Raw genomic sequence first — 139755 nt, 5'->3', positions numbered from 1 at the left:
TGGAATAAGTCAGTCAGAGAAGGACAACGATCATAGGGTCTCACTCATGTGTGGAATGTAAGAAACAGGGCAGAGGACCAAGGAGAAGGGAAGGAAAACGGAAGGGGAGAAACCAGAGAGGGAGACAAGCCATATGAGGTCCTGACTCTGGGAGACAAACTGAGGGTTGCTGGAGGGGTGGGGGGTGGGGGACGAGGTCACTGGGTGGCGGGCGTAAGGGAGGGCACGGGGTGTGATGAGCACTGGGCGTTCTATGCCACCGACGAATCGTTGCCCATGACATCAGAAACCAACGATGTACTCTATGTCGGTTAACTGAATTTAAAATTAGCAAAAAAGAAGCCATCAGATGACGGGCAGCAGATGGAAAGCTCATGTGCGGAGAGCTCACGGCCTGGGGGGGCACCGGCTCTGAGGCTGGGAGGGACGAGGCCTGAAGCCTCCGCAGGTCCCGGTCCTGCCAGGCCCACGGTCGCACCTGAGCCTCTCCCGGCAGACTCCCAGGACGGGTGAGTGAGCAGAAGGGGGAGCCTCCTGGAGGGCAGAGGGCGTGTTGTCATGGATAGGACACAGCGGGGCCCTGCACGTGTGACAAGCACACAGAGGAGCTATGGGTCCCAGCCTCAGTTTCCCTGTTGACAGAATGGAAATCACGCGTCCTACTAGAATCCAGATTCATGCCCCACAGAGGCTCTGGGAAGCGCATCTACGGTGACATGTTGGAAATGGTCTTGGAAAGATGTTTAAACAGGACCCTGGCCACCAGGAAGCCACGTGGTGTGGGGGAGGTTGGACATGTCCACTGGGACGGTGGGAAATGCTCCTCATGGGAGGGCAGGGCAGAGCCCCCAGAACCCCCAGGAGCCCACTGGTGGGGGGACGCAAGGCTGTGCAGGAGATGGGCAGGCTGGGCCCCGGGGCCTCAGGGCCGGCTCCGGACAGAGTCTGCCCTGAAGAGGCCCGGACAGGAGGCGCCGCCGCACAGCCGTGCCCGGAGGGGGGGTCTGCAGAGCCGCCTCTGGCCAGAGACACCTGTCCGCTTGCAGCTAGAGCTCTGCTCCCGCGGCTTCTCTATTTGGCATAATTAGGCTTTTACTTACATGGAATGTCCGCAGCATGACATCAAAAGGTCCTCTGTAGTAACAGGTTACCTGAATCCGTGGAATCCAGTCATTTGAACCATAAGGTTGAGTTTAGGCTCGGATTTAATTTTTATTTGTTTGTTTGTTTGTTTGTTGTTTAATAGCACGCGCGCACGCGAGAGAGAGAGAGAGAGAACACAAGCAGGGGAAGGGCAGAGGGAGAAGCAGATTTCCCGTCCAACAGAGAGCCCGACGTGGGACTCGATCCCAGGACCCTGGGATCATGACCTGAGCTGAAGGCAGTCACTCGATCACTGAGACACCCAGGCACCCCAGGTCCAGATTTAATTTTTGAATTTATTTATTTATTTGAGTGGGGTGAGGGGTACAGGGAGAGACTCTTCAAGCATGCAGTGGAGTGCAGGGCTCGACCCTGAGACCATACCCTGAGCTGAAACTCAAAATCGGCTGCTCAACCAGCTGAGCCACCCGGGGGCCCCAGGCTCTGATTGAGTTTAAAGTGTTTTCAAATTGGTTGGATAATCATTCAAACGTCACCTCTTTGGTGTCAGGTGGGAAGCTTGCGGGCAGGGGTTTAGTTTGGGGCGAAGGGCTTTGAACGTGGGCCGTGACGCCGTCTGCCACACGGACTCCAGCTGGCCCCCCGCGGGTCTTCAGATGCCGTGTCTCTACACTCTGGTCTCGAGTGCCGGCCAGCTTGTCCTGATCCCGCAAGTCCTCTGGGCTATGGTCAGCACCAGGGTCCACCTCGCTGTCCCCTCCTGGCCCTGCGTGACCGGCTCACGTCTCCCTTCAGCAGGACGTGGAGAATGGACAGACCTTATCCCAACTTCACCAAAAACGAGCCTTTTAGCCCGTGCCCCCCACCGTCTGTGCGGTGACACGTGCCGGGGCTGTCTCCGACCACACGGTCAGCGTCCACGGCGGCTGCCAGCTTCAGGGGGTCAGCACTGGGAAATCGCAGGTGTTTTGTCCTCGCCTGTCGCTGAGCCCTGCCCCGCCTCTCAGCAGACCCCACGCCCCCGCCGGTGGAAGAGCTTGCGGCCTTGTGGGTGGGGGGCCACGGGCTCGTCTACACGGAGACCGGCTGCCCCCAGGGCTTTCTTCAGCGTCTACAGACCCAGAGCAGCACAGGGCAAAGACAAGGGGGCAACCTCTCGGCACGCTGGCCCAGAACATGAGGAACCCCAGGACTCGGGGGTGACTAGCCGCACTGCCATGCGCCCCGAGGCCAGGTGTTCAGACTCGGCCCAGGCGCCCCAGGCCGTCCCCGCGGAGTATCCAGGAGCTCACGTGCTCAGACACAGACTGAACGTGAATCGTGGGAGAAGCCCTTCTCTGCGCCGGATGGTCTCTCTAGGCAGGCGTGTCTACACCTCCAACACGGGGCGTCACGGGAGCAAGGACAGGGCTGCAGGGGCCAGGCAGCATCGTGAGGAGAGAAATAATAGGGTAGCTGCCTGGAAGTACTGCTGGTTTGTGCAGAAGTAAATAACTTCACATCTGTGCTCTGGACCCATCCTTCTCCACCAACAACCAGGAAGGCGGTGGGCTGGGAACAGGGAAGGAGGAACGCTCTTTTGTGAGCCTCATGGTGGTCGGTTGTGAGATGTTCCTTGTTCTACCCACAGAAGCTGCATCCGGGCCTCCCCAGCCTCTCCTCCCCACCAAACTGGTCTCAGCCAATCCCCCCTCCAAGACCCTGTTCTAGCTGTGCCTTCCCCAGACACGGGGAGGATCAGGGGTGTCACAGCCTCTTCCTGGATCTCTTTGCAGAGCCTCCGGCAGAGGCCACCTCCTCACCTGTGCTCCCTACCACGCCAGCCCCCCTGCGGTCAGCGCCCCGGAGAGGAAGCCGGTGACGCTGTCTGCGCCTGTGGGGGCAGGGCTCTCTGAGCCGAGATTGGCAAAGCCTGAGACTCCACAGTAGACCAGGGGCAGAGACCAGTGTCCACAGGGACCAGGTGGGTCCATGGGGACAGGGTCTGTAGGGACAGGGTCTGCGGGAGGCCCCACCCCACTCCACACGTTTCCGAGCAGAGCAAGAGGGAAGTAGTGGCTCGTGCGAGGGCAGAGGTAAAGCCCAGAGCACGGTGGGAAAAGATTCCCTTGCTGTGAGCTTCTAGAACCTGTCACTACAGAGGTCAGCTAACAGGGGTGGCAGGGGACTTTCCCTGAGAAGGCGCTTCTGGGGGTGACGGGTACGTGCTCTGTCTTCACCATGGGGTGTGTCTCACGAGAGCACAGATTTCACTCATCCAAATGTGAGTGTCACGTGCCCGCATCTTACCATGTTTAAGTTATACCTCGAGGTTGTTTAAACAAACAAAGGTGGGGCGCCTGGGTGGTTCAGTAGGTTAAGCCGCTGCCTTCGGCCCAGGTCATGGTCCCAGGGTCCTGGGATCGAGCCCCGTGTCGGGCTCTCTGCTCAGTGGGGAGCCTGCTTCCTCCTCTCTCTCTGCCTGCCTCTCTGCTACTTGTGATCTCTGTCTGTCAAATAAATAAAATCTTTTAAAAAAATAAAAATAAAAAGTCAAAGATGATTCAATTAAATAAAGATATAATAACAAAGATGAGAGAACAGTCGACATCGGGAAGCGCTGGCTACAAATCCACTCAAGCAGCCTGTGGAAGGAAGTCCAGAAGGAAGGGCCATCCATCCGCATGGGCCTTGTGGGGCCTCCACGGCGCCAGTGGCCTGTCTAGCACCCACGAGAGGAACCGATCATACTCACTCAGGAGTGTCATGAACTCTAAAAGAATGTCATTTAAAATCCCAGACACACAGTAGACCCTCACTACCAGGCATAAGGTAGCTGGTGTGACGGAAGGAACAGGAACCGACCGACAGACAGAAAGAGCTTCAGCTGCCGTTGAACAAACTGAAATGGAAATGACTTGGATGTACCATTCATGAAATTGGTCAGCAAATTTCAAAACCCTAATGCGTATTGTTAGTGAAGAACAGTTGGTTATAAATTTCTCTAGTAGGAATTTACAAACAGATAACAAGTGTCTTTATAATGTTTATTCCCTTTGACAATGTAATTCTGCTTCTAGAAACTTATCATAAAGAAAAAAACGAAACAATCAATGATTTAGGTAATGATGTTCAATAATATATGACTTAGACTGCCAAAATGTGGAAACAATCCAAATGTCTAAGAGTAGGGGAAAGATGGAATTTATTGGGGTAGAATGGGGGGAATGGAGTCGTGGTCCTTCTCCAGCAGAGACTTCCCCGAGCTGCATCTGCGTATCGGTCGGTGGGTTTGAATGACGCACGTTTAAAGGGAAGATCCTTGGGCAAGGCTCCGTTCCATCCCTCAGACCCGAGACACCGGGGGCTCGGGCGTGAAGAAAGAAGATGTGGGCGAGCCTCACCCCAGCAACCCTTCCGCCTGAGGGACCTGACTCCTACTCCCACCTGTGGGCCACACCTAGCCACCAGATGCTCTACCCACGCTTCGGGAAGCAGGACCCTCTGTGTGCTCGGGCCAGGGGGACAGAACGCGGGACGGTACTCGGCATGTCCACCGCCTTTCCCCGTGAGCTCCTGGCAACGACCTGGCATCTTACTCAGCCTTCACCCCGTTATCAGAACGGAGCGCCGCACAGGGCAGGTGACTGGGAGTACAGGCTACGGGAACCAGGGAAAGGCGGACAAGTTTTCCAGGTAAAGACAGAAGGAGCGAAGGAAGCAGCCAGACTTTTGACAAGCATGTTTCACTTTATCTTAGGATTTCAAGGTCCAATTACCCCAGTAACAAAGAAACATTTTGTTAACCAGACTCATACTTTTCAAGAAGGAAAAGGAAAGAAATTTGGGAAAAAGTAGTCCAAGAATGTACCTGTGACACCATCTACTCTCCAGGTGCATAACACACTGCACACACACACACACACACACACACACGGGTCTTAAGTTACTTACTAATCTGCTTGGAACCTCACAAAAGGAGAGAACTGTCAGTCCAAAGGCTTCCTTTGGCAAACTTGCCCGGGCCAAGGCCCGGCTCCCTGGGTCTGCGGCTTCCAAGTCCGGGACCACCCCTCCTGCAGCTCCTGCACACATCCCCGCCTACGGGGAGTGGGGGACCTGGGCCAGGACAGGTGGCTCTGGCCACTCCCACAGTCTGCTTCCCTTCCTCAGCCAGGAGCAGCCTGCACCCAGGAAGGGGGGTGGTGCAGACCCAGCATGTCCCAGGCTGCTGGGAAGGTCGCCCAAAGTAGCTGTGATAAAGATAGACCCTCGGCTCTTGGAACAAACCCTGTGGCAGGAACGGAGGGTGGTGACCGTCCACATCCCACGGGCAGTTTGCTAAAATCAGCTTCTTGTCCCTGAGGGACGCATCAGACATCTGGGGAACCTCAAGCTACCATGACTAATCACGAAACAGTCCCCGCCTTGCCGCGCGTGGACATCAGAGTGCGTCCTGCTTTCTGCAGGTCTCTGCTGCACTCGGAGTAGGAGGCAAGTTGGTGCCCTTGGAACTGGGTCTGAGTCAGGAGAGGGGCCTGAGAATCGCAGCCCGAGACCGGGGGCTCCTCCAGGAAGACAGAGTTGCTGTCACAGGCACCCCTCCTGCACTGAGAGCCTCGGATGGCCACCTCCACCTGCCGCTCTGTGTTGCTGATTGAACCTGCCGGAAACATTTTATTTCTCTCCGTTCCTCACCGTTCTGCCCCTACCCAGCACCCTGCCAACCTGCCAGGTCAGGACGGTCTAAACCAGGGCCCTCTCCCTCGGCTGGCATGTGCAACAGCCAGACTCCCAGCCTCCCCGTCCTCTCGACCTGGAGGGACACAGAGCCGGCGGAAACTGGAGTCTTGTGGGAGGGGAGGCAGGTGCACACAGTAAACACCCGCACGTCCACGCTCACGTGCACAGGTGAGGGGGGCCCACGAAACGGCACACGCGGAGCCTCGGGACACCCCCACAGGGGCTTCCGGATCTGACCCCGTCTACCCTGAACCCTCGGGCCCCCGGGGCCTGCTATTTTGGAAGAACCACCGACAGACAAGGGCTCTAGCAGAGGGATTTCTCCGTGGCAGGAAGTCAGTGGGGCGGCCAGAGGGTGAGCGGGGCAGAGTCAGGCCTCTGACCCTTCCCCACCCTCGGCCTCCCCGACACCCAACCAGAGCACTGTGTGGGGCTAGCTAGTCCTAGTCTGGAATCACAGAGGGACCCCCCAACATTGCTCTCGGGAGTCAGGATCTGAGCAGGAGCAGGGAGACTTTGTGCCCGGGGACACCTGCTGGCCTGGAGTCATGCTCAGTGCCCCTTCTACTCTCAGAAGTGGCTTGATGTGGACAATACATTGATGAGCTCATCTGCTTTCAAGAATATGGAATATGTTGGGGTACTTGCAAAGCCCGTTCTATAAAAGACCTTAAAACTAGGAGCTTTGGTGCCCTCAGGGCTCTGCTCGATGAGGCTCCCCGCGTCCATTCTGAGACTGATGTTTTAATTTGACATTTATAGGGCACCTGGGTGGGTCGGTGAAGCATCTGCCTTTGGCTCGGGTCATGGTCCCAGAGTCCTGGGATCGAGTCCCTCATCAGCCTCTCCCTCTCCCTCCGCTGTTCCCCTGCTCAGGCTTCTCTCTGTCTCACCAGCAGATGAATGAAGCATCGAGCAGACGCTCTAATGTGACATTTACAGATGGCTCCTCAGCCTTCAGGCTTTATGTCCCCTGCGGCCGGAGTTCAGGGGCATGGGTCATGGCCATACAAACACATGGACATTGAAGGGCCTGCAGTGACTCACCCTTAGGCTGGGCACTATGGCTCCCAGCCGTGTCTGCAAGTACCTGCCGGGAACAAGGAAGGAGCAACCATGAGAGCAGCTTCCCGGTCCTGGAAGAAACAGCCCAGGAACTAAGACCCGCACGACCCCAGGCCAGGATCGCCTCTCCAGCCCTCCAGCCTCCCTGGGGCTTCAGTGAGACCAACAAGTGAAGTGAGGCCTACGTGCTTTTCCTAAGACTTGCTCCCTCTAACTTTCCATCGGGACATCGTTTTAGACTTCCAGAAGTGTTGTGGGAATAGCAGTTCATGACTGCAGGGGTCCCTCTGCCTCCCTGGCTCCTTCGTGCTCCCACGGGGCGGACGTCTGAACGCCCCGCACTTCGGGGGCTGCCGTCTGATCCTGTTGTTGCCTTGATGCTCACTGTGGCAGGTTTAGGCAGAGTCCCCGGGCCTCCAGACGTGGCCCCTCTCCGCTCTAGCTTTCCCTCTTTCTGGGGAGCCCCGGTTCCCTTCAGGGCAGAACAGCAACAGCTGCATTTCCAGTGTGTGTGTCGTGAGTCTCAAAGCAATGCGTGGTTGCCAAGACCTAGACAGGGTCGCCTGTGCGAAATCCGGCCGGGGGCTGGGGAGGCCTCCGCTCCGAAGCCCAGGGTTGCTCCGCCCTGCTGACCCAGGCCGGTCGGGCAGGTGGGCCAGCACAGCCACCGATGAGCTATTTGTGCAAAGAAAGTCAAACACAATCTGACCAGACCCTTTGATCTGGTTACCAGCTCACGGGAAGAGCAGAATAGAAGGACACGGTGAGGACCACTGGGCGCAGGGAGAAAGCAGACGGGGAAGGAAAGGCGGGGAGACTCAGAGACAGTTACAGACATTCACGAGGCAGCCGGAGGAACGCATACTCCACCCGGCTTCTTAGTGATATTTAAGTAAATTCATCGAGTTTTTTTAGATGTGAGAGGTTATTGCTGTTGACTTAAACGAAACAGAGCTCTTAACTTTTAGAGACAAATCCTGAAATATTTACGGATGAGACACTGTTACCTCTGGAACTTGGAATGTGCCTCAGAAAAAGCCGAGAAATGGGGCGCCTGGGTGGCTGAGTGGGTTGAGCCTCTGCCTTCTGCTCAGGTCATGATCTCAGGGTCCTGGGATCGAGCCCCACATCGGGCTCTCTGCTCAGCAGGAAACCTGCTTCCTCCTCTCTCTCTGCCTGCTTGTGATCTCTGTCTGTCAAATAAATAAATAAAATATTTAAAAAAAGAAAGAAAGAGCCAAGAAGGAGCATGGCCTGCGGGCAGCCCCGGCGGCATACACGGAGCAGGAAGGGCCGCGGTTGCAGCTGGATGCCAGGCGCCCAGTGCAGTCCGTTGGGCCACCCCTCCCTCCACATGTTCGAGGCGTGAGCACACACACTGAGATGTGGTGCAGTGAACAGACTCCCTCGTGGTAAGATGTGTAGACGCCACTGCCAGGCTGTGTCTCCAAGACAGCATGTCCACTGCGCAGAGGGTTTCTGGGAGGTGTCCACGTCTGCACGGCCAGAAAAAAAACCAGCAAATTGGTTTGCTCAAGGGCTTGGTGCCAGAGTCTTGGGTTTGGGCCCAGGCTCTGCCTGTCGGCCTGGTGCTCCCCGAGCCTGGGAGAGGTAGACACTGAGGGTCTCCATGAAACAGCGCCACATGCATCTGCCTGTCCACAGGCCACCAGGGGCTTTCCAAAGCACAAAATCAAGCGTGTCAACCCTGGTCAAACCCGGCAAAGCATCCGACTGCTTCTGGCATCAAGTTCAAGATTCACTTGGTTTGTCAGGCCTTTGCATAGACCCGGACTCTGACTGCCTCTTTTCCCTCCATCACTTCGGCTCCAGGCACACTAACCACTGGCTCCCAGCCCCCCACCCTCCCTGAGGCTGGAACCCTGGACGTAATTTCCCATCGACTGGACACCCCACTGTCCAGCCAACTCTTCCTCCACACGCCAACCTCCAGGAAGCCCTCCGGAAACTCCAGACTGGGGTGCATCTACCTGTCACCTTGTTTTTGGGGTAACTTGACAGAGCTGTGCAGGGCCAGTCCACTTCTGAGAGTAGAAGGGGCACTGAGCATGACTCCAGGCCAGCAGGTGTCCCCAGGCACAAGGTCTCCCTGCTCTTGCTCAGATCCTGACTCCCGAGAGCAATGTTGGGGGGTCCCTCTGTGATTCCAGACTAGGACTAGCTAGCCCCACACAGTGCTCTGGTTGGGCGTCGGGGGAGGCCGAGGGTGGGGAAGGGTCAGAGGCCTGACTCTGCCCCGCTCACCCTCTGGCCGCCCCACTGACTTCCTGCCACGGAGAAATCCCTCTGCTGGAGCCCTTGTCTGTCGGTGGTTCTTCCAAAATAGCAGGCCCCGGGGGCCCGAGGGTTCAGGGTAGACGGGGTCAGATCCGGAAGCCCCTGTGGGGGTGTCCCGAGGCTCCGCGTGTGCCGTTTCGTGGGCCCCCCTCACCTGTGCACGTGAGCGTGACGTGTGGGTGGTTGCTGCGTGCGCCTGCCTCTCCTCCCACAAGACGCCACATTTCCAACTGTCCCATAAGCTCCGGGGCTGGGAGGCTTATCGCCATCACTGGACGGAGGCAACAGTCGGCCACCACGTTCTCCCTTTCCTTAGGCCAGGAAGTTCTGTTCCTCTGCCCGCTCCCCTCTGACCCCGGAAATAAGCCACCTGTCCCAACACGGACTTGTCATCTTAGGGAGCTGAGAGTGGGCCCTGACCCTTTGGAACCACCAAACCACACCAGTGAGGGGTTTCATTCCGGCTCGGAGACCGGCTCACAGTAAGAAGCGGAGTTTGTGACCACGAATAATGAGTGAATGAACTGCGGTCTGGAGCCAGACTTCCCAGCGACAAACATGGGCCCTGCCGCGCACAAGCCTGAGCAGGGCCCACAGGTCCACAGCCCTCGGCCCCCTCAGCCATGAGAGGCAGGAATACCACCGGCTCCCGGGACAGCCCCGAGAGGAGGGGTCACCCCGGGGCGGGCCTCGGGTACTCAGTATCTTACTGCTCACTGTCCCCCCACAGCTGCTGGGTTAGAAGGCAACTAACTTTTCGAATTGACTGGGTGTAACCCATAAACCAATGGACGAAGAAGTATTATTCTGAGACAAAGAGCCTTTTCCATGGCAATACACAAGAGTCTCGTGGGTATTTGATCCCAAATGAGGCTCTGTTCCGTCCCGTAGAGACAGAAGGCTCGGAAAGTGGTGACCAGTTCTGAGGGTTCTTGGCACCCATCAAATGCATGTGCCGTGACACTGCCAGGGAGTTCAGGGGCCACACTGGGCCTCTCCTGGGGCTTCCCTGATGGTGACCGTGGACGGTTCTGAGAGCTGGGCAGAGGAGTGAGCAAAACTGCTTTCCATCAGCCCAGCGCAGCCAAGCAGAGATGTTTCAAAGAGAGAGTCGGAAGCCATTTCTGGGCCTGGGGAGTGAGCACCGGTCTGATCCAGGAGCGCTGAGGAAACACACCTCTCGACGTCGTTCATAATATTTATTTTGGAAAAATATCTTAAAAAGGATTTTCTTCATTAACAAAACAGTAAAAACCTCCAATAGCATCTGCACAATATCCCATAAATACATTTATATACAAAAAATATATAGAACCGAAGTGCCTTTGTACATATTTACCAAAAATTTAAATTATAAAAAATGAACATCACAAAATACTCAAGCTTTACAGATATCATGAAAAATATTTTTACAAGTCCAAAAAATAACACACATTTTTTCCACCTAGAAAAAAACACCTTTTAGTATCAAAAAAGACGATGAAGGCAGTGTTCGCGTTTCTAACTCAAGAACAGACCGGCTCGTAAGTATCCGAGACACACACCTCGGGCAGCTCACGCTTCCTACGCAGCAAGTCAGTCCGTTCACTTAAATATATATCTTTTAAAAGCAACCGTCCATAGTGCAATGGAAACACCCGAAAAGGCAGTGCAACAGGCCCCCTCGGACGCCGCGGAGCGGCAGCCCCACCTCCGGGAGAGAACCGGCTCCGTCCGGATCGGCTATCAGCAGCAGTCCGTGGGTCTCCCTTTCCTCTTTCAAGCAGCATCCACTGGGGCATATATCCTTGGAATTTTATTTATTTTTAAGAGAAACGGGAATTTTGCCATATCACTTCCATTTTACACCTAGAGGGGCCCACAAGACAGAATGGGAGGTTAGTTCCAGAGAGAGGTCACTATCCTCTGACCTCTCCACCCGCTTCCATCCTGAGGCCGGGCCCGGGGCGCCGCTGCGCCTCGCACACTGACCTCAGTCGCTATGACACACTCATCTTTCTCCTCCGAGATGACGTACACCGACTGGTACTTGGTGTCCTTCGCGGCGGGGTACGCGGAGTCCGGCCTCTTTCTCTCAGACGCGTCTCCGCTGAAAGGGGAAGAGCATCGCAATGAGCAGCGGAAAATGTTCCGGAAACGACCAGCGCCGGGCGAAGGGACGTCGGCGGACCCCCGCCCGCCCGCGGGGCCCCCTCGCAGGCTGGCCCTCCCGCGCGTCCCCGCCGGCCCACCGCACGCACCCCCCGAGCGTCGGGCCGCTCTTCTCCTCCGCTGCGGGGCCCTGGGGCCGGCACTTGCTGTCCCGCGTGCTGTGAGGGTCCCTGGCGGCGGCGGCGTCCCCCTTGAGGTCCCGCACCAGGTTATAACCCACAGCGGCGTAGCGGGCCTTGAGGCCGTTCTTCTCGGCCCCGGGGTCCCCATGGAAGTCGACCTTCTTGTTGGTGTTCTTGATCGGCGTGGCCCCGATGACGCTGACGGCGACGTCCTTCTCCCGCTGGCGGCTGGCCAGGTTGTTCATGGTCTCGGTCTCCGCAGCCGGCCGGGCCTTGTGCAGCCGCAGCCGCACGCAGACCACCACGGCGGCGCAGCCCAGCAGCAGCAGCAGCACCAGCACCACGCCGGCGCCCACGGCCACCCAGGGGAAGGGCCCGGCCTGGCCCTCCACGTAGGTCTCGGTGAGATCCACCAGCACGGGGCCGGGCGCAGGCTCCGGCAGCAGGAACTGGCAGTTGGGGCCCCCGTAGCCCCGGGCACACTCGCACAGGTAGCGCCGGTCCCGCTCGTGGCAGGTGGCCCCGTTGTGGCAGGGCGCGTGCTCACACCTGCTGACGGGGACACTGCAGTTCCTGCCGGTGTAACCGGGGGGACAGGTGCACGAGTACTCATTCGGGCCGTCGTGGCAGCTGCCCCCGTTGGCACACGGGGAGGAGGCACAATCGTCCACGTTGTCTTCGCAGTGCCTCCCGGAGAAGCCGGGCTGGCAGCGGCACAGGTAGGCGTCCCCGAGGTCCACGCACTGTGCACCTGGAACACAGGACACACGGTGTCCACCCCCGCGCTCCACCCCCGCGCTCCACCCCCGCGCACACAGCCCGCAGCCCGAACCAGCTGCTGGCTACTTGGGACACACGCCCCCGGGCAGCGGTCCGGTCTAGCTCGGTATACTGAGAGTCGGACAGCTCGCGCGTCTGGAGCGCTCGTGTTTCGGCAGGCGCCGTGCACAACGCACACTCACCTTCACAGCAGCCCACAAGGGGCCCAGGTGGCAGATGAGTAAAGGGAGCCTGAGTGAGGCCATGTGCTTGCCCTTGGCTCCGCAGTTAGTGAGAAGAGCGCAGTTGGAAACACAAAGGAAAAGGAAGAAAGGAAGGAGGGGAGAGACCTCTGTCCGTCCCGAGCCAGATCGCTAACCCTCCAGCTGGTCTGCCTCTCACCGTAAAGCCTCCAGTATTTCTGGAGCTTCCACGGAGAGAAACCGACAGGAGGCAAAGCTCGGCCCCCCAGGATGGCCAGGCCTTCCGGACAGCAGGTGGAAGGCAAAGGAACCGTGATTCTTCTCCATCCGTTACCGCGGCCCGGCCTGTCGGGGACCTGCTCCGCTCCTCTACCCACTTGCGCAGCAGCGGGAGGGCCGGCAGACCACACTTCCGCACACACAGACACACCAGACGGCGACGTTTGGGTGACAGAGCCGAGCCGGGCTTCCCTCCAGAGACAGAGCGGCTGGGTGGCCATCAGAGCGCAGTGCACTGCGTCTCAGCCCCGACCCGGGCCCCTGAGGTGCCGCGTGGCCTTGGGCGGCCCTCTCCGCTCTCATCTCAGGCTCTCCCCACGGCACGTGAGAGTCCACACTCCTGCCCACCCTCCTTGCTCCCTGAGCATTTCCAGACTCACGGGTACAATCTCTGTGAAGAGTTTCTGACTGTTTAGTTGAAAGGTTCCATAAGCTCGGGGTAGCAAAATGCCGTGCTTGGGTTGAAATGAAATGCATGTGCTTTCTAATGCGTTCTTATCAGTGTTGAGCACTCGCCAAAGTCTCCGAGCGGACAGGGCTGCCCTCCTACCATTAGAGCAGGGTGAAGAGCTGCAGGAATCCACCTTCTTCTCACAGTTAAAGCCGGAGAAGCCCCCAGGGCAGCGACAGGTGTAGCCTCCCTCAGGGTTGTCCGAGCACCGTCCCCCGTTGAAGCAGGGGCCGTCGGCACACGCCATGGCACTTAGCTCGCAGATTCGGCCGTAGAAGCCAGGCGGGCAGGTGCAAGTGTAGCTGTTCTCAAGATCCTGCGTCGTGGAGAAGAGACAGAGCTCACCCCTGGCTCCGAAAGACCCACGCCGTGCGGAGCTAACCCAGACCCAGTCCGTCCTGCGGCCGGACTCACCGTGCAGCTGCCTCCGTTCCTGCAGGGGCTGGTGCTGCACTCGTCGATCTCCGCCTCACAGTCGGCTCCCGAGTACCCCGGCCGACAAGAGCAGGTGTAGCTCCCCTGGCCCGTGTTGGTGCACGTGGCCCCATTCCTGCAGGGCTTGTGGTGCGTGCAGTAGTTCAGGTCTGCGAGGGGAAAAGACGGGAGGTGGGGGCTACACTTGGAGTCCTCGGTAAGGCCGGGAAGCCCGGGGCTGCTGTGTGGGGAGGGGGCTCACCCTGGTTGCAGAAGAGGCCGCCCCAGCCCTCTTGGCAGTTACACTGCCATGGCTGCTGGCAGGTGCCGTGGAGACAGCCCGGGTACCGAATGCACTGGTCACAGTACCGGCCCTGCCAGCCCACTCTGCACCTAGGACGAGAGCAGCACAGTCAGGCGGGCCCGGGCATCCCGGGCTCCCGGACACACACCACCGACTTGCGAGACACGGTCCTGCAGCAGCACCAAGCCCACCGGCTCGCAAACAAGGCAGAACACTGGCGTCTCTCCAACACACCAAAGCCTCAAAGGGTCTGACTTCGGGGCATGAGGGCCACTGGGACCGTGTTTTTACAGACTCCCCAGGTGGTCCTAATATGCCAAAATGTTTGAGAGTCCCTGACGTAGACCCATTTTCTATGTCAATTCCTTGCCAAAGAATCTGTAAGTTCCCATACCCACTGAGGCACTTAGGGGACTGACAACCACGACCCTACACGTTCTACACACTTACTGAGGAGAAACACCAGCATAACAGTCAGCTGATCCTACCAGAGTTTTTCAAATGAACACCTAGTGCTACTTGACAAATACACTAGGTGTAAAGGGTAACCAGGAAAGGGAAAAAGCACTTTTGCAGACTTACTTGCACTCCCCCGGCCTGTCACAAAATCCATGCTGCTCGTCACATCCCGGCAAGCAGATCGCTGCAGGCAAAGAGAACACACAGGGTCAAGCCCCACCCCAAGCGCCCCCCAGCATCACGGGGGCTGCCACCCCACACGGGGGACACCAAACTTGTCCCGCTCCACGGACGACCCCAGCTGAGCTCCTCCCGTCTGTGGGGGACTGCGGGTCCTGCCCAGTAACCGAGGACTCCAGGACTGGCTCAGCCCCAGGGCGAGCATTCTTCTTAACGCAGTGGCTCCAGGACAAAAGGGCACGGAAGCCCCCACCCCCACCCCATCCCCTTTTCTTCTGAGAGGGTCAGAAGTCCTTCCCCCTCCTCCTCCCCCACTTCCCAATTCTCTGCACAAAGCTCCACCTCGTAATACCCAGAAAGTGTGTGTGTAGATAAGGGTGGACAGCTGGTGTGCAGAGCACCAGGGCAGGACAGCTGCTCCATTGTCTCTGCTCCCCAGCAGCTGCCCGCGCAACAATACTGCTTCCCCCGCCCCTCGCCACCCCCCCGCGTGCACACACACACACACACACACACACGCAAGTGAGCGCGCGCACACACACACACACACACACACACACGAACGAACGCGCGTGCCCGTGCACGCCCTTCCCACCAATGGGAGCCGGTGTGAGTTCCTGCCGCCTATCCCCAGAAAGATCTAATCGATGGCACGCGCTAGCTGGGGGCGGGGAGAGACTCCAGTGTTTGAATAAGAAGAAAAAAGTTTAAGTTTTGGCTACCCTGCCTCGAAGAAGAGGGAGGGAGGGAGCAGGCAGGAGGTCCCCGCGGGGTGGGCAATGAGGCTGAGCAGGCCGCCTTCACCGGCTTGCGAAACGCGTGCACAGCAGCCCCGCGAGCGTGGAAGACAACACTGTGGGCTCCAGCCCGGGCAGAGCTCAAAACTAGGCCTTGGAGGCTGTGAAGACCTACCCAGGCAGTCATCAAAACCGGGAACCGCACCTCCCAGGCAAGGTGTTCTGGGCCTACCAAGGAGGGCTGGAGGGTCATCGGCTACGGGAGGACAAGGAAAAGCCCCATGGCTTTCTGGGGACCTCCAGAGCCTCCTGCACCCCTGACGGGAGAGGAGGCGGACACCGGGGTGTATGACGCCTCCACAGGCTGGAGAGAGACCTCCAAGCTGAACTGGGCCCCAGGGCCCGCACGAGCCTCCTGCCCTCCAAGGCCTGGCTTCCTGCACCGGGGCAGCCCCTGACTGCCTGGAGAACGCCGGGCAGCGGGGCAGGCGCGGCCCACTCATGTCTGTGAAGGTATTTCTTTGCCAGGCAGGGGGCTGTGCCGGCAGCACACAAGCCGGTGGGCGCAGGGCCCAGCACTGGCAGGTGGGCTCCTCCCCACCCAGCGCCCGCAGACCCAGGCCTCAACACACATTCTCTCTTGTCCACAGACCCCACGAGTGAAAACGTCATGAACGACGTGTGTATGGGTCACACGGAACGTCTGCAAACGTGCTCACTCTGCGAAGAGGCCCCGCACACCCGCTCCGGAGAGAGACAAGCGCTGTGGCGGGAGAATGGGGTGAAGCCCGCCTACACGCACAAGCTCTCCTCTCCGGTCCTCCCTTCCTTCCTCCCCTCCCTCTCCCTTGGGCTTACTTCCTGACCCCTGGCCCCGTCTCCAAAATCCTCCCTGATTAAGAAAGGCAGCTTCCCATAGCGGAAGTGAAAATGTCTGGGCTGACCCCAGCTCTGCCACTGGCTAGCTGTGAGGTCTTAGCAAGTTTCTCCAGCTCTCTGGCCTCGGTGTCCCCACCAGAGCTTTCCTCCAGTGCTGAAATCCCAGGACCCCCCCTGCTCACAGAACATTCCCCTGCTCCCTGGGAGCTCGGCCTGGAGGTGGATCAAGGGAGGGAAGCAGGAACTCACGTTCGGTGCAATACTGGCCTTTCCAGCCAGGGTTGCAGACTTTTTCCCCTCTGTCCCCACAGGTGAAGTGGCCAAAAGCATCATCTCGGGGTCGACAGAAGACAGAGCAGCCCTCCCCGTAGTAATGTTCGTCACACACGAAGCGGTAGGAGTACTTGAGGTCTGTTCGGCCGCTGCTGTGCAGGTCCTGAGACCACTCCTCGCCCACCGTCAGGTGCCTCTGTGTGGCCAGGCGGCTGATGAGTCTTTCTGGGTTTTCTGTAGGGAGAGGGTGACGCCATTGGCTCTGACAGAGAACCCAGGGGCTTGGGGCCCTGGGGGAGCTGGGACTGTCATGAAGGAGAAGGGGCCAGAAGTCCTCCGTCCTGAACCGCAGGCAGGAACTCGCAGAATGAGGGTCTACAAGAGCTTGTTTCTGGCGGAGACATGGACTCAAATACACACCAACTGGGGAAGCAGTTCACTCAGTTTTGGGGTCTGGGACTTGTTTTTACCTGTTGTGAGGTCATCAGGAGAATCTGTGTGGAGAGCTTCAATAATCAGGGAAAAGGTGCCCTGGAAGAAAGGGGGAGGAGACCTCAGCTAAAGCAGAAATGTTAGAACACAAAGCCCAAATCCAGGCACAAAGCCCAACGAAGCCACTAAGGGTCTCCCTGGCAGATCCATGGGGGTGGTGGGGGGTGCTGTACAGCTCTTGTCTGTTTTCACTTTCCTTAAGGAAATGGGAGAACTTTTTAAAGAGTGGTTTCCTGACGTGTTGTTTCAGCCTGTTAGTACAGGATATCACGTTTAAAAAAAAAAGAAAGGAAAGAAAAAAGCCCCGCAGGAGCACAAGGCTGGAGGGGGCTGTCATCCGTCGGGGGCTGCACAGAGAGGGCCAAGGGCTGTCAGGCTACAGGGTAGCTCGACACCCAACCGGTCTAGGCTCAAGACGCCGAGCGCTCGCCCGCGGGAAGGCGCTCCCGGACTTGGGCTCCGTACCCGGGCCAGACCCCGGCCCCGCGCCCCGCCGCACCCCGGCTGTCGCTCCCCGGCCGCCGGGCGGGCACTCCGGGCGCGCGGGCGAGGCTCCGGGCCGGCCCCCTCCGCCCCCTCCGCCGCCGCCCCGCACGCCCCTCCCGCGCCCCCTCTCGCCCCGGGCCGCGGCCGCGCGGGGGCCGCGCTCACCGGCCAGGTGAAGCCGAAGGGGAAGCGGATGGGGTTGCTGAAGGCGGGGTCGGCGCCGGCGCCGTCGGGCAGGCTGAAGGAGTCGACGCCCAGCACCGGCGTGACCGCGCTGCCGTAGGTGCAGGGCGGCTCGGGGGACACGCTGGCCTGGTAGTGCTTGAGGCACACGCGGAAGAAGGTCCTGCAGGCGCACGGCGGCGGCCCCGCGCCCCCGCGGCAGCAGTTGCGGTTTCCCAGCAGCCCCTTCTTGTTGACGAACTCCTGCAGCTTCAGCTCGAACACCCCGGAGCTGCAGACCTGCGGGGACGGGCGCGGGCGTGAGGGCGCGCAGCGGGCTGGCCGCGGGCGGCGCCGGCCCCGCTCTCCGCCGCTCCGTCCGCGCGCGGCCTGCGCCCCGCGTCCCCGCCGGGGTCCCCCCTCCCCCGCGGACGACCCACCTGCCGCCGCGCCGCGCGGACCCCGGGCTCACGACTCACCTGGCACAGCAGGGCTGACAGCACGGCGAGGGCGAGGGCGCAGCGGCGGCCCATGGTGCCGCGCCGGACTCGCTCGGCCGGCCGCGCCCCCCCGTTCCCGTCCCGAAGCCGCAGGGAGTGCGCGGGGGTGGCCGTGCCCGGAGCGGCGCGGGCAGAGAAGCGCCGCCGCTCGGCCCCAGGCTGGGGTGACCGGGACTTCTTTCTTCCGGAGCTCGGTCCCTTCCCAGGCCGCGGTTCGGCGGATCCGCCCTTCGGGGGCGACGGCGGCTCGGGACGCACGAGAAAGAGCTCGGGGAGGCTCGCGCGGCCGCAACTTTCGGTTTTCCTCCTCCTCCCTCGGACGCGCGAGTGGGTGAGGGTCCTCCGCTTCCTGGTTTTGTCTCAAGCTTCTTTGAAGGAAGAAAAAAAAAGAGGGAGAGAGAGAGCGTCCGGATATTCGGCTTAATTCCCAGAGAGCTGCCGGGGCTTGCTCCGAGTCCGATTAGAACGCCGCGGTCTGGAAATCCCACGCGCGAGGCGATAATCCCGGGGCCCCAGCGGAGCGCGCGCAGGGACGCCCGGCGGCGGGGGTGCGCGGCGCGCCCCGCGGCTCGGGCCCGTGTCACTCGGCGGCGGCGGTCGTTCCCGAAGCGCCCTGAACTCGTGTCCCCTGCGCCCCCGCGGAGACACGCGTCTTCCCGAAGAACCCAGCCGGTGCCATCCACGTCAACAGCGCGGGGTCCGAGCGCGGGGCGGCGGGTGGCGGGCGGAGGCGCTGCGCCACGGCGACGCGTCCTCTGCGCGCCCGGGCCGGCCGCTCTCCGCGGGTGCGCGCCGAGGTCTGCGCTCGCCGGCGCCGGCTGCCCTTATATCCCGCCGGCCGCCCGCATGGCTAATGAGATGCAAATAAGCAGCCCCCCAATCTGGCGAGAGCTGTCACAAAGGAGCCACTTTTCCAAACCCTCCTCTCAATGGATCGCCAAATGGTCAGTGAGCTGTAAAATGTGCAACCTCCTCCCCGCCCCCACACCTCCCCGCCCCCGGCCCTCCTCTGCCCCCGCCCCCAGCCCCCCGCCTTCCTCCGCACCACACAAAACGCGCTCATTTACATTCCTGCAAAATGTTCGCCGCGAGAGTCCTCTCCGCTCCGGCCCCTTGCCTCTCCCGCCGGCCACAGGCCCGCGGAGGCCCGCGGGGACACGCGGGGACGCGCGGGGACGCGCGGGGGCGGCGCGGCGCCTCCAGCCCCGCCGAGTGCAGCCGGCCTGGAGCGGCCGGACGCGGCCTGGGAAACTCTTGGGGCCGCCGCGGCGGCCGCCCTCCGTCTCCCCGCGCGGGCCGTGTCCTGGGGTCTGGGCCCCCCGGGCCGCTCCTTCTCCAGGGCAGCCCCTTCCTCCGGAGGAGCCTGGCGGGGGAGGCGGGGGAGGGGGGGCCGGGGGCTCGGTAGGAAAGGGGCGGGCGCGAGGAGAAAAGGGCAGAGGGCGGCGAGCGCAGCGGCAGTTTGGGGAAGTTTGGGAAGGTCCGACACCGACCAGCCACCGGCCGAGGACGGCGGCTCTGCGTCCGGGAGCGCAAAGCCCGCATGCCGGGCAGGGCTGGGGGCGAGCGCGGCGCCCCCGGGGACCCCGGAGTCCGCGCGCCCACGGTGTCCCTGCAGCGGTCCGAGGCCGCTGGTGGGGGCGGGGTCTGGGGAGCGATTCGTCCCCACCCCCGGCCGCCAGGGAGATCCCAACTAGTCCCCCCACCCCACCCCGCGTACACACACACGCGCGCGCGCGCACGGGCGCGCGCGCACACACACATGTCCTTCCCGGAGCGATTCTCGGCCACCACCACCTTTCCTGGGTGTCCAGCCCCTCTCTCCTGGGTATTCCCCCCTCGGCCTCCCTCAGCTTGGTAAAAAGTGAGTTTGGTGTGTGTCGTTCGCGTGGCTGTCATTAAGGCACTCTGTTATTGTGCAAGGCTGAATCAGTGGTTCTTTGTGCGCTCAGCTGTATGGTAATGCAGACCGCACCTGCTCCCCGCACAATGCCGAGAGAAAGAGCTCCCCTCCGCGCGCGCCGCGGCCTCTGCAACACTGTCCCGCACATGTTCTAAAGACCCTCCAGCCCAGCCCCCCCGACCCGAAATCTTTACACAGCCATCACCTTATTAGGTTTTTACACGTCCCTCAGACACTAGAACTTTTGTTTTCATTTTTTTAAAGGGAAATGAGTTTATTGGGAGGGCCGAGAACACACGTATCACACAATGAATTATCTAAATTGCTCTCATGCTTTGGGGCTCAATGCAGAATAAGGTGGGGCATAGACTCCTAGTCCGGCATCCAGCTTTATGCTGGGCACACTTCGAGGTCTCTTTCCCAACCCTGTCTGCTCCTCCTCAGCCTCCCCCAGCACCACCTAGGGCAGCTTCATTAGGATGGAAGGTGTGACTGTTGGAGTAAATGTCACTCCGCTGGTGGCACAGCCCCAGGGTGCCTGGGCACAATGGCCTCGTCCCCGGTGTGCTATAGCCCCCTTATGGGTGGGACCTGGCACTGTCCCAGCAAAATGGGATTTTCATTGCAGCAGGTGTGGAGATCACACAGCATCGTGCCCTGCTCAGGGAGAGGGAAAATACCAAGTAAAACCCTGTAAAGGGCAATCTCAGAATCGCTTGGTGAAGTAACCTATGACCGTCCCTCTGGCTGTTAGGCAACAAGACCCTTGATTCCTCGGTTCACAAACACCTGTAGTTTCTGGATTCACAGGTCTGTACACTTCAGGTTTTCCACCGCTGCGTCATCATAGAGAAGCAAAGAATTAGTCGGAAGTCATGTGCAGGGTGAGGTGAGAAAGGCAGGCTCGGACTCCAGCAGAACCCCTACTGTCTGGTTCAGAACAAATGGAGACTTCAAAGGTACTGCCCCCCACCCCAGGATGGTAGCAACCCCAGTTTGGTCACCCTTTGCGGACTTTGCACGGATGTGCTACCTCCCCACCGGGCTGGGTCAGCATGAATCCTAATTTAGTCTTGCCACCTAGTGTCAGCATCCTTTTTCCGCTGTGCCCATGTTTCCTCTGAAAGCCAATTTCTGAGAACTTTGCTCTCTACAGCACAGAAGCTGACGTGTGTGTGTGTGTGTGAGAGAGAGAGAGAGATGGGGGAGAGAAGGGGGGAGGTGAGAGGGCTCCTGGAGCAGGGGAGCCACAAAAGAAGAAAGCAATGTGAGCTGTAAACCCTCTGTGCCTCTGAGACCAAGAGTAGATTTCAGTAAGAAATGAAATTTCAGGAACCTTTTAATTAGAAAATGGAAGTGGGAAACAGTCTCATGTGAATGCCTGTTTAGAAAACTGGAAATAAAAAGTTCCACGCGCGAGGGCTTAAACCTTGGGGGAAAAGACTTGCCCCAAATCTTTAACAAACCCCCCTCAGTATCAAGTATTTGTTCAACTGACGTGGCACAGATTTCTCGATTACAGCGGCAAAGCGGAACTGAAAGGCATCGTAAAATCCATCAGAACCCTTCCCAAAGCACTCATTCTTTTCCAACTTAATTTATGCCACGCGATTCTGTATTGGGGAAATCAAGCAGAAAGCCCTTTTCTTCTCCTTCCTCCTCCTCCTGTTCTTCCTCTACTTTCCTCCTCCTCCCCGTCATCCTTCTCCTTCTCTCTCTCCCTCTCCCTCTCTCTCCCTCTTCCCCACCTCACGCTGGTCCCTCTCCCCCTCGCCCTTTCAAAGCTGAGCTAACGGGAGACTGTTTAACTTCTGGGTTTCTGTAGGGGCCTGTTGTAGTTTAACTCCTGCACACCAGTAGCTGAGATGAACAAAGGAGAGACTCGAGGTCCAACTATTCATCCTTTCTTTGCACTTTAATTTTCATTGATTGGGAAGACAAGGGGAGCCCTTAGGGATTCAGGCTGAAGGGGGATGACACGCCTTTAGACGCCATCAGCCCCCTAGCCAGCCATCTGCTCCGAACCAAATGGCGTTTTTTCACTCCCTAACTGCATGTCTCTATACTCCCGCAAAGAAGCACTCTGAACCCCTAAATACAGGAGGCGCTCAAGCTGGGGTGTGGTAAAAGGCCGGCCTCCACATGGGCCCTGGCAGCCAGAGTCCCCCCTCCCTGCACACCATAAATCCTACCTTGCTCATTAGGAAAAAGCAGGAAACTTTCTTTTAAATACTTTTTGATTTCTCAGCAAATTTACTGTACAAAGTGAGACTCATTAGGCCTTAGAAGGCACCCAATCCATCAGACGCAGGAGAGGACAGAGAGATTGGCCGCCTGGTGGTGGTGGTTTATTTTTGCCAGGCACGGGTAGCTCGGAGCCTTCAAAACCCCATGCACTAGGTACGCTCCGGTCGTATGACCATCAGAACTGTACCTACAACAGCTGCTGCTGAGTTCTGTCTACCGGAGACCCTGATTACTTTCCCCACCACTTTATTAGGCCACTTGGGAATAAAAGCTCACAGCCATCATTTTATAAAATTAAATATGCCCATCTTCAATCGTGGTGAGACCAAGTGCTGTGGTCACTCAAACCCGATTCAATCCCCTTTGCCCAAAGAAAAGTTCTGTTCTGAAGGTATGTGTGTGGTGGGGATTGTGGGTAGAGGGAGGAGGGTCAGGGCACATTGCAAAAAACAATGCCCAGAATAGGCTGCTGACTGGGCCGCAGGTTCAGTTTTCTGTGTAAACAAGTCTGGAGACAAGAGTGGTGTTTGTGTTTTCTTTGACCAACTGAATGGGGTATGCCCAGCAGAGAGGTTCTCTTATTCCTAAGAATTAAGGTCCTTCTTCTGAACAACTAAATAAAAAACTTCCAAGCAGCAAATCTGGTGTTGATCAAACAGCCAGGTTACCTGGAGAAGAAGTGGGGGCGGGGGCTAAAACACGTTTGTTAATCAGTATCACACCCCCCTCCAGTGCCTCCCATCGCCCACCCCTTCTCCATCAGTTGCAGTTTGGGAATCTTTTTTTTTTTTTTTTTTTTTTTCTTTAACCATACAATGCTACTACAGTACCATTGACTGTAACCCCTGTGCTGTACCTGCCATCCCCCCCCCCTCGCCCGACTTACTCCACAACCTCCCAGGGCAGTTTGGGAATCCCAAAGCTGTTAAAATCCCAGGGGAACTGACCGGGGCCCCTCACTACAGGGAGCTCTCCAGGTATCTACAGCCGCCCTCCTCATGGTGCAGCTACTCGGGATGTCTACTTCTCATTTCTTAAGCTGTCTCAAGGACTGCATCCCAAAGATCCGTGCACATTCACAGGATGCACACCGACCCCAGTGTCTACAGATTTGTTTAGACTTGAGGGAGCGAGGTGTGGATCTCCCTGGTTGAGGATACACTCTGACCTAAGCCACCATCCGCACCCAGCAGGGAGAAGAGGGGGCGGAGCAGCGCCGGCTTCCGTTTAGACCCTGGAGGCTTCCCTGTTGCTGGGGACCGAGCACACCTCCAACCCCGGGAGGCCCCATCCGGTGGCCTCTTCTGACCTCCTTGGCCGCAGCCCCCCCAAAGGAGAGCTGGCCCCGCATCCAGCCAGGACAGCAACTACGGGCCCCAGGTTCCCGTGGGGCGGGGCGGAGGAGGGTGGCAGGAGGACAGAGCCCAGCGCGGGGGGCAATGGCCCTGACAGTGTCTCCGAAAGCTTTCCTTTCTAAGCGCAGGCCGGCCGCTGGAGCCCCCGGGAGTGGGACGGTGGCCTTCCCTGTGGGGCAGGGTCACGGCGTGTCGGATAACCTTTCTTTTGAGTGCGGCCGGCCGCCGTGGCGCGGAGAGGAGGGACTGTCCCAAGCCCACGTGGTTGGCGGGTCTGGTTTGGCTGTCGGGGTGCGGCGCACGGGGGGCACCCCGGCTCCGCGGGCGCGGGGCGGCGGGTGGAGGCCGCAGGTCTGCAGCTAGTTGCAAAGGCATGTGCTGATTTGCATGAGAAAGGGCGAGTCGCGTGCTCAGCTGGCGGCCCCGGCGCAGATGACGGGTCCCCACCCCCCGCGCCGCTCCCCTCCCCCGCCCCGGGCAGCGGCCGCCGCTTCCCGAGCCCGCGGATCATCTGCTCGGGCTGTCCCGCGCTCATCTCCATGACAAAGCGCGTGTTTACCTGGCCCAGCACCGGCGGGCGCGCCTTTGTCCCGGGTCGGATGACCGCGCAGCTGCTCCCGCCGCCGCGCGCCCGCCCCGAGTGGCCCCTCGGAGCTCTGCAGCGATTGAGCGCGCCAGGGCCGGGAGGGGGGGGCGCGGGGCCCGGGAGCGGCTGTAGCGGACGCTGGCGCAGTGCCGGAGGGCTTCCCAGAGGTGGTGGCGGCGCCGGGCCGGGCGCTTGTTCGAAGCAGTGTCTGTGCGGGGTTAAAAGGGCCAGGCGGGCATGGACGCGCACCCCCACCCCGCCCCCGAGCCAGGGGCAGGTGCGGCGCGAGGAGAAGCAGGGCCACCCCGCGGACCCAGGTCGACTTGGGGATGGTTCCACGCCAGCCGCGTCCATGCAGCCGGGGAGGGGCCCTTGCGGCGACCCCACGGGTTGGGGGTCTCCAGCGGGGCCTCGGCGTGCCCTTTGTGCCCTCCCGGATGGGTGCGGCCGCTGGGATCCCAGACGCCCACGCCGGGCAGCGCGGCCAGGCCAGGAAGGCTCGCGGCTCCCTGTCACCTGCGCGAACGCTCGGTCCCGGGCGCGGGCGTCGCACCTGGGAGCTGCGGCCCTTGGCAGACAATGAGGAGGGGGGGAAAAGGCGTCGGGGGCGCCTTTCGCTGGGCCTTTCCCCAGGCCTTACTCTCCCGGGACGCGCCCCGCCCGGGGAGGTCTCGGGCACCTGTCGCCTTGTCCCTGGGGCGGCCCGTCAATCATGCGGCCCGCGGCGGCGGGGGCGCGCGGGGGCTTCGGCCCCGCGCCCCAAGGCTCTAAAACGGAGTCTCGCGGAAACGTGGCGCAGCCCTCGCCCTCCCCACGGAGGGTCCCCGCCGGACAGCGCAGCCCGGGGCCGCGGCCCAGGAGCCCTGGGCGAGGCGAAGCTTTCGAGCACGCTGTCCTTCCCTGGCCTCCCCACCTCCCCTTTTCTGTGAGCATCTGCCCGGGGAAGAACAGATGTGGGCACCTGCGGTGACAGGCCGCATATGTTCCATCCTATTCACAGGCATTCAGACGTGGCCACAATGAGCAGCCTTTGTGCGCGCAGTCACTAAATATATTAATCTGCACTCCCCAGAGCACCGGGCTGTTTAATTTTTCACTAGCAATAACATCTGATCTAATCCTTAAATCGGCTCCCAAAAGCCTGCCCTCCCGCCCTCCTTTTTTTCCCCTCTTTTTCCCCACCCCCTCTCCCGAAAAACGTGTGAAGCTATTCAACCTTCCACCTGTTGCTGAACTGGGCGTGGGTTCTCGCAACATCTGAGGTCGGTCGGGGCAGGGGGTGGGGGTGGCTGGGAGCGACTGTGTGGGGGCCACTGTTGGGCCACATGGGCATAGCTCCGGCATGTTTATCAGAAGGAAAATAAGCACAAAGTGCGGAGTGTGGCTCCCCAAATGTTGTGCAAACAAAGAATGATAATTATTAAACAGCTTCCAACCCAACCCAGCATGCCCACCCTTTCTGTGGAAGCGCCCTTAAAAATGTACATGAAGTCCCCAATTATCTTTTTGTTTATTAAACTCCAGCGGTTGTTTTAAACACTGGCCAACAGGCCACACAGCCAAGAGGTAACATAAATCTCAGATGTAAGACTTGGGTTTTTTAAGCAATTTTGTGGCATGACTCTTTTATCTTAGCACCCTTATTCTGTTTTGATTTGTTTTCGGCCACAATGAGTCCTTTAGTGCTATTGTGGGTGTCACAATGCCAACGGACCTCAGGCTGTGAATGAAGACAGAGGCAGTTTAAACAGACCAGGCTCTTTCTTTCCTTCAGTCCATTGTGATACGAATGGGCCTTCTGCACTCGGCTGCTAGGAGACCGGCTTTGCAGAGCCCTACTCCAGCAAATGGGCTGGAGAGAAAGGGACCCCAATAAACAGCCTAAGTATCGGAGGAGAAAAAAGAAAAAACGGGACAAGTTTAGGCAAATGTCTTTTCACCTTCCAATCAGTACATTTCTTAGTCTCAGAATGTCACCTGTGCTTGCTTGAGCCGCACTCCTTGCTTTTCAAACAGTTTCCTCCGTTCACACCATTAAATTTCTAGTCCCTCCCCTGTGCCCCCTTCCAGGAAACAGAATGGGGACAGCACTGGCACTCCATCAAGGTTTTCTTTCGAAATACTATCTTCTTTTAGGAAAACAGGAACAGGGCGGTGGCTGTTCATCAGTCATTATCACTAATAACTAATGACTGCAAAGTGCTTCAGGTGCTGGTCGCCGCTGGTAGGTATGGAGGGGCAAGACTGCTGAGTCTGGATTTTTTTAGGAATAGTAATAAACTTTTGCTTTCTTTTAATGGTAGGTGGAACTGTTCTTATTTACATTAATTAATCAATCGAGGTGAGAAATGTAGCTGTTTTCAGGGAGTTAAGGGTCCAGTGTGAGTGTGTTATGAATGACCCACCAGCACCTTCACTTCTTAGTGGCTAGAACCGGTCACAGGCCATCACAGAACGAACCGCGGTGAAGGCAAATGGAAACACCGAGACTGGCTTACGGAAATAACTGTTCAAAGCTGGGGCCGTGGTCAGACCGCTTGCCCAAAGCACATGGCATTTACTCATTTACTCATTCATGAACTCACCTGTCTTAGGGTCAAGTCCAAAGTCAAGTTAGACCTGCTTTCTGCCACTTACGTGCATTACACAATGAACAGAGAAGTCTTTTATTTTTGGAAAGAGTTTGTATAGGATTAATAGGTTTTCCCTAAATGTTTGATATAATTCACCAGTAAGGCTACACGGGTCTGGAGTTTTCTTTCTTTTTTATTTTTTTAAAGAATTTATTTATTTATTTGACAGAGATCACAAGCAGGAAGAGGCAGGCAGAGAGAGAGAGGGAAGCAGGCTCCCCGCTGAGCAGAGAGCCCAAAGCAGGGCTCGGTCCCAGGACCCTGGGTTCATGACCTGAGCTGAAGGCAGAGGCCTTAACCCACTGAGCCACCCAGGGGCCCCTGGAGTTTTCTTTGTTGGAAGGATTTTACCTGGAAATTCAGTTTAACAAATAAATATATGGCTTAATAAATATAGGGTTACTTGGAATTTTTTTTTAAAGATCATATTTATTTGACAGAGAGAGAGAAAGTGCATGAGCAGGTGGAGCAGGAGAGGGAGAAACAGGCTCCCCGCTGAGTGGGGCTCCATCCTAAGACCTGGGGATCATGATCTGCGCCAAAGGCAGACGCTCAACCAATTGCGCCATCTGGGCACCCCTCAGATTTTCTATTCTTCTTTGGTCAGCCTCGGTTATCTCTTTGGTTCAATGAATTTGTCCACCTCATCGAAAGTTGCTCAAATCGTCTGCTTTTAACCATTCAGTGTAAGTAAAATCTGTGGTCCCGTCTTCCATCGTGAGTGTGAGTGATCTCTGTCTTCTTCTCGTTGTGGTCACTGTGGCTGATGGTTCATCAGTTTCATTGATACCAAGGAACCAGGCTTTCGTCTCACCGATGGTCTTTGCTGACTTAGGCAGAAAATGACCGCAGTCACCAGGCTTGTTTTCCTTCCTTCAGGAATCTCCATCCTCTAGTTCCTGTTTCTACTGGCTGAAAATAGTAATTTCATATATTTTGTCTAGTTTTCTAGGTTTAAAGTGGAAGGACAAGTTCTGTAGGAATCACCCTTTCGTGGGCAGAAGCCGAAACAGGGCCCAGCAGCAAGTAACAGGAAACCCTACCTCAGCACCCACAGCCCAAAGGAAGGGATATCACCAAAGAGAATGAAGAGGCAGAGCAGTTTTGGTGTTAGTTAATTTTTGGCTCACCCTCATTGTCCAGGCACAAGATGCCCCCCCATGTTTCTGCTCCAGTGTTCTCAGATTGTTGGCCGAAGTGTTCGGTGGGCTCCCTTCCATGGCTGCGTGAAAGCTGCTGGTACCCAGAATTCCCAAGTTAACATAATGACGACCAGTAGAGGAAGACGTACACTGTCTTTCTGTATGCCATTTTCACCAGCAATAAAACATTTGGTAATATTTAGAAGTCAGTATATTGTTATGGTGGGGCTTTTTTTCTTTCCCAATTTTGGGATGGTGAATTATTATTCAAGTAAAACCACATCAATCCGGGGCACCTAGGTGACTCAGTCAGTTGGACGTCTGCCTTCAGCTTGGTTCATGATCCTGGAGCCCTGGGATCAAGCCCCATGTCAGGCTTCCTGCTGGGGGGTGGGGAGCCTGCTTCTCCCTCTCCCTCTGAACCCACTGTGCTTGCTCTCTCTAGTGCTTTCTCTTTCTCGCTCTCTCAAATAAATAAAATTTTTAAAAAAACATATCAACCCACGTGGTTGCTGCATTCAAAGAAATTCAGTTCAGCATTCAAATAAAATTAAAACTGACTCTGAATACATTTTGAAGGCTATTTATTACCAAGAGAAACCTGCCCTAATCCCGTCCTTCCCAGAGTCATTTCATGCTCGTTTCTCTCTCACAGTTGATGTGAAGTCTTTCTCTTCAACATTTTACTCTCCCTAATTCCCCTCTCTCTACTTTCAACTGACAGGTTGTTTTTCTTCTTCCCTTTCCTATTTTTCTTTTACTTAAATCCCCCATCCCATTTTTAGATTCTCCCTGAAAAGGATGTCTCCTTCGTTTCTTTTCTTTCTTCTCTTTTCTCCCCTTCCCCTCTCCGCTCTCCTCACCCTCCCTCTCCTTCCTCTTTCAGAGAGGGGTGGGAGAGGGAGAGAGAGAATCCCAGGACCCCGGGGTCATGACCTGAGCTGAAGGCAGATGCCTAACAGACTGAGCCACCCGGGCGCTCCTGCTCTTACATTTCTTAACACTGTGTCTTCCGTTCTCACTTGCATCTATTGTCTACAGACTTCCCAGCTCTAGCAGAGGAAGATTAGTTCTTCGACCAGATTTCCAACACACAAACTTTTATGAACACACAGAAGTTCACCTCCCATTTTTTCAAAAATTGATTATAACATCATTTATATTAAATGACCATTCCTTATTTACCTTATTAAAACTATGTAATTATAGCTGAGGCATATGCTGTGATTACATTTTCTTTTTTGTACAGATTTTTCTGTTTACTGGATTCAGCAATTGCCTGATTTATTTGCTTGTTGACTTTTCTGTGGACCTATTGCTTGCCATCACTAACTCCGAAAGATCTTTTAAAATATTCAGACACACCTGGTATTCCCTGGGGCTCACCCTCCTGGAACAATGTCCCTGTGGGGCCTCCTGCTCCAATTCAAATGGTCTCTTGCTAGGACTCCCCTCTTTTCTCTTCACTTGGATTCCTTGCTACCCAAGTCCTAAATATTCCTCTCTCTTGACTCATTTTGGAGACCTTTGGAAACCTTCAGCAGGTTTCCGAATCAAGTATTTGTTAGATAATATTTTTGAGCTGCATACCTCAATATTTCTTTATTCTCTCACACTTAACTAATATTTCGGTTGAGAATAGAATTCCATGTTAGAATTATATTCTTCAGAATTTTGAAGTTAAATCTCCATTGAATTTCAGCTTCCTGGCATCGACTGAGAATTCCCATGCTCTTCAGATTGCCAAAACTTCAAATGTGACTTTTTATTTTTCCCTATGGAAATGTTTAAAGATCTTTTCTTTATCCCTGGTGTCCTGAAATTTTGTGATGTGCCTTACTGTGGATAATTTCAGATTCGTTGTGCTGGGCATTTGGCAACTCTTTTCTTTCTTTTTTTTTTTTTAGTTTTAATTTTTAAAGTTTAAAATTTTAAATTTTTTAAATTTAAATTTTTTTATTTTTTAAAGATTTTTATTTATTTATTTGACACACAGAGAGAGAGATCATAGGTAGGCAGAGAGAAAGGGAAGCAGGCTCCCCGCCGAGCAGAGAGCTCAATGCAGGGCTCGATCCTAGGACCCTGAGACCATGACCTGAGCAGAAGGCAGAGGCCTGACCCTCTGAGCCACCCAGGCACCCCTAAATTTAAATTTTTAATTAAAATTTTTAATTTTAATAATTAATTATGTTCAACTAGCCAACATATAGTACATCTTTAGTTTTTGATTAGTGGTCAGTGATTCATCAGTTGGATATAACACCCAGTGCTCATCACCGCAGCTGCCCTCCTTAATGCCCATCCCCCAGTTACCCTATCCTCCAACCCCTCCCTACTGTAACTCTAAGTCGGTTCCCAGGGTCCACTGGCAATCCTTTCAATCTGAGAACTCGTCTCTTAAGTCTGGGAAGTTTTCTTCAATTACTTCTTGAGTAATTTCCTCTTCGTTACCTCTGTTCTCTTTCTTGTAATTCCTGTTTTTCACATGTCAAACTTTAATCTTCCAATTTTCTAATGCTTTATCTTTCTCCATCTCTTGTTCTTTGTGTTCTAATATCTGAGAGATATCATCAGGTTTACATTTTAAATGTAAACACTTCTTAAACTTATCATTTCTTGTATAATTTTCAAGAGCTCTTATTTTTGGAATGTTCTTTTATATACCCCTCTGTTTCTCTCATGGATATATTACTTTCAGAGACTGCAAAAAATGTTTTTAATATTTTTCTTTTTCCTAGTTCGTTTTCTCCTTTTTTTTCTGTCTTCCTCAACTGTCTGTTGATCCTTGGTCATGTGTGTATATTTAAGAGGGAGGCAGAGATGCCTGTTGGCATCTACCTCCTGGAGGTAGAGAAGACTGCCAAGTGGTGGGACTCACCCAAGCAGTCAGAGAGGGCTTTTGTTTGACGTGTGCCCTCTGCCTCCTCAGTCTGGCTCTGCACAGACTGTGAGTGGTGTCCCTGCCGGCCCCTTGCACCACCTCAAGTGCGGCTCCGCTTGTTTCCTAGGTTCTCCTGCATGCAAAACCCTCCTCTTCTACTTCCGAGATCCCACTTCCTTCCTCACTCAGTTCACACGTTAGCCCCTTGCTCCCTTCTTCATCCAGACAGATTTTACACGGTTTCACTTGTTTCCTAATATTTAACGTATGTCAGTCTTTCTTCCCTGTCTCAGTGTGTGCTCCTTAAGATCAGAGACCGTTTCACATCCTTCTTGCTGTGGTACCCAATCAGTAGTAGGTGCTGAGCACCGGTGACTTTACTCCAAAAAGAAAAAAAAAAAAGTTAACAGGAAAGAAGAGCCCTGTAGGCTGAGTGGAGAGATTCCTTCCCAAAACTTTTAACAAGTATGTGTGCTGTCATTTCAGCTTCGCAATGTTTTTTGAGTGACTGATCTGTCAAGTGCTTTGCAAGAGACATTGAAGAGAGCAGTATTTGGTCATTTTCCTTCCACTGAAGGTTATTGCTCCCTGGGGCTTACAGAGCCTACTGAGGTATGCTGTGTGGACAGATTCTGAGATGCAGCTTAAATAAATTGGTATTAACAATTTGACTTGTCAGTAATTTTCTTAAAAATAAATCAGATTGGTTTAAAGGCTATTCTTCTGCCATCACACTTGGCTACCAGATTCAAAAGAGAGGAGTGAAGTCCCTTCCTTCCCTGAGCCCCACCACCCCAGGCTCTCAGGTGGGGAAACAACCCCCTTGTGAACCCTTCCAGGACTATTCTGCCCATTGTATGTGGGTATAAATTTTGTAACTGAGTCTGTCCACCAACCCACTGGAGCCTGTGACTCTCAGAAAAGGAGTAATGGACACTTGTCTCCACGGGTCCCTGGATCAGCCTGGCTCCCAGTGTGCCTCTCCCAGAGCAGCTCTTTCTTTTGGTGCCCAACTCTCCCAGTTTCCCTGGGACTGATGGGGCCTTGGGCAGAGGGATTTCAGTTTTCAAAACTGAAACAGGGGTGCCTGGGTGGCTCAGTGGATTGAGCATCTGCCTCCCGCTCAGGTCATGTTCCCAGGGTCTTGGGATTAACCCTTGCATCGGGCTCCCTGCTCAGTCAGGAGTCTGCTTCTCCCGCTTACTCATTTCAGCTGGAGGAATGGGCAGTGGCTGTGATCCGGACTGCCTGATTCCATCTGATCCTCAGGTGCCGGGTGCACGCCAGGCGCAGGACGTGCACGTCGCGGATCTCAAAGCAGTTTCAGAAGGAAAGTGGACACACGGTGGCTTAGCGGCGGGGTCCAAAATCCGTGACACGCGGTGGAGGCACTGCCTGACCCGGTGGTGGGTTCACCGTGCAGCTTCACCTGCCGCCACTCCGGCAGGACTGCATCGGTCCCCGAAATTTCTGCAGAGCCACGCACCTGCCCTTGCTCCTCCCCCCAACCCTCGCGCGCTCCAGACTGGAAAACGCGCCAGCGGAGCCGTGGGGACTCGGGCAATGACCGTCCCCAGCGGAGCCGTGGGGACTCGGGCAATGACCGTCCCCAGCGGAGCCGTGGGGACTCGGGCAATGACCGTCCCCGCCACCGTCACGGAAATGCCGACAGACGGCCGCAGGGCCCGGAGGGCTCGCGGTGGCCGAGCGCTCTGCCGGCTTCGGGAAGCCCCGGCACTGCCCCGACCTCGCCGCTGAGGACAGAGAAGCCCGCCCGGCCCCACGCCCCGGCGCCCGTTCTCAGCGGCCCCCCCGCCCTCCCGCGGGGACGCGCACGTCCGGAGCGGGGGACGCTCGCTGCCCGCCCGCGTTTGAAGCCCAAGAACCCGGAGCCTGCGCGCGGAGGGTTCTCGCGCCGCACCGGCCGGACTTCGGGAAGGTCCCGCAGGGCGCTGCCCGCCCCCCGCCGCCCCGGGACGGCCGCCCCTCCCCCGAGCCGGCCGCGGCGCTCCCCCGGGGCTCGGGGTCACCGTCGGTCCCCACGCGTCCGCAGGCGAACCGGCCCGGGCAAGCCGGCCCCCGCCGCGCGGCAGGAGCGGAAAGAGGCTGCGCCGCCGACGCCCACGCGCGGCGGAGGGAGCGCGCGGCGCGAGCGCGGAGCACCGCGCGGTTTCCGAAGCAACCGGCTTGGCGCCTGCGCAGCTCATTCCCGCGGCGCCCCGGGGCCGGACCTCGCAGGCCCCGCCCCCCCGCTCCCCCCGCCCCCCCCCGCCCCCGGCGCGGGGCCGTCTCGCGAGCGGAAGCGCTCGGGGCGGAAGCGCTCGGAGCGGAAGCGGAAGTGCGCGGTTGGCAGCGGCTGGGCGGAGGGCGGCGCGGGCGCGTTCCTGGCTGTGCCGGCGCATCCCTGACTGTGCTGGCGCATCTCTAGGTAGGGCCGGGCCTGTGCGGCCAGCGCCGTCCGGACCGCTCGCGGCCTGTCGGGCCCGGCTCGCTGCGCTCGCGGTTCTGCGGTTGCGCGGTTCCGCCGTCGCGGGGCCTCCGGGTCCGAGCCCTCAGCGGCCCTGCCCGCCCGCAGCCCCGCCGCCCCGCTCCGGGCCCCGGGGCGCTCGCCACCCATCGCCTCCCCCCTGCGGCTCTGCCCCTTGCTTTCTCCTCTTCGGCGCCCGCCCGACCCTCCTCTCCCCGCAGGGATGGACGCCGGCTCCGGGGAAGCTACGGTGTCGTCCCCGGAGGCCCCTCCGACCCGCGCGCTCGCGGCGCAGAGCTGCGGTGCCCCTCCCGCGGCCGTAGGGCCCTTGCAGGGGGAAGGCGGGGCGGGCGGCCGCGCGGGGAGGCCGTTCGCGCAGGAGGAGTTGGGCGCTGGGAGCCGGGCCGGAGGCCGCTCCTCCCTGCCGAGGGGACCGTGTGCGCGAGCGCCCGGGGAGGGACGCGCGGCTCCGAGAGCGCAAGGCAGGAAGCCCTAGGGAGTCCGGGGCGAGGGGGCCGCGGAGGGTCGGCCCGGCGGCTGTGGGGCGAGTGTCCTGCGCCAGGAGAAGAGGCCGCGGCCGCCCTGCAGGGAGACGTCCTGGAGCCGAAAACCCGAGTACGGCCGTGGAGAGCGGTTTGGCGGGGAAGGCAGGAGCCTTTGGCCCCGGGAATGACGTCCAGAGTTTTGGCTGGAGCGTCCGAGGAGATGATTCCGAGGGAAGCTGGGGGAGCAGGGCTGCGGCCTCGGGCTCCTGTCCGTGCCCCGGTGCGGTCCGCAGCAGCACCCCGGGCTCCTCCTCCTGTTTCTTCGCGGCCTGACCGCTGCCTCTGCTCGGGGCCTGCCCCGTGTGGCGACCCTCTCTGCACCCGCACAGCCTCGGCCGCGCTGTGTGCGGCCGCTTCCTCACCACCCGTCGCCATCCCGGAGCTCTGCCACCGTGTTCCCCCGGCCCATGGTCCCTGTCGCCTCCGAACGCCCCTTCTGCCCCCCTTGCGAGTTGTGTTTGCGAAAAGCACCAACACGACCTCGGCTGTGCCCCGCCCCGCCCCCTCACCTTCCCGCACACAGGCTCCTCGACCACCTCCCCGCTGCCTGCTTTGGTGTCATTCCCGGCCGGGTGGCCGTCCAGACCTGCGGAGACCTGGGGTCCCTCCTGGCCTCGGGTTTCTCCTCTGTTAGACGGACCAGACGGCAGGCGGTGACCTCGAGGGCACCTGCGCTTTTCCGTATTCGGAGGTCCTGCCCAGTCCCTGAACCTGACTCAGGGTGTCCGTTATGAGGTAGACTTACTGTAAAGCTGAGGATCAGGCGTCCGGTGCCGCCCTCTCCTGCGCCCCTTCCAAGGCACCGGGAAAGGCCTCAGGGGTCTTGTGTTGACAGTTTAGTCTTTTTTAAAACGCACGATCCCATTTGTGTAGATTGCAGGCCCTGCGCTTGAACCCTTATGAAACTAGCCGTCAGCTCCTCCTGCTGCCCCGGTGTCGCGCTCTGGGCCTGTGTGTGCTCCTTTCTGAGGCTTGGGCAGGGCAGAGGAACGAGTGGACCAGAGCCCTGCTGTAGCCCGGCCTTCGTTTGCTCTGGGAGGGAGATGCCAGAGACCCAGCTCCGTGCATCTGGCAGCAGCGCGCAAACTGACGGGCTTCACTGCTGGGTGCCCGCCTCTTTCAAGAAGAGGTTAACGGTAAAAGGGGAACGTCCAGCTAATTGAGGTCTTACAGGCAGCTCTTACCGTTGTAGAAGCTAGAGCTATTGGCAAATCAGGAATTCATTGTATGCTTTCTTTTGTTAGTTTGGAGATGAGGCAGTCCTGGTGCTATCAGTTAGTTTTATAAAGCTTTATAACAAGTATAAATAACTTTATTTTAATTGGCTTTTAGATGTCTGTAAGGTGTTTTGTTGGGAAAATTTTCAGAGACTAAAAACATGTTACTTAAGGTTTAAGTTATTTATATGAAATATGATATTATTAAAGGGTTTTGTAGTAGTAGTTCAAAATCTACCAAACTGAGAGGTAAATCATTATTTAAGTTTTACCAAAAGGAATCAATGATCTACAAAAAGATTAAATGATTTGTCTTCAGTCAAACCGTCAATCAGAGCCATAGCCAACCAAAACCAGCCAGCTCCTGAGCACCCTTTTCCTTATAAACAAATTTTACTCAAAAAGTGGGAATGCATTATAGAACGTTTGCTGTAGCGTGGACTCAGTTACTATGCCTGTCCACATGCCTGTCTAGCTGTGGACTCGCACGTGTGCACGCAGCGTGCCCTGAGCGTTAGCCGTGTACGGTTCTGTTCTGGCTGCAGCCCCAAGGGTGGTGAGTTACTGTAAAGTCATTTGTAGTAAAACTGCCGCCAGCCAGGGTAAGAGAGAAGTGAGCCTTTTTGAAACAGCAGAGTCTCCTGCATAGTTTTGAGGCTTTGCCCATCAAGCACCAAAATCTTCCATCTAGGATGGCAGTCTTTCTAAAATGTGTTATTTCCCTGCTTAATAGAATGTGCAGGATGTAGCATAAGCTTTCTTTAATGATCTCATGTAAACATTTTACACAGAATTTGTTATGATGTCAATACTGTAGGACTTGTTGAGGCAGGGACAGCTGTTGCCCTGTTACTTGTTTGGAGTTTTTGTGTCTTTTAGGTTTTCTTAGTTTCTCTGTTAATGTCAGCTCCCAGCAGTTTCTGCTACTCTCGGTACCCGCGTGCTGCCTCAGATGCCCTTTCCGTATTCTTCTCTACTGTGGACGTAGGAGCTTGTCGTCAGGCTGAGTGGAAAAGCGTCCGTCCGTGATAAATCAGAGCCTGGAGAGGTGTCCTATGAGTAAATTGTCTTAGCTTTGACTAAATTTGAATGAATTTAAATTGCATTCTTATCCTGAAATGTGGATAAAAGCATACATTTTTACAGGCGTGCATGCATCTTTATTTATGTTCAGTGAGTGGCACTGGTTTTCACATTATGTGTCATTGTCCTGTAAGGGGTTTTGCAGAGCTTCAGAGGGTTAGGGAAGAGCCCAGTGTTCTCGGTTGTCCCCTCAATCCTGACGATTCTGTGAGTGCCCTTGTGACTGGGAGAACCTTCAGGAAGGAGAGCTCTCTGGACTGAGGACAGTTCTGCCATGAGTGATTTGGTCATTCCAGCACTGGAGCCAGCAGCCACCAGATCACTCAGATGGGGCAGTTAGGTGGGGGTGTGGCCTAGTGAAAGATGCACAAGCTTTGGAAGCCAGTGGGTTCAAATGCGGGCTTTGCTGTTAGTGTCTGTAGCCTGAGGCAGGTGCCCTAGCGTGGCCCGCACTGCTGGCTGCTGCCCAGCACCAGCTCTTTGGTCTTTGCTGGTACCGCATGGCACGCCTTCCATGCGTCTGAACAAACTGATCATGGCCCAGTGGGACTGGAGATGGCTGGTGTGGGGCTTGTAGAGTAAGTGTGCAATATGGTGCATTTTGACACGTGTACACACTGCCGGACTTTCTTCTCTGCTGGGCCCTGTGCCTTTTAGTCCCACTCTCCGGGCTCATTTCTTAGTCAGGGACTTTGTCCGGTTCATTGCTGTGTCCGTAGCTGCTAGCACAGGGCCGGAGCGCTTTTCTGAGCAAATACAGGAATTTAGAACTCTTGTCTTTGGTAAGGGTGTGAGGGCCAGAAGAGGGTCTCTGCCTCCTTTTTCTTTGCAAAAAGAATTAGGACTGCATCCCTTAGAGTTCTTCCAAAATAGGTGTTTGGATATTGGGCAGCCAGAACATGCAGAGTCTGCCAGAGCCCCTGATTTATCTTCAGTCTTGCCTCTCTCCGTCTTTTCTCCAGGGAGTCAGGGCAGTGTTTCTCAGTAGCATTTGCTTTACTGCCTTGACCAATATCTGATTTCCCCTGGGGTCAAGTCCAGGTACAGGTGTCTGGCCCTGTTTGCAGCCTCGTCTCCTCCCTCTTCTTCCCGTACATCAGAGTTCTGGCCATACTGAGAGTTGGTGTGTGTGGTGTGTTTTTTTGTTTTTTTTTTTTCCTCTTCTTGTCCTCAAGCATTTATAATAAAATATACATTTGTAATATAAATAAAGTCCCAGGTTAAACTACTTAGTAGGACAGGTATTTTAAGCACCTTAGAAACCTCCATTTACTGATAGAAAAAGGTATCACAAAATCTACAAAAAGATACGTTAAAAAGAATCCTCATTCCCTGTGACTCCTGGCCTCCCGTCTTCTGCCGGCTCCCCATGGCTCTGGCCGCACCTGTCCTTCCTGCCTTCTGTCAGGCTTCCCAGTGCCCTTGCTCGGGACAGCTATTGTGGATCCTGGATCTGGGTTGGGTCTCCCTGCTGAGCATCCCCGCCTCCAGCTACAGCTCTGCCCGAATGATTGGTTGTGGGTTGAATGTTTTCCTGTTGGTGTGTGAGTCGCTGGAGGGGGGGGGCCCTCCTGTCTTGGTCATAGCTAGTGTCTGCTTTGGTAAGTGACTAAAGGTATGTGCTAAAGGTGTAAACCAGATTCACGTTCACACAAGATCACCTGGTGGTGTGGGGGAGAGCGGAGAATTAGTAAGTGGCAGCTACAAATGGTACCCCGTGGACCGTGTGTGCTCTTGCTTTGACTCAGCAATTCCCAGGATTTGTCCCAAGGAAATGCTCAGGATGTACTCAGAGATTCATATACAGAGATGGGATACACACTTACGGCACTGGGCATCCATTAAAAATAGCACTAGAGGAGAACGTTAACACGGTGATTTGGGAATATATTCATGATAAGACACAAAAGTAGATTACGGAAGGACAAGAGTATCCAATTTAAAAAAAAAAATAATAATAAAGACTAGAAATATGAACTCTAAAATTGTTGTAGTCGTTCATCTTTGGAAGATGAGATTATAGGCAGTTTTTTTTTTAAATTTTTATTTATTTACTTGACAGAGAGAGAGATCACAAGTAGGCGGAGAGGCAGGCAGAGAGAGGAGGAAGCAGCCTCCCTGCCGAGCAGAGAGCCTGATGTGGGGCTCGATCCCAGGACCCTGAGATCATGATCTGAGCCGAAGGCAGAGGCTTTAACCACTGAGCCACCCAGGTGCCCCTATAGGCATTTTTTTCTTCCTTTGTTCTGTCTCTGAATTTTCTGCAGAGCTAGCTGCTTTTAAAATGAAAAACAAATTTTTGTAAATAAATACATTCGTGATTTACTAAAGTAAAATATCTTGAAAAATTATAAATACAGTAAAACCTCACTAAAACTTGCAAGGCTTTGTTTTAAATTCTGACTGGTGCTGGGCTGATTTTACTAAGCTTTAGGCAACTGATGGTATGTTTTATGAATAAATTTGTAATATAAGTGAAATTGCATCAGAGTTTATGAAGGAGCTTTTATAATCCTCCTTATAGATATGAAGAATGAAGCTTATAGAATAAAGTAACTTGCTTGGAGTTTTACTGCTATTTAGTGGACGTTAGAATTTGAACTTCTAGAGCCTTTCCTTTTATCAGCTGTACTGTACTGCCTAGTTGCTGTCACTTCTCCCTAGGATCCCGCTTAGGGTCATTCTACCAAGTCCTGGGTGTCTACATCAGCCTTGCCCCTGTGTTCTGAGTCTTGGCACGTGGCCATAGCCTGACTGTGCTGGAGGGTCCTCCAGGACATCCCGAGTCTGGACGCCTGTACCTAGACACACAGTGTCTGTCATAATAACTAGAGGCCTTCCATTTCTCATTTGAATAACCTTCTTAGAGATGCAGTGTTGAAGAAATACTCTGACACTGGCTAAAACAGTAAGGAGGACTTTATTTAAGGCTGTTGTGCTAGGGGAGAGAGAACTAGGACTCAGCTTGGAAGGCAGCAAACACCTGGGGATGTGTGGCCAGCAGAGGGAAGGGCTCCAGAGAACTGGGGGGAATGAAGCCTTTGATCCGATCTCGAGGGTGACCATCTGTCAAGGGTAGGGTTTTTCTCCGGACAGACTCAGTAGTGCTCGTGCTGAAACTGGATTCAGCCACGATGTACATGGGAGCCCAAAGTTGAGACCTAGTCGAGAAGAGGGCCTAGGGGAGCCTGATTGAAATCTGGTCCCGGAGAGCCTCTGGTCAGTAGTTTAATGAGCCCAGGGTGGTGGTCCTCTGAAGCATGGAGATCACCGCAGTTGGCAGCCTCTCAGCTTACTCATTTACCTGGTTTGTGCACTCATGAATGCTCAGTAAACATGGAGCTAACGTGGTCCCTTATGCTGGGATGGGGTAAGCATTCATTTTTGGGGAGTTTTTAGTCCCTGGTCTTGCCTTGCTGTGTTGAAGGGGTCCCCCACGTTTCTGTTTCTGGAGAGGTTGGAGGGAGGCAGGGAAGAAGGGCAGACCTCAGGTGCTCCACAAGCCACGTGCGGCCCTCCCTGAGCGCCTGGGCCCAGCCAGCGCGTTACCAGTGGAGGAAACATTGTCAGAGACGTGGAGATGAAGCCAGGGAGAAGGACCGCGTGTTTCTTGTTGTCACCGCCACATGGGTCACTGTTCGGCACAGTCACCCCACGCTGTGCTATCTTCTGACCGAAGGTGGCTCCGGGACTCGGCGGGTTGCTCTGGACTGGGGCCCAGCCGCTGATGTTGCACGCTGGTTTGTAGATTGCGTCTTGTAGAGGTACAAATCACTTCTCCCTGATAAACCCAGAGGTTTTGATTTTATTGCTCTGTAGGACTTGAACCTGATTTGTCTCCAAATGAAAATAGTTTATTTCCGTCGACTCCAGCTCTTCGGTGACCTCTGAACTACCTTCCCAACTTGCGGGCTCACTCATTAATGTGTGTGCTCGGGTTGTCTTCCAGCCTTGGAGAACTGCGTTTAACGCTGCCGGCTGCTGGGTGTGCTTTAAGGTGGGCACCAGTTTGCTTCTGGTCGTCCTGCAGACCCTGCTCTCTGCGTAGGCGGTGTGTCTGTCATCCATCTGTCCGTCTGTGCCCTCTTCCATCTGTGGGCTGTCCCTGAGTCCGTTTGTCCCCATGTCCTGAGGGACTTTGGCCCCTTCCATCGGTGGCGGACAGGTTGGTATGTCTCAGTGGACAGACTGTAATAAGGGAGCTTCTGGCCTCCTCTTTTCCTCATTCGCTTCATTGTCTGGTAACCTGGGATGTTGGCCTTGGTCCCCCCCCGTGTGGAAGGAAGCTGTTCCGAGGAGTGAGGCCCCTTGTAGCGGGCCTCGCTCCGCTGTCCTGCTGCCTGCTGGCCCCTCCCTTATGAACTTCCCTGGGCTGAAGCTTTGCTTCCCAAACCAGTCTGTTAACTCCCTCAGGCCAGTGACTCTGCTTCCTGCTCTTCCTTTGCCTACGGTCAGAGACTGTAACCTGCTGGTTCCTTGTTTCTCTTTGTGCGCCTGCCCTTCGATGCCTCTGTGTACTCGCTCATCCACACGCAGGGACTGCGCCCTTGCCGTGCCGGACGCCGTGCTGGTACTGGGGGTATGACAGAGCGATGTCATTTGCCTCGAGGAGGCCACGTTAATGGAGGTGATTCCCGGCTTGCATTTTGGGCAGTAAGACTCCTCCCGAGTGAGCCATCGGTCTTCTTTCTAAACAACATTTATTTAAATAATGAAGACGTATATACGTGTATATACACATATGTATTTGCAGTGATCTTTAAAACTGCCTCTAAGGAATGAGAAACCTCAGTGGGGTCGACCCTTCGGCAGTGCAGAAGTTAGGGGCATTGACCCTTCCGCACAGCCAAAAATCCACAAATAACTTCTGACCCTGCAGAACTTCACGGATGGCCGACTGTGGAGGAGAAGCCTTGTTGCTAACGGGCAGTGAGCTCAGTGTGTGTGTACCGTATTCTTACAGTAAAGTCAGGAGGAGGAGAGAAAACAGTATTAACAGCATAAGGAAGGGGTAGTCCATTTACAGGACTGGACTGTTTTATTGAAAAAATCCAGGTATGAGTGGACTCCTTCAGTTCAAACCCATGTTGTTCGAGGGTTAACTCTGTATGCTCTGAGCAATATTAAAAAAAAATTCTTAAAAGAAAGGTAATATCCACAGAACTTATTTTGTTGGGCATTTCATGTCCCGCCACACTAAATGCATTGAGGGGCACTGAGCTCTGAGCGCCGTGACACCGGAAGGCAGCACCCAGTGTCCCACGTTCCCAGGTCTTTGCTTACCCCCCCCCTTTTTTTTTTTTGGTAAATGCCATAGAAGAGCACATTGTAACGTAACATTCCTGCAGTAATTTGTGATTCAGAATGTGAGAAATTGGCAGTGTGAAAGAGGAAAACCCAGTACATGTTTCATTACAATAGTGAGCTTTTCACTGCTGGGTGGGAAAGGAGGAAAACATTTGAATAAAATCAAAGCGGAGGCTGAGCCTGACTTCTCCCAAAATAAAGAGGAGAGTGTTTTGAGCAACTCAGTGTTGTCACTTGCAGTTTTAGGAGAAAAATGCTTGAAACAAAAATCCCTTTTTATTGGTGAGGGAAGGCAGCCAACCCAAATGTGGCAGAGCTGCCGCGCAAACCAGAGCCGCGTCCGGGGGAGCAGGCCCTGAAGGCAGGTTCTGTTTCGTTTCAGCCTGAGCTTCACGTGTGTCTTGAGCTGCCAGTGACTAGCGAGGAGGTGGCCCTGGCCACCGGTGGGCTCGGCGGGCAGGTGTCCCCAGGCGCTGCGCTCCGGGGGACGTGGAGCGGCCACTCTGGGCCCGTGGGAGGGGCGGAGACCCCTCTGGCCACGGGGGGCGTCCAGTCCGTGCCACGTGCCACCTGGCCGGTCATCGTGGGCCAACCCCGCTGTAGCCAGCCATGGAGTAACAGCCGAGGGCTTGTGCCCCCTGAGCATGGTTTTTTTTTTCAAAAAAATTTTTTTTTAAGATTTTATTTATTTATTTGTCAGAGAGAGAGGGAGAGAGAGTGAGCACAGGCAGACAGAGAGGCAGGCAGAGGCAGAGGGAGAAGCAGGCTTCCTGCCGAGCAAGGAGCCCAATGTGAGACTCGATCCCAGGACGCTGGGATCATGACCTGAGCCGAAGGCAGCTGCTTAACCAACTGAGCCACCCAGGGGTCCCCTGAGCATGGTTTTTAATTCGCTCTGCGTACCCTGCTCTGTGCTCTCCATTCTCTTTTCCAAACCTGCGCCAAAGTACTGCGTTGGAATCTCCTGAGAAAAACCAGCCTGGCTTCAGAAACAACAGTGTAAGCTTGTGAGCAGGGTCCGTACCCAGAGGCCCAGACTGTAGCACTGCCTCGGCATCGAAGTAATCCGGCAGAAGTCCGGTTTCTGCTTCGAAAACTCACACCTGGGGGATGTTCCCAGGGTAGAAGCTTGGCCGGTGAGAGCTCTCCGGTGGTTTGGGGTCTGTGGACGCGTGTGTTCCGCTGTGTTTCATAAGCCAACAAGCGAGATTTCGCCGAAGGTCAGCGCACATGTGTGAAATCCGTGTCCACTCCGTGCTTACATATGTTCAGTATTAGTGGCAATTAAACAGATAGCTTTTCAAATTTTTTTAGGGGCCAGTGTCTGTGAACAAGCAGTAAGTTCTTAAAAAGAGTCCCATGTGAGGGTACCTTTTCTCAGTGTCGTCGATTATTTGCAGTTTCTTCGTTAGTGAGCTGGAGCTGATCGTCTTACGCCCGTCAGAGTAGTTTCAGAGCCTGGAGATTCTGTGTCTGGAGTGCGCCGTGCTGTGTGCCGGGGAGCCTGCGCACCGGGAGGCCAGAGTCGTCTCACGGGTGTGTGTTGGCGGCTGATGGCTGTCGCCCTCCGTCCCACGCCTGGAGAGGCTTCCTTTGTTCTCCTGGAGCTGTCTGGGCAAAAGGACTTTTTGTTTGTTTCATCAGTGGACGTGAGGCCCTGATGAGTCTTAAAACCAAAGTGAAAACCATAGGCCGTTAAGATCAAAGATGTCGTCATGGAATTTTTTATGACGAGTGACATTAAGATACTCTGCTTTGGTTTTCTCTAGACTTTGAACTCCAGCTCGGAACCGCCGTGTTTCTGTGCTTCAGAGCGAGCGGTTTTCCGTTCACAGTCCCTCACCACCTCAGATGTTACGGAAATTTGTGAATTTTTATCTTTTTCTTTTTGATAGCTTCATTCAGGTGTACTTGATAGACAGTAAAGTGTTCTTTGTTACAGTGTTCAGTTTGACAAGATTTAGCCTGTGTTCGCCTGTCAAACCCGTACCGCAGTTGAGGTGGTGAACACACCACCACCCCGGAGTTTCCTGGTGTAAATCCCTCCAGCCTGCCCCGTGCCAGGCCGCCTGCCCCGGGCCGCAGCCCCACTCTCCGGGAGCTCGAATTTCGCGCAGACGGGCCCTCCGGTATGTACACCCGTTGGTCTAGCTTTCTTCACTCAGCAAAATTATTCTGAGAAACATGGATATTGTGTGTATGTATATATGTTTTAGGTTTTCAGAATTAACTCTAGTCTTGAGTTCCTAGATGGGAAACACTACTTCTTTGAAAACCGTTGCCTTGTTTTTAGTTTGGTTGAGAAATCCCTTGAATGAGGGCCTTCATGCGAATCTTGGCGCGTTGCTGCGCTTTGTGCCCTGGTGAAGGCACCTGCCGACTCCTGCTTGGGTCAAGAGGCTCGTCCTCTTCAGTGGGAGCTTCAGGCTCCGGACAGGTGGGTCGTGTTCCGTATCTTGTTAGTGCCGGACTGCTTCGCGGCTAGCCAGTGGCTATTGAATGTTGTCTTGTGTTTGCTTGAAAGGGGTCATATGTCCAGTGGTAATGCCGTAATTACTTATTTTCCTTTCCAGATCCTTTCCGGGAGCTTTCTGGGAGTTCAGTTATGGGCGTGAGAGGTCTGCAGGGGTTTGTGGGCAGTAGCTGCCCACACATCTGCACAGTGGTGAATTTCAGAGAGCTGGCAGAACACCACCGAAACAAGCACCCTGGAAGTGCTCCTACCATCGTGGTCGATGCCATGTGCTGTCTCAGATACTGGTATACTCCCGAGTCTTGGATCTGCGGTGGCCAGTGGCGGGAATACTTTTCTGCTTTGCGGGATTTTGTTAAGACTTTTACAACTGTTGGCATCAAGTTGGTATTCTTCTTTGACGGCATGGTGGAGCAGGAGAAGAGAGGTGAGTGGGTGAAACGGAGGCTCAAGAACAACAGGGAGATCTCCAGGGTTTTCCACTATATCAAGTCACACAGGGAGCAGCCAGGCAGAAATATGTTCTTCATCCCATCGGGGCTGGCCATCTTCACACGATTTGCTTTGAAGACCCTGGGTCAGGAAACGCTGTGTTCCTTACAGGAGGCTGATTATGAGGTGGCCTCTTATGGCCTCCAGAATAACTGTCTTGGGATTCTTGGAGAAGACACTGACTACTTAATTTATGATACTTGTCCCTACTTTTCAATTGGTGACCTCTGCCTGGAGAGTCTTAGTACTGTCATGCTCTGTAGAGAGAAGCTCTGTGAGAGTCTGGCGATCAGCCTAGCAGACCTTCCTCTGCTGGCCTGCCTGCTTGGCAATGACATAGTCCCGGAGGGCATGTTTGAGAGCTTTCGGTACAAATGCTTGTCTTCGTACACCTCTCTCAAGGAGAACTTTGACAAAAAGGGTAACGTTATTTTAGCTGTAGCAGACCATATCTCTAAAGTTCTTCACTTGCATCAGGGTGAGAAAAAGCTGGAGGAGATGTTACCTTTGGGACCAAACAAAGCTCTCTTTTATAAGGGTGTGGCATCCTATCTTTTGCCAGGACAGAAATCTCCATGGTTTTTCCAAAAACCCAAGGGTTTAATAACTTTACCCAAGCAGGTAGTATCCATGAGTTCAGACCCTGAACCCAAGCAAGGTGTTCCCATGTGTGCGGACCCCGAACCCAAGCAAGGAGTTCCCGTGTGTGCGGACCCTGAACCCAAGCAAGGAGTTCCCGTGTGTGCGGACCCCGAACCCAAGCAAGGAGTTCCCGTGTGTGCGGACCCCGAACCCAAGCAAGGAGTTCCCGTGTGTGCGGACCCCGAACCCAAGCAAGGAGTTCCCGTGTGTGCGGACCCCGAACCCAAGCAAGGAGTTCCCGTGTGTGCGGACCCCGAACCCAAGCAAGGAGTTCCCATGTGTGTGGACCCCGAACCCAAGCAAGGAGTTCCCATGTGTGTGGACCCCGAACCCAAGCAAGGAGTTCCCATGTGTGCGGACCCTGAACCCAAACAAGGAGTTCCCATGTGTGTGGACCCTGAACCCAAGCAAGGAGTTCCCATGTGTGCAGACCCTGAGCCCAAGCAAGGAGTTCCCATGTGTGCGGACCCTGAACCCAAGCAAGGAGTTCCCATTTGTATCGATCCTGAATCTAGGCAAGGAGTTCCCATGTATGCACACACTGCAATCAAGCAAAAGTTACCTCTAGGGGCAGATCCTGAATTTAAACTGGAAGCATCCATGTGTACAGACCCTGCAATTAAACAAGACCTCATGCATATGGAGCCTGAAGTCAAACAAGTAACTATGGTTTCAGACCCTGAAATCTTAAAGGTACGTAGATATGCCTGTCTGAATCTGGGATGTTATGATTGAAAATATACCTGTTGACAGATTGATGGATTTGCCAGTGAATATTTATTGACTTCTTGCATAGTTAAGGCACTGTGGGGGACACAGGGCAGGACCTAGCAGTGTAGTTAGTAGGTAGGACATGTGCATTGGCAGCTCACATTACAAAGTATGCTTCATATTGGTGCCTGCCTGTCCTGGAAGAGAGCTCTGGGAATTGGAAGGAGAGTGATCACTGGGCTAAATACAGAGAGATGTTCCTGAAGACGTAGGAGTGAACCAGACCTTTGTGGGAGCTGGACTAGGTAACAAATAGGCAAATACGTGTTGCCTTGGGGTACGAGGTAGACTAGTAGGCTGGAGTATGGGGTCTTAGGGGAGATATGGGGAGAGAGGTTGGAAAACGTGGAGTGTAGCCAGATTATGAAGACTGTTAACGTGCCCCACTAGGAGTTGGGACTTAATTCTCAAAGCGACATAGAACCCTTGAGGTTTTATGGTGGGCTGCTAGTTATTAACCACATGTGCGAGCGTCTGTGCTAGGTGGGTTACACATATCATCTCTTTTTTTTTTGTTGTGGTTGGTTGTTTTTGTTTTGTTTTTAAGATTTTACTTATTTATTTGACAGACAGAGATCACAAGCAGGCAGAGGCAGGCAGAGAGAGAGAGGAAGGGAAACAGGTTCCCTGCTGAGCAGAGAGCCTGATGCGGGACTCGATCCCAGGACCCTGAGATCATGACCTGAGCCGAAGGCAGAGGCTTTAACCCACTGAGCCACCCAGGCGCCCGTACACATGTTATCTCATACCCACAAACCTGTTGTCCCCATCTTCCGTCCACTTACACAAGTTACAAACCTGGGAATTCTCTCTCCTGTTGGTTATAACTCTTCTCCCTGTAACTAGTCAGTCAGTCTCGCCACCTAGTGTAGGCTGCTGCTTTCCTGGATTACTCAGGAATCTCTGACAACTCTTCTGTGTAGACTTTGGCCCCTTCCGATCCACTTACTGTGGTGCATGCAGAAATAAAACCCTTTATTTGGGTTCCATAACTCTTTGAAGAGTAGAAACAGTAGCCTTCACAGGCTGCGGCCTGCCATTACCTCACCACGGCCACTTCTCCAGCTGGTCTGTCGTGGCCCTGCAGGTGCTCTTCTGCCCCCACGCTAGGTGATGCCTACTAGTCTTTTTGTCATGGCTGGGGGGGGTCATTCACTCAGAGGTGGCCCCTGGCCATCTGCCGTTGGGCACCTGCTGTGACATACACCTCACTGGAACTTCATGCTTGCAACAGTGCTGTGAGGGCGGGGGTCTTGTTTGTTTCTTGTCACTGTGGAGCCCCTTTCGCCTGTCACACTGTCTTGCAGTAGCTGCTCAGGAAGCCTTGAAGGCTCTATTCCTTTTTCTTGTACCTGCCTCTCCTTGAGTGATGCTCTCCCTCCTTCCCATACAAGTCCATGGGTTCTTCTGTCTGGAAAAGTCTCACCTCTTTCTCTATTGCATGCATTATAGCAGATAAGCTAACTTGCTAACATAAAAAATTATAGTGAGAAGTAGGATGTGATGTGTCTGTTTTTTTCTTTTTAAAGATTTTATTTATTTATTTGACAGAGATCACGAGTAGGCAGAGAGTCAGGCAGAGAGAGGGAGGAAGCAGGCTCCCTGCTGAGCAGAGACACCCCCCCCCCCCCGATGTGGGGCTCAATCCCAGGACCCTGAGATCATGACCTGAGCTGAAGGCAGCGGCCCTCTCCAGTGAGCCACCCAGGTACCCCTGTGATGTGTCTGTTAAGAGAGTTATAGGTGAAAAAGTATTAAAGGGTTAAAATTATCCTACCTGGAAGCATCCTTAAGTGCTTCATAGAAGTAAAGAATGTGGGTTAGAAATTGGAGGGAGGGCAGGGTTAGAACTCCAGGTGGAAGTGTAGTCAGACAGTAGGAGGAAGTACAGGTGGGCCGGCGGGGTGGGGGGTGGGGAGGCCAGATCCCAGGGGAGAACTTGAAGTCCTCTGAACAGACTCATTACTCAAAGTCAGGAAAATGAACAGAGAAGGGGTAGATCTGACTTTGCTCAAATTCATTTGGTTTTACTATGAGGTTGGCTGTAGGAACGCTGGTTTAATACCAACCATGCAGAGTGGATTCTCCACTAGTGACCAGAAGGCACTGTCCACATCATTTCCCTTAATCGTCCCATGGCTCCAGTGCTGGATGCACTTCCCTCCATTACCACGTGAGGACATGGGTATGAAAGGGCTAAATGACATCATCTGCAGTCACACAGCTCGTACTCGGCAGAGCCCAGGTCCTCTGATGACCCGTCCTCTGACTGCCAGTCTGACCCTTCGCCAGATGACATCTGTGTTCCCTGATGACACGTGGAGGGCTGAGACCGTCACGGCCAGTCGTGTGGAGGCAGGAGCACGGAGGAGTTTGTCAGGAAGCCTCCCCCTGCTCCTGGACTTAGGCTTCAGGGGTGGCGCAGGGTGTCGGCCTTGGAGCCCCTGTAGCAGTTGTCCTGAAGGACAGGATGGGGAAAGGCACACAGGCAGAGGACAGCAGAGCCAAAGTAGAGCACGCAGGCTGCCTCCCTGTCTGGAAGAGGGCCAGTCTGCTGCTTGGCTGGCCCAGAGCTCCTGCGGAACACGACCTGGCCCCTGCTGGTTCCCAACTCACACCCATTTCTCATTTGTGTATGGTGTGCAAATGTCCTCTCGGCGTGAGCTCTTCATGGACCCTGACTTCCATTCACCATCCCAACACGACCCATCCTTGGCCTTTGCTCTTTTACTGGACACTCTTGGTCATCTCACCCAATTTCCAGCAAAGAGAGTTGTGACAGATTGGGTGAGACCGCAAAGGGCAGCATGTGTATTATGAAAGAATTTAGGACTTGGTTTTTATACACGTTGAGGAGGTATTGGATATCTTTAAACAGGAGTGTGATGTGATCAGGGATATGTTTTTTGAAACATTGGTTATACTTCAGAGAATGCACTGGTGTGGTTGTTGCAGAAACCACGGTAGAACACAAAAGAGCTAGAATTAGGACAATGGCAAAGGGAAGGAAGAAACATTCAAAAGTAAGTCTTGCTACGGAGGTAAGGTCCTCCTGTGTTCTGAGATGGGAGTCCCCATGACTTAAGGGTGGGGAGGAAAAGTTTGACCTGAAGGTACCTGGGAAAGACCATCCGATGCTTCGAAAACAGGCCTCGAGTTCCATTACTGGACAGGAGACAGCCATCTGGAAGTCATCTGACTGTAGGTGGTCATGGAAACCCTCCAAGGAGAGGGTTGTGTAGGATGGAGCCTTCTGAAAACATCCACTGAGAGAGGCGGTCCGACCAGGAGGGGAAGGAGGAATGCTGACCCCAGGGGGGAGACCCAAGGAGGCAGGTTTCAAGAATGAGAGGAGAAATGGCCAGGACTGCCAAGTGCTGCAGAGTAAAGTGGAAACGGGGCTAGGTGGCTGTTGGGGTTGGCAGTTAGGAGGGGTTCAAGGCCTGAGAGAGCCATTGTCACACTGGGGCCTGGTGGAGGTCAGATGGCCAGGGTTTGAAGAGTACCTTGGAGGCAAAAGCCAGAGCTGGGGGGTGCTTGCTCCTTCAGGAAGTTTGGTGGCGGAAGAGCCTCGGATGGGGAGGAGGGGAGGAGAGTGGTGGGAAGCCTGCCTGCAGGGGCTGTAGGGCCGTTGTGAAGGGACGGACCACGTGTTGGCCGCACTACAACTGTCCCGTTGATCATGGGCTTCTTGATGTCTTTGAAGATAATCGTGTGACGTTTCTTCAGTTCTCCTTCCATTTTTCCTTAAAATTTGTTCACAGTGGAGTCTTCTAGCCCTATCAGATAGGTAACCCCAATTCCAACATGTAAGTATTTCAACCCCACACAGTCTCCTAGAAACCCTTTGGTAAAAGGCTGTAGTGCATGGCTGTTACCCTAGGCATGTACCATGGCCAGAGAGCTATGTGGTTTCCATAATGTTGGATGCACTGAATTACACGGAATTAAAAATCCTATATTAGGATTTTTAGATTAGGTGAATATGTTAAGGTTTTTCCATGTGTGGAGTGCTGTCTAGATCTATAGTTAAGGGCAGCGGTAAAAGGTACTTACTAGAAGATTCTGATCTAATTAGTGAATTAAAGTTCTAATTATAGAGAACTTACCTGAAAAACCCTGTATTCCCTCAGATTCTATTCACTTGGCAAAATTGAAGATTTCTTGGTAGGGTGAATACGGTTTGTTACAACTTTCTAGATAGATTTGTTAAAATACATCTCTCTTGAAAATGAAAAAGACTCAGAAATGGAAGAGGGAATTGGAAAATAAGTCAGAAGCTCTTTTGCCTCAGAAGGATCGTTAAAAACATAACTATAATGTTGGTAGATTCAGTATCAAAAGGAGCACATAGAGAAAGAAATAGTTCACTTCCATTGACCTTCCATTAGAGAATCAAATAACAATCCTTTAAAAAATATTTTTTAACCTTACTTCCCTTAAAGTTGCAAGCTTTCTGCTATCCTGATTTCAAGACATTTTAGCAAGGAGAGACGTTTGATAATGTGTGTGGCCTCGTGACAGTGTGACGCTGGGAACCACGCGCTGTGGGCCAGGCCTCGCGTGCCGCTCTCCTTGACCGTCTGCGTTGATGCATTTAACCCTCAGGATAGCTCTGTGAGGTTGGCACTTTCATTAAACCTACTTTATATCTGAAGAACGGAAGGAATAGAGTAAGATTCGATTCTACAAAAACGAATCAAAATGACTAGAACTGCTTAAAAGTATGTATAACAAGAATACTGATTCAGAGTTTTCAACATTCCAAGTTGTCCTAACACCACATTTTAGATGCCTTCTGTGGCAGACTGTTTGGATTTGAATTTTGAGTAGTAATTTGGATAAATCACTCCTGTACTAGTAAGAATGTTCTTCACAGGGGCACCTGGGTGGCCCAGTAGGTTAAGCATCGGACTCTCAGCTGAGGTCATGATCTCAGGGTCCTGGGATGGAGCCCCACACCAGGCTCTCTGCTCAGCCGGGAGTCTGCTTCCCCCCCTCCCCTTCTCTCTGCCTGCCTCTCTGCCTGCTTATGATCGCTCTTTCTGTCAAATAAATTAATAAAATCTAAAAAAAAAGTTCACAGAAAAAATAAAAGCTGTATGTAGATTACTATAGGCTTCTGATCTTAGCTCCTTTTTTTTTTTAAAGTATTTTATTTCTTTATATGCAAGAGAGTGAGCACAAGCAGGGGAGAGGGGAAGGGAGAAACAGGCTCCGTACCGAGCAGGAAGCCAGACGCAGGGCTCTCTCCCAGGACCCTGGGACCATGATCTGAGTCTAAGTCAGAGGCTTAACTGACTCCGCCCCCCAGGCGCCCCTTAGCTCCTTTTTTTTTTTTTTTAAGATTTTATTTATTCATTTGACAGAGATCACAAGTAGGCAGAGAGAGAGGAGGAAGCAGGCTTCCTGCCGAGCGGGGAGCCCGATGTGGAGCTCAATCCCAGGACCCAGGGATTATGACCTGAGCCGAAGGCAGAGGATTTTACCACTGAGCCACCCAGGCGCCCCTTAGCTTCTTTTGAAGGAGAAAGTGGAATGCAGCCTGTGTCTCGTCACCTACCTTGTGCCCACGTTGCTGGTTCCAAGGCAGAAACGGGGTGTGCAGTACATGTGTCTGCTCAGTGAGGAATTACTGAACAGCTGAGCGACTGTGGTACAGTTTGTGACCCCAGCAAAGGTCAGTTTACTCAGGGAGGTCAGACCAGATAACTACTACAGGACCCGTGTGGGATGACCCCATTAGGCCAGGGGAGGTGAGTTCCGGTTGGGAGCAGAAGGTGGACCCTAATGAGAGAGGGGCTAATGAGGTGGGAGGGCAGGAAGGCCCTGAGAGGCGCCTTCCCTGGAGCCCAAGTGCGGATGAAGAAGGTTCGAGTATCCGGAGGAGCGGAGAAGGTGCTCCCTTGGGGCTGGTTTCTGCGAGGTGGATTGGTGTCACGGGGGGGAGGACACTGGGGCCTTGAAAGTTAGGGTGGGCTGCCTTGAAGAGGGCAGTGGCCGGGCCTGTTTCTAGGAAGGCAGGATGTTGGGCTGGAGAGCGGGCAGTGGGCCCGGCCGCTTGGAGTCTTCACAGTGACGCCTCCCGACAGGCGCCAGAAGGCCGGGGCCGCGGAGTCCGCGCGGAGTCCGGCGGGCGGTAGGAGGTGGAGGAGGCGTGGTGGACAGCCTGGAGCCTCCAAGGGCCGAGGAGAGGAAGCAGGGACGGCTCCGTGCCGTGAGTCTGAGGGACGCGACTCCCCTTCCGAGGGCCTGCAAGCACCGGTGGTGGTTTTTCCTTCGGAAGGTCCCTGTTGGGTTTCGAGGAGAAAGCAGCTGTGTTTGGGTTTTGTGCAGGTGGCTCGAGCGCATCACGTGCAGGCCGAGAGCTACCTGGTGTACAACATCATGAGCAGCGGCGAGATCGAGTGCGGCAACACGCTGGAGGACGCCCTGGACCAGGCCCTGCCCAGCCAGGCCTTCGTGTACCGCCCGGTGCGGCAGCGCGTGTACGCCCTCCTGCTGGGGGCCGGCGCAGGTGAGCCGCGCCGCCCTGCGGCCCAGGCGGGCCGGATCGGTCGGATCGGGCTGGATCGGGCCGGATCGGGCCGGATCGGGCCGAGTGCGTCCTTCGCAGAACACAGAGATCATTGAAAGGGTTTTGGTGCAAATTCTGTAATGGAGACGCGCGCTTGCGTCTGGGCCACGTTGAGGGAGATCGCCGTGGACAGCTCTGTCCAGTCAGCAGCCCGCTGAGCGGTATTCACTGAAAGAGGAGCGCGTTGCTTTTAGAAAATGCTGTAGTTTTATTCCATTAAAGGATTTGTGTTTTCTGGAAAAACACCCTGTTCTCCTGCAGGAGTGTGGGGTATGTTTATTATTAGAAGACAGTGTCTACTTATTTTTCTTCCAGATGTGATTTTCATAAAATAATTCCATAAAATCTAGTACATCATATTCTAAAGTATAAGCAAAGTTTTCCTTTAGAGTGTTTTTATTTAGGTTTTTCTCCTCTGTATTTTCCTCGCGCAGCAACAGCAAGAGTGTAGGAGAGGACTGCCAGTGGCCCGAGCAGGGAAGTTGGGGGGCCTCCCTCACCGTTTGGAAAATCCTCTGTTTTTGGAAGAGTTGGGGGGCACGGGGGTAGAGAACGGCTCTTCATAGTAAAGACGAGTGAGGCTTCACACGTGTAGTTACCTCTGAGGTGAGGTCCTGTTCACCCGCAACTGGCGTCCAGGGACTCTGGCCTCACTTGACAGCGCTTTGAGGAGAAACGGGGCTGTGCACACCGTGATTGGGACCGGAGGCAGAAGCAGTAAGATCCCACTGAAACCGTGTCTGTGGTCCTTTTGCCTAAACTCCGTTCTTTCCAGACGTATTAATGTCACGCTGTTGTCCAGGAAGGAAGCATTTACACAGCCTGTGGGTCGTGACAGTCTGACCGAAGTGCTGTCCTTGTCCTTGGCTCTGTTGCTGTGGAGCAGCGAGGCTCTCTGGACCCAGCTTTCATTAGAGTCTTAGCACCTACTGCCTTGTCCCACGTGTGCTGTCCCAGTCCAGAGGCTTCTGTGCCCTGAGGAAGGCGTGAGCAAGACATTTACACTAACTGAACAACAGAAACCAAAGAACCTATGGAATAAACTTTGGGACCAGATAGTATTTAAATAATTTTTTCTATTTCTTTTTCTTACGTGGTTTCTTCTCCATATTCTTTCTTAACTGCAAGTGGTTTTGCATTGATTGTCATGATTAAAAAAAAGATAACCATGAAAAAAATTTTACATTGTAGAGGATTTGCCGGGAATTTTTATTTTTTATTTTTTAATTTTTTTTTAAAAGGTCTTTATTTCTTTGAGAGAAAGCGAGTGAGAGAGAGCGTGAGTGGGGCAGGGGACAGGGAGAGACGGGTCCCCTGCTGAGCAGGGAGCCTGATGCGGGTCTGGGTCCCGGGACCCCGGGAACATGACCTGAGCCACGGGCAGACGCTTCACTGACTGAGCCCCCGGCACCCCTCATTAGTGCGGTTTTATTAACTACGTTACAGACCTTAATCAGTTTCATCATCTTTTACGTTCACTCATTCATTTATTTCTGTGCGTGTGTATGATTTCATGGATTCTGTTTGATGTCAGGGCACAGAATCGGTCCATCCCCATGAAGGAGCTCTCTCATGCTGCCCCTTTGTGTCCTGCCCTCTGGCTCTGTCCCTGTTCACCACTGGTTCGTCCTCAATCTCTGTATCTTGGTTTTTGCAAGAATGTTGCATAAATGTTTGGTCATGTCAAGAATGCCACCTACGTGTAATCTTTTGAGATTATGCATATGTTTTAAATATTGTAATATGATTCTTTTCCTTTAAACCAGGGGCTGGCAAACTTCTGTGAAGGGCCAGATGATAATATGTATTTCAGACTTTGAGGGCCCCTGTAGTCTGTGTGACAAGTACACTCTGCTACCGCAGTGTAGACACAAGTGTCACAGGAGCGGAGCTGGGTCTCCATAAAGCTTAATCTACTTTTTGCATGTGGCAAAATTTGAATTTTATATAGTCTTCCTTTATCACAAAATACTCTTCTTTTGATAATTTTTTAATCTAAACTAATGTGAGCTTATTATAGTTTTCAGACTGTATAAAAACAAGCAAATCAGATTTGGCCCATTGACTGTCATTTTCCAACCATTATATTAAACAGTCACTTGCCTTGTAGAGGAGTTTACAAATGAGAAGTCTCTTAAGTGCACCATTTCTGGTGCTTTCCATTTCTTTGTGTAGCTCCAAATGTCCTTTGGTATCAGCTTTCTTCATTTAGAGAACTTGCTTTTACACTCCTTTTGGTGCTCATTTTATTTCCTAATTTTTTCCCCTGAAAATATCTTTATTTCAGAAGTATAGTTTTGCTGTATATATAATTTTAGGTATTTTGTAGTTGTTCAGTTGTTGTAGGATGTTATGTTATCTCTGGCTTGTATTGGCTGTCATGTGGTGACTGAGGTCATCCCCACTGTTGTTCCTCATCTGTAACAAGTGTGTTTCCCTCCGGTTGTCCATAAGGTTTTTCTCTCGAGCACTGGTTTCCAGCAATTTGTTGAGGCTGAGCTTTGGAGTGATACACCCTGTTTATTCTGCTTGGGATTCCTGAGCTATTTAGACCAAAGAGTTTCTATTTCCTACCAAATTTGAAGGAAAAGTGAATTCTGTTCCATCAAACATTGTCTCCTGACTGTTGTTTTCCTCCTCACTCTGGGCCTCCCACTTCCTGCTTGATTTACTGCCCGTGGTGCCCATTACACACCCCGGCTTGCCCTCCAGCCTCTTTTCTCTGTGCTTCCGTGTGAGTCAGTCCTGCTGCCCTTGCTTCAGGTTCCTGAGCCTTCCTTCCGCGACCCCTGTTCTGCTGTTAGCCCGTCCCGTGCGACGTCTCAGTCTTCATCCCCTGTGCCCCCATGCTCAGCTTTGCCTTTCAATCCTTAAATTTGGGGCGCCTGGGTGGCTCAGTCATTAAGCGTCTGCCTTTGGCTCAGGTCATGATCCCAGGGTCCTGGGATCGAGCCCCACATCGGGCTCCCTGCTCAGTGAGGAGCCTGCTTCTCCCTCTCCCACTCCCTGTGCTTGTGTTCCTTCTCTCACTGTGTCTCTCTCTGTCAAATAAATAAAATCTTTAAAAAAAATAAATAAATTCTTAAATTTATGCAGTACCTGTTTTCAAGACCTTGTCCACTAATTCCATCAGCTCCCTCTCTTCTGGGCCTGTGCCTGTTAATTGACTTTATCCTCATAAGGGGGCATGTGTTTCTGCTTATTCTCAAACCCACTGTGTTTTGATCGCGGCCTGGAAGATTCTGGATCTGTGAAGGGTATTGTGTTCTGTCAGGCAGTACATGTACCTGATCCTTTCAGGGATTGCCTTGAGCTTTATTAGGCTGGGTCTGTGGGGACTCTCACTCTGGAGCTGGAATGACCCTGCTCCTGGGGCTTGGCCTTCTGGGCTGTCTGTCACCTGAGTGCTAGGTGTCTGATGCGGGTCTCTGCACATTGGCTGGTAGGACTCTGATGTGCAGCTCCGTAGGGTCCCCTGGTTACATGGCGGGGCCGATCTGTCGTCGTCTTGTCCAGCCTCCCTGCGTTTTGCTCTGGACACGTTAGAGCTCAATTCTCAACGAGGTGCTCAGGGTCACCTCTTCAGATTTTGGAAGCTCCTTTCTGCGCAGTGCCTGCTCTGGCGTTCTGTGCCCCGGTCCCTTGACTGTCACACAGCCCTGAGCTGCAGACTCCGCTTGTCTCAGAGACTTTCTTGTTCTGGTCGGACGTTCCTTCCCTAGGCTGCAGTCCGTGCAGTGCCTGTGTCCAGCTCAGGAGTGCGGTGGGGCAGAAACGCGTCCAGAAATGGAGGTGTCGGTGAGAGGACTGGTCCGGCAGGTCTGCCCCCGTCTCTGCCATCCCCCACCCTCCTCTGCCTCTGCTCCAACCCCTGCCCTCTGCCACCCCCACCGTGTGGAAGGCCCTTACACCGCATTGAGCCTTTTTACGCCCAGAGGGTCCCGTGCACTTGCATTGCTCTAGAAACTCTATCCATGTTGACAAAGACAACTTTTGTTTTTCTGGCTCAGGCCAGTCTTCTGATTAACTCTGTTTGTCCCTTCTGAACGTAAAAACCGCCCCAGACTAACTTCCTCATCAGAAGTCCGTTCTCTGAAAGAAGCGTGTGCTTTCCATTCTAAGCGCCTCTCGGTTTGTGTGCTTGTTTGCCTGATGTCCCTTGTCCCCACTGGCTGTCCGCTGAGCTAGCAGAAACTGTTCGGGCGGCATCAGCAGATTCCTGGTGTAAACGAGGTGACTGACACATGTTTTTGAGTTTATGTTTAGAATATTAGCCTTTCAGGAGTGTTTCCATTTCGCACGGCTTTCCTCGGGAAAGGGTGATGGTGATGGTCGCGTTGCAGATGGCAGGAGCACGAGCCGAGCAGCTTTCTCTGTGCCCAGCCTGATGGGCAAGTGGGAACCACGTGTTTAAAGTGAGGTGTGTTTGGAACCAAAGGCATCTTGAACTCCGCGGGTGTAGACCCTGAGCCCTAGACCCAGCCTCTGACGCCCGCACAGCCGTAGACCCTGGGGGTCCGCGCGGGAAGGCGCGGGCACCGGACAGATCCCTCATTGTGGCCACACGTCGGAGCGCGCGTCCGGTGCTGTGGGGTGCTGGCGGCGCTCCTGCGGCGTTTGGTCAGAGGAGTGTGCCTGCTTCGGGGCCCGCGTCGCGCGGTCATCACCGTGACTTCCCAGCGCTTCTTCCTTCAGATCCCGGCTCCGTGTCCTTGTGAGAGTCTTCGCTTACTGAGTCACCGTGAAGCCTTGCGTATTTTAGGAAACAGAAAAGAACTGGAAAGGTGCCAAAGGCAGAGCCTGTCCTGCTCCCTTCCTTCATGTCGTCAGCAGAGCTGGGGAAGAGCCGCCTGCTCGCTCAGCGACACTCTGGGAAGCCCACCCGGCAGGAGGAGGCTGGGGCCTCAGCACGGGCGGTCCAGGCGTGCGGCGCCTTCACAGAGCGCCTACGGGCCAGCAGCTCATCACCGTCTGAGGCCTGTCTGTGCCAGAAAGGACGTGTGGGGAATTTTTTAGTTTTTTTCAGGACTCAGGCCATGTATAAATACAGATTAAACCAGCCTTATATTACAGAACTACAAGGACTAATGTTTTTCTTGAAAAGCCTGAGGGATGGTTTATTCAACTCAAAAATTGAGTGATTGTAATCAGTGACTTCTCCTCACTCTCCCCTTGCCTGCTGTTGCCCCCAACGTCTGCCCACAGGCCCTCCCTGCCCCTGCAGGCCAAGTGAGGGTGGTCAGCGAAAGCTAGCTGGAGCTTCCGTGGGGGACGGCTTGCGAGAGTGGACCATTGCACAGCTTTGCTCCAGGCAAAATATCTTCGTTACATACAGAAGACCGTAGAGTGCGGATCGATGTGTCTGTTGTTTGGGAATAGCAGAAGACCAGGTTTGATCATGTCATTTTCCCATTTTCTATATAAAATAGTACAGCTTGGGGGGCTTCAGGTTCCTGAGCCTTCCTTCCGCGACACCTGTTCTGCTGTTAGCCCGTCCCGTGCGACGTCTCAGTCTTCATCCCCTGTGCTCCCATGCTCAGCTTGGCCTTTCAGTCCTTAAATTTGGGGCGCCTGGGTGGCTCAGTGGTTAAGCCTCTGCCTTCGGCTCAGGTCATGATCCCAGGGTCTTGGGATCGAGCCCCGAGTCGGCCTCTCTGCTCAGCGGGGAGCCTGCCTCCCTCTCTCTCTATCTGCCTGTCTCTCGACCTACTTGTGATCTCTCTGTCAAATAAATAAAATCTTAAAAAAATATATTATGGCTCGAAGGGAGTTAAACTAGCAAGGACTTCTCTCAACGTCTTTATCCCTTTGAACACAGAGCCGAGCAAATTGAAAGTTTGAGTGAGAAAATTGACTTTTGTTTTTTTGGAATTGCCAAACTCAAGTTTCCTCTTCTTTTTCTTGATTTTTAGGCATTTAAGAAGTTTATTTCATTCTAATTCAGATTAACCAAATTGTTGTAAACATTTCTGCTATAGTTTCAAAGTGCACACCAGGCTAAAACCTTTGAAATTTTGTCTTTCCTATTTAGTCAGTTTTATTTATTTATTTTTAAATTTTTAATTGAGGTAAGTTGATATAAAGTACTGTATTCATTTCAGGTGGACAACGTGGCGACCCAACATTTGTATAAATTACGAGGCACTCAGCACATTGAGTCTGGTCGCTGTCGGTCACCGAATACACTTTTCCAGGGTTGTTGATGCGTTCTCTATGCTGTGATTTCCTCTCCATACCTTGGTGGTTTTCTGACTGGAAGTCTGTGCCTCTTAATCTCCTTCCCCTGTTTTCATCCATCATCTCACCCCCCTTGTCTCTGGCAGCCACCACGTTCTTTTGTATTTAGGAGTATGTTTCTGTTTGTTCATTTGTTTTGTAGATTCCACATACAAGTGAAATGATTTGGTATTTGTGTTTGTCTGGCTTATTTCGCTTAGCGTGAGACCTTCTGGATCCATCCATGCTTCCCAAAATTTCATTGTTTTTTAGGGCTGACTGATACTCTTCTGTGTGTGTGTTTGTGTGTGTGTGTGTGTGTGTGTGTGTGTGTGTGTGTTGCACGCACCAGCTCTTTGTCCGTCCATTAGTCACTGGACACTTGGGCTCTTGCTGTATCTTGGCTGTTATAAATAATGCTGCAGCAAACATAGGGGATCATAGGGGTTCATATATCTTTTCAAATTTGTGTTTTCATTTTCTTCGGGTAAATGCCCAGAAATGAAATTACTGTATCACATGGTAGTTCTTCTTGTAATTTTGTGAGGACCCTCCGTGCTGTTCTCCAGAGTGGCCACACCAGCTTGCATGCCCACCAACACTGCACAAGGGCTCCCCTTTCTCTGAGTCCTCACAAACACCTGTTGTTTCCTGTGTTGTTAATTTTAGCTGTTCTGACAGTATGAGGGGAGATCTCATTGTGGTTTTGATTTCATTTCTCTGATGATGAGTGGTGTTGGACATCCTTTCATGTGTCTGTTGGCCATCTGGATGTCTTCTCTGGAGAAATGTCTCTTCAGGTTCTCTGCCCATTTTTTAATCAGATTGTTTGGTTTTTTGATGTTGAGTTATAGAAGTTCTTTATATACTTTGGATACTAACCCTTATTGGATATGTCATTTGCAAATTTCTTCCATTCACTAGGTTACCTTTTGGTTATAGTGATGATTTTCTTTGCTGGGCAGAAGCTTTTTAATTATTTACTTAAAGACTCATTCATTTATTTATTTGAGAGAGAGAGTAAGAGAGAGCACAGGCGGGGGTGGGCAGAGGGAGAAGCAGTTGCCCCGCTGAGCAGGGAGCCCAATGCAGGGCTTGATCCTGGGACCCTGGGATCACGACCTGAGCTGAAGGTAGATGTTTTAATCAACTGAGCCACCCAGGTGCCCTAGGGCAGAAGCTTTTTAGTTTGTTGAAATCCCAATAGTTTATTTTTGCTTTTTTGCCTTTGCTTTTGTTGCCTCAGGAGGTGAATCCAAAAACAATATTGCTCAGACCAAGTATCCAAGAGTTCATTGCCCCTTGTTTTCTTTGAGGAGTTTTATAGAAAAACCTTTGAAATTATGTGGTACCCCAGAGAATAGGCTAACCTCTAGGATTTTTCAGCAATATCTGTTTATTTTAAGAGGATCTCGGGTACCACTTTGCTCTTGGCTCTGGGTTTTGAAGGACTGGGAAGTTTGTGTCTGTAGGAGGGATAATTTGGATTAAAAGTGAAAATGCTGCCGTCTGAATATTTAGGTTTGGATAAATCATCATATAAAGCTTATTCTTTGTAAATGCTGACACATTTTCTAGCCACTGTACGCTGCCCTCTTACCCTCCTGTGGGAGAGGAAGGAGGGGAGGGCACCCTGAAGGAGCTCCTGTTGCCCGGCAGCTCACTAGGGTGAGGGCAGGGCGCAAGAGAACCTGCAGACGCTGCATTGTGACCGCTCACCTCTACCTGCCCTGCCCTTCCTGAGAAAACACTCGTCTGTATCGCTGTCATTTCCTGCATCCTTGCCCATAGTTTCAGATAAAATTTCATTCAAGGAGTAACAGTTCCCATCAGCAGGTCTGTTGTCCCTTTCATCCTCTGGCTGGGTTCCGGGTGTTCCTGTTCACGCCTCTGTCCGTCAGTAGCTGTTAGGAACTGCCTTTTAAGCGGCGCACTCTTGGTCTGTGGCTGCGTGGCCTGGTCACTGACACTCATTGGAATTAAGTCATTCACCTGAAAAGCAAAAGCTTTTGTTCTTTTGTTAATTAGGAGAAACTGTAGTTAATATGGACTTAATCCTCACTGGTCTAAATTATGAAGAAAAGAAGGAATCTGCTGTCTGTGGTGATGGAAATTTGGAGAAGTAGGACGCTGGAGCCCATGCTGCCCTTCGGCCTGGTTTGTGCAGATCCGGGGTGTATGGAGCCTGGTGAGCTGGTTTTCGAGGACAGCTCTTTCTTCCTGGGTTGTAGCTGAGTAGCTGACTGGTGTGTGGCATTTCCCTGGGAACGTTTGTCCAAAGCTGACTTCTCCAGGTAGAGCCCCTGGTAAGCGTCCCATAAATGATGGCCGTGCCTTCTTCCCGCGTTCTTCAGCGCTGAAGCTCTGATGGGGCAACCCCAAGCCCCGGGGGCTGGAGGGTTAGAACAGTTTCAGTTGAAAGATGGTACAAAATGTGGTATTGTACATGTTTTGATAATTTTCCAAAAAGACAGCCGGGAGGCTGGTGGAGAGCTCTTGTCCGTGAGATGCTGCGCCTACTGAGGCCTGTCTGGGTGTGAGAGAGAGCGCTCCGTTCAGAAACGGTGACCCGAAACATTCACTCTGTTGGCTGCTTTTTAGTGTAATGAATACACAGGCCAAGAGGGTTACATAGAGAGTTGGGGGGGGTTGTATTTAACAACTACAAGAACACTTCTCAGAGTTCTTTCTTTCTTTTTGTGTTTGTGAGATTTAAGTTGAATGTGTTCGTTAAACTTTGCGTTAACAGGCCTGTGCCCTGGGCGTCGTGCTGGGACTAAGGACTGTGACGAGGTCTCAAGAGCTCAGTTGGGTGGCAGTGAGGGGGGTACGGAGGCGTGTGCAGTGTTGGCCAAAGTGCTGCGGCAGACAGCACGGAAGTCTGGGCGAGGAGAGGAGCGGGCTTGGAGTGGGGGTGTGGTGGACATGGGCCGAGGAGGTGAGAAAAGGCACGGTGAGTTTGAGGGGGCGACGTTCTCCAGCTGAGGAGCAGGGTGTGAGCCAGAGCCGGCTTCCCTGCGGACCCAGCACACATCCCTGGGGGGTGATGGGCCAGAGACTCGGGAACCCTGCGGGTCACCATGTGCAGGTGCAGCTGGGGGTGCTGGGCCGGCAGCATGCAGTGTGGTGGGAGCTGGAGGCTTGGCGTGCTCCCAGGTCTGCACCCTTCTGCTGGCACAGGGGGCTGCTCTGGTGGGATCTTCAGTTAGGACCAGTGTCCTGGTCCAATTTTCATTGTAAAAAAGCAAAAACCAAAAAGCTAGCATTTGCATGGAGAATGCCTTGGATGGGGTGAGTCTGAAGGTGGTCTGAGCAGGGCTGCGCCCGTGTAGGGTAAGAAGCCAGGTCCCAAAGGGCCAGGGGGTGGTCTTGAGCGCCCTGGGGGAGGGGAAGCATGGGGTTTGAGTGCTGGAAAGATAGCAGCCTGGTGACCCCAAGGTAGGTGAGCATGTCGAGTAGGAAAGCCACCTTCTGGCTTTGCTCACGGAGTAAGCTAGAACGGAAGACAGACTGAATTTTTAATAGCAGTTGACAATCCAACATACGGAAATGCCTTTGTTCTAGATTATTCTTGCTAGTTTTTTAAATTGTCTAGTGTAATAATAGTCTTGATAGTTACACAAAACAGTGAATTAAAGACTAGAAAGACCTGTGCTACTTTCCCTAAGTGTTGTGTGGAGCAGGGCGAGGGCCCAGGAGGAAGCACGCTGCGGGGATGTGAGAACTCCTTGTATTCACCAACTTGAAATTGGTCCCCAGTGGAGCTGGGTGTGCTAGCGTGTTAGCCTGGTGACCAGTATTGATACTCACGCGCTTCTCCTGACCCTGCTGTCTTCACTCAGATGGCGCCAGCCCCTGCCCCACCGTCAAGGAGTGGTTCGTGTACTCTGGGAACCCGCTGAGGCACCCGGACCTCGTCAGGCCTCTGCAGATGAACATTCCAGGTACAGACGGTTGGGGTTAAGGAAATTACTCATTTGTTCACCAGATACAAGTCCAGTAATGGATCCACTGTAGAAACAGATTTTTCCGGAACTGCACACACACTGATTTTCATGTCAACCCTGGACGCACAAGGAGCGTGTCTGTCTAATAACGTTCTAAAACAGAGGAGTGGGCCTTCGTCCCACAGATGGACCCAGGGCCCGTCTTCTCTCTGCTCTGCCTCTGTCTGCCCTGACTCTTGTACAAGGTCGACATCAGCAGACAGCAAGACACGCCAAGGGGAGCACGGCTGTGGGCAAGGGCCCGTTGCGGCCTGATCCCCAGCCCGGTAGCTGGGTGTTGCTTAGTAGATACGTGCTGCGTTGACAGGGATTCTGATGTCCTGCTTGAACCCGCTCTCCTTCCTCCTGCCGAAGTTTGTTGGTGAGCTGGAAAGGGAAGACAAAGGAAAGTCATTTTAGCTGGAAAAATAAGTTTTCTCTTCATGAGTGTTATCTTAAAACCTAAATGGGAGGGAATGAAAAGCAAAGTTCACCTAAAAACTAGCTGAAGTCTTTCCTTCCTGCAAGTTCGGAGTGCCTGAAACGAGTCAGGAATTTGAGTGGGGATCGAGTTGTACCTGAAGGCAGGGGAAAGAAGAGGAGGGAGGTGAGGGTTATTTTCCGTGTTCTTGCCATTGTTTCAGAGGACAAGTATTTTTCTAAGACTTTGATATTCCATTTTTGTGTGCGTTCAGTGCTCTCACGCCACTGTTGTCCCCAGCACGCGGGTCTGCAGTTTACCAGATACGGGTGTGAGGACTGCAGAGTAATTTTCTTAAAAATGGACTCGTACTGGGAAGGAAGGCGAGGAAAGTTACTCTAGGGAATATGTCCCTATTCTCTCAGCGGGTCACAGACTCAAACCAGAAAAGGTATTTCTCAAAAAAACAAATGAAGATGAGTTAACATTTGCTTATGCAGCAAGAGGTATTTTTTAAGGCCAAAATAATTTTTCCATGTTTGATTATATATGTGATTTCTGCCTTCTTGGATCTTTCCAAAACTAACCCGTGGCGAGGGACTCTTAGGGTGTCGCCGCGGCGTGGATCAGCGGGTCTGGCTCCTCTTCAGTCGGGGCGGTGGTTGGAAAGGCCGCCGGCAGCACGCGTTCGCCGCTCCGGAGCCGGATCGCGGCCGCAGAGGCCGCTCCTGGGGCCCAGGCAGGCGCCCGTTGGCCCTGCGGGCTGCGAGGTGCCGGGCGGGGCCGCCGTGGGCGCTGGGGACCCGGACTGTGGCTGACGCGGAGGACGGTTTGTGCTCGTGTTCCGAAGGGGACGAAAATGACGGGATTTTAATACTTAAATACTTTTCTGTGTCCGTGAGGAGAAAATGCCTAATGGGTTTATTTATTAATTCTAAAAGATTTTATTTATTTGACAGACAGACCGCGAGCAGGCAGAGAGGGAGGGGGAAGCAGGGAGCCCGACGCGGGGCTCGATCCCGGGACCCCGGGACCATGACCCGAGCCCAAGGCAGCGGCTCAACCCGCGGAGCCCCCCAGGCGCCCCGCGCGATGGTCTTAAGCTGAGGCGAAGACAGGCCGAGCGGGTGCGTGTCACGGGCACCTCCCCCTGCTCCGGCGGCGCGCGTGGGAGAGCCCTGACGTGGCGGGCGCCTCTGCCCCGGGCGGGACCGTCGTTCGCGGCGAGGCCAGCGCTCCCGTCCTGTCGGGGGAGGGGCGGGTTCTTCGTGTTCTCGAATGACGGCTGGGGGCGGGGGCGGGGGCGGCGGCCGGGGTGTTCCCCTCAGAGCGGCTTCCAGCCTCGCCCGCTCCTGAGCAGCGCGTGTGGGAGCCGGTCGCGTGTTTCCGCGGACCGACCGACGGACGGACGGACGGACGGACGCGGGGAGCCGGCAGAGGACGGAACGTGGACTCGAGCGGCCGCGGAGGGCGGCTCGTCGCCGGCGCCTTTTGCTCCGGGAGCCCCGCGGCCGCCCCGTGCTCCGGGTCGGCGCGTCAGGCGGGTCCGCGCGCGCTGCAGGCGGTGGTCGTGGGTCTCCCGCGTCCCGTGGGCAGCGCCGCGTCCCCCGCTCGCTCCCCGCACACCCTGCGCCGCTTCCTTCCCGCGGACGCGGCCCCGGGCGGGCCCTCGGGGCGCCCTCGCGGCCGCGTCGTCCTCCCTCGCCTCCCGGCGGCCGCACGTGCTGGCCTGAGGCGCCTCGGACCCGACCCCGGCGGGACCCGACCCCGGCGGGACCCGACCCCGGCGGGCGCTCGGAAGAGCGTTTTCGTCCCCAGAGTCGGGGCGGCGCGGTGGGGGCTGAGGCGCGCGTCCCTCGGCGGCGCGTGTCCCTCGGCGGCGCGGCCCGGCCCGGCTCCCCGTGTGCGCGCCGGCGCGGGGCTTCCCGGTGGAGGCTCAGGGCGATGTCCTGTGTCCTCGCTGCGCGGGGTTGGCTCGACTCCCGGAATCTCGCCGGTGGCCTCCGGCCCGGAGCGAGGCGCGCCACAGTGTCCCGGAAACGGGGCGCGTCGCGGGTCGCGGCTCCGGAAGGCCGTGTCCTCGCGGTCCGGGCGGCGCGTCCGCGGCGGGTCCCGGCGGCTGTGAGACGGCGACGGGGACGGGGACGGGCCGCCGCTTCCTGCCCCGCCTGCCCCATACGTCGGGAGACGCGGCGTCGGAGCCTCAGAGCTGGCTGTGCTTCCGTCTGTGAAGACAGTTTGGGGATTTCTTTTTTTTTAAGATTCATGTTTTTTTTTTTTTTTTTTTTTCCCCAATTTATTTATTTTCAGAAAAACAGTATTCATTATTTTTTCACCACACCCAGTGCTCCATGCAAGCTGTGCCCTCTATAATACCCACCACCTGGTACCCCAACCTCCCACCCCCCCGCCACTTCAAACCCCTCAGACTGTTTTTCAGAGTCCATAGTCTCTCATGGTTCACCTCCCCTTCCAATTTACCCAAATTCCCTACTCCTCTCTAACGCCCCTTGTCCTCCATGCTATTGGTTATGCTCCACAAATGAGTAGAAGCGATTCATGTTTTTGTCAGAGACAGAGACACAGAGAGCGCAGACGGCGCCGCGGGGCCCGGCCGAGCAGCGACCCCGACGGCGGCTCCATCCCAGGATCCCGGGACCGTGGCCCGAGCCGGAGGCCGAGGCTTCCCCGACGGAGCCCGCAGGCGCCCCGGACGAGGCCGAGCTAACTGGGCCCCGCGCGCCGCGCTTGAGTGTAGAGCCGCGTTCGCTGCGCTCGGAACGCCGTCGGTCGGCACGAACTGGGGCGCGCTCGGAGCCCGATGTGTGCAGATGCGCTCTGCTCTGCTCCTATCTGAATGAAGTCCTTTATTTTTATTTTTATTTTTTTAAGATTTTTTTATTTATCTGAGTGAGAGAGAGCGTGAGCGAGGAGAAGGTCAGAGAGAGAAGCAGACTCCCCGTGGAGCTGGGGGCCGGATGGGGGACGCGATCCCGGGACTCCAGGATCATGACCTGAGCCCAAGGCCGTCGTCCAACCCACTGAGCCCCCCAGGCTCCCAGAATTCCTTTTCTTAATGATTATTATAAATAGGCTCTTGAAGTTCACCCAGCCAGTTTGCACGTGAGGGCTGTCAGGATTTTTAATTTGTTTTCCTTTGATCGGGAATGCTGTACTAAACAGGGAATGCTAAGCAAACACTCATTTAAATCACACTTTGGGACTAAAGCCTTCACAGGTGAGCTTGAGACGTCAGCTACGTGCAGGTTAATTTCAAGACTCTGACCGGCTTCGTCCTGACGGTGGACTCAAGCCAGACAGACTTACGGTTTTTCTCCGCAGCCGTGGGCCAGGGAAATAACCGTAAGATGACTCTGATGAGATCGTGTGTTTCCGTGTGAAAAGCGTGCAGAGCTGCCCCGGTCGTAGGAGTCTCCTTATTCACTCGCTTCTGTTGCTGTGACCGCACAAACGATGTGACGCTACTGTCTTGTTACTCATGGGGTGCAGGCAGCAGCCCTCAGCCGGGCAGACCCTCCAGGTGGCTCTGGAGAAGGTCTTCAAAGTTGGCGATCACAGAAGTGACTTCCTTCCCTGCCCCCCTGCTCCTTCCTCTGTGGGCTCAGGTCCCTCGGAAGGATCCTGGGCTCTCCTGTCCGTCTGTTCACAACAGAATCCTTGACCAAGCTACGTGATTTGGTTTTTGAAGCGGATGTATTCTAGATGTGATGCTAATTGGTGGCCTAGAGATGAGATCGATTGTTTAGGTCTGTGGCTCTTTGAAATATCTCAGCTGCCCCTGGAGCTCTGGGGGAGGTCGAGGAGCCATCCTTGCTGGCACAGTCTTATTTATCCCCAGGAGCAAGGGTGTGTGAGTGTGTGTGTGTGTGTGGTGGGGAGGAGCTCTGGGCTGATCTGCCGTCTGGTCCTGATCAAAATAGGTTTATTTAGTTTTAACTTTTAAAAAGATTTTATTTATTTATTTGACAGAGAGATCACAAACGGGAGCAGCAGAGAGAGAGGGAGAAGCAGACTCCCCGCTGAGCAGGGAGCCCAGTGCCCTGGGATCATGACCTGAGCCGAAGGCAGACACTTAACGGAATGAGCCACGCAGGTGTCCCCAAATGGGTTTCTTTTAAACTGAAATTACGAGTGGTGTCTTTTGTGTTAGGTAGGCTCAGCCCTCTTGGATTATCACGAGTTTAAACCACTTCATCTAGAGTGAGTTTCCCCATGGAGGAGAACTAATCTAAATGATCCTTCAAAGAAATTCACATCTTCTGGTTTAAGATGATGAAATCTATCAACCGAGAAGTAAATCTCTTGGGCTCTACTTAGGAAGAGAACCAACCTCATCATTAGGGCCATTATGTAGGTTCATCAGGGTCCCATGCAGCCTAACAAGTACTGCACGTGACATCAAAGGACCACAGCCCCAGGATATGTTGTCTCATATTGGAGACAGAGATCCTTGGTTTCTGGAGAAGGCACAGAGGTGTCTTGTCTCCTATACTGATACGTAAACAGGTGTTCAGTACCTAGTTTTTGACCAAATGAATTATTAATTGAATTTAGGATTAACATTCTCTGATTGAATTAGAAATTTTTTTTTTTTTTAAGATTTTATTTATTTATTTGACAGACAGAGATCACAAGTAGGCAGAGAAGCAGGCAGAGAGAGGAAGGGAAGCAGGCTCCCTGCTGAGCAGAGAGCCCGATGCGGGACTCGATCCCAGGACCCTGAGATCGTGACCTGAGCCGAAGGCAGCGGCTTAACCCACTGAGCCACCCAGGCGCCCCTGAATTAGAAATTTTTGAGGACATGGTTTTATCATTAGACCTCAAGAACCAATTTCTTTATCATTGCGAGTTTTTCTTTTCTTATCTGTGTAAATGATTTCTTGGCTGTTTTGTGGAAAAATATAGAATGGTATTCAAACTCTGCCTGTGTCTGAATCACCTGGAGGGCACGTTTCAGCAGATGCTGCTCCCTGACCCCTGGAGTTAGATTAGTAGGCCCGGGGTGCGGCCTGAGAATTTGCAATTCTTTTTTCTCTTTATTAGGATTTAGCGTGTGCGTGTACACGCACGCATGCGCACACACGCACAGGAATGAGAACAAAAGGGGGGGCAGAGGGAGAGAATAGTCAAGCAGACTCCCCACTGAGCATGGAGCCCAGTGTGGGCTTAGTGCGGGGCTTACTTCCACACCCCATGAGATCACGGCTGGAGCTGAAACCCAAGAGTCGATGTTCCACCAAATGAGCCACCCAGGTGCTCCACGAATTTGCAATTATAAGATTCCCAGGTGACATCAAGGCCAGAGTGACAGCTGCCGGCACGGAACTGTTTGTTGAGGACATCTCTTGTGTATTGCTGCCACAAGTACTTGACTCTCAGTATGTCCCGTGAATCTCATTTTTTCTGTTTTAAACTCTATGTGTGAGCAAATGAAATGCAAGGTACAGTGTCTCCACTGATGGTCCCCACTCACTCTGCTGGGGACTTGGCCTCTCAGCTGTGTGTAAATGTTGTGTATATGCATCGAGGAAAGGACTAGAAACCCTATTTTCAAACACAGCTATATGTCAGTGGTGGGATTGTAAATTTACTATTTTCTGATGCTTTTTTTCCCTTAGTTTTTTACAATGCATGACTTTTAGAGTTAGAAAAAATGTTTTTCAGCTACTTGAGTACATCTGAAATAGCTGTGATAATGGGACGTTCCTCACTTACCTTCCATCAGGGCTTGGCAGACGTCTGTATTTTAGGTTTTGGGGGCATCATGGTCTCTGCTGCCGTGGCCCAGCTCTGCACTTGGACCGTGTGGGACCACAGACAGCACCTAGGGGAGTAAGTGTGGTGTCGCTGTGGTGACACTTTATTCAGAGACATTGAAATTGGCATTTCCTTTGATTTTCTTGCATTTTTTTAAATCACTTAAACATGTGAAAACTTATTCTGAGTTTATGGCCCTACAAAAACAGGCGGTGAGCTGGATTTGGCCCATGGGCTACAGTTTGCTGACCCTACAAGATGATTTTTCTAATCAAGATGTTTCTAAGAAGTCATGGCTGACCCTCGATAATCTTGGAATAATACCTCTATCTTATTAACTGGTGCCATACATTGTTTTTTGCCAATTGTCTTCACTATTTTCTTTCTTTCAAGAGAAAAATGATTTTTTTTCTCTCCAAAATAAATAATGAACAAGTTTTTTGAGGTGACACTTCAGCTGTTTCAGGAATGCAGGTGGCTTTGCTGGGTTGTTCCACTTCCGGTGGTGGGAGATAATGGCCGAGAGTCGTAAATGATACTGTGGGAAATGGAAGAGAGAAGAGCTTCTTCATCAACTACTCAATTCTGGACCATTTGAGTCCTGGGTTTTGTTTCCGTCGTGGACGTGGGACATGTAGACCTCAGCCGCCCTGGCTCTTGAGGCGCGGTGTTGTAGCTTCATGACCCGACAGAAGTCACAGCTGCTGCCCGTAGTGGGGCCTGGCTCGGCCTGGGACCTGCCTGTGTTTGCAGATGCCGGCAAGAACCCCCCCCCCCAGAGGCCTGGGGCCGTTTGCTGTGATTTAAGGAAATGAGTAAGGGTTGTTTTTTTAGACTTAAATAATTTAAATGCTACAACATTGTTGCTATTGTTCCCTTATTTTAGGGCCATGCTTTCTGAGGCCTGGGGCCCACGGATGTCCCGCACCCAAGCCTCCAGGTTGCTCAGTGCAGACTCCCGGCATCATACCTGGTAAAGCAGGCTTTCTGCACACAGAACCCAGGAAGATGGTGTTTTTTACAGTCTCTGTAGTGGATTCTTTTTACCTTGAAGTTTGAACACTGCTGGTCTGGAGGAATCAGAGCAAGCTGACAGCATAAGCGGGTGATCTTTGCACCAGCAACACACCGCGGCTGTGTTCTTTCCCATACTCGGAGACAGGACCTTCTAAACATACTCCGAAAGCATTCTTAATAATGCAGGCCACAGCACCGTAGGAAAGAAGCCCTAGTTTCCCCCAAAACATAGTCCTAGAACAGGAGTGTTCTCCGTGAAGTGCTGGCCTGCTGGCCTGCAGCGTTTGTTTCTTCCCCCCAGGTTGTTCCTGCTCACTCTCTTGTCCCTTAACCTCAAGGCCCGAGGATGTCAGAAAGGGCAGAGGTTAGGGTCTTTTATTCTTTTATTCTTTTATTGGGGTTCTACAAGAAGCATGTTTATAACTTGCTGGTGCAAAGAATAATGGTAAGTGGCTTTTTTTTTTTTTTTTAAACTAGGGGGCACACCTAATTTGAAATCATTGTGGCTGAACCAGGAGCCTGGAGTACAGGGCCGGCGCTTGGACGCCCTCCTCGGCTGTTTCGACCTCTCCTCCTCCAGAGAAGAGCTGCAGGCGGTGGAGAACCCCTACAAGGCGCTGTGCTGCCTCTTGATCTACCTCTTCGTGCAGGTACCCGCAGCCCCCATCGGGTGCTGCTCCGACGCCTCACGCCTGCTCTTACCTGTGTGCGGTGTGGCGCTCGGGGCCTGGGTGGGCCCATCCCTGTGTCCACCTGCCCCTCGCAGCTGTCGAACTGGGACGGGCTCGCTGTCCACACTCGCTGGACACCTGTCTGTTGGAAGAGGCTCGTGATGCACGTCTGTGTGGCAGGGGCATGGGAACCGGGTGCAGAAGCGTGCTCTGAGCCGGGCGCTGCCTGCCCTGGTGCCGCCGGCGTCCGGGGGCTGCTCCGCCAGGGCCCCGGTGTTGTGGTGAGGAGGCCGGCGCCTTCCGTTGTCACCGCTCTCGCGGTGTTTACTGAGCACTTCCCTTCAGTCCCCAGTCTAGGGCAAGGCAGTGGGTGCCCCCTGAGGTTATTGGGGCATCGCGTTGCGGGAAGCATGAGGCATGTTTCGCAGACATGCCCAGTAAAATGTCCGTGGGGGCCGTCATTGTCATGGTCTGTGTCTTCCTTGCCCGTCTGAACCGGGGGTTGTAGGCCTCACATGACAAATGCCGTGCAGGGCCCTAACTGCTGTCCCTCGACAAGTTAGGCAGTTTCGGTTTCATTGTTTTACACCTCGGTTATGTGTGGAAAGTACAAAGGCCCATGAGAGCATTTGTCTTCGTAATAGTTGTCCGTGCGCGGGGCAGTGTCGGACACCTCCGGGAGGGGCTGGACCACTCCTCTGCCAGCCCCTTTCCTCCCACTTTCTTTCCTTCGCTCTATTGTCTTTTAAATGATTTTGTCTCACATTTGTTGCAAGAATAAAAAAAAGTTCTTTGCGTTCACGTCTCTCTTTCTTCAGCCTGTCTAGACCTCCTGTCCTCTCGATGCTTTTGAACTGTCTTGCCTTCTACTCTGGCCTCTCTCTCTGGTGGATCTTGGCATAAACACCAAATTTTCATTTGCCGGGAATAGAGATATACGTGACTGTTTTTCAGACCTGAATTCACTTTATGAAGTATTGGTTGTCTAAGAAACTCACTCTTATCGTGGAATTACATTTCAAGGAGCTTTGTACTGATTGTTCTTTTCCATTTCTAAATTGTCCTTTTCTTTCCGCCCATTGATAGCTAGTTCTGCGTTTTGCATTTTTAAAAAATGTGGTAAAATGACTTCAAGTTTTTATTGCTTCATGATCGGTTTCACCTTGCTGCAGCGTAAACTTCAGCTTCACTGTTTTGAGGAGAACCTTTCGTTACTGGTACCAGACTTAGCAATACAATTGAATAGAGGATGGATTTTTAAGTGTAAAACTGCCTTTCTTTTGATGTCATTTACGAAATACTCAAGCATGTGTCCGTCAGTATTTTCTGTCCATCGTGGCTGAGAGAGGCCGTTGCGGGGGTTGGGAATGGTGGATAACCTGGAGCTGAGGTTTCTCCTCCAGAAAAACACGTGTGTTTCTTCTCCATGTTGTCTGTGTGCGTACGAACAGCCATTCCCTGAAGACACATTTTGACTTAGTCTTTCAGTCAGAGGGTTGTACCTGCTGATAGTCACTCCTCACTCCTCACGGCTCTGCGCTTGTCACTCGTGCAGGTGACTGTGTCCAGACCTCGGAACAGCAGCTTCCCACAGGCGCCAGTGATGATGACCTTCACGGGGCAGACTTAAAGAGCTTATTTAAATTGGAGCTTTTTGAAACTGAAAAACAGTGAATGGACACATCAGTGACCTCTCAGAGATGAAAAGGGGACTGTAAATTACTCCCAGGGTGAATTTCTCTTAGGGTTTCATAGGGCTAAAAGGTAAATTTATAAAAGTATACTTTTCTGTGATTACGCTTACGGTAGGCGTTCCGTTGTGTGACGTGAGGAGCCGGACCTGTGGGGAGAGGACGGGCTCCCCGAGGCTCCAGGTCAACAGTAACACTCTTGATTGAGGGCTTATCTGAGAACTTTCTCAGGAAGGGTGAGTTGACATCAGAGCGAGCTACACAGTTGTTATAATCTCTAGTTGAGCAGGTGCTTTAAAGAGCAATGTCCGTTGTGTGAAATGCTCAGCGAGCCCGTGTTCCTCGCCTCTGTGGTTTCGATCTGTCACCGCGGAGGTGGGTCACCTGTGAGAGCGACGGTCTGTGGGATGCCTCTCTCTTCTCTAAGTTGGTGCTTTAAAATCACCCATCTTCCAAAGTCACTGACGGCAAGAAGTAGAATTACATTCCCACAAAACAAGTCTACACGGAGAGCGATGGGGCTTTAATGGAATTAAAAAATGTGTTCTCTGCTGGGTCTGGCTTCTGTAGACTGGGGTCTTTTTCTCTTGGTCGTGAGTGCTACACGTCTGTGGACTTGTTTGTTATTCCCTGAAATAGTTCCAGCTGTCCTTGATACAGAGGCAATAAGTACATCAGAATGGAACAGGGCAGGGTGGTGACGGGGTTGCTGCCTTGGCGCCGGGTGGAGGTGACCAACGCCAGAAATAATTTGCTCTTCCTGGAGAGGGCAGCGGGTCCTGGCCGGGGAGAGCAGGAGTCCCTAGAAAACTGTCTTTGTGGATTATGGTGGGGTCATTTTTATCAGGAGTAAACATTAGCCACTTTTATCACTGAGGAAGAATCAGAATTCTAACCCATGGGTTTGTGGTTGTCATCCTGATTTTTTTTTCCCTTCAGGCCTTTACTTGCCACAGAATGTTCCTCTGTAGAAAGAGGTTCTCGTGTTCTTATGATGGCTGTGGAAATGCTGAGCTAGAGAACTGCAGTGCTTTTCTCTGCCGGCAGCATCTGGTGGCTGAGCCGGAAAAGTCACCACCCCGTAACCTGGGAGGAGGTGGCCCCTGGAGCAGCCGCTGTCCGTGGTACTCCCAAGCCCTGTCCTCATTCCCATCGTTTTCTCGAGACCCAGAGTTTCCCCATCTGTCTCCAAATCCCTGCCCCCCTTGTTCTTGCTCACATTTTGGTTGGACTCCTTGATTCCACAGAAGAGCAGAGGGTCTCACATGTGGGGGTCCTGGGATCTGAGTCTGCAGGTTTCACCAGGGCTGGCGAAGGTGGAAGTTTATCCCAGCTCTGATCATCCCAGCTCACGCTGCAAACCCCTGAATTGCCAGATCTGGGATCTGGTGCCCAGAGCAGTCACTGTGTTGCTGTAAGACTTGGGCTTGGTTGTGAGTCTTGGCCCCTCCCAGGAATTCTAGAGCTTCCCCCCTTGCTATGGAGCAACCAGGGCCCTGTCCAGCTTGGCCCTGGGCATTATGGGCTGTGGGCTCTGGACAAAGAGGCCCACTGACCTCCGCCTCTGCCTCATCTCCTGCCCTGTGTGTGTGCCTGTGTTCAGTCGTTGGATCCGTGTGCAGAGTGTCGCGTTTTTCCCAGAGTTCATGCTGCTTCTCTTTCTTCTCCCTTTCAGGTGGACACTCTTTGCCTGGAGGATCTGCATGCTTTTATTGCTCAGGCCTTGTGCCTCCAAGGAAAGTCAACGGTGCAGCTTGTGGACCTACAGGTACTGGCCTGATGAACTGTCGCAGTTCTGGCAACCCCCTGCCTGACCAGAGGGTCGGCGCTCTTGCCAGCCTTTTCTTCTGTTGCGTTTTTTAAGTTTTGGCTGGTGTTCCACAGAAAAGATAAGAAAGCGTATGTAATCAGGGTATTCTTATGATGCTGTGGTTGGTTTCGTCTGTCGCACAGTGGAGCCCAGGGTCTTGCCAGGTTATTGAAGCTCTTGCAGAGCCGTATACAGATGGTGCCCTGTATACAGATGGCCACTCCTCTGTTTCTGGGAAGTGGCCCTCTAGACCTCGGTCTCTGCCGAGTCACGTGCTCACAAGAGCCCCCTCATTCCAGCACTGATCCTGTCTCCGTATTGTAGTCACGTGAGCAGAATAGTTGGCGTGATCCCTCATAAGCCTTGCTAACTTGAGGAAAATAAGATGCCTCTTTCTGATGTTTGTGATTTTGGCCCATACATGTCCTGTCCTGCCTGTTTTGTCTGTGGGCCTCATCTTCCAGACGTTGGTGACCGCTCTTTGGGGCTGGGCCACGTCCCACCCGCTGTGTGTCCTCTCCCAGTGGCTTGCCTGTGGAGTGGTCAGTAATGGAGATTTCACGCCTGTGTTGCTTTTATTCCGATGTTGCCGCTCATGGGTGTTTATGCCTTGAATTTCATGAACGAGCCATTGGCAGCTGAGCCTGGCTCCTCTGCGCTGTGGCCACCCGTTTCCTAGAGGAAAACCCAGGGTCAGGTCAGTTTTTGTGAAAACTGAAGACTTTGCTTTATAAATGCCATTGGATAATGGTAATGAGTTTTATCCACACATTCTAGTTAACTGAATTCGTTTTCACTGGTCTTCTAGTGAAAAAAAAAAACAAAAAAAACTTTCATTTATAAACAGCTTCCGATCTAATCTCAGAACTCCTCCGTACCACGTTTACTCCGTGGACTGATTCTTGGAGCAGCCCAGTTAAATACAGCGCAGATGGGTGTGTGTGAGGGAGTCATTACAGTCAAGAAAGTTATTTTTAGAAGTAGATTTTTTTCCTCCTTTTGGCAAGACACAGTTTTAAAAAGTGAATTTGGGGTTATTGCTAGGCTAATGCTACTTCTTTTTTTATTGAGGTATAACCGGCGCACGTTCCGTGAGTCGGAGGCGCTCCGCGTAGTGATTCGGTGTCTGTACGTGTTGTGAACTGAGCCACAGCCTGTCTAGCTAGTTCCAGACAGACAGTGACGGGACGTTTTTCCTTGTGACGTGAGCTCCAGATTTATGCTTTTAGCGACTTCCAGGTATGCAGCACGTATTACCCCTGTGCCTCCACACTGTGCACCACGGCCCGTGGCTTACTCACGTTAGCACTGGCCCTCTGTGCCTTCTCCAGTGCCCTCAAGGTCCATCCACATGACCACAATTGGCAAGATTTCACTCTCTTTTCTTACGGCGGGTAATTGTGCACATTTTTTAAATGTGTTCGTCAACTGAGGGACACTTAGGGTGTTCTCATATCCATGCTGCCTCGAACGTGGGCGCCCAGCTGTCAGAAGACAGTGACGTAACTTCCTTCAGATTCAGCCCGGAGGGGGATTGCTGGACGGTAGTTCCATTTTTAGTTTTTCGAGGAGCCTCCGTGCTGTTTTCTGGAGTAGCAGCATCAGTTTGCATTCCCCCCAGTAGAGCAAGAGGGCTCCCCTTTGTCCGCATCCTGGCCACACTCACATTTGCCTTTTTGATGACGCCCCTTCTAAATCAGTGTGGGAAATTAATTGACCATATATGCATGGACTTACTTTTGAGCTCTCTATCCTGTTCCATTGATTTTGAGGTCTGATTTTATTCTAATACCGTACTGTGTTGATGACTGTGGCTTTGTAATCTAGTTTGGAAATCAGGGAGCCTGATGCCTTCAGTTCTGTCCTTTCTTGGGACTCTCTGGCTATTCAGAGCCTTTGTGGTTCTATACACATGTTAGGGTTATTTATTCTGTTTCTATGGAAAGTGCCCTAAGAGTTCTTACAGAGATCACATTGAAGCTGTAGATGGCTTTGGATAGTTTGGACATTTTTTTTCATCAGTGTTTTATAGTTTTCAGGTGCAGGATTTTCACCTTCCTGGTCAAATGTGTTCCTACATATCTTATTCTTATTGATGGGATTATAAATGGAATTGTTCTCTTAATTTCTCTGATTTCCTTATTAGTGGATAGAAATGCAATAGATTGGGGCTCCTGGGTGGCTCAGTCTGTTAGGCGTCTGCCTTTGGCTCAGGTCACGATCCTAGGGTCCTGGGATCAAGTCCTGCATTAGGCTTCTGGCTCAGCGGGGAGCCTGCTTCTCCCTCTGCCTGCTGCTCCCTCTCTTGTGCTCTGTCTCTGATAAATAATCTCTCTAAAATAATAATAATTTTTCAAAAACTTTAAAAATGCGACAGATTTCATGTATTGATGTATCCTGCAATTTTATTGAATTTAATTATTAGTTCTAACCATTTTTTGGTGGAGTTTTAAGGGTTTTCTACATACAGTATCGTGTCATTTGAAGATAGTGACAGTTTTACTTCTTCCTTTCAGTTTGGATGCCTTCTATTTCTTTTCCCTGCCTGACTGCCGTGGCTGGGACATCCAGTGCTGTGTTGAGTAGACGCGGCGAGAGTGGACAGCCTTTCATGTTCCACATCTCAGGGAAGGCTCTCAGCTTTTCGACATTGAGGGTGATGGTGGCTGCTTGCGTTGAGTGTGAACAACACCAATTTTAAAAAGTGAATTTTCCGTTATTAGTAGGTTAATAAAGTTGTTAATACTAGGTTAGAGCATATTGGAGTTGTCACCCTGCTACTGCTGAGCGAGATAGGTACCTGCTCTCAGAGGCCTTTGGCTTCCCCCTGCCCCACCCCGCCTTGAGCAGGGCGGTTCCTTTTAACTCCCCATCTGCGATTTTTCAGCAGAGCCTAGCCTTCCTAGTCTCTTTGCTCAGCAGTTTCTCTGCTGTGCTGGGTCCCCCTCCTGGCTCTCACTCCAGCCTCCTTCCTCATGGAAGGCTCCCTGTGTTGAGAATGTTCCGGAGTTCTATCTCCTGTGCCAGGGATTAGGGGAGCACTGTCCAAGATCCCTGGTGGCCTCTTCAGAGCTACCTTCTCTGGTGCTTATCACCATTCGTTGGAGAGTGCTGGTCATCTTTGATGGGGGATAAAAAGAAAGAAATGATGTTTATGGAATGAGTTAATGAGTTAATGGAAGGAAGATGCTGTTCTGAAATTCAAGCTGTGCCCCAGAAAGTGACGTGTTGTAAGTATCACATTTCGTTGCCGCTGTGAGAATGTCTCAGGATCTGTTGGACGAACAGTTCCTGGGGGCCCTCGCTGTGGTGTTGCTGCGCACCGTGAGTCGGACCTCACACCAGCACCCCGGCACAGTGTGCACGCGGGAGCGGTTTGGTCCGTGGTGGACAGGGAGTCTCAGATGGGAGAGCCGTGCACACAGTCCTGGAGTGTGAGGGGGAGTCAGTGTCCAGGCCCGCACCAGCTTCTGGTTGGACTATCCCCCAGGGCCTCAGGAAGACCTGACTTTATCAGGGTCTCGCTTGTTCCAGGCACACGGCCACCGGAGTGGCACCTGGTACCTTCACAGGGACCGTGGTTGCCACCAGCCGAACGGGGCGCTCCCAGTGAGGGTCCCTCGTCCTGGTTCCTCCACACCACATTCTTCGTCCCTTTCTGGCAGGGTCTCTGTTGTGTGAGCGGGAACAGCTGCCCTTAACCTCCAAGGCGCTGGTAATCTCTGAGCCTCCGTGAACTCCTGGTGTGGCATGTAGGTTTCCAGCTTCCATAGTTTAATCACTGAAGACGAGAAATTGTAGAAAGAACTTGGAAGATTTTACTTAATGTGGCCGTAGGGTTCATGGCAGGCGCCGGGTGGCACCTCTCGCCCTGGGGCTTCTGGTGAGGCCTGGCTCCACCCCCCCAGGCCACGCCCTCTGCCCTCCCTGGGCCTTTGCTGTGCTGACTGGCCTCTCCCTCTGTCTTCGTATTCACCTTCATCCTTTGTCTTAAACTTGGTCTCTTGGACTGGCTCTGTCCTCTCGTGGATAGAGTCCAGTGTCCCTCCCCTGGAAAACCCCACGTCCATCCCGTCGTCGCTTGCCCATCTTGCCCTTCGGAGGATGCTCTCTGCGGGACGGAGCGCGTCTCTGGGTCTGCGGTGCCCCTCACCTTCGGCCCCATAGCGCAGTCGTACCTGCCTGACACGCGGTTGTGAAGCAAAGGTTAGGGAACACTCGGCTGCCAGCCCCACCGAGCACTGGGTCCCGTGCCGCGTTCGCTCCCCTTCTGAGCCCGTGGCACGCCGTTGGTTTGTCTTTGTTAAGAAACCGTACCTCTGGGACGCCTGGGTGGCGCAGTTAGTTAAACGACTGCCTCCGGCTCAGGGCGTGATCCTGGAGTCCCGGGATCGAGTCCCACATCAGGCTCCCAGCTCCATGGGGAGTCTGCTTCGCTCTCTGACCTTCTCCTCGCTCATGCTCTCTCTCACTGTCTCTCTCTCTCAAATAAATAAAATAAAATCTTAAAAAAAAAAAAAAAAAAAAAAGAATTCTTTTTAAAAAAAAAAAAAAAAGAAAGAAACCGTACCTCTCACATGCGGGACTTCTTCCAGAGAGACCTGCGGGCCTCACTCTGGCACCCGGCTGGGTCGTTGGGGAGTGCGGCCCAAGGCAGGCTTTCATGGTGGGGACCTCGGTGGGAAAGCTGCGGGTCCTGCGCGGGGTTTTCACGATCCTCCTCCTCTGCCAGATGAAGGCCTGCCTGCAGGGAGAGACGGGGCTTTTCCCCGTTTGATCCAGCGCCCGTCACTCTGCTGACATGACTAGAGCCTGCTTGACTGAGCAGAGTGGTTGGGTAGGTGCGGCCCTTGGGGGGACACCCCCTTTGCAGAGCCCCCTGTGCCTCTGCCACCTCTCCGTGGAGCTCCCAGCAGAGCCAGAGAGGCAGCTGTGGCATGTGGTCTGCCCTGGGCTGTCCTCCGGGTAGCTGGTGACTCGTAACTTAACGGCTGTGGCTCGTAGCCTCTGATGCGCCAGCCAGGGTCATGGAAGCCGCAGCTCCCGCACACCCGTGGGCGTGGTGATCATGGAATAGTCCGGCAGTCACGTGATTAGCTCCTGGGCTGAACAGCAAAGCTAGGACCCTTCCACTGACAGCATCAAAGCAAAGAGCAGAGGGTAGAGCAGAGGTGGCAGAGAAGGAGGGTGTGGGAGAGCGGGCTCTGTGTGCTTCCCGTTCCTGCCTCATCCCCTGGGAAGGCAAACGCCACACCATATCCTGTCTCCGTCGGCTCCTACCTGGGGCCTCGTTTTCATGTGGAGTCGAAGGCATGTGTTTGTTTTTGTGAAGCTCTTAAGTGTGTCTCAGATTTTCTGAGACTGAAATGTGATAAGCCAAGCTCATGGGAGACTTCCAACTCGATGTTCACATCTGAATGTGGGGACGGGTTCCGGCTGAGCAGCAGGACTCCCCAAGGGTGGGAGGCCCGAGAAATGTCCTTCTGGAACTGGCCTTCTAGACTGTTCTTGCTGGAGGAGGTCTTCGCCACTCACAATTGGCTCGTGTTGTATGGGAGAGGGTCTCTCTGCCTAAACTCTGGGCTCTGGAAGGCTGGGAAGTGTCCTTGTTGGTCGCCCTCAGCAGCTGGCTTACAGCAGTGCCCAGCAAGCGCTTGGGAAGTGCTTCGTGGCGGCGACTGGGGTTTTGTGGAGCTCGTCTGTGACATGTGATTTCATCTCTGTTTTCTGTATTTTAATCTGAGGCCGTGCCGTCTTGCTGGAGCACCGTCTGACATTTAACCAGTCGAATATGAGTAAAGAAATAACAGTATTTTAGCATTTCTGCAGGAGGTTTTCTGATTCTGAGTTGAATCTTTGACTTTATCCTTTGATCTTATGCCTAGTTCTCAAATAACGTTCTTCTGAGCAGTTTGCAAGTAGTGTTTCAAAGGATAGCAGGTGCCAGACCACAAGCCCACAGAGGAGAGAATCCCCAAAGATGAGGGCCTTGATGTGTCGGTTCATGAAATGCAAGCCCGCTCGGAGGGAGCCCAGGGCAGGAAGCTGCCGGCCGACCTGGGAGGGAGAGCAGGGTGGGCCAGGATTGTGGGGACGCACACTGAGCCCCGTTGGAACCACCGTGCCTCTCACTGGGTAACTCCCGAACACAGGCTTCTGTGGTCACCATTTATTGGAGGGACTTGGGACAGACGCAGCCGTGCTGCCCAGAAGTAGTGCTGACAGAGGGACCCAAGGAGTTTCCCGCCAAGGAGCAGGAAACTCCCTGCTTTGGTTGTGGTGATGGTCCGTCTTTGGGAAGAACGTAGCCTAAGTCACTTAAGGGAAAATAAATGAAGTGGAGGTTCATGGAGTCCCGCCGATTGGTGACACATTAAGAACCCGGAGTGTTAGGGTAAAATAAAGCTTCTCCCTGACTGTTGGGGGTGGCATTCGATTACCTTTTTTGGGGAAGAGGTCCTGAACCTGCGGAAGGTAAGGTGCACTCCCAGGGTGAGACCGGCGGTCTGATGGGCACATCCTGGGTGCGGGAACCGGCCACACTGTCCGATGACAGGGCTGACGAGCTCCACTCACCAGGCTTCTTACCAGAGTCCGCACCTGCCTCAGAACAGAGGGTTTTGTGGACTTGGAAAGGGCAGGTTAGGAGTGGCATCCGCCTGGCCACGATCTGTGCTCTGTGTGACAGGCAGTTCCGGGTGGGGCGTTGGGGACAGAGGGGCGCACAGCTGCCTGCATGTGCTCTTGGCTGCTGGCGCCCGTCGGGAAGCCCACTCACCATTCCCTAGAGAGGACTGCAGGTGCCTGGGTGGGGCTCCGAGGGCCAGGAGAGTCGCCGGAAGCTGGAGCTGTGAAGCTCACCAGTAGAAATTCAAAATCGGTCTGTGCCATCGACTCTCCAGATCACGTTTTTATTTTGCCAACTTGAAGTGCGTTCTCATTCTGCCCACGGCTCATGCGCAGCCTTAGCCAGCTGCAGCCCTTAGGCCAGAGCTGGCCTGTCCGCGATCTTTGAACGGCCTGTGAGCTCGGGACAAGGTTTACATGTTTAACTGGGAAGGAGAAAAACCCGCGAAGAGTCTTCTTTCAGGATGTGTGGACGTGCTGTCAGGCCCATAAAGTTCACACTGCGACAGCGGAGTTGAGAGCTGTGACAGACACCATAAGGCCCCCAAAGACCAGAAGTAAGTCCCCGTGGCCCTTCGCAGAAAAGCCTGCTGGCCCCCAGCGTACGCGAGCGGGCAGGTGTGTAGGCTTTTCTGGGAGCTGGGAAGTCCCTGGGCAGGGCATGTCCTCAGCACAGAGACCATCCCACTGGCCTTCGTGCTGGCCTAGAGCCCACTCAGGGGTGAGAACAGCAAAAACACCTTCCAGAAATAGGGTGCTTTCGTTTGGGTTTGGGCTTCTTTTTTTTTCTTTTTTCTTAGAGAAATTAGGAGGACTTCATAAATAGAAGAGTTAATTTTTATGTCATTCCTCCGAGGGAAGCGAAAGTTCTGTCTTGTTATGTCGCTAGGGAAATGAAGACAAAGATGGGTGTCTTGGCCAAGACCCCTCGGAAGGGCTGGTGAGGGTCCACTGAGCTCTGGAGTCGGCCCACCCATGAGGAAGTCTGGATTTGGGGTCTGGTGACTTGCTCCTTGCTCCTTGCTGGGTCCTCTGTCGCCTGCTGGGTGCTGTGTGAATGTCAAATGCTCGGGAAGCTTTACCGCTGAAGACAGTGTTGTCTGCTGCAGCCGGAACACGTGGCCCTTGGAGGTGGTGTGGGCGGGCTCCGGTGACAGGCCCGAGGTTGGGGCACCTGCCGCGGTCGGGTGATGTCAGGCTTTGTCTCCTCTTCCCAGACAGCCTCCCTCCCGGAAGAGTAGAGGCCGCACGTGTAGAAGCAAATGTAGAAATCTTCCATTAAAGGAACTTTATGCCCCTGTTGGTGAACCGTCACTTTCCAAAGCAAACACTTTGAATTCTGGTGATGAAATAAAATTGCTTCCAGGACATCCTGAGATCACGTTTGCTCTAGCACATCAACGTAAAGCCCATGGAATGAGGTTTTACTGCTGAAACCACTGAAACAGCCAGAGAAGTACAGCACCGTGGAAATGCGTGTTAGAAGAGTTATTTAGAAAAAATGCGTTTGCTGTTAGACGCTCAAAAAGTTGATGAATGAATGGATAGTAGAAGTAGAATCTGTCGAAACTTCTGGTAAACTTTGGAGGTTGATCTGTAAGCACGGAAGATGGAGACATCCCAGACGGGTTAAGTGAGACAGACATGTCCCGTCCAACACGCGGCCTGCTCTGACCCTCCGTCTCGGCCGCGCGCCCACACGGGTCTTTGCAGTGCCCTTCCCCCGGCGGCCGGCAGAAGGTCATGGAGTGCCTTCTCAGGGAAGGAAGAGAGGATGCTCTCGGGGGCCCGGCCGTCCCTCCCAAGTCTGGCGGCTGAGGCCAGTGTCTCTTCCTGGGCCTGTGGCTCTGTGCTCACGGCGACACGCGGCGTACCGTGTGTCCCTGGCGCGGTTTGTAGGACACGAGCTCCGGGGAGCAGGCACGTTTGTGGAGGAAGAGGAGAGGCCTGTCGTGGCTCAGCTGCGGGCCTGGTGCCCTTCCTGCACTTCCATCCCTCGCCCTTTGATGAGCCCCGCAGCCACCCCCCAGGTTGGTCTGGGAGCAGCGAGCAGTGAGGACATGTCGTCTGGCTCAGGGCAGCAGAGTGGATGCCTCACGGGAGTTCTCAGGGGAGATCTCTGACTCCAGAACGATCCGTGCCCGGCCGGTTGCCCCCCAGCTGACTGGCCCTGGAGGAGAGCAGCAGGAGTCAGCGGGCAGAGTCGCAGCACAGAGCACAGCAGGCCAGCCCCGGGCCACTGTCCCCTGTGTCGGTGACGCTGCTGCATGCGCAGCTTGCATGCCCGTCCGCGCTGGCCGGCCGCAGCGGCAACAGCACCGAGCGGCCTCGCGTGGAGCCTGGCGGGGCCGTGGGTCTGCGCGACACCCAGGCCAGCCGCACCCAGAGGAGCCTCCTGTGTGTGTGTCCAGGTTCACAGTTGTGAGGCCTCGGAGTGGAAGAGCTCTGTGCAGCGTTGGGCCTCTGTCCCCCTCTTTGTCCTCTGCTGTCCCCACGTCACCCTGATGCCCTGTCACTGCACTTCTCCGTGGGAGCCCCTCCCTGGGACTTTGAGACTGGCCTCTGGCAGGTCCCTCGCTCCCAGGGCAGAGGCGAAGGGCTGATGTTCCGAGCTCTCACGCTGGGCCGTGGCCTCGCTGCCTCTCCGCACGCCTTCTGTGCAGGGACCCCCTTCCCTTCTGGAAGGACCCGCACCTGTCCTCCACACCCACATGGGGCAGTTGCCTGCGTGCCGAGGGACGCCTCACCGGAGTCACCAGACCTGCTTCAGGGCCTGTCCCCTTCCCGTGTCTGTGAGCGTCCCTTGTCTTCTGCCGGAGGACTCCCGGCGCCTCTCCTGGGGCTCACGCTCTTCCAGACCCGACGCTGGGCTTCACGCACCCTCACATCTTCGCCGGGGCCCGCACTTTCCGGGAAAGACCCTCAGCCGGGGTTGTTTGCGTGGGGTGAGATGTGTCCTCGGCTCCTTGGGGTGGAGGCGGAGTCTCGTAACTTCCGTGGAGTCTTTGTCCGTTGTCAGTACTCGGGTGCTGACTGCTTGAGACTTTCATCAGTCACCGTCTGTGTTCAGACTAAAATGCTTACGGGAGTATTTTGTCTTCATGAATAAGAATCTTCAAATAAAAATCCGTTTTTCTATAGCAGAACCAAATCTCCGGACATGCTTTGCGTCTTACCTCCCATTTTCAGACCTCGTTCCGCAGGTTGGCAGAGGCACACCCTGGGTTGAGGGCGCTGGGTGTCCTGAGATTTCCCCGTCCTGCACCGTGCCCCTGCTCCCCCTCCTGCTCCCACACCACCAGCCCACAGGACGTGGTGCCGGCTAGAGCTCATGCAGTGCCGGGAGTGCGGGGTCCATCTGTGCTCCTCGTCTTCCTGACCCAGGGGTCCTGTCTCCTCGTTCTTGCTCCGACGCCTCATGCCTGTGGTGGATCTGAGCCCCTGAAGTTCCCCCGGGGCCAGACTTGGTGATTTTACTCTGTTGCTCGTGTGTATTGACTGTGGGATGTCTTAGGTGACCAGAGGGCCAGGCAGGAGAACGGTGGAATTATGGCTGGTAGTTCAAATATTATCCTCCTGTCTTTCTTGCAAAGATTGGTATTTTATCATTTTTTTCAACCTGTTTTTTTCTGACATTTTACACTTGGGAGTAGAATCGCATAATCTGGGGTGGGGGTGGGTGTGGGTCTGACCGGGTGGCCGCAGAGGGGGCCATGCTGCCTTGATGTGCGATGATGGAGACAGGTGGGGGTCGACTGAGCCCATCTCCGGTGCTGTAGAGTGCTGTGGGATGGCCTGTGGGCTCCGTGGCTCGGTCTGGAGAGGGGCCAGGGTAAGGAGAGCGGTCCGTGGTGTGCTTGCCTATGGCAGCAGGAGGCCTCGTGCCCCAGGACGCTCCCACGCCGTGCGGTTCCCGTGGTGGCTTCCTTGGGCACCGGGACTTACTGTGGTCGGCACGTTTTTAAACCTGGCTGGGCTTGTCTGCTTTGCTCTGCTCTTGGGTACGTTCTGGAAGCCACAGAAAACAGGTGGTTTTTCTTGTTTGCCGCGTGTGATGGTCAGTTCTGAACTTGGGGTGTGTGTTGGGAGGGTAGCACGGGGGAATGGGCGGCACTGTGCCGCTTGGAGCTCCGAGCCCCAGACCCGCTGACGCGGCGCTCCTGGGATTGCAGCTCGGCCTGGAGGGGAGCACGTTTTTCTGCAGGTCGTGTGCCAGACCCTGTGCTCGAGAGTCCTGGGGCCGTGAGCACCGCGTCCTGCTTCTCTCTGCAGGCGTCTGTCTGCGTCCAGAGGGCACCTCCCGCACAGTGATGGGACACGAATGTGGCCCTGGTTATGAAGGCACTGGGCCTCTCAAGACAGGCGCCGTGGAAGGGTCCACCCTGCTGCTGTCCCCGGCACAGTGTTGGTTCTTCCTGCGCCTGCCCCTGTGCGTCAGGAGAAATCTAGTCTTGACACAGGGTCATTTGTTTACGTGTAAACGCAACAACTTTTTTTTTTTTTTTAATTGAACTGGGACTGTCGTTTCGAGCGTATAGTCGACAACTGTTCTCAGAGTTCCCGCCGTGTGCGCAGTGAGGGGCCCTGGTGACAGGTGTCCCACACACAGGGGCTAGCCTGACACGTTGAACCTCCACTGGGTTTTCAGAGGCTCCTGCGTGGGTCAGGCGGACCCGGCTGTGTCGTTCCTCTACTCCCCGGGGCGCACCAAGTGTCCTGACTGGAGGGCTGAGGACAGCGGGCATGAATGGGTCCCACACCAGCCCATCCAGGCTCACGCGGGTCCCTTGAGGATTCCTTTGTTTGTGCCTCACTGCGACCAGGGGACCTGCTAGTATGTGCAGGCCTGTGGAGCCTGACCTCCGAGTCTGTTCCTGTCCTGTTTGCTGGTGCTCTCCTCGCCCTGTGTGGGGTTCCGCGTGCCTATGGGGCAGTCGCCCTGGCGAGGCCCTGGCCGCAGCGGAATTGAGGTTGGCTCGGGCTGCAGCTTGCAACCGTGGTAGTTCTGTTCCGTTTTAGTGTCATTTTGTGGAACTGCCAGTAAGCCCGGGTTAGTGGACCTTCTTGGCCTGGGAGGGGCACCATTCCTTGGAGCTGTCGACTGTCTGTATTTCCCGGGCAGCCTTGGAACTGGAACCGGTCTTTCCGGTTTCTGGGTCCCCATCAGAGGCCCCCTCACCTGGGCGGGCATCTGGCAGGGCCCAGCTCTTCCTCCTGGTTCCGCAAGAGCCCCTGACTGCTCCTAGAACATGTCTCTTAATTGATCTGTAAGGCCACACCTGTTAGGCACATGGAACCAGTCTGTGCTCGCTGGGGACTCTGAGCCAGGCCCAGCCTTCTGCCGTGGTGGCTGGGGCTCTCCAGGTGTCCCCTGTGTCACTTCTCTGGGAAAGGAGAGCTGATGTGGGGTTTCTTTGCTGGAAGATACCCTCGGAGCTTCAGGTCATCCCTACAGCCTGCGAACATGCTCTGCTCCCCACGCGCCCCAGTTCGCGTGAAGCTGGGATTTCTCTGTTCCCTGAGTGACGGGGAATTGATCTCGGTCATCGGGAGATGACCCTCCTCCAGGAGCCCGGCTCGCCACTTGGTTTTCCGTGCATCTCCAGCCAACCTGCTATAACTCTCTTCCTAGCAGACTCGTTGAGCAGGAGAGGTGTGCTCTGTTCTCTGAACCCTTACATTACAATTCAGAAAGTAAAATCACAAGGCAGCCGTGGCTGAGAAGTGCTGTTTCCTGTCTCCCAGAGATGGAGACGCGCAGGGAAACCCCACGGACCTGCCGGTTGCCCCTGACATGAGATCCTCACTGGGACCACACGCAGCAGTTGCTGAATCCGAGTGAACCAGCCAAGCCTCGGGCCCCAGCACCAGCACGACCTGTGCCTCTGTGTGCCATGTGTCCCTTGGTCTCCCAGGGCCTTCTATCCTTGCTCAGGGGCGGGGGGCGGGGGGCGCCTGGGTGGCTCTGTCCGTTGGGTGCCTGACTCTTGGTTTTGGCTCAGGTGGTGGTCTCGGGGTCCTGAGATTGACACCTTTGTTGGGCTCCGGGCTTGGTGTGGAGTCTGCTCGGGAGTCTCCGTCTCCCTCCTTCCAAAAAAAAAAAAAAGAGGGAGTTTGTGCGAGTTGGGGGAGGAGGAGAAAGTCATGTTTAGGAAACTGGACTAATGGCCATGCAGTTTCTTGGACCAAAAGTTCCTGAAGCACTGGTGATGTCACCCCGCCCCGTGACCCCAGGGCAGCGCAACTGGGCTTGAGACCATAGTCTCGCGCTGGCCGTTTCGCCTGCTCTGGCGTGTTACGTGTTCGCCCCTCGAGGCGGGGGCCGAGAAGGCGGCAGTTGGGTGCGAGATGAGCGTGATCCGTGCAGCTCACCTGAGCCCGAAGGAGGCAGCCAGCAGGGTGAGGAAGTTAGGGGAGCCGGTGGGGCCTGCAGGGGTCCCGTGGCAGCCACTCCTTAGCCCGAGCTGGACGAATTTCCTCGCTGGGAACACGGGACCTGACAGGGCCCCTGCGGATGGTGTTCTCAGCCGAGGCAGTGCGTTCTGATGTCTTCTGGGGTTGGTTATTTTCCAAGAGCACATGTCCTAGTTCCTGTCGGTAGGTGTGCAGTGGCGTGCGTCGCTGCCCGAGCTGTCCCTGGACACCTGCGTAGGTAGCACAGCTTGACCTTCCTCTACTCTGTTCTTGCAGCACGGGTGACTTTGTATTTCAAGCAGTTACAGAGCTTTGCTTTTGGAAGACATGAGTAGGTCATGTCAGGTCAGACAGAGGAAAGTCTGTCTTTGTTCCTCTGTCCTTCAGTTCCCATGGGCAGGACCCACACGGTTGCAGCGCCTGGGTGGCTCATTAGTACCAGGCGGGACAGCTGAGCCCCGCAGAAGGTTCACAATGGCCCACAGTCCCGTGGCAGGGACGGGGGCCTCCCAGCTCCAGAGCCTGTCCACTGCGTGGCCATTGCTGTGGCAGCTTCCCGCCAGACGGCTCTCCCTGTGAGCGCGTCCCACCTGCACATGTAATGGTCAGCAGGGTCTCCTTCTGGAACAGAAGCTGGCACGAGTGTGCCTGTTCTCACCAGCACGTGCCTCGGCCCGGGCGCACTGTGGCCTCCGGCGTGTGTGGACTCGGCTTGCCTTGTGTCGCACGGCACATACCCAGGAAGACCGTGACCGTGTCCTTGTGCATAAGCGTCCTGCTGTGAGGTGGCGTCGACCCCTTACCCTGGTAAAGACCCTTCAGCCGTCCGTGTGTAGGGCAGCAGCAGCCGACAGCCGAGGAAGTATACCGAAGAGCAGGGTCTGGATTTAAGCAGCGCGCTCACTCACTGAGCCGAGAGCGGAACTCTGACTCTGTCAGTCCTGGGGTGCAGGGAGAGAAGGGCTTTCGTCCCAGGAGGCTGGGCTCGGCGGGAGTGTGATTGCCGAGCTGCAGCCTCCTGGGCTGGGAGGACACTCCTGTCCCCTCTTCCGCCTCCTCCAGGCCTTAGCCCCTGGCCTGGAAGGTAACGGGTCTGAGCTGATACGGGGTAAGGACAGGACTGCCTCAGAAGGGAGCAGAGACATTGGCTGGGTTCGCTGTACGGCTTAGAGACTGAAGAGGTGGCTCTGGTCACAGCTGGGACTCCCCCGCGTGTGTGTGTGTGTGAGGGGGGCTTGGGCAGCAAAGTGACAGGCACCCCTCCAGGGGCCACATAGACCAGCCCAAATAGGTCACGGGTAGGGACAGAGTGAGTCTGGCAAGGGGCCCAGCACAGGGGTGTGGGGGCTGCTGCTGGCTGGACGGAAGGTGAGGTGTGCTCAGGGAACGCCTACAGGCCGAGATGGACGACCCAGGTGTGGGGACCCTGTTCTCCTGGTTTGGGTGTCAGAGGTGAGACGGAAAGAGCTCAGTGTGGGGAGGGTCCCACGTGCGATGTGTGTGCACACAGTGGCACCTGCAAGTCTGAAGCTTGTGCAGAGTTAGCGTTGGAGGTGAATTTGGGAAGCGTGAGCCCATTGGGATGTATCAGCACAGGGAGAAGAAGGAGGTGTAGCAAAAGGATGTCAGCGAGGGGTCCTGAAAACACCTTCCTGAAGGACGGGTGAGAGCTTGGAGAGAAGGCGGGTGTGCGGGGGTGGGCAGAGCGCCCAGCACAGGGCCGTCCGGGGAAGGGTCGAGGACGTGTGCTGGACGTGACCCTGGAGCGGCTTCTGAAGAGTGGTGGTGGGGGGCGGAAAGGTACGGGGGCTGGAGAGACCGACACCCCCTTGGGGAGTGTGGAGGAGGGGGACGGGGCTGTCCACGGGGTCGCTGTGCGTGGGGGGGCACCCGAGGGAGGAGAAGGAAGTTTCCCTCTTCAGTACCACCTGCTGTGTGTGCCATCTCTCCGGCTCACATGGCATTGGCAGTGAGGGCTCGGTCCTTTCTAGGCAGCAGAGAAGCCCTGAGGATAGAAGAGTTAACCTCAAAAGTTGGGATCCAAAGGGAAGTGATTATGTTTAAAAAATGAAATTATCAACACAGCCAGCCCTTTAAGACTCTGACTTTATTTCTGGTTTATGTGTTTTTCTTGATTTAAAGTTTATTTTTAGCCCCTGGTAATTAAAACTGTACTAGAGGCTCCCAAAATGCCCATGTCTGTTGGTGGAATTATCCTCAATGAACACACTTTGCAAACCCTCCAGCAAAGGCTCCGTAAGTACAAGGAAGGCAAGTGCCGGTCTCTGGGCTGTGGCCCGTCTATTTCAAGTGCTCACCTGCCAGCGCGTGTGTTTATTTTTGTCGTGCCCAGAATTGCTGGTATTCATGGGATATAATTTTAAGGATTCTTAAAATGAGAGTATGAACTGGAACAGGAAAAAATACATCTTTACTTTTACCACCTTCTAACTTAAATCCATCCTTTTATTTACAACGGAGCCCACAGATCCTAGTAATGATAGCAGCAGCTGTGGGTGTGTCCCCAGTGAGGGTCACGGAGGGTCTGATGGCACCTTACAGTTGGGGAAATGCGTGCGTGTCCTTGCCCGTACCCTCGTCTCCAGATTAGTTATTACACTCACTGCTCCTGCGTAATCGTTTGAAGATAGGCAAAGAAGTGCGTAAATTCATAGATCATAAATTCAGGTTATTTTTAAAAGTTAATTAATTTTTAAGATTTTATTTATTTAATTTGACAGAGATGCAGAGAGAGAGGGAACATAAGCCATAAGCAGGCGGAGTAGGAGAGGGAGAAGCAGGCTTCCCACCGAGCAGGGTGCCCGATGCAGGGCTCGATCCCAGGACCCCGGGATCATGACCTGAGCCGAAGGCAGAGGCTTAACGACTGAGCCACACAGGTGCCTCAAATTTAGGTTATTTTTTAAATTGTACTTCATTATAATTAATTCTTCAAGCTTCTAAGTTATTCTGAGAAAGAATCCATATGTTTCACCAGACTGCCAAAAATATTTATGATAGGAAGGTGTTGAGACCCCTGGCTGAAGAGACCAAGGGTGCTGGGGACTGCCCTCAAGGGTGGGAGACTGAGGTCGTCTGGGTGGATTTTCCTGTTGAAGACTAAAAAAACCCTCCCAAAAAAGTATTTAAAAAAATAGATTTGAAGTATCAGATGGCTAAAAGGGTCATGAAGAATTACTGAGTCAAGACTGTAGAAAACAGAAGTCCGGGAAGGGCAGCCAAGCATTGGGAACCACTTTTGCTCCAGCGTATATACCTGGTAAGAAAGGAGAAAACATAATTGGCCACAGTCAGGAGTAGACGAGGTGTCCCACAGGCCCTGCCAAGGGCACAGGGGTCACGTGTTCTGGGCAGCTTCGTATGCAGACAAGTTTAGCAGCTTAGATGGAGTGGACTAGATCTCCCCAAAGCACAAGTGACTGCGACCCACACATTATCCAGTAGGTTTTAGACAGCCCCTTAACCGTTAAGAAAATTTCATTCACAGTTTTTAAAACTCGGCAAAATACACCTGTAACCCAGTTGGTTTCACTGGGTCATTTATCAGCGTTCAAAGAGTTAATGCCAGTTCTTCGCATTATCTTCCAGAAAATATAAGAAGATGGAATACTTCCCAACGAGACCAGATTTACCCTGATACCAAAACCAGATAAATGAATTACAAAAAAAAAAAAAGAACACAGTGTCCCACATGAACACAGATACAGACATCCTTAACAAAATGTAGCAGACTGAACCAAGCAGTGTGTAGAAAGAAGTGTTTTACCATGGCCAAGTGGGGTTGTTTACTGCTGAGATGCATGGCGGATTCAGAATTCAAAAACCTGTCTGTGTAATTCCCTCCTAGGCTAGTGAGGAAGAATCACACGGCCCTGTCAAGTGTTCAGAAAAATCATTTCACAAAATTCAGTACCCATTTGTGACAAAATGTCAAAGAACAGGAGTAGAGGGGGCCTTCTTCAGCCTGATAAGGCATATCTGCTCAGTGCCCTGCCGTTGACACCGTGCGAACCAGTGACAGGCCACAGGCCTCCCCCTGAGGCGGCAGCGACGGCTGGGACCTGGACATCTGCCCGCACATCCCACTCGAGAGCCCAGAGCTGGCAGGTGTGGCCTGTGCACTGAGGCAGAGAAAGGAACTAACAGGCATTCGGATCACTGAGGGACAGAAAGACGGTCCCAGTTTGCAGATGACTTGATTCTGTACACAGAGAATCCCAAGGAATCCATCAAAAAACTCCTAGAGCTAGTGGGAGTTCAGGATCAGCAAGATCTCAGGCTAAAGACCAACATAAAAACAAAAGATTGCATCTCTGTATACTAAGATTTTAAAGATAACACCACTTAAATTGTTCCATAAAAATGAATCACCAAGGTAGAACCCTAACAGACTCCTAGTATCTGTGTGCCGAGAATTACAAATGCTGGTGAAAGAAGTCGGAGGAAGCTCGAGTTTTTGGAGAGGCGGATACACCGTGCTCGTGGACTGCACGTGCTTGCACAATGGAGGGACCCGTTCTCCCCAGCGGATTCCTAGCAGAGTCCCAGCAAGGTTTTGTGTTGTTATTGACACGACAGGATTGTTCTAGAATTCATACGGAAGAGAGCAAAATAGAGCCAAAGCAGTCCTGGAAAGGAAGAACAGTGTGGGAGCAGTATCGCTTGTTAACGTGGCTGCTGATGCGGCTCGTCCTGTCGCTGCACCCGTCAGGACTGCGGATCAGCCGAGGGTCGGACGCACAGGTCAGGGAACTGGCAGCAGGACCACCCGGGGCCCGCCGCCGGCTTCCGGCTGAGGTCTGGGCAGCAGCACGCTGGAGCCGTTGCACGACCACAGGCAAAACACAGGAGTCCTGACCTTCACCCCACTGGTCTGCGAGAGAGCGACTCAGGCAGGACGCGGAGCTTGATGCAGCATGTGCTGCTGTGGGACTTCTGGCTGAAAATAGGAAACTTCGGAATCTAGGGTAGGTAGAGAGTTCTAAGGTTTCGCATCAAAAGTGTGATGCGTAAGAGAAAAAAAGCAGTAAGGTGGACTTCATCAGAATTAAAAACATTTGGTCTGTACAAAGTGAGGAAATGACAAGCTGCCGAATGGGAGGAAATATGTGCCAAGACAAGTCTGGCGAAGGTCTTGCAAGTAGAAAACGTACGGAGTCTCAAAACTCGGTAGTAAAAACCAGTCCACTTAGAAAATGGGCAAAGACATAAACAGATGTTTCACCGGGAAAGACGTTTGCCGTGTCGCAGGCTCAGCGCAGCGGCAGCGAGGGGCTGCCGGACAGCCGGGGCGGCGCGCGATGGCAGCAGACCCTGCGAGGAGCTTGGGGTACTCACGCGCCGGGGGGCTTGGGGTGGGCGCGTGAGCCCCTGAGCACGCACGTATCGCATGCCTCAGCTCCCCCCACAGTGTTTGTCCCACAGACGTGGGGCTTCTGCCCACAGCAGACGCGGCCGTGAGTGTTCCCCGCAGGTGCACGTGTGATGGCAGGAGCTGGGAACAAGACCGACGTCTTCAACGAGGCAAACGCTCCAAGGCCGGCGGGGCCGGCTGCGAGAGGCAGGGCCCGACACACTCACTGCCTGAGCGGATCTCGGGGGACCATGCAGGGTGACGAAGCCAGTCCCCACACGGCCACGCTCTGAGAGCCAGGCCGGGGAGATGGAGGAGGGGGCAGGCCGGGCTACCCCCCAGGCTCTGCACGACAGAGGCTCTGTATCTGATGTGGTGGTGGTGGTCATGCAGATGACGTCTGTGACATCACACACGTCTCCGTGTGGGGATAGGCCCGTCTCCTGGTCTGGATGCCGCACTGTGGCACGGAGGGTTGAGGACTAGGGGTGATGAGGGGGCATCCGTGGGACCTGCGGTACAGCCTCTGCAGCTTAACAGGCCCAGCAAAACCGGGGGACCGAAGACCTGAGAACACATGGAAATTAGAGGCCGTTCTGTTTCATGAAAATAAGTTCAAAGCTTCCACACGAAAATTAGCAGACAGTCTGGCTATACATAAACTTGATACAGAGTTAACATTTGAAAACCAGTGTGCTTCACTATAACGCAGTAAATAAGTAAAAGCATATGTTTTTGTTAGTAGATGCAGGAAAACTATTCAATTCAGTACTTGGTCATGGTAAAATCTCTCAGTAAGTCAGACTAGAAGGCCGCTTCCTCGATGTAGCAAAGATTAAATCTACAGTAGAAATCAGACTTAATGGTGAAATACTGAAAGTTTTTTTTCTGTCTAGTGGGAGTGAGTCGGGGGAACTTTTTTTTTTTCCTTTTAAAGATTTTGTTTATTTATTTGATAGAGATCACAAGCAGGCAGAGAGGCAGGCACAGAGAGAGGAGGAAGCAGCCTCCCCGCTGAGCAGAGAGCCCGATGCGGGGCTCGATCCCAGGACCCTGAGATCATGACCTGGGCTGAAGGCAGAGGCTTTAACCCACTGAGCCACCCAGGTGCCCCTCGGGGGCACCTTTTAGCACTTTGGTTAAACTGGGAGCCTTGGCAAGAAAATCAGTCTGAGGAAAGAAATATAAGGTGTCGAGTTCAAAAGAAATAAAACTTAACCATCTTTGACAGATGGCATGATTGTATAAATGGAAAATTATTTCTACAGATCAGCCCTTAGAATTAGTAACCAAGGGACACCTGGGTGGCTCAGTGGGTTAAGCCTCTGCCTTTGGCTTAGGTCATGATCTCAGAGTCCTGGGATCGAGCCCCACATCGGGCTCTCTGCTCAGTGGGGAGTCGGCTTCCCCACCCACCCCCTGCCTCTGTCTCTGCCTACTTGTGATCTGTCTCTCTCTGTCAAATAAAAAAAAAAAAAGAGTTAGTAACCAAATTTAATAGGTGCTGGATACAGAGTCAGCATATACAACCCACATGAATGCTGTAAAACAAGGCAAGTAAAAATAACCCCCCGGTTTTTTTTACGTTTACACTAACATCAAAGGAAGAACATGAAATAGCAAAAAACAAAAGCCATACAAAATGTCTACATTGACAGGCACAGCGTTTCTGAAAGAACCTAACGTGAGACTCCCCGTATAAAGGCGTCTGTGGCCCCCAGAGTCACGCACAGAACCCAGGAGTTCCCCGTGGGTGCAGCGTGTGCTGGGACAGTGAGGACAGCCCCCTGCTCACTGTGGTAGCCTCCCGAGGGGTGTCCCCAGAAGCAGCTGGACACAGCAGTGCCCACTGCCTGATCCTTCTCGCAAATTCACGACCGTGCAGAGCCAGTTTCAGCCTTTGGCTAACGCTCATGGCTCCGGGGCAGGGAGGGCACCGGGGAGGCTTTCTGGCATGGCAGCGCGTGCTCTGTGGCCTAAGTGTAGGCTGCACTGTTGGTGAAAATGTGGTACCTTGTGGTACACGTGGGATCCGTGCTCTGGACGGGGTGTACCTTCTTTACAACGTCTTATAAAATACACAGAGGAGTAGAAGGGCAGAGCACAGAGCGTGAACAAGAATTGTTTCTGTTGCAGAAAAATCTGCCAAGTTAGAGAAGTGCCCCCAGCACGTGGAGAAAATACGTAAAGTCTGTGTCTGGGCACCTTTCCGACCAGCTGCTCTGACCGCATGGCCACCGTGGTCTCAGCGCTGGGGTGAGAGCCCGTGGTGATGGGGCCAGGGTGGGGAAGCTCAGGGCTGCTGGAAGTCTGCAAGGAGGAAGTAGCAAAGCTGGGACGTCCTAGACTCCGGTTATCCTGTGGCGCGTGGTCCAGACCGGAGGGCTGAGCCACGTGGGGCCCCGAGCCCCTGAAATGTGGCTGGGGCATCTGAGGAACTGAGTATTTGATCTGGGCTCCTCTTAAATCAGATACCGCATGGCTCCCGAGTCCTGGCTAGGACTGTGCGGTTCTAGACAGACAGCGGCAGCACGTGCGTGGGTGGGGACGTGCGGGAGCTCCATGCGCAGTGAGACGGCGGGCAGCGCTGCGGAGCAGTGGCAGGGGCGCGGCAGCGGGCACGGCCTCCCCCGGAGGCTCCTGCAGAGCAGAGGGAGTGAAGACACCCACTTCTAACTATCCGGCGTCCCCTCAGCCCCACGGACCTGTTTGTGGTTGCTCTTTCTAGGAGGATGTGAAAAGCTGTGCCATACAGCAGACCCTTCATCAGACCCTAGACTGAGGTGCTTGGGGGCTCTGTCAGTGAGGCGTCTGCTTCGGCTCAGGTCATGATCCCGGGGTCCTGACCGAGCCCCACGTCTGGCTCCCTGCTCAGTGGGAAGCCTGCCTGCTTCTGCCTCTGCCTCGGCCTCTCCCCCTCCTTGTGTTTGCTTGCTCTCAGATAGTTAAAACCTTTAAAAAAAAAAAAAAAAACCACACACACACCCCTTAGTTAACTCTGGGGTAATTGTAGCTCGTGATCACTTTTTAAAAATGATGATCAGCTTTATTTTAATAAGCAAAGTAAATCCTTACTTATTAAGGGGATGAAACGTCTGTGACTTCGTTCACAGTTTATTTTGGTTTTGTAAACTGTACTGGACGTGCGGTGACACCTACAATAGCCACTGTGTAATTTGAGCAGCATCGGTCAGGCAGACACCGAGGGACTCGGCAGACACGAGCGAGGTTACCCGTTCACGTGGGTGCGTCGGCACGGGCCCCGTGTCCCAGAAGCGGACGTGGCTCCGTCCGTGCGCGGAGAGAACGTGTGCCGTCACAACAAGAAGAAATACTTCATATTCGTGTGACAGTCATCAGTGCAGTGAGATAATTAACACGTTTATCGGACAGCTGAGTGCTGCGTACGCATACGGTGGCCCCGCTGGGGTCTCACACCGTCCTCTCTCGGCCTCCTGCCTTGGCTGTGTGCCCGCAGCAGCTGCCCTTGCAGTGTTTGCTGGTGGACCGTGGCTGCGACCTGCGGAGGGGCAGTTCTGAGTCGCACACAGAGGTCCGGGCGAGCATCTGGGGTGTGCGTGATAGGTGTGTGCGAGCATGCACACCCGTGCTGCGGCTCCCCTCCCGCGGCCGCGGGGCTCCCCGAGGGCCTGGGGGCACAGCACACGTGGCTGCCGTGTAGCACCGAGGGACGGGGTGTCTCCTTCCCCGCGCGCGCGTGACGACTCCTTTCCGTTTTCCGTCTGCGCCCCACAGCTTGACTACATCGACCCCCGAGCCGTGCAGCTTGGCTCCCTCCTGGTCCGCGGCCTCACCACTCTGGTCTTGGTCAACAGCGCGTGCGGCTTCCCCTGGAGGACGAGTGACTTCATGCCCTGGCACGTGTTTGACGGGAAGCTGTTCCATCAGAAGTACCTGCAGGCGGAGAAGGGGCACAGCGTGGAGGCGCTCGTGGAGCAGAACGTGAGTCCACGGTTCCTTCGCGTTCCGAGACAGCGGGTTTGAGGTCAGGCGCTCGGAGGAGCCCTGGAGCTCCGAATCCTGGGCCAGACATGGGTTCTGTGTGTCCTGTGGCCGCTCTCCTGGGACGGGCAGACCTCCTTCCCAGAGACCTCCCTGTGGAGGAGGCACGTGTTCCCGGGCTTAGGAATTCTACAGTTTACACCGACCGCGGGTTACGTGGTTGCAGTTACCGTGCTTTCCATAGAGGCTTATTCCAGAAAGGCAGGAACACGGGTGGAGAGGCCTAAGGCTTCAGCGTCATCAGATCTCATAGCTTCTCCCAAAATACTGCCAGAGGGCTTGAGGAGCCAAAGCCCCGCTGAGGGACGGCAGGGAGCGCCCCACCCAGTCCAGCGTGGCCCCCCTCTTCACAGCCTTTCTCTCCCTGGCCTTCTCGCATCAAGGACTGTTTCCCCAGAGGTGCCTTTGCGGATGTCAGACTAATTCAGTAGGAATAATTGTCTTCGCTTGAAAACATCCCTTGAGGGCTGCTGGTTCCGTTGGGAACGTGGGCTCTGTGATGGCCGGCTGTGCGCATGCGTGTGCTCCGTGGTTCCAGGGAGGCCTCCGGGGAGAGCCCCCGCCAGGCTCCCAGGGCGTGTGTTACAGTGGCTGCAGGGAGGTGTGGGACCCTGCGGCCGCCGAGTGGTCACCGTCCCCATGAGGTTAGCATGTGCTGTGCTTCAGTTGGATACAAGGCCTCTGGGGAGATGCTGCCGACCCTGTGCCTCTCCCAGACTAATAACCAGGGTGTCCTTCGGGATTTGGAAGCCACTAGTATTGCGTGCAGGCACCCGTGGGGTCGTGAGGGAGGGTGTGCTCAGATTGGGCTCGTCGCCGTGTGCGGAAGCGGGGAAGGGTCAGAGCAGACAGCAGCCACTGCCTGCAGAGCCCCAGCTGTGGTCCCGTGTCTGATGTGCCGGCCACACACGGGGTGACCACAGGTTCGAGCAGGTGAGGCCCCGTGTCAGCAGTAAAGGAGGCGGCGACTACCTCCCTGGGGACTCGGGAGAGTGTCCGTTTTCTGAGAACCTCTTGTCAAGTCTCAGTGTTGAAGGAAGTGCTCCCCGGTGTCCTTGGACACCACGGCCACTGTTGTGTCTCCTGAGTGTGTGCATCGGCCTGACACGGCTCCCGCCGTCTGCTCTGTTCGCAGAGGTCCCGGCTGACCAAGTTCCACGCTCTGAAGTCGGTCGTGTGCAAGGCGTGCGTGAAGGAAAACAGACGCATCGTCAGCCGGCAGCACGGGCGCTCCCAGCAGCCAGGTGGGTGTCGCGGGCCTCGGCCCCGCCGGGCGTGCCTTACGGTGCGGGGTGCCGGCAGCCGGCCCCCGAGACGAGGAGAAACACGCACTCGCCACGCTCGGCGCTCCCCGGCAGTTTCCCTTCTGGTCTCTTCAGGAAAGGTGTCCCCCAGAGGACACACCTCGCAGCCAGAGCCGCTGCTGAGGTGCTGGTTTATGTGACCAGAGTTTCGTTCTTCTCGGAGTAGACCTTGGCATGTAAAGAAGGCTAGCAGAACGGACCAGAAGCAACCTCGATTCTGTCAGGAGAACGCATGTGGACCGATGAGGCGTTTCTGCTGTCGTTTCTGTGCTCGTTGTGCTGACCTGCACCGTGTGTGTCCTGCCCGTCCCGACCCCCCAGTTTCTCCCGCTTCCCATGCGCTGTTTCCTAAAACAGAGCACCACAGTTTGCGAATCAGAAGTCACCGTGTAGTCAGAGTTCGCTAAGTGTTGCCGACGTATTTTCTGCAAACCCTCCTCTGCGGCTTCACTAGTGACGAGGAGCTTCTGTTTCCCTCGGCCCCGTTCTCCAGTGTGGTGTTTTAGTCCCGTGACAGGCGAACAGTGTGTCTCACTGACCGGATGAGTCTCTGTAAGTGAAGGTGACTGTCGGGGGGGTCCGCTTGTTGAGGACTCTGATTATTTCACGTCCCCCTTCGGTTAGGGTCCGTGCCTGTCAGTCCAGCAGCTCCGTCTCTCTGCTTGCTGGAGCTCGAGAACTCCCCCCGGGTCCTGCCCCGCGGACTGTCTGCTGGGGCTCTGCTGGGCATTGGCTGGGCAGGCCTCATGTGTCCGGTGCCGTGTGCGGGGCCTGCCTGAAGGAAGGAGGGGGGCTTCCTCCCTGTTTCCCAGGAGTCACAGACTCCCGTCTTGTCTTAACCCTTTTGTGCGCCCTTTAGCTTTCTCCTACCCGCCGAGGAGAGGCCAGATTTGAGACCCCCAAGCAAGAGCTTATTCCTTTCAAAACAGATGTGCAGCGTTCTGCCTTCGTTGCTTGTCCCCACGCCGGCCGGCGGCCTGTCCTGCACGCTCAGTGTCTTGGGCTCCTGGGCGGGAGCCACAGGGAGCGCGATGCAGGCCGCTGTCAGCCGGTGGGAGGCGCCCAGACCTTTTCATGCACTTTCTAGTCGAGGCAAGCAGTCGGGGTGTCAGAGCTCAGGAGTCTCAAAGAGGGAACTTGAGGGTGGTTAAGTGTGTGGGGAATTGGGGGTGGGCGCTCCTCGGTCCAGCTCTCGTGGTCCCGGGACCCCTGCTCACCCAGAGCCGGAGCACTGGTGGCCTGCAGAGTCGGGCCCCTGCCCCCCGGAGGCAGGGTCCGTCAGAACCGACGACCTGAGGACCTGCTCGGGCCCAGCATCTGCCGGGCCGCTCGTCCCACCTGCACGGGGTCTCCTGGGGACCGTGTTTACATTCAGACACCCACCGCTCTCCGCCCCCAGTCCCAGCTGTGGCCCCTCAGTCTGCGTTTTTCACGGGCTTTCCCTGTGACTTAAGGAAACCAGAAGTTTGGGAAGTGCCGACCCGGTGCCACCTTGCTTCCTTCTTGGACGTGATGTGTCCTTGGGGTTCGGTGTGTGGTGGCCTCCTAACGTGTGCTGATCTCGTGTCCCCGCAGGCAGGTGGGGGAGGCAGGGATCCGGCTCCCACAGGACGAGCTCTGGGTACAGCCGGGCAGGCCACGGACAGCACTGGAGGGACCAGGGAGCAGGTAAGAGGCTGGCGGCCGGCGGCGGCTCACGCAGGTGTGGCGCCGCCGGCGGACAAGCGCCGCACGTTCCGGTCGCGGACTGAAGCGCAGGCTCAGGCTCCAGGCCGGTCCGTCCCTGCTCCTTGCCGCTCGTTCTTCCGTTCGGGTCCTGTTCTTGACAGTCGACTCGCAGGGAGGCTCTCCTGCAGCCGCCACGCACGCGCGTCCCTCTAACGAAGACAGAGCACGTGGCGGGTTCTGTGGCTTGGCTTGTATACGTGGGACCCTTTGGGGGATCCAGGAGATAAAATGAATTCTTCACTGCTGGGGTGTGTCGTACGGGTGTCTGCAAAGGCAGACTTAATACCTAGTGATTCCCGTCGTACGTACAGAGGAAACCGCATGAGTACTGGCCCCTGCTGTAGGGGTCCCTCTCACGCGCTGTCCGCTGCAGGGTCCCCAGCACTGGCTAGTGGAGCACCCACTGCCACCCGAAGCTACTGGACGGCTGACCCAGTGGGTGTAGTGGCCTCTCCCCTGCCACCTCCAGGCCCAGGGCGGCACGCGGAGACGCCACCCGGGCCTCGGGGTGTTGCTGCCGACGCAGCGTGTGTGGGACGAGGGCGCGTCTGTCTCCCTCACCTCGAGCTTTCTTGAGGTCCTTCTAACGTTGAAGCAACTGCTGCTGATGGAACAAAACTTAAAACAGGGCACCCAGGGGACACAGAGGGTCTGTCAGCCGACCTGGGGTCAGACCGTGTCAGCCACCGCCACGGGTTTGCCTCTGCGTGGCGAGCAGGCGTCAGCGAGGGCGGGCTCAGGGCTCTTTCACGCTGCATCTGCTGGGCGGGCTGCCGGCCGCGGGTAGAGCTGTGCCGCCCGAGGTCCCAGGGGTCCTGTGTGGGGAGGGCCCCCCTCCCTGGGCTCCCGGAGGCCCCAGGCAAGTGTGCCTGTGTGGCCCTGTGGCGCTGGCTTTCTGCCTCTGCTGAGGGCTGGTGGGCAGAGTGCAGAATGCCGGCTCCTAACCCCTTAGGATGCCAGGCCTTCCTCCAGCGACCGGGAGGGCCCGGAGACGTGTGCGTGCAGTGCCGTCTCCCCGCGGTCTTCGTGGAGGGGTCCGATGAGGTCCTCCTGAGGGTGGTACGTCCTCAGAGTCTGGTGAGAGGGAGCAGACGCTTTGGGGGTTTGTGCATGGGAGGCAGGGCCCCAGGGAGCCTCGTGGGGCTGGAAAGGCACCGGGATGGAGGCTCACGGGCGGTGAGGTTGGTGGACAGCAGAGGAGCGGTGCTTCCAGGGCCTCACAGCCTTGGTCAGAGCCCCAGAGGTCGCTCCAGATGAGTTGCTGCATGTGTCCGTTCTGGGCGCATTACCTGTGGCCGCCGGCCTCCCCTGCGGAGCTCAGAGCCTGCACCCCTTCTCCACAAAGCTGTTTGCGGATGCCCACAGGGTCAGAATCGGCTCCTGTACCGTTTGAAGTTCAGTGTGCACTGGGCCGGGAGCAGAGTGGGGGTCCAGCCTTATGTGCCCAGGTAGCCCGCGTGCAAGTAGCAGGAGCCTGGACCCCTGTCACCCTTGCAGCTGTGGAGTCAGACTGCTGCGACCCTGGCCCTCCAGTGAGGGTTAGAGCACAGCTGCCTGGCTCGGGGAGCAGGGTAAGGGCAACCCCGCTGGACAGGTTTCCGGCAGCTTGATGCGACAGCCCTCCTGCGTCCCTCCGAGCAGATGGCAGGGCCTCCGCGGTGGCACCTCCGTGCTGTCACTGGTGTGGGAAATGGTGACATTCCTCTTAATCCCCTTTGGCCTGGGCTTGTCTTCTTTCTTTCCTGGTGGGTCTCCGGAATCAGGAGAGTTTTGGCCATACAACGTCATGGGGAGAAGGGCTGCCGGGGAGGCCTGGGCACAGGTGGGGGAGACCGTGAGTCTCCAGGCAGATGAGCACATCAGCTGGGGCCCGTGGCCCTGCGCGGGCTTCCCCGGAGATGCTCCTTGGGCTGTGGTTCCCGCCGCGTCCTCAGCAGGCAGCCTGGGCAGGCCTTGGTGTCCTACCGGCTGGGTCCCAGGGTTCCAGGCAAGCCGGGTGCAGTCGCCCTACTGAGTCCCTGGATTTCAGTCTCTCAGAGCCGTTGGCGGATGTCTTTCTGTCTCTCCTCGTCCCCAGAGGAAGCCTGCTGCAGAGGGTTCTCACAGGCAGGACCCACTGCTCACCGGTGACCTGACCTGAGCACAGGTCCCCCACGCACATGAGTGACCACCCGGATTTCAGGGAGCGTTTGTAACGCTTAAGGTTGTTTGTCAGACGGGGTCCGAGGCCTGGAGAAGCCAGTTTTCCCTCTTCTGTTGTGGTTAGGTAGAAGCAAGGAGATTGTAACAGACACAGCAGCGAGAGGCTGAAGCTGCCCCAGGTGCCCGGGTTTGCAGGAATCTCCTCCTCAGGGCCAGGACCGCAGCGGCCACGCGGAAGACCAGGGATGCTGGTGCAGGAGGGCTCGGGGCTGAAACACATGCCCTGTGAGACCACAGGTCAGAGGCAGAATTGCACCGGGTGGGTGCTGAGCTAAGATCAGATTTCAGAATCTGTGGATGGAATGCTGGCTTCAGGAGCACAGTCCCTGGTGTCATCAGGGCGTGTGGTAGCAGGTGGCAGGTACACCGTGGCGGGCACAGCAGAGCACACGGACGTGCTGAAGCCTGCGCGGACCACCTGAACTGATGTGACGTGGTGTCGGCCGCTCCGAGAGCTGGAGCGTGGGGTGTCTCCCAAGCCTCCCTCAAGGCGGTGGTTCAGCAAAGGCAGATGTCTCACGTGGAGAAACGTTCACAGAAATGTTCCTGGCGGTACCATGTGTTGTCTGATTTCAGATACTCCTGTGTAAGATACGAGCCACACACGCATAGAAAGTCTTTTATTACAGCTGGAACGTTATTTAAGGTCAGGGAATCCACCTTTTCCGTTTTGTCACTGTGACAGAATTAATTACATCATCGTTGCTGGGCCCACACACTGTTTGCTCCCTTATGTCTACCTCTGAACTCCGGTTTTAGGATTTTTTAGAGATATTTCAGTAGTCTGAGTAGAAGGTTGTCAGTACTTCCTGGACAGAGTTAACAAAATTCTTTATGTAAAATTAAAAATGCCTCCGAAGGTGTGTCCTGAGTCTCGAGGAGACAGGGAGGAGGAGGGGCGAGCAGCGGCACCCCACGGGCCAGCGGGGAAGCCGGGGGGGGGGGGGGGGGGGGGAGGGGGGGCCTTTCAGGGAGGGGCACCAGCCTCCCTGTGAAACGTTTGCTTCCTGGGCTGGGAACTGGGGAGGGGCGGGACCGGCAGAGGTGAGACCCTCCCTGTGGTGGGGAACTTCAAAGCAGCGGCAGTGAGAGTGAGAACACCGTAACTTCTTCCTTGTTGGTGAGAAATGAGGTGTGAGATTCCACAGTCAGTAGCAAATGGCTTTTGCCTGTGGTTTCTTCAGATTTTCCCCTGTCGGTGGTAATTCTGGAGGAGTGCTGGGCTGTGTAGACCCATCTCTGATCATCTGTGGTCACAGGAGGGGCCTGGACGCCTCCTTCTGGCCTCGCTGTGACCCGCTCCCGCCACCCAGCCCTTGACCAGAGCCCCTGCCGGGCTCGCATTTGTGGGAGCGGCTGAGCCACAAAGGCTGCCCTCGGTGGGAGAGGCGCAGGCCGCTGTGTCAGGAAAATGTCATTTTCGGAGTGTGCGAACGACCTCCGTTTTTCCCGGCGGGCGGCTCTCCTCTGGTTCCCCGACGCTCCCTGTGTCGTGGAAGGTGAGGAGCGACCAGCCGTACGGGCACGGGGGGCACTCAGCCAGGGGAAGAGCCGCCCGCCGCGCTCCGTCCTTGGCCGAGCGTCCTCCGTGATCCGTGTGCACGTGCAGCTCCTTCCCCAGTGTCAGCGACCGCGGAGGCTATCTGGCTGCCGTGCCCGTGGTTGGAACTGGCTTTCAGAGGAGCACGGGGGACACGCTTCCTTCTGCCGGCACAGCCACCTCTTAATTAACTGCTTCCTACTCTAATGGGATAGTTGGGCAACAAACTTAATGACAGCGGCTGCAACAGAAAAGAGAGGAAAGATGCTGTTCTCCAAGTGCAGCTCAGCATGTTGTTTTGATACCTGCTTGGAAATGTGCTGGGTTTTCTGTTTGAATTTTAGAGAAATGGAATTAACTTAGTTCCGGTTTTCGTATCTGTTTGGTACAGGAAATAGACCCTATGAACCTGACCATTGGAGGAGATACTCATCCTCTTCTGGGTAAGTGCACCACTTCCATCCCCAGAACAAATCCATTTATCGAGGACGAAAGTAGAGCCTCTGTCTTTGGAACGTGTGTCTTTCATGCCAGTTGCTAACTTGAAAAAATTCAGATGCTGAACCCTGACATGGGGCTAGGTTAACTTGGTTTGCAAATAAGTTTGCTTCCTCTCAAAAAAGTGTGGAGAGAAGGGGATGGGAGGTCCAGCCCTAAAGCCCTGGGATGCCCTTTTTGAGAGCGAAGCTTTTCAGTGACTTTTCTCGCAGCATAGGAGAACAGCCCCGTGGCTTAGTTTCAGAGGTTGTGCCTGACTCTGTTAATAACATCTTTACTCTCATTTCTTTATCTGTATTTTGAAGGTGTGGTTGATTTTTTTTTTTTAAAGTGAGCTGGAATCTTACTGTGTCCTGCTTTTTTAATTTAATGCTAGATTGTACAGACTGTAAGGATTGGAGACACAATGCACACGGCTGTGTCGTAGTCCAAGTGTGGTTCCTAGCTATAAATACAGGGAAAGAGGTAACCACCTTCTCACCTTCCTGGCAGGAGAGCCAGCTCTGCGAGGAGGGCCTAGCCCTGCCTGGGAATCATAATGGTGTGTGGCCCACGGGTCTGTTCCTGCCAAATCCTCCTTTCCATTTTACTCTGGCCAGGCTCCAGCTCAGAGTTCCTGACAACAGTGCTTGAGAGGCAGGCCTGGGTCCCAGCCGACAGACACCTGGCATTAGACAGGAGGCCTGTAGGGTTGCATGGGGAGGAGGCACTCATTCATTGTCAGGAAGCTTAATTTATAATGCTGCTAATGAGAGGTTCATTTCTTGCTGTATCTAAGCATTGAACAGCTCTTGGTTTTAAAAAATGTTCTGGGGACGCCTGGGTGGCTCAGTTGGTTGGACGACTGCCTTCGGCTCAGGGCGTGATCCTGGAGTCCCGGGATCGAGTCCCACATCGGGCTCCCAGCTCCATGGGGAGTCTGCTTCGCTCTCTGACCTTCTCCTCGCTCATGCTCTCTCTCACTGTCTCTCTCTCTCAAATAAATAAATAAAATCTTTAAAAAAATAAAAAAAATAAAAAATAAAAAAAAAATTAAAAATGTTCTGGATTTTCCAAGTTTCATGAAGAATTCTCAAATAACTTAAGAATTGTCATTTCAAGGCCAAAGTTTTACTGAGCTCAACCTCTGGGGTATTAACAATGGAAGGAAATCTAGATTTAGGGGATCGACCTGTGTCAGTGGCCTGTCCAGCCCCACATGCTGTGGCTCTGGGGATTTCCAGCACTTGCAGATAATGCTCACACATGGTCCCCGAAGACACAGTCATTGCTGCCTGTAGAAGCAGAGGACCCAGTTCGTGTGTTGTACTTCATGCATTACCGCAGCAGCTCAAGTATGCAGAGCTCCTGGCTTTTTCTGGCCTTAAAATCCCATCTAGTGTTTACCAGAATGGGGTACAGTCTCCAGGTGTTTTAATACATGTAGGTTTTATGTTTGAAACACCCTCGCTGCTTCCTGCAAGGCCTTCTGAAATACACTGTGTACCTGGTACTTTCCATGCAAGTCTCGTAAGACCTACAACCTGATGGCCCAGCTTTACTCATTTATTTTTTTTAAGATTTTATTTATTTATTTGACAGAGACAGAGAGGGAGGGAACACAAGCAGGGGGAGTGGGAGAGGGAGAAGCAGGCTTCCCGCTGGGCAGGGAGCCCGATGTGGGGCTCGATCCCAGGACCCGGGATCATGACCTGAGCTGAAGGCAGACACCCAATGACTGAGCCACCCAGGTGCCCCAGTTCCCCAGCTTTAGAAATAGATTTGTTTCATTCCACTTACAGTGTTTCCTGTCTGTCAACATTCTGTTCCTTTCATTTGTGCTCATTTGAGACCACTGTTGCTTCTAGAAGTTTCATTTCTTTGCTGCTTATTTTTATAACTTTGAAATGAATTTCTCATCCCTTAGATGAAAAGAGTAGACCGCCGTGAAAATTGTTCTCCCCCTTTATAATATCTGCACTGCAGCTTGTCAGTAAAATGTTTGTTGTCATTAGCAAGCTTGATTAAGTCCTTGAGTTCGTTCAGTCTCTTCTGTTTGAGGAGGCAGCGTTTACGGTAAGTTTCCGTGATCTTGTTGTCTGAGTTAGTCACCTCTGCAGCCTAGTCTGGCTGGGATGAAATGTCCATGTATCAATTTGAAAATGAAAATAAAACAATAGGGGCTCCTGGGTGGTTCGGTGGATTAAGCCGCTGCCTTCAGCTCAGGTCATGGTCTCAGAGTCCTGGGATCGAGTCCCGCATTGGGCTCTCTGCTCTGCGGGGAGCCTGCTTCCTCCTCCCTCTCTGCCTGCCTCTCTGCCTACTTGTGATCTCTGTCTGTCAAATAAATAAATAAAATAAATCTTAAAAAAAAAGAAAAGAAAAGAAAGAAAACAATATATCACTCATAATTAAATATTTCGCATTTCTTTGCTTATCGGGAAGACCCTTCATGATCTGACATACTGGGATCTTTGGGAAGAGGGAGGGTGTTGAATTTTGAGTTTTGTCAAATGCTGCTTCTGCATCGACTGAGATGGACATAGGATTCTTTATCCTTCGTTCTGTTAATTTGTCGTGTTGATTGATCTGCATGTGTTGAACCCTCCTTCCTTCCAAGGGATAAATACCACTGGTCATGGTGGTGTTATGGTCACATGGGTCATGGTGTATGACGTGTTAACATTCTGTTGAATTTGGTTTGCTAATATTTCGTCAAGGATTTTTGCGTCATTGTTCATCGGGGCTGTTGGCCTATGGTTCTCATATAGTGTCCTTGTCTGGTTTTGGTATCAGGGATTGCTGGACTCATAGAATGAATTTGGACGTGATCCTTCAGTTTTTTTTGGAAGAGTTGGGAAAGACTGGCATTAATTCTTTAAATGTTTGGTAGGATTCACCAGCGACGCCATCTGGTCCTGGACTTTTCATTTGTTGGGAACTTTTTAATTAGCGACTCAATCTCCTTTCTCATTTATTGGTCTGTTCAGATGATCTGCCTCATCATGATTCAATCTCGATAGGTTGTATGTCTCTCGGAATTTATCCATTTCTTCTATGTCATCCAGTTTAGGGTGTGTATGTGTCTGTAGTGTCAGTTTTAATTTATTCTCTTTGTTTGTAATTTGATTTGAGCCATCTGTCTCTTTCTCTTGGGCAGTCTAGCTCAAGGTTTGTCAATTTTGTATATATCTTTTCAAAAAACCAATTTAATTTTATTTATTTTTGTTATCTCTTTCTTGTCTCAATGTTTTTTAAATATTTTTTATTTCCTTCCTTCTACTATCTTTGGGCTTAGTATGATATTTTTCTAGTTCCTTGACCTGTAAAGTCAGGTTGTTTATTTGAGATGTCTCTTTCTTCTGACATAGCCATTTATTGCTATAAACATCCCTCTTAGAACTGCTTTGGTTGCATCCTATTAATTTTGCATCCCATTAATTTTTGTACATTGTATTCTGTTTGTGTTTGTATCAAGATACCTTTTGATTTCTTCCTTGACCTATTGGTTGTTCACAAATGTGTTTTTCAATTTCTACAGATTTATGAATTTTCTACTTTTCTTCTTACAGATTTCAAGTTTCATACCATTGGGATCAGAAACTATACTTGATACAGTTTCAGTCTTGTTAAGTTAGGAGAGTGAGGGACAGAGAGGGGGGAAAGAATCATCAAGCATGAAGCCCAGTGAGTTGGCTCGATCTCACAACCCTGAGATATGACCTGAGCTGAAATCAAGAGGTGGATACTTAACTAACTGAGCTACCCAGGTGCCCATCAGTCTTGTTAAATTTTTAAGACTTGTTCTGTAGCCCAACATATGATCTACCCCGAGGAACATTCTTGAATGCTTGAAAAGAGTGTGTATTCGTCTGTTACAGATGTCTGTCCTGTCCGTCTGGCCTAAAGTGTGTCCTTATTGCTTTGTATTTAGATGATGTACCCATTGTTGAAAGTGGCATATTGGACTCCCCTGCTATTGTTATATTGCTGTCTACTTTCCCTTTAGTTGTGTTAATATTTTCTTTATATGTTTACAGACTTTATCATCCTTTCGTGGTTAAAGCTGTCAAGAAAGTAAACATAAAAAGAGTGTGCCTCAACTTAATGAAGGCCACAAATGACCAACCCATAGCTAGTATCATATACAATGATGAAATGTTGAAAGCTCTTTCTCTAAGATCAGGAACAAGAGCAGGATGCCCACTCTCACTACTTCTGTGCAGCATAGTACTGGAAATTCTAGCCGGAGCAGTTAGGCAAGAAAAAGAAATAAAAGGCATCCAAATTGAAAAGGAGGAGGGAAATCTTTAAAAAAAAAAAAAGAAAAAAAAAAAAAGGTGGTGGGGGCTGCTGGGTGGCTCAGTGGGTTAAAGCCTCTGCTCAGGTCCTGATCCCAGGGTCCTGGGATGGAGCCCCGCATTGGGATCTCTGCTCAGCAGGGAGCCTGCTTCCCCCTCTCTCTCTGCCTCTCTGTCTACTTGTGATCTCTGTCTGTCAAATAAATAAATAAAAATCTTTAAAAAGAAAAAAAAAAAGAAAAGGAGGAGGTAAGATCCGTTTGATGTTACAATCTCATATATAGAAAATCTAAAGATTCTGTCAGAAAAGTTTTAGGACTATTAAGTGAATTCAGCAAAGTTGCAGGATACAGGTTCAATATAAAAAAATCAATTTCATTTCTATACACTAACAGCAGGCTATTCAGAAAAGTAATTAGGAAAAGAATTCTAATTATAGTAGCATTAAAAAGAATGAAATATTTAGAAATAAATTTTACCAAGGAGATAAAAGATCTGTATAATGAAAATTATGAAACACTGATGGAAGAAATTGAAGACACAAGTAAGTGGAAAGATATTTTGTGTTCATAGATTGGAAGAGTATTGTTAAAATATTCATACTATCCAAAGTAATCCACATGCTCAGTGCAATCCCTATGAAAATGTTAATATAAGCATTTTTCACAGAAATGGGATAAACAACCTTAAAATTTGCATAGAACCACAAAATACCCCCCAAACCCAAAGCAATCTTGAGAAAGAACAGCAAAGGTTAGGGTGTCACATTTCTTGATTTCAAACTGTGTTACAAAGCTAAAGTAATCAAAATAATTTGGTACTTGCACAAAAATAGACTCATAGGTCGATAAAACAGAATAGAGAGCCCAGAAATAAAACCTCAAATGTATGGTCAACCAGTCTTCAACAGGGGCTCCACGAACACAATGGAGAAAGGGACAGTCTCTTCAATAAATAATGTTTGGAAAACTGCGTATCCACATGCATAAGAACGAAATTGGACCCTTAATTTACACAAAAGTGCATTAAAGACTTGAACATAAGACCTAAAACTATAAAATTCCCAGAAGAATATATAGGGAATAACCTCCTTGACGTCGGTCTTGGAAATGATTTTTTGATATGACTCCAAAAGCACAGGCAAGAACAGCAAAAATACACAAGTGGGACTATATCAAACTAAAAAGCTTCTGCACGGCAAAGGAAATGGTGAACAAAATGAAAAGACCATCTGTGGAATGGGAGAAAATATTTTGAAACCATGTATCTGATAAGAGGTTAATACCTAAAACATAAAAGGAAATATTATTACTCAATATTAAAAAAAAAGAAAAGAAAAATTCCTAAATAACCCAATTGAAAAAGGAGCAAAGGAGCTTGAACAGACATTTCTCCACAGAAGGCTTACAGATGGCCAACAGGTACATGAAAAGGTGCTCAGTATCACTAATCATCATTGAAATACAAATCAGAACCGCAGTGGGATAACCCTCATACCTGTTAGAATGACCGTCATCAAAAAGACAAGAGATAAGAAGCATTGATGAGGATGTGGAGAAAAAGGAACTCTTGTTGGAACTCTTGATGGAGTGTAAATGGAGAAAGCCGCTGTGGAAAACAGTATGGCAGTTCCTCTAAAACTGGAACTACCCTGTGGTCCAGCAGTCCTCCTCTGCATGTATAAACCTGGAGGAAAGGAAATCAGTGTCTCGAAGAAATATCTGCCCCGCAGTGTTCATTGTGGTATTTCTCACAGTAGCCAATGTGGAAATAACCTAAGTTATCAGCAGATGAACAGATCAAGAAATTGTGGTACATATACACAAACAATATCCAGCCATAAAAAAGGAAATCCTGCCATTTTTGACAGTGGGGGTGATCTCAGGGTATGCTATGCCAAGTGAAATAAGCCAGACATGACATAGAAAGACAAATATTTAATGGCATCACTTGTATGTGGAATCTGAAAAAGTCGACCTTAGAGAAACCGTAGAATGGTAGCTGCCAGGGGCTTCTGGGTTAAGGAAATGGGGAGGTGTTGGTCGAAGTGTACAAATACTCAGTTACAAGGTGAATAAATTCGAGACATCTAATGTACAGCACAATAATTATACTAAAAATAATGTATACTTGGAATTTGGTGAGAGTGGAATGGGTCTTGAGTGTTCTCACTCCACACACAAGTAGTAATCATGTGAGGTGATAGAAGGGTTAGATTTATCCCAGTAATTCTTACACAAGGGTTAGCTACATTAAAACACCACGCTGTATGCCTTAAATATATACAGGTTTTTATTTGTCAATCATACCTCAGTAAAGCTGGGGGGAAAAAAAAGAGGGTGCCTGGGTGGCTTAGTCGGTCAAGCATCTGCCTTTACCTCCTGGGATTGAGACCCACATGGGGCTCCACACTCAGCGAGGGGTCCGCTGCTCTCTCCGTATGCCCCTCCCCCGCTAGGATGCTTCTGCTCTCTCCTCTCTCACTCTCTCAAAGCAAAATCTTTAAAAAAAAAAAGAGAGGAGCCTAAAATTGAGACATGAATTAAACAGATGCATAAGCATCAGACTGACTAACGGTGGTTGTGTTCAAGGTGGGGATGAAACTACAAGAGACTGGGCATTTCCTGCATTTCCTGTCTTGTTAAGAAAGACAGTTATTTGAATTGGAAAACAGTTATTTGAGAGGGACCCAGCATTCTCGTGGCCAGAAACCCTGATTGACTCCGTACGGTGTATAGGGTTGGAACTGCCTGCTTGTGCTCACTGAGAGCTGTGGGCTACTGGGTGTTTCAGGTTCCCTTCTGACGTGAGGTCACCATCTCCCCTGCCCCTCTTCCTGGTCAGTTCCCACTGCACACAAGAGTCTTGACCACTCCACTTTCCACTGTATGCAGATTTTCAGCCCTTCTAATCTTTACCGTCTATTGTCAAAAAAGAACAACCCTTTAGTTTAGTTTGCATTTCTCTGAGTACTAGTGAAGCTTATCTTTTTCATACACTTATTGGCCATTTGTATTTCTCTTTGTGAACTACTCATTCATGTCCTTGGCTAAATCTTGGGTGATTTTTTTATATTGATTTGGCCTTTTTTATATTATGGGTATTAAGTCTTTGATGTTCACGTATATGGCAGATATCTTTACAATTTCCTTCTTCCTGCCTTCCTCATTTTGGGAATCATTATTCGCGTAGAAACCCAGGCATCGTCCTTGATGTCTCCGCTTCCCCAAGCCCTGACAGACAGTCTGTTGGGAGCAATGATGTGTGGAACCACAAAAGACCAAGTCGTATCTGGAATTCGCACTTTTCTTAATACGGCTACTGCTGCCACCATATTCCGTGCCTCCATTGTGCCCTCACTGGGACTTCTGCAGTCCCATGTCTATGGACAGTGAAGCCCCCTGTGCCTGTCCCCTGTTGTGGCCTCTTCTCTGGCTGTCCCCTTACCTTGCTCTGGCAAACACGGCAGTCCCTTCATGTAGCTGTTGCTCCTGTACCTTCATGATTCTCATCCCTGCTTCCAGACTGTTCTACCAGTAGGTAGAACTACCTAATGAGCTATCCCAGGCCTTAGTGGTGTAAAACATACAGCTAGTGTGCTCACAGGCCCGGTACGGCCTGTCTCTGCTCCATTGTGGCTGGGCCCCAGTTGGGAGACATGATGTCCTGCGAAGTCCTAGTCATTCACATTTCTGGCTTATGCTGCCTCTTGGCCAGGGGTGTCAGTTTCTCTCCACAGGAGCCTCTCCGCTAGTCCCTGGGGACTGGTTTGGGCTTCTTCCCAGCGTGGTAGCTGGATACCCGAGAGCTAAAGACCCACACAGAGGCCACATCACCTTTTGTGAACTAGCTTCACAAGTCATTCATCAGCTCTGCCACCCAATTCTGTTCATCAAGGCAGCTAAAAAGGCCTGTCCAGATGAAGGTGACGTGAAGGGCACATTCCTCTAGACAGGGGAAGGGGAAGCTCCACAAGAGCATGGGGGACTAAATGTATTTCTTTGGCCCTTTTGTTTATGTTATTTTCCACAAAAGGACAGTTCAGAAATCTAACCATATGTTAGACTCCAAAGTAAATCTCAGTCAATTTAGTGAAAAGTAGAAACCACACATGCTGTATTTTCTGTACACAAAAAAATAACTAGAAATCAACAACAGAAAAATAAATAGCAAAAGTCTTCCACTTGGGAATTAATCTATTCTAAATATTTATTGAGGAAGTCAAAATCACTTTCAGAAAGCATAGTAACAGTAGTGCATTCAAAAATTAATGGGAGGGCTGTCATCTCAGCGAAGAGAGGACATAGGAAGTACCAGGAATCTGTCTCTCCACCTAGACAACAATTGTATTGCCAGAAACTGCTTGAAGGAATTGTTTTGGAACAGTGTAGAGACTGAAGACTTGCAGCTTCCAGTGGATAGCTTGGCTGGTAAGTTATGGTTAATTTCCATCATTTCTGGCTGCCCATCCTCCAGCCCCATGGCAGAGAGCCATGCACATAGTCCTGGGGCACCTTGCTGGAGCCAGAGTAAACAATGAGGACCTTGTCCAAGCATCAGGCTCTTGTGTAGTGGCTGCTGGTTTTGGTTGCTGAGATGCAGGCATAGAGGCTGGCCACCATCGTCTCAGTCTCCACTGGCTGAAGTGGTTCTTGTAGCATTGAATGGGGCAACACATGTTAGTAGGCACCCCCCACCACCAACAACTTACTGCTCTGGTGGGAGCCAGACACTTAAGGATCAGGACATTCAAAAACAGCTGTCCATGCAGGGGTATCTAAAAAGCCACCATGTGTGGCGAGGAAAAAATGGAGGTCAGAGACGATGTGAGAGGCCCTTAGGCTTTTGCCTCAGGCTGGTCTCCAGCAGACACACAACAACAAACAGCAGGCATAAGGAGATGGGAGGAATGTGATTTCCAGAGGTAGAGCAGTATGATTCAATTTTTATGACATCCAGTTTGCAACAACAGAATCACAAGGCATTCAAAGAAGTATGTAAGTATGACCCACTCCAAGGGACAAAATAAATGGACAGAAACTGTCCCTGAAGAAGCCCAGATGTCATATTTAATACATAAGACTTAAAGATTTTTGAAGAGCTATAAGAAGACATGGACAAAGGAAAACAGTGAACAAACTGAAAACACAAAAAGATACAAAGAAATAAAGATTACGGAAGGAACCAAGAAGGTATCTGGAGCTGGGAAGTATAGTGACTGAAGCAGAGAAAGAATCTGTGAACTTGAAGATGGGGCAATTGAAATTTTTAAACCCGGGAAACAAAAAATGATGAATGAAGAAAAGTGAACAGAGGTTGAAGGGACTCGTATGGTATCAGCAAGCAATTGTATGATATGCATTGTGGGAGTCCCAGAATGAGAAGAGGTAAAAAGAATATTCAAAGGAATAATGGTTGAAAACTTGCCAAATTTGATGAAAGACATGAACCTACAAATCCAGGAAGCTCAACAAACTAATTAGAATTAACTCAACCCTTGCCAAAGTGCATCATAATCAAATTGTTACGGGCCAGAGACAAAGAGAAAATCTTGAAGCAAGAGAGAAGTGACCCCTTAGATACAAGAGATCGTCAATAATCTTATCGCCAGTTTCTCATCCAAAACCTCAGAGGCTTAGAAGGCAGTGGGTTGATATATTCAAAGCACAGAAAGAAGAAAACTGCACCAAAAATTCAGTATCTGGCCAAACTGTCCTTCAGAAATGAGGGAGATGGTTTGCAGGTCAATCAGAGGCAGTGCTGCAGGCCTGTACCTTGCTCCTGTGACTTCACTGCTGTCTGCCCAGCTTGGCCCCACAATGCTGGTGGACCTCAGCAAGTGGCCCATGTCTTTGAGCCTGCAGGAAATGGGCAAGTGGTCACAGCATCTGCAGGATACGCTGGGGTGGGGACCAGTGAGCGGGGCAGAGTGCTGATGCCCACCCAGGTTAAGAGCTGGCCCACCGCTGTTGCGTGGGATGGCCTTGACGCAGGTACACACTACACCTTGGTCATGACAGATCCAGGTGCTCCCTGCAGGAAGGACCCAAATACAGGGAGTGGCACCATTTTCTGGTGGTCAGTATGAAGGGCGGTGCCATCAGCAGTGACACAGCTCTCTCCAGTTACATTGGCTCTGAGTCTCTCAAGGGCACAGGCCTTCAGCATTCCGTTTGGTTGGTTTACGAGCAGGATGGGCCACTGACGTTTGACAAGTCCATTCTCAGCAACTGATCAGAGACCGCCATGGCAAATTCAAAGTGGGGTCTTTCACAAAAGTTCCAGCTCAAGTCCCCAGTGGCTGACATGTGTCATGAGACTGTGCTCCAGTTCTGTGAGGAAGGAGGGGAATGTTAGGGAGCAGAGTCCCAGAGGTCTCAAGCAGTGCTCTCAAGGTCACTGATACATGTAGTTACAGGTGAGGCTTGAGCACTGAGATCCTGGCTTAGGGTGATTCTTCCTTATGCTATCTTTTATAACCCTGGATACTCACATCCCAATTTATGTTTTGATCTAATTTGAACTCCATTTGGGGGGATATTCTGATATTAGGATGTGGTCATCAAATTGTTAACATAAGAATAGCAACCCAGAATTTAAAGAAGAAAAATTTCAGGTAAAAAGACCTGGTCTACAGCAATAGAGCAGAGCACCAAAGAGTCTTTAAGAATGGTCATAAATAAGCAAACAAACAAATAAATAAAAAGGATTCATTTCCTCTGCCTTTGGGAACCTGAGTCCTGAATTGTGGATAACGGCACTTCTGCACCATGTTTTCATGGCTGTGTCTCTCACCATAGAGATTGGCAGGTCTACTACCCCCCCAGTGTGGTACTCCTCAGACTGGTTACTGGTGGGGGCAGGGTTCAGTGTCCTGCTCCGGCTCCTCTAAAGAGCAGGACTGGAAGAAGCAGGAGGTTAAGGCCAGGCCATCTAGATGAGCCAAGGGGCTGGGTAAGAGGTTGTCAGAAATCCTGAAGTCTGTGCCTTGCTACACTGGTCCCTCTTCATCTGGTAAGAAAAGCCAGTCTGGAGGAGTTGTGGAATGTTGTGTTAATTTTGCTGTTTGCTTATAGTTGAATAAAAATAAAAGCATGTGGATGAAAAAAAGTAAGAGGGAAATAAGGACATTCCCTGATGAGTGTAAGCCTGAGATGAAGGAGGTCATCATCACAAGACCTGCCGTGCAGGAAGCGCTGAAGGGAGACCTTTAGGATGAAATGAAGGGACCCTGGGCCAAACTCCAAAGCCTTGTGAAGACAATGCAAGGCAAACGCACGGGTAGTTACGTGGCCAGCACTGCAGTTCTGGTTTCCTGCTACACCTTTTAGTTTCTACATGATTTGAAAGACAAACACATAAAAATTCAATTAACAATATATGTTACTGGGCATATAGTGTATAAAAATGTGGATTGTGACTTAAGTCACACGGTAGTGTGGAGCTGTATCAGAGCAGAGTTTTGGTTTTTTGATTTTTTAAAAATTCAATTTAATTAACGTAGGCTGTATTTTTAGCTTCAAGGGTAGAGTTCAGTGATGCGTCAGTTGCGTACAGCGCCCAGTGCTCATCACTTCATGTGCCTTCCTCACGCCCATCACCCAGTTACCCCCCCACCCACCTCACGCCCATCACCCAGTTACCCCCCCACCCACCTCACGCCCATCACCCAGTTACCCCCCCACCCACCTCATGCCCGTCACCCAGTTACCCCCCCACCTCATGCCCATCACCCAGTTACCCCACCCGCCCACCTCACGCCCGTCACCCAGTTACCTCCCCACCTCACGCCCATCACCCAGTTCCCCCCCACCCACCTCACGCCCATCACCCAGTTACCTCCCCACCTCACGCCCATCACCCAGTTACCCCCCCACCTCACGCCCATCACCCAGTTACCCCACCCACCCACCTCACGCCCATCACCTAGTTACCCCCCCACCTCACGCCCATCACCCAGTTACCCCCCACCCACCTCACGCCCATCACCCAGTTACCCCACCACCCCTCCAGCAGCCCTGTTTGTTTCCTGCAGTTAAGAATCTCTTATGGTTTGTCCCTCTCTGATTTTGTTTTACTTTTTCCTCCCTTCCCCTGTGTTCATCTGTTTTGTATCTTAAATTCCACATAAAAGTGAAATCGTGTGGTATTTGTCTTTCTCTGATTGACTTATTTCCCTCAGGATGACACCCTCTAGTTCCATCCGTACCCTCACACATGGCAAGCGTTCACTTGGCGGCTGCGTTATATCCCACTCTACATTATAAGCACTTTCTTCATCCATATATGTCGATGGACATCTTGGCTTTATATTTGGGCTGTTGTGGACATTTCTGCTGTAAACACTGGGGGGCAGGTGCCCCTTCAGATCACTATGCTTGTGTCCTTTGGATGAATACCCAGTAGTGCAGTTACTGGGTCATAGGGCAGTTTTTACCCTTCTGAGGAGCCGCAGAGCAGAGTGATGCTGTTGAAGTTACTGGTTGAATTCAACTTAGAGTGTTACAACTTGAAGGTGTTAGATGTAATCCCCACAGTAAACACAAAGATAATAGCTATTGAATATATACACAGACAAGGAAATGAGAAGAGAATTAAAATGTGTCCGTACGGGGGGGGCGCCTGGGTGGCTCAGTGGGTTGAAGCCTCTGCCTTCGGCTCAGGTTATGATCCCAGGGTCCTGGGATCGAGCCCCGCGTCGGGCTCTCTGCTCAGCCAGGAGCCTGCTTTCCTCTCTCTCTCTCTGCCTGCTTGTGATCTCTCTGTCAAATAAATAAAATCTTTTAAAGAAAATGTGTCTGTACGAAACAAAATCACCAAAAAACAGTTAAAACACCGAAAAAGGCAGTAATGAAGGACAGGAAGGACCAAAAGCTCTAGAGCACATAGAAAACATGCAGAGTAGCAGAAGCCCTACTTATCAGTAATTACTTTAAATTTAAATTTATTAAAGTCTCCAGTCAAAAGGGATTGACAGATTTTTTTAAAAAATGTGACATGTGCTGTTTGACAGATTGAATTTAGACCCCCCAGACACAAATAGGTTGAACATGAAAGGGAGGTGAGCGGTGTGTCTGATGGTCATGGTCATGAAGACGCCCACTCGACTGCAGAGAAGAGCCTCAACAACGAGAAAATAAGAGAAACGGGTGAAGAATGCCACGGCTGAAATGAGACCGCGCGAGAGGGAACCAGCCGTAGGTTGGGAGATGCAGGACGACGGATCAGCAAGCTGGAAGACAGGGTGATAGAAAGCACCTAAGCTGAATAGGAAGAAAAAGGAATTTTTTAAAACTGAGGGTTTTAGAGGGAAGGGGTGGGGGATGGGTGAGCCTGGTGGGGGTACTAAGGAGGGCGCGGACTGCATGGGGCGCTGGGTGTGGTGCGCATGGGAGTCCTGGAACGTGGTGTCAGGAACGAATGCTGTATGGTGTGGTGACTCGCAGAAAACACACCCACAGATAAGGATGGGCTACGGGATCTCTTGGACAACATCAAGCAAACAGACGTTCACATTATAGGGGTCCCAGAAGGAAAGGAGAGTGGGAAAGGGTCAGAAAATCATGTGAAGGAATAACGGAAAACTTCCCTGGGGAAGGAAACAGACGTTCAGTTTCAGGAATCACAAGGTCCCAGACAGGACGCACCTAAGTGAACCTGAACGTCAGCAGGCCTGCCAGAGAATGCAGAGGAAGCAAAGTGTCAAAGTCAAAGGTAAGATACAGAGTTTTAAAAGCAGCCAGAGAAGCACCTAGTTGCATACTAGGGAAACCCTGTAAGACCGTCAGCTGATTTTTTAGCAGAAACTTCGCAGGCCGGACAGGAGGGGCACGATCTGATCAAAGTGCCGAAAGGAAAACCGCAGCCCAAACTACCGTTTCCAGCGGCCGCCATTCAGAGCGGAGGAGGAGGGAGTTTCCCAGCCGGAAGTTAGAGGAGTCCGTCACCACTCAACTGGCCTTTCGGGAGGTACTGAAGGGACTTCTTGGGAAGAGACAGCCCTAATGAGGAGTGGGAAGATTAGGAAAGGAAGGGACGCACGAAGAGATGTGAAACATGATGGCGCGCACAGAAAGCGCGAAGGAGTTAAAAACGTTCTTTCAGGATGTGCTTGACCTCACGTCCCTGCCAGCCTGACACAGACGACTGAACTGCGGATGCGTGTGTGAGCTTGTGACAAACCAAAAAGGTACAATAGATACGTAAGAAATAAACATAAAAACGAGGAACAGTAAAGAAAGTCGTCAGTCACGAGGAAAGAGAGCAAGAGACAGACCAGAGAACACCAAAGTGGCAGGGAGTCCACACACACAATGCACTGGTCCGGGTAGTCCCATTAAAGGACACAAAGTGATGGAATGAATAAAAGGGGTAGAAACGAGACCCATCTGTATGCTGCTTCCAGGAGCTCACTTCCCATCTGAAGACACTTGCAGACTGAAAGTGGAGAGATGGGTAAGGATTTTCCACGAGAAGAAGTGGGAAAAAAGTTGACTTTAAAGTAAGTAACAAGAAACCAAGGAAGGACATTCCGTAACGATAAAGGGGTCAGCCCGTGAGAGGGTACGAGTGGATGTGTGTATAGCCAGCGTGGGCACGTCTAGACACACAAAGCAAAGACTAACACATGAGGAGAGGTTGACAGTAATTCAAGCGTGTAGGGGCTTAACACTCCACTTGCCTCGTGGATAGATGGTCCTGGCAAAAAAAGCAGGAAACATTTTTTTGAATGAAGGATACATTAGAGCAGATGGACTTCACAGATAATTACAGAACATTTCATCCCCAAACAGCAAAATGCACATTCTTTGCAGTGCACATGGAACATTGTCCAGGATAGATCACGTTAGGCTATAAAACAAGTCTCAATAAATTAAAAAAGATAAAAAATTTTGATTTAATTTAAAAGATTGAAAGTCATGTCAACATCTTTCCCCCCACAGTGGTGTGGAAGTAGCTCTCACTCGCAGGATCTCAATGACAGGAAGAAGAACACAAACAACCGAGGGGTCAGAGAGTCCCCGCCCCGAGGGCAGTGGGAAGCGCCACCCCAGCCCGCCCACCCCAGGAGCCTTCCCACCTGCACGGCGCCCGGCCACCCAGTCGGCGCCCCTACGGAGCTGCTTCCTGTCTCGGACCTGGAGCTTTCCTCCAGAGATTTCTTCTCTGACGTTCCCCTCCTTTTCGCTCTGCTGCCCTTTGTCTCGGAGGTTAGGCACCGTATTCCAGCTCCGTAATTGTCCTGTGGCTTCCCTCTTAGTATCTTTTCCTGGGCGATCGCATCATCCTTTCTGGTCTTTAATTTTGCGGTTTCTAAATTCTGGAATTCTGATTCTTTTCTTTAACGCAGACTCTTCATTGCTTTGTAACTGCAGCATGTCTTTTGACAGCAGTAGTTCTATTTCGTTTTTTTCTTTTTCCTCCAGGTTTCTCTGTGTTTGCTTTGGCCCTTGTTTTTGTTTTAGATTTCTTTTTCTCACACAGCTGGCAATTCTTGAGGCACATTGTGTTGAAGAGTCAGGTACTAAAAAGGCCACTGGAAGTCTGTGCCCCGGGTGGGACTAACAGCCACAGGACCCTTACCCTTGGGGGTCCCTGCTCTTTCACTCCTGATCCGAGGACGAGTCTGCCACTCTCCCTGGAGACACCAAGGGAATGACACGGTTAAGAAACTCCAGGGAACCCCTGCGCGGCCACTTGAAACTGGGGTGAGGGCCGCAGTGTGTAAGGGCCGTGGATGATCCTCGGGGCTCTGACTTGCGTCAGGCTCGGATTTTAGTGCCATTAACTGGAGTAGGAAATGCGAGGGGAGGAAAGCTTCTGGGTACACTGTGTTTGAGGTGCCAGTGCTGGCTGTGGGTTGGCTTCCGGCTCTGGCCTGCTGTGTGTATGGCCTTGGACAGCAAACCTAAGGGCGATGTCACCCCCACCCCCATGTCAGTGAGAGGGAGCGTGTGCTCCCGTGTGGCCACCATGCAGACCCACAGTGACCGCCTGCTCCGCGGCTTCTGCAGCACCGGGCACTTGTCAGAGGAGTCGGGGCAGGGGCTGGCAGGGCTGGAGTCCGTCAGCGCAGACCCCGGGCGCCAGCATCTACCACCATCTATGCAGGGGCCACTCGAGGGGTCTGGAGAGGCTGGTGAGCTGGTGCCCTGCATCCTGGGGAGGGACATTCAGAGGGAGGGCAGTGGGCAACTTCCAGAGTCGCCACGGTGGGAATGATCCCCAGAATATGGAGGGTGCCGGCCCTCGGGGCCGCATGAGTCCGCACATGGGAAGCACACAGTGTGTGGTGTCAGGACAGGTGATGGCTGCCCCGTGAGCTGGGAGGTCACAGTGACGGCCAGTGTTCTTCCTTTGGTGAGGGTGTGTCCTCAGCTCATTCTGGAATCAGGCTGCACACGCGTGGAACATTGTCTCCTCTCCCAGACTCACGAGTAAGGTGTGCGCAGGCACGCACACGCCAGCCGCCCCCATCCCCCACCCCTGGCCAGGCCTGCCGTCCGCAGGACGCGGGGACCCCGGCCCTTCTCCCCGTGGGCCGGCTGCCAGCCTGCGCTTGGCCGGGAGGCTCACACGGTCTCTTGTGTTGCAGGTGGCCCAACTGAGGCCCGCTGGAACAGGACCGACCCTCGCGGTCAAAGAAAGAGTTGTTTGAAAGCATGGACGTTGATCACAAACCCTTTGTGTTCTGATGCCCCTCTGTGCCGCAAGCTTGCTGCTAGAACAAGGAAAGAAGACCCGCTGCTTTGCCCCTGTGCCGCGTTTGGGCCCAGCGTTGGAGCTGTCCAGCTGGAAGAGCCTCAGGCAGCCGACCGCCTGCAGCCGGCTTTCCTGTGGGCTCGGTGCCGGCGTCTTCACGCCCGGGTTCTGCCGAGTTCAGCAGTTGCCCAGTGTAAGTCTGCATACACCCTTGACCAAAACGTGGTCACCCCTGTGCCAGTCCGCCGCTGTGGCTCCAGAGCGACTTCCGTACCCGCACGTGTGTCCGCGTCCTCCTGCCCGGAGCTCTCCTAATGCAGCTTTCCTCCCAAGATGTCGTGTCAATAAAGTGGAACTTGGTGATGAAACACCCAGTGTTGGTGATGTTCCGCAGTCCTCAGCAGCTCCCGGGGGGCCGGTCCGCCCCGTGCTCGGGAGGAGCAGGTCCGTCGGGGGCGGGCCGGTCGCAGTCCTGGGGAGCTGCTCCGCCCACGGCCCCAGGAGGGGCGGATGCTGGGAGAAGGGCAGTGGGCAGAGGCCCTCCCCATCGCTGTCACCCTTGGTGCCGGTGACTGGAGCCCTGAGCACGCGCCCCTTCCTTGAGCTTGTAGGGCCTCTGCTGTGGCGGAGCCCCAGGGGGCGTCCGGGTGCCCCCCCGGCTCGCCACGGGCTGCCTGTCACGCGTCTTCCAAGAGGGACTTGATTTCCACAGGGACGTGGCACTAGCCGTGAGTTTCTGCAGCCAGAACGACTGCGTATTACGTAGTTGAAAAGAGGAAAGCGTGACGGCCAGTGGCCGTGGGGAGAGTCCGGTGTGTGGATTTAAGAAGTCCTGGGCTTGCGGGGTTCGCAAGGCTCCGCGTCCGAAGGGCTGGCCACGTTCACGGGCTTCCCCGTCCTTCATACTTTCTGTTTAGTCTCACGATCTTGGGGCACCTGCCACAACTTAGGAAGAAAAATAAGTCAGTAGCGTCAGCATTTCCTGACTGTCACAAAACAAAACAAAACGGAAAAAGGCCTGTGTTGTGTGTGTGCGACTCTGCGTGTGCACAGTTGGAGCCCAGCCGTGTTCACTCGCGCACGGCCTCAGCGGGAGCTGGGCTTCCCGGCTGCAGGAGGAGGGGGCTCGCCGCCCACCTGCACCCCAGCCTCGGGAAGCTGCCGCTCTGGTGGGGAGGGGGGCCCCGGCCTGTTCCCCTCTGGGAAGTCAGGGGTCTTGGGGTTCGTCGTCTCCTCTTGCTTGATGCCGGGGGTCACCCGGGGCCACCATCCGAGTCCACGCCGTCAGCCTCCCTGCTCCGTCGCGCGCGGGACGTGGGCCTTCTCCGTGTCGGCTGCTGGAGAGCCTTCAGGAGGAGCTTCAACATCTCAGGCTTGACCCTGAAGTGCGGCTGGACAGGAATGGAACCAGCCGACAACCGGCAAGCTTTGAGGTTCTCTTTTCCCTCGTTTTTTATTAACATATTTTCTGCCCTGGGTGCGGGTCTGTGACTTGTCAGGCTTAGCCCGTCCCCCACGCCCGTGTCCGTCACCCAGTTACCCCAGCCCTTCCGCCCCATCTCATCCTTTTTTTTTTTTTTAAGATTTCATTTAGTGAGTGAGCGAGAGCTAGAAAGCCCCTCCCCAAGGCTGCTAGAGGACAGGTGGGGAGCAGAGCAAGCGGATTCGCCACTGAGCGCAGAGCCTTTGTGGGGCTCGACCTCAGCACCCTGCGATCGTGACCTGAGCTGAAACTGAGAGTCGGACACTGACTGAGCCCCCAGGATCCCCTCTTTTCCCTCATCCTGAGCCAAGTTCAGAAGAAGGTCTTTCGTCTTCCAAATCCCCTTCAGTCTCTGGTGATGCCTGAGGCCTGGTAGCCTGTGTCCCTGTCCCCCAGTGGCCGTCCCCTCGCACGGCCACTGGTCTGGGCAGCGTGTGGACACGACACAGCCCTCGTTCGTGAGCTCTGTGTGGTTCTGAAAACCACTGCGGGACGGTGATTTCTCTCATGATGGCAGCTTCATTAAATGTTAGAAGGAAACTAGAAGGTTAATTCTACCCTTTGGTATTCGGCCGGCCCTCGCAACTAGAAGAGAAACAGCCGTTCAGCACAGACGATGGGCCTGGAGAGGCTGAGGTCGGACACCCTGTGGGACACCCGATGAGTCCCGGCGATGCCTCGGGGGCCTGTGACCAGGCCTGGCCGGGGCTGGCGTGTCTCCAGCGACCCTCAGCCAGGAGACCTAAACCGAGGGCACGCGTGACCCGGCCCCTGGGACCTGCAGCGCCACGCCACGCCGCCAGGACGTCACGCTAAAGCACATAGGTCCGTGTTCCCTTCCTCCTCAGACGGAGTGTCCCCACTGGGACAATCAGATCTTGGTAGTTTGGGATGAAACCGAGCGGAGTGACCCAGGGGAGGGCCGTCTCTGGGAAGCAGAGGGACGGGGGTTTTCTCGCTCTTGTGAGCTTCGCCTTCTCAACCCGCCTTGCGTGAGACGGACGTGCACCGCGGGCAGCGCGGCCCCAGCTCGGCTCCAGAAGCTCATTTCGCCTCTCGGCGTCTCAGCCTCCCGGTCGCCTCCGATCTGTAAGGCCCGTGAAGTGGTCTGAGACACGCCCTCCCTGGCCGTGGTCCCTGTAGCTTTAAAATACAGGAAAAGCAAGTAATTCCATTAAATTAAGCCACCTGTCCGTCGATTGAACCGAATGCTTCAGCCACAGCACTGAGCAGTGCGGTCCGGGGCGCGACGGAAGCCTGTCGGGAGGCCCGTCGCCTGCGAGGCCGGAGCCGCTGAAGTCACCGGGCGCCTTTTCCAGCTGACTCCACCCTCACGGCCCAGGCAGCGGAGCAGGGGACAAGCCGCTGCGCTTGGGGACACCTGAGTCCATGAGGAAGGGGGAAGCTGTCCGGAGGAGACCAAGTTGCAGGACCTGAGGGGCATCTGGAAGGAGCCGGGCCCCTTCGGGCTACGGAGTGTGAAACGTTCTGAAAGCGTTTCCCGGAGAGTCAGACTCTTGTGTTGTCCTCAGAACCCTTCCCCCCTTGCTCTATCTTTGCACATTTCCTTCTCCCCGTTTGACCTTCCTGAGGCCGAAAGCTGGCTGGAGACGGCTGACCGCAGCTCTGTGGGGCACGTCAGGGCCCACGGGCCGGCGGGCGCGAACGCGAGCCTGAGGGCGCGGGGGTCACGGTAGTGACCTCCTGCACGTCCTTGGCTCGTGACCGGTCACTGTGCCACAGCCCTCCCCAGCCGTGTGTCAGGACAGAAATTAGGGAGTCGTGGAAACCGTGGATTCTTACCCAAAAGCCACGTCACTCTCTGAGAAGCAATCCTTGCTTTCTGGTCTTAGACCCCTTCACACTTAACAGTTATTAAAGATTCCTTCCTTTCTACCATGTTGAAAATTTCAAGTGAGGGAAATTTTTGTTTAAAAATAACAGTATAGGGGTGCCTGGGTGGCTCAGTGGATTAAGCCTCTGCCTTCAGCTCAGGTCATGATCACAGGGTCCTGGGATCGAGCCCCACATCGGGCTCCCTGCTCAGCAGGGAGGGAGCCTGCTTCCTCCTCTCTCTTTGCCTGCCTCTCTGCCTACTTGTGATCGATCTCTCTCTCTCTCTCTATGTCAAATAAATAAATAAAATCTTTAAAAAAAAAAAAAAGTATACCAAACAAGGGCTGACGTTTTTGGTTCAAACCTGTATCCACCTGCAGAAAACCGGAAGAGGGGCCTTGCGTTACTTCTGCGAATGTGTTTAATGTCTGGTTTTATGGACAACCAGGCCCTCACGCCTGCCTCTGCGCTCACCTGCGGCCGTGCATCGTCTTGGCTGAAGGCCCGAGGAAAACCCCTCCTCGCAGGCCTCCGGGGGAGGGGACGGAGGCCCTCCTGGAGGTGTGGACGCCCCGTTGGCGCCTCCCAGCCAGGCGCGGTGCGGGATCTGAAAACGTGGCGAACACGGGCGTCTCCCCGTTCCTGGGTTTCCCTCCCTTGGTCTGTCTTGCGCCTTGGATGGGTTTTTCCCTCTGCGCAGTTGTCACACACGCTTCGGTCCCTCGGCTGGCCGTGCTTGTGCGGCCGAGCCGCGGAGGTCGCTCCCGCGGGCGATCGGAGGTGAGCCCCCGTGACCGCGGGTGCAGGGTCGTTCCGGGAGCTCTGCGTACGCTCCGGCTGGCTCGGAGCAAGCGGGGACCAAAAGCAAGTCGGTCTGGAGACGCTGCCGCGCTAAGGCCTCGCCTCTGAACGGGGAAGAGCACGCCTGCCCCTTCATGCGCTGAGGGTGTAGTCGGGGGTTAGGGGTGCAGATGCCTGATCCCAGGAACAGCCTTGGGAACCAGAGGAAGGGGGCGTGGACAGAGGCACCCGGGAGCCTCAGGACGACGTGGGGGAGGCTGGGGAACCCTTGTCTGCCAGTAGTCGCTCTGAGGGCAACATTCCGGATGTGGTGTTTGCCTGAGGGACAGCTGTGGCCAGGTCCAAGGTGGCTTTACCCAGACCAGCCACCCAGTATGCGCTGGGGTTGGGCAGCTGGAACACGCACGCCCACCCTAGCTGTGGGACAGGATGTGTTCAGCCGAGACAGCAGAGAAAGGGTGACCTGTGCTGTCACCTGGCAGGCAGGCCGTGGGGAGGGACAGGGAAGAGTGGACGCAGGACCCCGATGCCCACAGGGCCTGGGCTGGACTGTGTGCTCCTGGAGTTTGGGGGAGGCCGTCCTGGAGGAGCAGGGTTGAAAGAGGCTGGCGGTCGCCACGGGGGTCCCCTCAGTTCCCGAGCTCGCTCCGAAACTGGGCACTAGTCTGCGCTGTGTCCGGACGCTGGGAGAACGGGGTCTCTTGGAGGCGTTTGCCTTTGCAAGCCTGTGGTCTGTGCTCGGCCACGTAGGACCCTCGCAGAAGGGCTTTTGCTAAATGGTCCCAGACCCTGTCCGCCGAGAACATGGTTTCTGGAGTTGTCACACCGACGGGTGGTTTGGATTTGAGTCTGCAAGGTGTCCAGGAGGCTCTTGGTTCTCTCTGGGCGTCTCCCCTCTGTGCAGACGGCCTCTGCCAGGTCAGCGCTGCTCCTGCAGGACAGGGTCAGAGCAGCCCGGGACCCCCGGTGACGAAGGACGGAAAGCACCGTCACGTAGCAACGGGGGGAGGTCTCAGTTGTAGAAGGACTAGAAGTGAAGAAGAAAATGAAGCGCAGCTTTCTCTGAAAAGGCAGCCATTCCATGATGTTTCCTTTACTCTCTTTTCTTCTCCCCCCCCCCCACGGCTGTGTTGGGGAGGCGCACGCCACCGGCCAGACGCACGCCTCAGTGGACTCTGAAAAGTGGACGCATTGAAACCCTAAAACCCTAAAATGTGAGCGATTCAGGGGAAGCTGATTCAAACCTGTAGCCAACTCCATACACTTACGCAGATAAAAAACTCATCGTCAAAGAAACAGGTCCGTCTGATGACTAACCCTGACTCAGGTGGTTTCTGTCTTGTGTTCGGGAGACTCGCCCTCGGGGGACCTGAGAGCGGGGAGCCCTTCCGCTGTGGGCAGGGGGCAGCGAGCATAGGGCCCAGTACCCAGGGACCAGCCTGCACAACGCGTATGGGTCTCTGAGCGCAAGGGGCCCACCGCGGCACGCCTGCTGTGGGGTGAGCCTCCGTGTGGGGCCACGTGTGCACACGCGTGTGCAGGCACACGGGCAGCTTGTGCCTGGCTTCCAGGGTCCTGGGACACACGCCAGCTGCCAGCACGGGGGCTCTCCTGCCTCATGGAGATGCTTTCCCTCCCACACGGTGCTGACTGCAAGCGTTTTGTGTCAATCAGTCACTTCCACTAGGACTTAATTTTGGTAAAGGTCTTTTTTTTTTTTTTTTTTTTGCACTATTAGCTGTTGGAAACAAACCAATAAAAAGCAAGGTTATACTTTTAAATTCAAGAGTTTCCTGCATGTTATTTAGCTTACCGACGTCAGTGGGGCCCTCAGGTGCGGAAGTCCGCTCCAGGCCCAACGCCCCACCCCTGATCTGAGCTCACTTGTGCTCCCTCTGCCTCAGTCTGTCCGTGTCTCTCTCTCTCTCTCTGTGTTCGTCTCGGACGCTGGGTCTGTGTATCTGTCTCCCCAGGGACCACAGATCGCCTTGTCTTCACCAAAAATAAACTCGGCCTGCATTTCCTACCCAGCTGTCGCCCAGAGCCCCCATTTCTCTCACCTCTGGCCTAAGCAGAAGCTTGCGTCCAGTGGGATCCTGGGGGTGGCCTGGAGGGGCTGGGGTACAGGCTGTTCCCTGCTGCCCAAGTGAGCCCCTCTCGTGTATCTCCGGGTGTGCACAGAGCAGGGTGTGTGTCCCATCGCGTGGGGCGTGGGCCCCCCCCCGTGAGTGTGAGTGGCCCCCCGGGCCCTGAGCTCTATCCAGCTCCTGTCCCCAGCATAGGCCCCGGCCCACCAGCGGCAGTTCCTGGAGCAGCGGTGGGTCTGCTCCCCGCCACACGGCCAGGGAGCGGCAGCCGCACATCAGAGCCAGAGTGAAGAGGTCACCGCATTGTGCTGCGGTACAGCGAGTAGCCCGACTCTCGGGGCCCAGGGCAACATGCCTGGGAATCCCTGCCTTGGCTTGGAAATGCTCTCGGGCCCCGAGCTCACTGTCTCCTGTGACCCCTTGTGCATCACAGACCAGGTCGAGACAGAGAGGAGGCCACCGCCCTCCGTGTCCCCAGGGTGCCTCCCCGTCAGCCTGTGTGTGGAGGCCTCAGGGTGGGGTCCTCTGGCGCCCGGGGGTCCTGTGCAGGCAGACCCTGCGGCAGCCTGCCCGGGCCGCACGTCCTGAAGGGAGAAGAAGCTGGGGCATAGAGCCCGCCCGTCCAGCAGGTGACCTCCCCCTAGGTCGGCACCTGAGGACCGCAGGTCCCCGTGCCCCGCGGCTGGGGCCGGAGGGGAGCAGCGGAGACCACAGAGGGCCGTGCAGCTTCGGGGGCCCACGCCCGCTCCAGTGTGGCTTCTGGGGACAGGGCTGTGGGGCCCATGGCCCTTCGAGACGAGACGACGTCCCTCCCCGTGACGCTTGCTGGCAGCGGTGCTGGGCTCCATCCGAGCTCCCCGAGGAGGTGGGTCCATCTTCCCCGGGTCTCCCTGCGAAAGCTGCCCGCAGAGATGGCCGGGAAGGGTGCTCGCAGATAGAGGGGAACGCGCGGCCCTTGGACTGCGTCTCGGCTGCGTCCTGGCAGAGTGCGCTGGCCTCAAGTTACTCTTCCTAAAGCTGCAGAACGTCCTTCCTGGGGGCAGCCGTCCGCGTTTCAGCGCCCGTGTTCGGTACTTTGTCACGCAGAGTCCAGCTGGTCCTTTAACTCACCCGAAGCTTAGTGTTTAGACCCACGGGGCCCTCAGCTGTCCCGGGGTCCCTGTTCCCGGGAACCCATCAATCGTTCGTCCGCTCATCCCATTGACTGAGCAACCACCCAGTGCCGTGCTGGGCAGGAGACGAGCCCCTCGGGGCCCCCCCGCCAGCCCGAGAAGGCCAGGGACGCGCCGCGGCGTGTGTGGGTCAGGAGGGCGTCCGGCAGGTGGGGGTCTCCTGGGGCCGCTCCCGGCTCGTCCTGCGACGGGGCGGCGGCTGAGGCCCTGCACACTCAGGGCTGTGGCAACTGTTAGGAAACCAGAAAGGCTCCCTCCAGGACTCGGGCCTCGCCTGGTTCATGTCCGGGACATCGTTGAGTCGGTACTGCACCTAATGCCTGCTCTCGACTCACCCCACACCCGTGACAGTGTTTGGTGGTTATTGTTACTGAAAATTCCAGAGTCCCAAAAAGACGAAAGTGGATGAGATACAGGTGTTCTGCGTTCTGAGAGCACAAAGACTATGGGGTAATACCTGAACGTCGACATTTCCCACCTTCACTCGCACACTGTGCAGCAGGCCAGGGTGATGCTCTGATTGGGTCCTGCACCCCTCAGGGAGTAGAAGCAGCCGCCGCGCGCCTCCGCAGGCCTCCAGACACAGCGGCCTTCTGTTCGTCCACACAGTCACCTAGGCAGTGTGGGCGGACAGTGGGGGGCACTCACCGTGTCCCTTCCCCATCCCCGGGACGCCTCTGCAATGACCAAGTTCCAGGCCTGTGTCGTGCTTCCCCAGAGGGCTCTCGGGGGAGGTGCTGCGGTCTGGGGGGTAGGGGGTGTTTGGCATTTGGGACGCTCGGCTGTTAGATGACGGAGGGCTCTCCACAGGCCAGCTCCACAGGCCCACCCTGCCAGGCCCTGAAGACCGACACCAGTGGAGACGAGCAAAAATATAAATCATCATCCACACGCCCCTTGGAACCCGTAGCTCTTCTGTAAATCTGAGAAGCCCCGTCAGCCCGGGACATAGTCAACTCCGAATGAAACACATCAGTGCGACCGTCCAGTTCTGCAGTTTTGGTTCTCAAAGTGCACGTGGAGAAAATCTGTGTTCTGTGTCCCCCCACCTCCGCCACGTGCCCCGGAGTGCGGCCCCTGCTCTATCACCCTGCAGAGCTGAGCCGCTTCCTAAAGGGACCAGGGATGCCCAAGGGGACAGGCAGAGGGAGTGGGCTTCCGGGGCCGCTGCACCATGCTGGGCCCCGCGGGCCCCAAAGCACTAGTCCTCTGGACCCAGTTGAGAGCAGGTTGTTGCTAAAGCAGCTCCACGGAGGGCAGGACACCCTACCCCCAGAGAGCCCCTACCTGCTGTCCTGCCCCCCCAAAACCGTGCCTGTGACCTGGCGAGGCCCAGCGTCACGGGATGCGCCAGCCCACTTGCCGCCACGAACTGGATGCCACAGTCGAGGGCTTCACCTGTAAAATGTACTCAAAAGACCCTTGCTGATCCTTGGAGGGACGCAGCCTGTCCCCTCAAATGTTCCTCTGGTGCTGGCTTACCCGGGAGTGACACAGACGTGGACGTGACACGAGAAGCCTCTGAGAAAAAAGCCAGTGGGACCGTGCCCTGGCTGGTCTGCGCTGTCGCATGCTGGTAAATCCAGAGAGGGGAGAGGAGGCCCTCTGCCCCTCAGCGCAGGGGAGACACCTGGCAGGTGGCACGGGCAGCCTCCCCAGAAAGCCAGGCCTTTGTTTCTAAACGACCTGAGTCGATCTCTCCTGATCTGTTATGGAAGGGAGGACTGGTTGAGACCTCTTCCGATCACCTTCCAGCTGGCAGGAGATTCTGCAGTGCTGGGCCTGAGCAGCTCTGGACGGCATCTGGGCAGGGGAGGCGCTCCCCAGGGGGTTGCCGAGGACCTGGGCACGTGGACCCGAGCAGAATCCCATGGGACATTCCCCAGAATGAAGGGGCCCCGGAGAGCCAGATCCGCGCTGCTGCCGGGCACCAGCGAGTGGTGAGGTAGCGAGACCCCAGCAGCCGGCAGGCAGAGAGCAGACCGCGCTGGGCGGGCGGGCGCTGCCCGAGGCACCCTCGCTGCGGGTGTGAGACACTCCCGGCCGTGGACCCTGCAGAGATCCACCAGGGCGCCCCGGCTCAGGAGAACGCCCGCGCACCTGGTGGGGGCTCAGCCCCAGGCCGGGACCCTCCCCCAAGGCCTGGCTGCGCCCAGCCGGCCTGCCCTGTGTCCTGCGACCGCAAGGCCCCAGCCCACGACACCCACCCTGCCCGAGCCGCCTGGCCAGCTGCAGAAGGTCCAGCGCATCCGGGGGCCGGCGCCTGTGGTGAGCAGGGGCTGGGCTGTTGGCCTCGGTGGAACCAGAGGGTTGGGCCTGACGTCAAGGGGCAGCCCAGATGCAGAGACTGAAATGAGGAGCCGCCGAGGGTCCCGTCACTGGCCAACATGCAGCCGGTGACCTGGAGTCCGAGAGTCGCATCTCCCCCCTCCCCCCACCTCTCTGGGCCCCGCATCTGCCCCCAGGCCTGAAAACCTTCCGGATATTTGCTTTCTTCTGTAAAAGCCGCACCCTGGCAGCAGCAGGGTTGTCCGTTAGGGCCCCCGAGGAGCGTCACCAGGGCCCTGCCCGGCTTCGCCTGCTCAGAGAGAGCCTTGAGCCGCTCGGCGGCCCCGCCACGTCCGCGGGCAGCACAGCGGCAGAGGGGACACGTCGCCCGAGAGCCCTGCCCACCGTCCATCTGTGCCCGTGTCAGCGCTTACGGACCAGATGCTGCCTGTTGCTCACTGACCATCTGCTCCCGAGCTGATGAAGTGTCCCCGTTACCGTGGCAACAGAGTCCTTGATTGGCGGTGGCACCACAAACATTCGCTGCTCAGGTTTCTCTTTTATCTGTGCTCCGGAATGGGGCTGGGGGAGGGGCAGGCCTCGGCTGGGGGAGGGGGCCCCACAAGGAGAGGAGCGGGCTGGGCGTGAGGAGGGCGGCAGGTTCCTCTGTGTCTCCCTTCCTCCCTGCTCTCCTGTGCCTCCCGCAGTGCCCCCCCCCCACCGCTGGGCCGGCAGCCCTGTGAGCAGGTGCAGCTGGGGATTCAGCTGACAGATCTGGGGGGGGGGCAGTCCCAGCGCTGTAGGGACACTGACCCCGGGCCCAGGCTCTTCCCCTGCACCAGGAGGCTGCCCAGGGCGTGTGGCTGTGGAGCCCTGCTGAGTCCTGTGCTGCCTGCTTGGGTGACCGTCCCCAAAGCAGGCAAATGTCCCCGGTACTGAAGCATCGGGTACCTGCCAAGGGATGAGAGGTCTCGGGCAAGACAGAACCTTTGTTGTGTCCTGGGAATTGGACACCACAGAGCCGGATTCCATCTGTCCCACCGGTTCTCAGTGTCAGCGGCAAGAGCCGCCTCCCTGGATGGGACTCGGGGGCTGCCTTCTCTTTGGGTAGGGCCTGGGGACACTGCCCGGCAGCACAGACACGCCGTTGCACGTGGAGGCCGGCCAGCCCCTGGGCCCTCGCGAGCAAGAAGCTAGGCCACGAGCTGTGCTGAGAGAGCCTGTCGGTCTCAGCCGCAGATTCCCCGGGAACCAGTGCTCCCGGCGGTCACAGGAGCCGAGGAGCCACCTCTTGTGACAGTGGCTGTCGGCAGGCCCACCCAGAGCCTTCCCGTTCCCCAAAGAAGGAAGGCCCTGGACTGCCGTGGCCCACTCTGCTCCCAGTGTTCCATGAAATTCCCTTTAGGGGTTGGTTTGTGGCAAATTTGAGAACGTGACCTTCCCACAGTCACCGAGGCTGGTGTCACTGTCCGGGTCTTGGCGCCCCGCACATTTTATCAGCATGGCCCTTCCCACAGCCAAGGCTGACTTGGGCTCACCTGTCCTCCGACCTTGACTGGAGTCCTCCTCCCAAACCCCTCCCAAACTCCAATCATACCAGCTTCTCTAAGGCCTCCTCCGTGAGCACGTGTGTGTGCATGTGTTTACACATGTGGGTGTCCACATGCACGTGTGTCCCTGTGGGTGTCGTGTGCACCTCTCTGTGTGCGTTCCGTGGGCACACGTGTCCGTGTGCGTTCCGTGGGCACACGTGTCCGTGTGGGTGTCGTGTGCATCCCATGTGTCGTGCCCACCCGGTGTTGGCAGTCCCTCCTTGTCTTGTAGGAACCTGAACTCTGTAATACAGGCACTTCGTTGCTTCTTAAATTATATTTTACTTTGTCATTCATTAGTACAGCTTATGAGTATAAAATAATGTTTTTAAAATATAATTAAAATCTGGCCTCCCAACGACTTCCAAGCTACCTGACAAACACGTGCTGGGCACCAAGTGGGTACAAGAGCAAACTGAACTAGGAATTTTACCAAAAACAAAACTCCCATTAGTCTGCGTTATCTCAACTGAAATTAAAAATATAAATTTCTCCCTCAGTATCATTCATCTTCTAATTTCTAGCAGCTGCGCACAAAGCACCCGTTTCCAGCTTACTTGGGTAGAGTGGGAAATGCAGAGCCCGGGTCGTGTCGTGCCCCTCCCTGTCTGCCCCAGACAGAGGACAGAGCATCCGTCACTCACTACTGAAGCCTGACGGACGGTCGGTGATCTGTTTCTTTCAGGGGAACAACATCCTGAGCCTCGCTTCCAGGGTGTTTTAGGGAAGCAGGCATAACTTTGACAAAAAACAAATCAGCAAACAGAAAACCATCAACTAATCTACTATATAAATAACACTGTGAAAATCCCAAAGAAGTTCTTAGCAAACAGAATCTAGCAGTGTGTTAAAAAGATGGCATACTGTGACCAAGTGTTTTTTCCCGCCGTAGCAGGAATGGCTCAGTATCAGATCTATGGATATAAACTCCATTTGTAGATCAAAAGGGAAGAATATGATTGTCTCCATAGTTGCTGACAAAACACTGGATGAATTTGACATTCACTCTCTTTTTAAAATGTTCCCGATCAACTAGAAATTGATGAATACTTCCAAACATCACTGATGACGTGCCCGACCTGACAGCCACATGGCTGGGGAGCGCCAGGAACGTGCCAACTGCCTTCAGTGCATCCCGGCCACAAGAAGGCAAAGCCGCGGACGCCTTGACTGGGGTCTGTGTCCCCGGCCCGCACGGTGTCGTCAGGCTGCAGAACGTGGAAGTACGGCGGTAAAGAGGGGATTATGTGGGTTATTTTATGGTACATCTGGACAACCCTAGAGAAACGACAGAAACAAATGCACAAAATGGTGAGAGAATTTGGCAAAGTGTATAAAATCGGGAAGAAGAGCCACTGGGAAATACCCTAGAAGGAAAGACTGCGTCGATCAACAGAGGACCCGCCACGGACGTGTGCGGTGAGGAGGACACCCGGCTGCCATAGCAGGAAAACTGCGCAGTATCCCCCAGGGGCCCGGACAGCCGGCGCAGGCAGGTGCTCCACCGAACGCCGTGTGGTGAGGACGCCCTTTCTGCAACGCTGAGCTGCCTGGAGGGTGCAACCTCCCAGTGAAGTGCTAACTCGGCGGGGGGGGCAACTGGGGTCTCCGTTCGTGAAGCGTCTGACTTTTGACTTAACTCAGGTCATGGTGTCACCATCTCAGGATGGTGAGATCCAGCCCTGCGTCGGGCTCTGTGCTCGGGGGCAGGGGGGGGGGTCTGCTGGAGACGCTCTCCCTCCCACTCGGCTCCTCCCCACCCCTTGCCCCCTGGCTCTCTATCTATAAAATAAATAAAATCTTCTAAATAACGTTAACTCGCTTTCGAGGAATCTAGACAGGCTAAATGAAAATTCGTGTGAAAAAAGAAATAAGATTAGGCTGGACAAACCTAAAAGCCAAAGCTTTTTCACATATTAGAGCATCATGAAGCTACAAAGTATGTCCCGCTGGCACGTGCATGAGCAGGGCAAGGACCCAAGATGCTCGCAAACAGTGCATAAAAGCGTTTAAGTCACTGGGAAGCAGATTTCCCTACAGTGACACGGAGGTACGAGGGTGCGTATGTAGGAAAACTCGAGGGCCCAGGTATGAAGGGCTGGGCTGGGCTGGGGAAGTGCGGACCAGGCTTGGGGCAGGTGTGAGTGGCTTTGTGAGCCCAGAACCATGGGGAGTGTGTCCTCTCCTGGTCACAGACCATCCTAGAGTGACACTTGTCCCTTTACCGTAAGGTCCCTACCCTCAGGGGACGTGCCACCCCCCGCCCCCACGTGTTGACTTCTATGGTATCAGCAGGGCTTGGAGCAGCCCGGTGGGGCCCAGACTTCTGGGTGAGAACCACCAGCAGGAGGGCACCTTCTGGAATGTAGCTGCTCCCAGGCTGACATGGGCCTTGCCTAGTGGTAGGAGGAAGGCACCAAACGCCAAAGGGCTGTCCAGCCGTCAGCAGTGGTGCCCACGCCAGCTTCTCGGTCGACACGGGCCACGGAGCCCACCCGTGGGCCCCCCAGAGAATGACCACAAGCCGCAGGAGTTCCCAAGCATGCAACCCGCTGCGTATGGTTCCCGCAGAACGGTCCTGCTTCCCGTCAGAGCACGGGGCCTCTTCCAAACCCTGTAGGGGCTGTCAGCACCCAAACCTGTGTCTTCCCTTACTTGTGCCTTGGGTTCGAGAGCCTGCCGGCCTCAGGAGGAGCGTTTCCCCATGGACAGTGGGATGACGCCGGCTGCAGGGCCGTCTCTGTGACAAACCGAGGCTGTGAAAGCAGAGACTCCATCAGGGCTGAGTGGGGGGCCGCTCTGCGGCAGGCCCGAGGTCCTCCTGGCCTTGCCTTCCAGCGGCCAGCACGGCTCCGCGTCCGAGAGCATGACCAGAGCCTCCAGCTCCGGGGCTTTGACAGGGGCTCTTTCCCTGGTTTTCCTGCTTGGAGCCCGAGCCCTGAGACGCACATGGTGGTGCTCAGACCGCGGTCTGCTCCTGGCTTTCCCTGCCTTCGTGCCCCCAAGCGCTGCCAGTGGCCTCGCATTGGCCAGCACCCGAGGTCTGCGGCCCCAGGGGGCGATCTGGATGCGTAGGCCTTGAGGGGCCCCAACCTTGGTGGCCCTCACCACTGCGGAGCCCGTGGCGCCCCGAAGGCTTTGAGTCCCCAGCTGCGAGGTCACACAGGGCTCCCACCGATGGCAGGGCAACGGGGCCATAAGGCCCCAGAGTCCTCTGGGACCTTGGCAGCGAGGGGGGACCCACCATGGCCACAGGCTCCTGGACACGAGCTGGCCTTCGTGGAGTGCAGGGGAAACCCCTGTTGGGCCCCCTGCCCGAGGGGCATTGGAGCCCACCACCCAGCCACCAAGGAAGCAAGTCCGGATGGCACCTGTGTCTTGGTTTGTAGCGGAGGTCAGAGTCTAAGGCCCATGAGGTGACCTCACCTCAAAGACACAGCAGAGCTCTGCTCCCACTCAGCCAGACTCGGGCTGCGAGAACCGCGACCCCCGCGCCCCCAGGCCCTGATGAGGACGGGAAGATACAGTCCGAGGTCCTACTGGGGCCATTCAAAATGGCTTTTCCAAGTCAGCCTGCACTGCAATTAGGTTTCTCTGGTTTTATGAAAACAGTCTCAGCCAGGCCCAGACAAGCTGCCCCGGGGCCCAGAGGAGCCTGTAGAGGTGGGCGTTAGAGCAGCGAGGCCCTGGGAGGCGTTTCTAAGTCTCCCAAATGGAGAGTGAGCATCTCTTCCTTCTCTACTTCTCGGCCTGGATCCGAGGGGAGGGCCTGTTTGTCCGCCTGTGGATTAATTCCCAGAGAAAACACGGCAGCCCAGAAACAACGTCTCTAGGCCCCTTCTACAACTTACAAAGTGAAAAACCCTCAGTACATTTCCCAGTAATTTGTTCAAAGCCACGAAGCTGTCCGTGCACTGCACCAGGATTCAGTCTCGGCGGTGGGGGGGGGGCTGCTGGAGCAGGACAACCCCTCCCGGCCGCGGGCAGGCGTCTGAGAGTGTGTGAGCAGGAGGGAGAGCGTGAGCGACGTGCTTTCTGAGGTCGGGGTGCCCCACCCACGGGGAGCACGGGGCCCTGCCTCTCGGCCCAAGAGGTGGCACCTTTCCAGAAATGCATCTCAAGGGATGAGGAGAGAATCCATGGGTCACGTGGGGGGAGTTCATTCAGGGAAGAAATGGAAGTTAGATCTTCTCTGTAGAATGAACTCAGTGTGAACACTGTCCAAGGGGCCAGAGCCCGGACGCAGTTCACCACGGGATTTCTGGTTCTGGGGTGCAGACTTGGGTATGTGGCTGAAATGGCTCCTCCCTGGGACTCGGGTCACATCCCCAACACATGCAGGCCCCAGCTGGGCCCGGCCAGGCCACAGAGGATGCACGGAGCAGGCCAGACATTGTCATGGGTCACCGGGGCCTGGGGTGCGGAGCTAGAACCTGCCTCTGGCAGCCGGGTTGGCAAGTGGCCCCCCCTCGCCCTCCCCCAGCACCCCCACACAAAGCCTGGCACACATTTCTGGCGGATCTCCCAGACCTGAGAAGAACTCCTGGCTTTACAAAGTGGCAGGCAGAGGAGAGCATCAGAACCTTTGTGATTTCGGAATATTGGGACATGCAGAAAACCGTCTTTCCCAAACGAAGCACGTTTAGTTCTTTATCCCAAGTGCCTTCTTTCACGGGGATGGCATTGCGTTCTGATTTAAAGATGAGCATTGGCTCCGGAAGCTTCCACCTGTTGCCGGGCAGCTGGGTGGGCACCTCCCGCTGGGTGCCCCTCCCTGGCAGGGCCCAGCTCCAGGTTTACGCCCGTACAGCTGTTCTGTTTCGGCCGCACGGTCATGATTACGGTCATCTCGACCTCCTGGGCTGACTGAAACAGACGCTTCTCGGTATCTTTGATCAACGCACAGAGGGTCTGCGCTGCCATCGTGAGCGCCGCATGTGCCCACGGGAACATGGAGTGTGCCTGGGTGTGCGGGGCGTGCGTGGAGAACAGCCCAGGCCACCCTCCACCAGGCCGAGGGGGTCCTGCACTCTGTCCACCCTGTACCTCCTCCAGGACGCACACACAAGCACACACACGTGCGTCACACAACTGCACGTATGCACGCTGGCCCCCGCTGGCCCCCGCTGGCCCCCGCCCGGGCCCCACAGCTGGAAGCCGCTTCCTGGGCGCTTCGCACTGCTCTTGACGTCAAGAGCCCCCCTTTGCCTTGAGCACTTCCCTCCCGCTGCTTCTCCTTTGAGCCCTTGGTGGAGGGACGGGGTGCTGCAGGAATTCCCGCCACTTCCTGTCCTCTTCCGGCTCCTGCCTAGAACTTTCCTCAGCAGCCAGTCCCTGCACTGGTATGCTCCGTGGCTCCCGCCCTCGTGGTGGACTCTGCCACCATCTGCCCGCACACCCTCTGGCCCTGGCCACCTAGCCACCAGTGCCCTTGTGCTCTGGGCTCCCAGACCTGGCACACCGTGTCCCCCATCCCTGCAAAGCCCTTGGCTCCAAGCCTGTTGCTGTGTTGGGTTTCTGGGAGGGGACCTCGCGAGACAAGGCCTCACTGCCCCTGCAGGACGCCCCTGGCTGTGCCCCGGTCCAGGTCAGAGCAGACACAGCTGCTGGGTAGGCTGGGAAGTGGGTGCAGTCCCTGCACGGGGTGAGACCTTCGCCTGCCCATAGCGCAATGTTGGCAAATACACAATGACGTCACACGGTCAGGGTACCACCACCTGATGCTTTCCTGAGACCCTGTGTTCTCTGAGTAGCTCTGCAGCCGTAGGGTGTGACAGGCCCCCAGGAGCTACAGTAGGACATATGCTGGGATCTTGGAACAAGTGGCTTGTGCAGAGGACAGAGGAAGATGAAGAGCGTGTGAGTAAATGCAAGAGGACCGTGGTCTGGAAGGAGGAACGGGGGTGCGGCTCTGCCTGCAGCTGGGCCCCTGTGCTGCCTCACACCAGCTCGCTTGTCCTGAGCAAAAGACAGAGCTGGGCAGGGCCAGGCGCCCCTCCTCGCCTGCAGCTGGGGGCTCTGATGTCCTTCTCCGGGCGATGTCATCACTGCAGGACATCGGCCCTTCAGGGGCCAGAAACAGCTCCTTCACTTTTTTGTGAACAAGGCGTCCCACAAGGCTCTGGAAAGCAGATTCCCCTACACCGGGGGGAAGGTGCAGGGCCTTGGCCTTGGGCAGGGGGCTCAGGTTCAAAAGAAGCCGTACTGGCACTTGTCCTGCCCCAGCTGGCTGGAGGCAGAGAGGCAGAGTTGAAGGAGAAAGCCCCCAGACAGGGACCCTGCCTGCACGGCACACTCACTTTCTTCTAACAAGACATGGTTGGTGTCTTTGGCTTGGAATAGGGGTATCATTCGTGACTAGAACATGGGTGCTTTGCGGATTCCTTAATTCAGCCCCCCTTTGCCTTGAGCACTTCCACAAGCTTAGATAAAACCCTCAGGACCCCGCGGGAGGACCTCAGACTTTGCGCTCAGAGCCACAGGTGCTGGGCCCTGTCCAGGGTTCAGGACAAGGCGGGCCTGTTGCCCCTGTGTTTGAGGCAAGTGACCGGGCCTTCTTATTCCTTAATGCCCGGTCCCTGTGGGGATGACCCCTGGAGTCCCAGGCCCTTGAAGGCCAGAATCCCATAGGCCTCTCAGGGACAAATCTGCCCACAGCAGCACTGTGACCCTCTCTGCCTGGGATCTGGGGTCTTCTGGGCTGGGTGCCCAACCCCCAGCTCCCAGTAGCCATGGAACGGCCTCCCCGCAGAGTTGGGGGGCTAGCACGCCAGCACCAGGATGGGAAGGGTTTGCCAGAGGAGAGCCTTGGGGCCTTTAGAACTATGCGACTACAGGCTGAGGCACGGAGAGAGCCCTGACCGGGACCAGGTGCAGCCTGGGGGCAGAGGAACAAGGTCAGCAGCCCAGGAACAGAGGACCCACGGGCGCTACTGGCGGCGGGACCCGGCATGTCCTTAAGAGCTGGTGCAGACGGTGGGAAAGCCCACGCAGAGCTCCGGGAACAGCCTGAGCTGTGGGAGCAGGTTCACTCAGTCATATCCATGCACCGACTAAAACGGGCATCGAGTCCGACTCTGAGCCAGACACAGAAAACAGAAAGTGAATGAGAAGAGGTCCTTGCACCCAGGAGCTGGGGAAGCAAGCCTGCATAGACAGGAAAAGCTGGAGAGAAGAGCAGAAAAGCCTGGACTGGAGACACGTACCCAGAGAGCCTGCAGGGTCCAGGACCTACATCCTCCGGGGCGGGGAAGTCACAGACTCCCCTGGATGGTGGGCGCTGCTGTACGTCAGGGCATGGAGTGTCCAGCAGGCCAGGCCCTGGGAGGTGTGGGGTGTGTGGAGAGTGGGCACGAGCTCCGGGGGACGGGGACATCGGCACGGGCTGGGGGCGCAGGGGAACGTGCTCGAAGGACGCGGCGATGAACATTGTGCTTGTTCTGCTAAGGACGCTAGACCTCTGGGGAGCGGTGAGAGTGATGGAGATATTTAAGTCTGAGAGTGACATATCGGACTTTTCCCACAGGACGGCCTTGCTGGCAATGGCCTGGCCAAGGGAATGAGGTGACAAAGTGGACAGAGGCTCTGTGGGGACAAATAAGAGAAACAAGGTGCACTGAAGGCTTGAGAAAGAGGTTACCAGGACTGTTGGCCTGTGCACAGCCCGTGACCCAGAGCTGTGCTCCACGAGCTGCCCACGGGCTCCCAGAAATAGTGACTCAGAAAAAAGGTAACTTGCTCCAAAATGTGAAGTTAGAATTAAGATTCAAACACTTATATTATACCCAGGAGCCCAAACCAACCCCATTTTTACGCACTTCCCGCTGATTCTCTCTCACACAGGTGACTGGCTCGGTGCACCACATTTTGGGCCGTG

The 139755-nt window shown here is 54.2% G+C and overlaps 2 protein-coding genes across 10 annotated transcripts; one reads left to right on the top strand and one right to left on the bottom strand.

Moving 5' to 3' along the window:
- Nucleotides 1–10374: 10374 nt before the first annotated feature.
- On the bottom strand, nucleotides 10375–18073 carry DLL1 (delta like canonical Notch ligand 1). The gene is made up of 11 exons (XM_044234312.1): nucleotides 18020–18073; nucleotides 17544–17840; nucleotides 16871–16931; nucleotides 16377–16634; nucleotides 14455–14515; nucleotides 13831–13961; nucleotides 13569–13738; nucleotides 13254–13470; nucleotides 11430–12213; nucleotides 11161–11278; nucleotides 10375–11037 (listed from the first exon to the last, which is right to left on the bottom strand). Exons 1-11 carry the CDS (start codon nucleotides 18071–18073, stop codon nucleotides 11032–11034), a joined length of 2157 nt encoding a protein of 718 aa, XP_044090247.1. The 3' UTR covers nucleotides 10375–11031.
- A 15053-nt stretch (nucleotides 18074–33126) lies between these two features.
- On the top strand, nucleotides 33127–121008 carry FAM120B (family with sequence similarity 120B). 9 transcript variants are annotated; one of them, XM_044241982.1, is made up of 12 exons: nucleotides 33146–33212; nucleotides 43697–43840; nucleotides 43977–45703; nucleotides 52118–52298; nucleotides 62417–62518; nucleotides 70254–70426; nucleotides 73814–73906; nucleotides 96120–96326; nucleotides 97522–97630; nucleotides 99266–99358; nucleotides 103552–103603; nucleotides 107210–107875. In XM_044241982.1, the coding sequence occupies exons 3-12, from the start codon at nucleotides 44009–44011 to the stop codon at nucleotides 107268–107270; spliced, it is 2766 nt and encodes a 921-aa protein (XP_044097917.1). In that variant the 5' UTR covers nucleotides 33146–33212; nucleotides 43697–43840; nucleotides 43977–44008; the 3' UTR covers nucleotides 107271–107875. The 9 variants fall into 9 exon arrangements, with proteins under 9 accessions (XP_044097958.1, XP_044097917.1, XP_044097967.1 ...); XM_044242023.1 differs by lacking the exon at nucleotides 43697–43840 and having other exon boundaries at nucleotides 33127–33212; XM_044242032.1 differs by lacking the exons at nucleotides 33146–33212; nucleotides 43697–43840 and adding an exon at nucleotides 43479–43532.
- The last annotated feature ends 18747 nt before the right edge of the window (nucleotides 121009–139755 follow it).

Source organism: Neovison vison, chromosome 1, assembly GCF_020171115.1.
Source record: "Neovison vison isolate M4711 chromosome 1, ASM_NN_V1, whole genome shotgun sequence".
Taxonomy (NCBI): domain Eukaryota; kingdom Metazoa; phylum Chordata; class Mammalia; order Carnivora; family Mustelidae; genus Neogale; species Neogale vison.
The sequence above is the reverse complement of the archived record's forward strand: the minus strand, read 5'-3'. Positions and strand labels throughout refer to the sequence as shown.

What these genes read in the sequence shown, in the direction of transcription:
- DLL1 (XM_044234312.1), bottom strand. Translation starts at nt 18,073, where the DNA reads ATGGGCCGCCGCTGCGCCCTCGCCCTCGCCGTGCTGTCAGCCCTGCTG. An exon ending in AGGCCAGTATTGCACCGAAC is followed by an intron (nt 14,516 to 16,376) that starts GTGAGTTCCTGC and finishes CTTTGCCTGCAG; the next exon opens with CGATCTGCTTGCCGGGATGT. An exon ending in GACAGGCCGGGGGAGTGCAA is followed by an intron (nt 13,962 to 14,454) that starts GTAAGTCTGCAA and finishes CTCTCGTCCTAG; the next exon opens with GTGCAGAGTGGGCTGGCAGG.
- FAM120B (XM_044242023.1), top strand. Translation starts at nt 44,009, where the DNA reads ATGGGCGTGAGAGGTCTGCAGGGGTTTGTGGGCAGTAGCTGCCCACAC. An exon ending in CCTGCTGGGGGCCGGCGCAG is followed by an intron (nt 52,299 to 62,416) that starts GTGAGCCGCGCC and finishes GTCTTCACTCAG; the next exon opens with ATGGCGCCAGCCCCTGCCCC. An exon ending in CTGGAGGGACCAGGGAGCAG is followed by an intron (nt 99,359 to 103,551) that starts GTAAGAGGCTGG and finishes TGTTTGGTACAG; the next exon opens with GAAATAGACCCTATGAACCT.